Below are 121896 nucleotides of genomic sequence, written 5' to 3' on the forward strand. Positions count from 1 at the left end.
GGAATATAAAAGACAGTAGAATTAATTAGAAATAACTTTCCTATGTGCATATATGAACACATGACCAGGGTAACTCCACATCATGTACAACCACAAGAATGGGATCCTAATTATAATGTTATACTCCATGTATGCATAATATATCAAAATACACTCTACTATCATGTATTGCCACAGTCTGGCTGGGCACAAATGCCGCAGTCTGGCTGGGCACACAATCACGAGCCACCACACAGCTTGTAGATTCAAACAGCAACTCTTTATTCCCGAACTCACACCAGCCGTCTACAATCACGTTCTGGGGAAATCCAGGTTCTCTGCCCAAATCCACGTTCTCTGCCCAAATCCACCTCCACTGGGCTTCTGTCTCCCAAAATATACTGTCTGAATCCCATGAGAACTCAAGGGGAACTCAGGCAGCAGGATACGCCCTATTCCCAGCAGGAATAATCTTAAACCTTAAACCTGGAACCTAAACTGGGAACGCCCTAAACACGATTATCTTAAAACCGGGAACACCCTAATCTGCCTTGGTCCTTGAGCAAGGTCACCTACATTCAATGTCGCTGCAACATGTCAGCAACATGGGGTATGCTGGCAAGGAAATTGTCATACCTACTTGGCTAATGGCTCCCAGCAATGTATATCTAAAAATAACAAATATAAATAAATAAATAAATAAATAAATACAACCTTTTTTTTTTTTTAATGATGGTAGTGTGGACCAGTGTGGCAGCTCTAGATATGGGGAGAAGTCATTGGATTCAGAATATGTACTCAAATTTTGATTAAAATATATACTACTGATTTGGTCTTAATATTTGTATCCCCTCAAAATTCACATATGGAAATCCTCAAAATTCATATATGGATAGTATGAGGAGATGAGGAGATGATGTCACTGGAAAATGACTAGATTTAGTGTGGAACGCTGAGGAACAGGATTAATGCCCTTATGAAAGAGACCCCAGAGAGCTAGCTTGGCCTTGCTACCACATGCGGACATAGAAAAGTGCCTTCTATGAACCAAATACCAAATCAGCAGGCATCTGATCTTGGACTTCCCAGCCTCCAGAGGTGGGATCAGTAAGTTTCCATTGTTCATAAGCTACCCAGTCTGTGGTATTTTCTTATAGCAGCCCAAAAGGTCTAAGGCACTACATTACAGATACCATTATAAGTATTTAATATGGAATGACTCACTTGATAATGCAACAACCATAAGAGGTAGGCATCTATGATTATTCCCATTCTAGAAATGAGGAAACTATGGTAAAGAGTAGTTAAATAACTTTTTAAATATTTCAGTCTGTTACAATATGAAGCCCATATTAGACCCAGAGATTCTGACTCTAGAGCACCAATCTCTTAACTATTACCTGTTGCTATAGAACATACAGGATCTGCCAATCTAGATCCAACCTTAATCACAATGACTTTCTTTTGGTTTCTCAAGCATTCTATGTTCTTTACTTACTCATAATTTTTATATAGTTCTGTTTTCATTTAAACATGTATAGTCATGTTAAAGTATACTCACCTACCCCCATGATACTGGGATTGAAGCCAGGGCCTCAAGCATGCTAGGCCTTGAACTACCTTCAGTCCACACCCAAGTCTTAACATTTTAGTATTTCTTTTTTGATCCTTTCTTTCTTTTTTTTTCTTTTTGGCCTTTCTAACTCACCTTATATGTCACCTCCTTAGGGTGGCCTTCTGACACCATCTAAATACTTTCTCCCACCTATTCTCATTCCCCTTCACAATAATTATTTTGCCTTCATAAAATTTTACACCAATTTATATTACATATATTTGTGTTTTTATTCATCCAGTGTCTTTTTTGATAATAGGACAATGCTTCATTACTACATTATTTAGCATCTAGCACAAAGTCTGGCACACAATGATCAATAATAAATATTTATTGAATGAAAGTAATAGGAAATGGAAATTTGGCTTTTAGAATGAACAGGCTATGAGAAATGGGGAGAAATATTATGTTAAGGTAAAGTTCTGTAAGAATGGTCACTCATTGCTCAGACTTTAAGAAAAATTGTGTGTAAAGGGACAGTTGGACATTCATTCAACAGATACTATTAGGTGCTTATTAAGGGCCAGGTTCTCTTGTAGTCACTGGGAGTGGATGCAGTAGTGAGCAAACCAGATAAAACCCCCTGCCCTTATGAAGCCTACAACCTAATGAGAGCAGGCAGGCAAAAAACAAAACCCATAAGCCTATGACATGCTAAAAACTTTTTAAAAATCGAAGAAGGAAGTCAAGAAGTGTTAGGGAGTTCAGAATTTTAAAAAGCTGTTCAAGGAAGCTCCACTGAAAAGTTGACATTTTAGTAAATATCTGAAGGAGGTGAGAGAACAAACCAAGCAGACGTCTGGAGGATGAGTGGACCAGGCAGAAGGAAAAGCAAGTGCAAAGCATCAGGGTGAGATGGGGCTCACATGCTCTGGGAACATCAAGGAGGCTGCTAAGGCCACTGCAGGTGAGCAGGAGGGAGAGCAGCAGCAGAAGGAATTAGAGAGCTGCTGGGTGTCAGGCTATTCCCACAAAAACAGGGACCACTAGGGATTTTTGCTCTGGAGATATGAACACCCACAGGAGGATATTCAGTAGTAGAATAACATGCTCTGACTTGGGTTTTAGCAGGTTCACGATAGAAAGTCTGTCAAGATTAAACCAATGTGAAGCAAGGATGATTCCAGACAGTAGTCCAGAAGCAAGGTTAATGCTCAATCCAGGTACAAGATAAGGGTGGCATAGACCAGGGTGTTAGCAGTACAGGTGCTGAAATAGGGAAGAGGATGGATGGAGGAAGTAGGAGGGGAATCCAGGAGTTTGTATTTGGATACGTTTATTTTTAGATCCTATTAATACTTAAGTGCAGATGCATTATAAGCAATAGACTAGAGTTGAATAGAGAGGTCCCAATTGAGTCATCAACACATAAATAACATTTGCAGCCAAAAGACTGGATGACAATAATAAGGGAGAAAGTAAATAGAAGACATGTGGAAGAACAAGGAAGGAAGGTGGCCAAGGAGTAGAAAAAATTTCAGTAGAATGTGCTTCTTGTAAGTCAAATGAAGAAAGTTTGTGTAGGAGTAATTCACATAAATGATCAACTGGATCAAATGCTAACTGGCATAATGCACAGCCAATGTGTCCTCCTTGGCCAAATGATCTTTGGAAAAACCTCATGATTATTAGTTTTTTTTGTTTGTTTTTTGTTTTTAAAGTTTGAGGCAGAAAGAGAATTCACATTTTTCAATGGTCAAAGAAGGACCTTGGTCAGGACAAGTGGTAGGTTCTACCCATATTACATTCTAAATCATTATGCCTATGGATTTTCATTACAAAGCAAATTAGCCTGAAATATGAAAGCTAATGATGAAGACTAAGTGCTGCATGTTATGGTTATGGTTTCTACAGCCCCCACAAGGATTTCAATGAGCTGGAATAGGATTTTTGCTCCCCAAACCCCAAGTTGTAGATGGATGATAGAGGCACTTAGAGCTGCTATTTGTATAGCAATATGGAATAATGGCCCTGGAGCAATATACACTCCAGAATTTGGGAGTCTTTTCTGTGAATCAAAAGAAATGTTTACAAATAGCTATTACTTCAACCACAACTTGAGAAATTTGCACATTTTTTCTGTTTTTTCACAAGATGCATCAGCATAAGTGATATTACTGCAAGATTCAAAGCTTCAGATGGACCATTTCAGAGCCAAAAGCTAAGAAGAAAATTTATATATTGTACTATATTTTATAATGTAATGATTATTTATGTGTATATATTTAGTATAATGTGTAGATATAAATAGTGATGGCATATTCTGAGACTATTTTCCATTTTCAAAAAAAATTGAGTGATTGAATTTTATAAAATAATAATATCCCATTTGATTCTAAAATCCAATTTCATATTCTTTCAAAAGAGCCACCATTTTCCACTGAGGCTGTGTTAGCAACCTCAGAGTATTAATTCGGTAAAGAAGATTAAATATTAATACAAGTGTGGGGTAGATCATTTTCTTCCTTTTTTAAATTTAAAACTTCCATTTCAGTTTTCATCCTGAATACATGAGGGGAATATACATAGACCAATAAAATTAGGGATATTAGCATGTCATAATTAATGCCAAATGACAAAAAATAATTTTTGCAAGCTACATTGAAATGAGCTTTCTTGGACCCTTGTTAATTATAGTTTCAGGTTTAATATGAACCACAGACTACTAGAGCTGACTTCAATCAGTCTCATTTGTGTTTTAAGTAATTACTGTTTAATTATGTATTATACATTACACAGATATTCATAGAGAACCTAAGTTTCAATTACTTGTCACTTCAAATCACAGGCTCCCAGTAATTAGCTTCTGCCACATAACTCACAATGGAACAGACAGATCCAAATTAATACAAAGAGGGAGCAAAACTACATAGCCAGCTTAGCATGAGCAGATTTCAAAATTACCCAGTGTGGGTACCTTTTAACATATTTCTGTATAGGAATTAAAAAACTCTCTGCTCAACCTTTGCAAGTCTCCCGTGTATGTAATGAAAGAGATGACAGAGATACCCATCCAGGTGAAGGCATACCTCTCAGGTGTCAGGATTTTATCAGTGATCCACTTTAAAATGCCTTCAACCCAGTCAAGCATTATTTCTAAAAGCAGAGATGATTCATAACATCTTTAGAATAAAATCTGAAGTCCTGATATGATCCATGAGGCTTTATATCAATGGTTTTCAGACATGCTGTACATTAGAATCACCCAGAGGACTTAAATCAGATTCTGTGAGGAACAAAAATAGGGGTGAGGGAGGGAAGCAGGGAGGAGTGCAGGTGCTCAGTATGAGGATGTTTTTATGAGTTTGCCAGTTGTGACCAGGTTTGAGACCATTATCCTAGGTGATCATGCCCACAGTAATGTCACCTGTGAATGTATTAGAACTGCAAATTTTCAGATCCCACTGAATGAGAAACTCTGGGAATTGAGCACCCTGGAAAATATAATAAGTACCTGAGGAAATGTTGCTGCCCACTGAAGTGTGAGAACCAATGTTCCAAGATCCTGGAGTTAAAATTCGCTTTACCCACCAGCAGCATCTGCACCACCTGGGAGCTTGTTAAACCTGAGGCACCACAGACCCCATCTTGGACCTCCTGAGTCAAAATCTGCACTTAACAAGATCCCAAGGAGATTGGTAAATACATTTAGAAGCTCTACTCTAAGATAGTGTTTCTCAACCTTGGCTGTAAATGGAAGCCCTTAAGGAAGCTGTAAAAAAAAATACAATAATAAAAAATACCAATGAGCTGAGCTACGCAATGGCTCTCTGTTCTCATTTCAGCACAGTGAGCTCTATCTTGATCCGTTTCACATATACCTATGTTTGGAAGAAGCTTTCATTGTAAAGAAGAAGGGCTCTCTACTAGTAAGAAACAAACATGTTTGAAACCCTTTGGCCTCATCTACAGCCCTCTCTGCTGGGACAATTTATGGGGATCACAATGGATAATATAACTGAGTCTGACTCTTACCTCCATCAATACAGAAGGTTTCACAGCATCCCTAGCTGGTTCTTCCTGGGTATCCAGACATTCCCACGGATGCCCTTTAAGTTTCCTGCAGCCCTCCCAGTCAATTTCCATGGCCCCTCTCCAACTATCGATCACTCTTTTCCCTCTTTGCAACAATGTGTAAGCTTTGGTTACAATCTCTCATAGCTCCTTGAGTTTCTTTCTCAAGGGGTAGATATGAATGGGACAGGTCTCTTAGCATGAGCAGATTTCAAAATTCTCTTAACTCTTCTCCACTAGAAATAAAAAGAAAAAAGAAAACTTCTTTCTGTAGATATTTACTAACCCAAAAGCTCCCATAGAAATGAATTCATAAAAAAAAAAAATTCTAAGAATCATCTCTTCACAGTTTATTGAACAACCCCAAACTGTAAACCCTAACTATCTTATGTGACTAAGTTGTTGCACAGATATTTTTTGGTGGGTAGCATTTTTTTTTTTAGTCCATTATAGAGATATATAACACTGGGGTTCATTTTGATGTAATTATACAACCATGGAATATTATTTGCTCTAATTCAGTCCCGTATTTCCTCTTTCCCTGCCATTTTCCCTCTCCATGTTCACTTTTTTCTTTTCTGCTAGCTTTACATCTATTTACTTAAGTTTTTTTTTAATTAGTGCATTACAAATACACATAAAGGCATAATTCACTGTGGCATAATATATTCATAGGAAGTTTAATAGAATTCATTTCACCCCTCTTCTCTTTTCTTGTCCTTCCTCCCTCCCCTCAATCCCCTTCATCTACTCCATTGATAAATCTTCTATTTTCAGTCTCATAGATATTGAATCTAAAGAAGACTCTTAGCTAGAAGATGAATATGTTGGGAACTGTTCCTACATTTTCTGACTTCAGGCAGATCTGCTTTCAACCACACTGACTCTGCTCTGTTGGCTGTAGTCTGACAATTGTGGTCCCGCCCTCCATGGGGTCAACCCAGGATCTTTCAATGGTGTTCAGGAAACACAAAGGGGCTTTCCTGTCTACTTTGACCATCAGAACACAGTTGTCAACTCCCAGGAAGAAACTGTGACATGCAAGAACTAAAGTTCAGCTAAAATGATATTTGGCCAGCACATTGTGCATCTGCTTACAAGGTAACAGATGACATGGAAAAAATATTTGGGACAATACTTTCAAGATGTCCTTATTTGGTACAGAATTATTACAAGCAACTTGTTGCTTGAATGCAAATCTTTCATCCTACCCTGATTCCAACTTGAACGCACAATTTCTAGTTTCCAACAAAGCTTAGTTTACTTTGAAATATCTTCAGTCTTGAGACAGATAACATACATGTTCAGTGTATCAGAAGAGATGTTGGATATTTTCAGGCCATTTCTGGACAGTTGAAACTTTCACAGTTCTGGAGCAATTACTAAAAAACAGAAGCATCTTATCCTAATGTAGTAATGATGTAATAAAGTCTGAAAAGAATCCAAGAAATAAAATAGAATAATTTCTGAAGTACTTGCTCAAAAGGTGTTTGTTGAATCAATAAAAAAAGATGAATGTATAAAGAAATGAATTTGCAATCTTACATTTATAGCATAAATCTAAGTAGATTTCTTTTTCAGCTACATTTCCTTTAAAAGCAAAAATTGGATTATTTATGTAATCTCTATTCACTTCAAAAAAATCACATATTCACCATACTATTGTGAATATTCTTAGAACACATGTCCAAGGATACCGGAGACTACTGTTAATGCTGGAAAGTGGACTGCATTTGCAAATTTCATGCGCTCATTTCTTGAATTCTGGGGATCAAATTAAATGGCTATGTGGAGATTTGTCCACATCTTGCTGGAAAACAACTTCCAGTTCGGTTCTACTGCTAAATATTCACTTTGGTAAAATAGGCAACTGTGAAAGTCACAATGTACTGACATCCAATATGAAATGATGTTCCTGATAACCCTGGAGGCTTAGATACACGTGATCATATGCATATTTTTCTAAATATTTATTTGTATGATAGTCTTGAAATCTCAGTATCCTCTGTAATTCTTATTTGCTAAACCATTGTTTCACTAATGTAGTGGCAGATGACCATATTTCTGGAGTAGAGTATATGAGACAAATGGTTTAACATTTTTCTTTGTTGTCCTCACCTTCAGATGCTGCCAATTAATAGAACTGCTTGATCAATAATTAATGCATTCTTTTTAAAATTTTTTAAAATATTTATTTATTTATGTATCTTTAATTTTAGGTGGATACATTAGTTTGTTTTTATGTGGTGCCAAGGATTTAAACCAGTGCCCCACGCATGCTAGGTGAACACTCTACCATTGAGCCACCACCCCAGCCCCTTAATGCATTCTTTCTTATTTTTATTTTTATTGGTTCATAATAGTTATAAATAAGATTAGTATTCATTCTGATATTTATATAAATTCACAGAATATAATTTGCTTCAATTAAGTTCCTAGTACTTAACCTTATCCTCCCTTTCTTCCCTTTCCTTGATCGCTTTCCTCTATGATCTCTTTATTTACACTTTTTTGTAAAATTAGTGTCTTGTGGATATGCATAATGGTGAGATTTGATGGTTTCCCTTGTAAGGAGGTAAGGGGTTTCTGATCCCATTTCAGTATGTTATCAACATCATCCCATTGACGTCTCTTTCTACAGGATCCCCTCTATGTAAGGAGTAATAACAAAATGTGTTACTGAGCTCCAGAGCCAGCCTTTCTGTGTGCACATTCTAGCTCTACTTCTTATGCGCTAATCAACTTTGGCAGTCGACACCATCTCCCTATGCCTCTGTTTCCTCATCAGTAAATAGGAATGACAAGAAATTGATGTGAATATTAAGAGAGGTGATTTAGTCATTCATTTAAGAAATATTTATTGAGTGCCTGCTACATGCTGGGCACATTGCAGGTGTTAGAGACATGGTGATGTACAAGACAGAGGAGGCCCTGTGCTCATGGGGCTTACGTTCTTGTGAAAAGAAACAGATGGCAATGCAGTTAGGAGAGTGACTGGCACCCAATAAATAGTTCCTTCTACACATAGTTATTGGCCACACTTTAGAGCCATGTGGGTTAAAAATAATGATCTGATGCAAATCTTCTCTTGAACACTTACTTTCCTATTTGTGCTTTTCTATATTTTTCAGCAAGTTTACAATGAGCAGATATTACTTAGCTAATAAATTAACAAAAACAACGAAAGAGCAATGACATAATTTAACGCATATCTGAAAATGTTTTCATGGTGTCTGGTAGGCAGAGTTATGATTTAGGTAATGATTCCATAAACATTAATTGCTTGTGCTGTTTTCAACCTAGATGCATATTTTCCAACATTAGCACAGTGGCCCATTCATTCCCAGGCATTTTGGCATCTCTTATCCTTTAGTCTAATCTCTATCCTGAACCTGCTCCTTTGTGGATGAACAGGACTGGTTTTTTTTTGTTGTTGTTGTTGTTGTTTGTTTTTAATGTTTTAAGCCCTCACTTAATTAAAAATAATTCTACATCTGTTTCATCCTTCTATAATCAGATATTTCCAAACCTCTTGCTGATGTTTTTCCTGTTAATGAGCTTCTAATTTTTCTTGGTTTTCCACATAAATTATTTTCTCTATTTGGCATGAGTGTTTTAAAGTATTTCTATCTTCCTCAACTCTACATGCAAATGTTATACTTAATATTTTTTTTCTCCTTTTGTAATCAGAGCATCAGTAAATCCAAGTGTCTGACTTTTAATAACATGTTTTGGTTCAACTTAGATTAATAATCTCCAGAATCCCAGCAAGATCTTTCTCCAAAACCATGAATGAGATTACTCTCATTCTTCAGGAATTACTTTGCTAATTTTTTAAAATTTATTTTCCTAGATTAGTTTTTCTTTGTATTATACATTTATTTCAAAATTCCTAAATTACACTTTTGAACTACATACTGCTGTTATTGTTAATCGTTGTTAATTTTTTAGCTAAGTAATATCTGTTCATTGTAAACTTGTTGAAAAATACAGAAAAGCACAAATAGGAAAGTAAGTGTTCAAGAGAAGATTTGCATCAGATCATAATAAGAGTATCTTCAATTTACCTCACACTTTAGGAGCAGAGTCTTAAAGTTAAAAGTCAAAGGATTGTCACATAGTAAATGATAAAGGTGCTACTTATTAGGAAGCCTGAGTAATACAGATGTTCCCACATTCAGTTTTAAGAAGTGGCACTTCCTTTTAGTGCTAAAATAGTATTCCCAAGATTACTTGACCAAAAATATAAATTATCAGACTCCTTTCCCCCAAACCTTTGTTTATATATTCCATCATGGAACACTGCCCTGTTCCAGAAATCCACCTTGTATGTCCATCTGACCCCAGCCAGCCTTCTGGTACTGGGATTATTACTCCAGACAAACTTCATGGCTTCATAACACTGTTGGTGATCTTTCTCCCTCTTTGCTATACCCAAATGAAGCCATAGTTCTTTTTTTTTTCAATTTTGAAAAACAATTATGACAGAACAAAAATATCTTGAGCACCTGAGGAAATAAAGAATTGTAACACGCTGAGCAATATTTAAAACTCTGCAGTTTATCAGATTACTTAAAAATTTCCTAGGCCCTGCTACAGATTTATAATAGAAGTTTCTCTTAGTTTTAGCACCTCTTCCACCGTGTTGCTGAAACCATCTTCCCCTCTTTAACAGAGAAGGCCTCCTGCTAAGAATTTCCACCTCCCTGGAATCAAGACCCAGAGAAAATAAACAGAATATGTAGTAAAGTAAAAATTTAATCTAAAAGATACAATGGTTTTTTTGTTTTGTTTTGTTTTAAGAAAACAGCATCTATGTTTTAATGTAGGGCAGCTCAGCTTCTCTGTTTGCCAATTCATTGGGAAGGATGATCTTGGTCTTAGCTTGTGTAACCCAAGGCCCCCAGATTCCAGATGGTTTCTTCAAAATGAAAGGGGGGAAATTCTTCTTTGAAAGATAAAGGAATACTCCTATCCAGAGAAACAAAAATCTGCTAGCACGTTTAAAGTGGCAATCTCCTTTCCCTTCTTGCCCTACTCTGTTCATGGATAAGCCTTAAGGTTTCAAACATACTGGGGTTTAGTCTCAGAGAAACTTGTTGCCCACATACGTAACTTTCCTACTCTTTTCTTGACTCTAAATTATAAAAGCATTGAAAACAGAATTTGATTGTGACCTGAAGTATCATGTTTTATTTTTGAAACCAAAATAGGACCAACCAGTCAACAGTGTGGCCATATTTATGGAGAGCAGAGGCAAAAAAAATGGTAGTTGTGACAATCACAATGGTTAATGTTTAGTGATTAAAAAGACAGAACTAAAGACAAAACCTTATACGAACACATGATGAAATGCTATGGAAAAAGCCCAAAGGTACCAATATAAAGACTTCCAGAATGTCATGAAGCATCCTATGATTGCATGAACTAGGTTACTTCCATAATTTCCCTGAAGAAACACATCAGAGGATCCTTAAAAATCCAATGAGAAATAGATGAGCCATCAAATTGGACAAATCAAAGAGAGTTGAACAAAGGGGCTATTTACAAAGGTGAGCAGCTTAAGAAAATCTCAGTTTACAGCACAGTGTTCCTAGGTCAGTGACAACAGAGAGCTCTTAGTACTCCAGCCCTAAAAGATCAAGGGGAGAGCAGAATAGCAACAAGCAGCACAAAGGGTTATGTGGAAAATGCTTCCTGGGTGGGACTAATGATTTTGCTGTAGGGATACCACCAGCCTCTGGCAATCCACAGGATCTAAAAGAAACCAACTCACCACAATGATGTCATGGTCCTATCTTGCCCTGGTTTCCTGCAGTGTTCCCCATGACTGAACCCAGTAGGAGTCTACAGACTCCATCTCTTTGGACACAGAACAGAAGAAGGGTGGACAGTGTATCTGGAAGGGTAAACATTCAAGTAGCATTTCTGGTCTTCCATTTCTGTCTCCCATACAATTAGGACCCAGAGAGTTTGACTCTTGATCAGAAACTAAACAGGAAACCAAACTGATCTAATCAAAAGAAAAAAAATTGATAGTTGATCTATTTAAGATCTCTAAATTAATTCCTTCTATACTTCTTAAGCACATAGCACATGGAATGGAAACATTTTTTTTTCCATATCATTTCAAAATATTAGATTGGACATGTAAGGGAGGTCTATAAATATGAAATTAGTTTTTAAATTGTGTAGGCACTATGTTCTAGAGAATTCTGTGCTGGGGAATACCAAGATCTGATTTGTCCATTTGAATCTGCGGTAGATTGAAAAACAAATTGGAAATTGGTTCACCTAGATACAATAAGGTTAGGTGAGACATTTATGACAGTTGGGATAGAAAGTAGACAAATGAGAAGCTTTTGGAAGTAAAATAAATGTAATTTGATGATTGACTGAATATAGGCATTTAGTTGGAAGGTAGAAAAACTCTTAGGCTCCTATTTAAAAAAAAAAAAAATATATATATATATATATATATATATATATATATATATATATATATATATAAATGGTACTAGTTTGAGTCTACTCATTTTGAGATTTAATTTCCAATTTAACAGTACAACAAGATAGGGTCTTAGAAGGTAATTAAGATTAGATAAGGTCATGAAGAGTGGGGCCCCCATATTAGGGTTAGTGGCTTTATAAGAGGGAGAAAGATTCAGTCTAACAAGTTGGCTTTGTCTTGCCATGCAATGCCCTGTGCCACACCATGACCCAGAGAAGGGCCCCTACAAGATGCTGAGCAGATACTAGTGCCATGGTCCTGGACCTCTCAGCCTCCACAACCATAAACTAACAAACTGTCATTCTTCATAGATCACCTAGTCTTTGTTATTCAGTTATAGCAATAGAAAATGATAAGACAATTGACTATGGAGGGGGTGGATAGTAGTCCAATTTGAGACATAAGGCTTAACAGCCTATGAAATTCAACCAACCTGACACAGAAGTAATCATAACGTATTCAACAAAGCCATGGTTATGAATGGAATCAAGCATAGTTGGAGAATAGAATGAAGAGTTGGCCAAGAATGGAGGCTTTAACTTTAATATTTGAAGCAATCACTTTTATTCCCACTTTATTGTTATTGCTAATCTTTCCCATCAGACTATAAGTTCCATAAAGATGGGGACTCAGCCAGTCCTGTTTATAATTATGTTTCCATGTCTAGCATAGTGCTTGTACCGTGGTAAGTGCTCAATGTCTTTATTAGGTGTAACATGAGTTCAGTCAGACTAATGAACATGGAAGAGGATGATCTGGCCTAGGAATCAGAGTAATTCAAAGATCAATTCATGCCAAAGGATTCTCCCACCTAGACCTCTTTTAGAGCTCATCGCTGCATTTGAAGTTTCTTTCTTGAGTGGTTCTTGTGGGGAAGTTACAACAGATTATCTTTGCTTCTATTTCTCAGTTTTCATTTTTATTTTGGGGGGTACTGGGGATTGAACTCAGGGGCACTCGACCACTGAGCCACATCCCCAGTTCAGTTTTGTTGTTATTTTGGTATTTTATTAGAGACAGGGTCTCACTGAGTTGCTTAGTGCCTCACTTTTGCTGAGGCAGCTTTGAACTGCTATCCTCCTGCCTCAGCCTCCCGAGCCACTGGGATTACAGATGTATGCCACCATGCCTGGCCTCAGTTTTTAAATTTATTGTAAATCCTGCATTTAAAACTTTGCCACAGGTCTTTAAGAAATGGATATTTTAATCACAATATTTTATTCAGTTTTCCCTATAGCAAAAGCCTTTCTCACTGCTTCTTTATAAAACCAGAGACCCATTCATAAGCTAGAAAGTAACAACTACCTGACAGATACAACACATGCTCACAAATGCAGACTCTAGGTGCACTAAAAGCCTGATAAAACTGTGCAATGTACTACTGGTCTCCAAACCCAGACTGCCTACCTTGGAAGTAGGCCAACATACTCAAAGGAATTCACAGGCAATACCAAGGAAAGCAATTCCTAAAGCTTTACCATCCATATGGCATCTTTCCTAACACTCATCTGCCAAAAATGATGTTTGTAGTGGAGGCTGCAGTTCCACTTTTGTATCTCTCTTTTCATTAATTCTGACAAATTCTAGAATGTGTCAGAATCATCCAGAATGCTTTGCAAAAGCCTAGATTGCTGTCGCCTTTCCCAAAATCTCCAGTTCAGTGGGGTAGGTTCTGAAGATTTGCTCTTCTTAGAAATTCCTAGATACTATGTTGTTGTTTCAGGAAACAAACTTTGAAAACCAGAGACCAGATAACTGTCCTTTTGCTATTTCATTAAATAAATATATAATAACTTAAAACCAACCACCTTATGAAACACACCACTCATCAATTTCAAGTCTTATGTTGTGTTACCATGGAATGTAAATCTCTGAACAAAGCCAATGAATGATTTTTTATAACTGCAAGAAATGTTTTTCAAGTCAAATGTTTGTGAAAAAAATCAGAACTTCATTGTGCCATAGCTGAAAGGCAATGGAAAATAACTTTTGATAGAACACCATACAACTTTTTTTTTTTTTTTTTGAGGAGGATACCAAGGATTAAACTCTGGGGCACTCAACCACTGAACCATATCCCCAGCCCTATTTTTTGCATTTTATTTAGAGACAGGGTCTCATTGCATCACTTAGGATCACACTGAGTTGCTAAGGCTGGCTTTGAACCTGCAATCCTTCTGCCTCAGCCTCCAAAGCTGCTGGGATTACAGCCATGTGCCACCACATTGAGCCCACCATACAACTTTCGCCAATAAGTCTTTTAAGAGCATAAAAAATTGGGTAGCACTGTGTAATAAAACTACCATTTCCATCTAGTTATTTATGTGAAAAAAAAAAATCCCGGTGTTTAAGTCTATAAAAACAGAGTAGGAATAGAAGCTGCTAAACCATGCTACAATCTAATTGTAAGTTATGTTTATCCATGGAAAAGTGAATTGGGAAAAATATCTCTAGTTATATCTCACTAAGATGTGTTCCTAATACATTTTTAAAATTTATATAATTATCTTTCAAGTTTTGTAATGTTTTATATTATTTTGATCAATAAATTATACATCAAGAAATTATAATGATAGCTCAGTCCAAGAAACTGCTAAATTTTATAGCTTTATATTCAAAAGAAAAACTTAACTTTCAAATTTTAAGTACAAATTTTGATGCATATATATTTGGAACACTTTCAAACATGTAAATGTTTAATATTTAGAAAAATTCCATGGGGAGGGTCTAATGAAAACACTGAGTCCAAAGAAGATTTTAAAAAACATATGTAAAATTTCTGACTACCTAAAAATCTTCAAGTTTTTCTTAAAAGAATAGTGGTATGTATATATTAAATTATTGTGATATCTCACCCAGCATGTTGGTACATGCCTGTAATCCCTGCAGCTCAGGAACCTGGCAGGAGGATCATGAGTTCAAAGCCAGCCTCAGCAACAGGAAGGCACTAAGCAACTCAGTGAGACCCTGTCTCTAAATAAAATACAAAATAGGGCTGGGGATGTGGCTCAGTGGTCTAGTGCCCTGAGTTCAATCTCCAGTACCCCTCCCTACCAAAAACAGAAAAAAGAAAGAAATTACTGTGATATCTAAATTCCATTGAATACCTTTAAAAGAATGATGTATGTGTATATTTTAGAATGGTAACATTTGAAACATGCCAAAAATGACATCATATTTTTTTTACAATCGTTTAACTTCTTGATAAAATCAAATTTTGTTGATAATTTAAAATTTGAGGGGGTACATACATAGTATTAAATTTTTATTTTGATATAAACACTATCAAAAATAATTTAAAAGTAACTGCCTAAGGAGGTGAACTTTTATAAGGTTTGGCAGGGATCATTTGATGGACTCAGACTAAATTCTGAATTAAATTTCAATTAAAACTCAGACTTTGCTTATTCTGTAAACACCTTAACAAAATCCTTTCTTGTTCTATTTTGGCATTTGCTCTTTCTTGTCCAGCTGGGATCCAAACACATAGAAATGAGTAATGGTAGGAAAAGATTATACAGTCTTGAATGACTCATTCAAAGACCTTTATAAACTTTCTGTTTAGACTTGTTTTAGAAAATATCATTCGGGTAAATTATTCTGATTTGTTTAGCAAATATGAGTTGCAGCGCAGAAAACAAAAAGATGCACCAATATGAGAGCTAACACATCATTGTGGGCATTGCTCTTCAAAAACTGTTTCTCTGCACCTCTAAAATAAGGCAGAATAAAAAGAAGCACATAAAAATGGATATCCTTGAATCTTCAATTACTTGATAACATTTGTTACCTAGGACATATTTTGTCTCAGATTCTTGTCTTGGGGAATAGTCCCTCATAGATCATGCACAAAATCAACTCTGAACCATTTTTACAACCTATTTGCATTTTTTCAATCCACTTCCAAACTTGATAACTTTGTTGTAGATGATAAATGATTTCTAGGCAATTGGCTCATGGCTAATCTAATTCCTGCTCCCTACAATATATTGAAAATTCACTTCTGATCAGCAATGGTCTACTTACTAACACACTAAAATGACATTTCTCCCTATAAAAATCTCTCTTAACTCTTTTCCATTTCCAAATGGAAAGCCCACCTCTCTTAATAGCCCCCCATGACAGAGGCACATACTTCTTCCTGATGTGACAATCTTTAAAAATGTCCACTTCTTTACAAAAGACCACCTCTTGCTGACTTTGAGTAATACAAGTCTCCTTAAACTTCTCACTCTGTCCCAGTGTTCTGAACATCCCACAGATTCCACTATTTGTACATAGATACATCAAAAAGTAAGAGGATTCCAAATCTAATAAAGGCATATTTGCATGATGCAAATGACTGCATACTTCCGTGGGTCATTTCTATTCAACTTCTGTGTAAAAGAAATGATGGGATATGCACAGAAAGGACAAGCTCAAAAATGAAGAGAATCTCTTCTATGTCTATTCATGTTTGACTCCCTGAGTAGTTTTGATATTCCAAAAAAGAAAACTCAAAATAATTGTCAACCCACATTTGTGCTTTCTGATAGCTCCTATACAACATCATGATATATAATGAATTCTTTCAGATTGTTAATATAGATGCTGTATAAAAAAATGGGCTGTCATTTTTTTATACAGCAAGTCCCATAGAATGTCATGCAGTATAAAAAAACTTTATGTGGGTAGAGACATGTCTAGCTCATTCACTGATGAATCCTCTGGGCATAGCACAGTGCCTGGCACACACTAAAGACTTAGGAAATAGTGAACAAATAAAAAATGAAGGACTAGATGGATAACTGAAAAGATTAGAACTTGATGTCTTTGACATCTGATAATGATTTAGACATGATCATTTATCCAGTAAATTGAGCTCCTAAATATATAAAAATAAGGAACATAATGTTTTATGTTTTTCTTGGGAATGGCATGCAGTCTGTAGAGAATATCTGCTTCCACTACACACTAACTATGTACTTTTAGACACATAATTTGATATCACTCTGCTAGATCCCTCATCAAACAGTAACAGCATTCCTTTTATCTACCTTTTGTGAGATAATGTATGCAAAACACCTGGCCTGGTTCATAGGAAGCAGTCTCTAATGTGAGCTTTACTTTTCCTATTGCATATTTCTTTCGTGTTTGAGATTAAAGCATAGTATGTATGCAAAAACACTACCAGAATTACTGAATTTTTGCAAGTACACATATAATCATCATTTTATAGACATAAATCATTTCATCCAAGTCAGAAGCTGCTTCTCTATGATGGAACCATAATATAAAAATGTTGGTGCACATCGGGATTTAAAGTTATAAATAACCAGACAAGTCACAGTATAGTAAAAGAAGGATTTTAGGTTTCTTTGGTGAAACAAAAGCAGATATAAAAAGTTACAAAGATTTTAGATTTTCATTCACAAAAAAAGTCATTCACATTTTACACTATACACGTTATAATATAAATACAAGAAAGTATTATGTGCATTGTAATGAAAAAAGAAAAAACAAAAACCTAATAGGTCAACACCATGTTTTTCTGTGCTCTAGAACATCTAAGGGTGGGTTACATTTAATGCAGGAACCAAGGGAACTTGCTTAAAGACACCTTGTATGATTGTGAGCTATAGTCATTCTTTCTAAGCCAAAGAGTTTTGATGAAAAACAATCAATGTTGGGTTAACTCCCATCTGCTCTTTTTCTAAGTTTTCTTTCCCTTTTTTAAAAATTTAAATTAAATTTTTTATACTGATACATAAAAACATTAAAGGGTTACATACTTATGGGATACCATGTGATCATTCAATTCCTGTATACATTGTGTAATATTTAAATCAGGTTACACATGCCTATCTCCTCAGACAGGTGTCATTCCTATTTGCATTTTATTTGTTGTCTACCCTTCTTAATGTTGCTGTAACTGAAATTAGGGAAAGAGTTGTAAACGCCTTCTTCCCATTACAGTTTTTCTTCACACATTAAATTAAGTGGATAAGGATTCAAAGTCATCTTCAGCAGTCACTTTATTCAAATAGGAAGGAGAAAATGGAGTGGGAAGAGATAGGAGAAATTTCCACATATACACTCCACCTGATGGGAAGAAATGCCCACACTATCTCTACAAATACACTCAGGACATGGGCAAACACCACTTGCTGAAAGCCATACACTTTTCCACTCTTTTCATAGTAAACACTTGATGCATTCTATCCATCACATAATTTAATCAGGGACAAAGTACCTCTATTATATGTTCCAAACTGTGTGAGCAAAGTATAAAGGCTAACACTGAAAAGTAACTAGCATACTACACCAATTTTCAGGTCTTGGGGAAAATAACATCGAATAAATTAAATCAGTATGGCTTACTTCATTTATTTATGTATGCTTCACAGCTGCAGCATTCATACATGAACATTCAAAACTTTATAAAAGATTAAAATGGTTATATATACAAAATTTCTTTCTTTTTTTCTGCATGTGTGTGGTTTTAACAATCCCCCACCCTCCAGAGCCCTCAGTCTCTATCCATGTGAAATGCCTTGAATCTGTAACCTTACTAGAGTTAGTGTTATGAAAGCCATTAAAAAGTAGACCTGGTTGAGTTAATAATTAGCACTTTGACCCCTAAAAAAAAAATGCTCCTGGTCATAGAAAAGTCCTCTGTTCAGGCCTTTCTTGTGAGTGAAGAAAAAGGAATGCAGCAAAGAAGAGGTCCACAGTGGAGTCCTTAGTTCCATCAGGATCCCGTTAGCCAGGTTTTAGCATCACTCGGAGGCAAACCACACCTCTGACTGAGATGGATGCAGTGCGGTCCAAGGTTTTGTTTGCTAGTTGCCCAGGAAAAGCTATCCTCAGTCTTGCTGTCAGTCAGAGAGCAAGTGAAACCATTTCCAGCCTAAACAAACTACATATAAGCAGCCAAACCAATGATTAAAGACCTGTAAAGTCTCCATAATCATCATTAAATATGCCAGAACTCAGTGTGATTTTTTGTTTTATTTTATATACAGGATTAAAATCAACATTAAATCATCTTATTTACATGGCCACTGGTGCTAAAATTGAGTGTTTTAAATAGTACAGTAGGCTGGTGGACGTGATGAAATGGTCTGCACCGAGACAAATAGAAAACTAAAGAAATCGGATAGGCTGGAAACGCTCACTTTCTGCCCTCATTTACTTTCATTGTGTTTGCTTTCTTTTTAAATGCCAATACTTTCACTTAAAATGTTTTGGGAGCACAGCAACCCCAAATGACTGGAATGTGGCCCAAAAATCCAAACCAACTGATAATACTTCTCGAGGTGATAGGAAAGGCACAGGAAGTTAGGACTTTGGCTGAAATGATGAAAACACATATTCGCCATTTTAAGGATCAGCGCCTGGACTCCTGCCACCTCCGGCTCCAACGATGATCATGTTTTGATGTATTTACTGAATTGTCCTTTGCTGATGAGGAATTTTTAAAATATTTCTTAGAATAAGTCCTTTGGTATGCAGATGCTACATGGAAGAAAAGAAAGAAAGAAAGAAAACACAACAATATTACTTGCTCCATACCCTAAACTATCCATACCATGCCGAAAAATGAGGGTCTAGAAGTGGTTATAGCACGGTTGTCCATTCTTTCTAAAGGACCACTTACGGTTCATGCAGGTAATTTTAGGCATAGCCCATTTTCCATTTCCTAGGCATCGGATGGTTGGAAGGTGGCGTTGAATGAAACCATCTTTGCAGTGATATCTAATCAAGGAGTTGATTTCATAACGAGGTTTCATCTTTCCAAAAGTCTTGGCATTTTCTACAACAGGGGGCTGGCCGCAAGCAACTAAGGAAAAGTAAATTTGGTTATTTCCAAATAATCTAAGTATTTCAATGAGTGTGGATCTCACACTCACTCTCTCTTTCTTTTCCTCTTTCTTTTATAGCACCAAACCAGACACCTTCATAAAAGGCAATCATCTAGAGTCAAAATTAAAAATTGTTCAAGACAAAAATTAATTTGAGTCTCTGGGCCTAGTTTGAATCTCAGATTAAGTTAACTTGAATCACATTTTATTAAAGAACCATAAAACTAAGTAATCATACATTCATTTGGCATGGCCACTTTTCTGAAAAATTCCAAATTACAAAGCACCTGACCTCATCACCCTCCCACAATTTTTATTTATTAGCCACCCTTGCTTGGGACAAGAGTGACTTCATAACAATTAGCTACTTATTATCACTTCCTGAGAAAATGTACAATGTATAATAACATTATAGTTTTAAAATGGGGAATACACTCCACTTATGTTTGTTTGCTCTTTTCTATTCTGTTTTGAAACAGGTTGAAATTATGAGTAGTAATCATGCCTCAGTTTTATAATTACAAATATAATTTTAAACTCTCGAGAAGAGTCAATAAGGGCAAAGCTAGAAATACTTATTTATCATTTTAAATTAAAATGAAAAATTCTAATCATCAAAAAAACTTTGCCATAAATAGAAATAATTTTAAAAGTAGAAATAAAAATTCCTATTTCAAAATTCAAGAAATGGAAAAATGATCTAATCAAATTTGTATTAACCTATATATCTATTCCATATTAGCATATTTATTTAAATGATACTTTTAAAATTGCTACAAATTTATTGTTTAGCTGCATTATTTCTTTAATAGAAATGTAACAACTTAACTGGCATTTCTTATCCATAGTTGAGGAATTCTGACACCACAGATCCATAAGAATATTTCACTTGTCTCAGGAATAATGCAAATCTTCAGTGAGAGTATGGCTACCAAGAACCTTATTACCTTATATTAAAAGTTTATAATTTTTAGACTTATTTGCATATTCAGAAGGCTGTCTAAATTTGCAATGACAAATTTAGGTTTGAAGTAAATGTTTAGTTTCTCTAATTTAGTTTTGCTTGATTCCAATCTGGATACCTGTGTACTGCTTCTGTTGTAATGTGAAAAGCTCATATAAGCTCATATAGCAAGCATCAGAGAGAATGAGATCCAAGTGGTCCAAGACTAAAATGATCAATTAGATCATTCATTATTGATTCTGTGCTATACTGGTGAATTAGAAGTTGTTTTTATTATTGGAAGAAGAGAATTGAATGATTTCTTCTAAAACTATTACTATGTGAACACTATTAAAAAAGCTAAAATAATTCGGCAAGTATGATATTGGCAAGGACAGGAATATAGACTAGAAATAGATCCACACACAGATGTCTTGATATTTTATAGAAACAACAGTGTAGAGAAGGGGAAAGGGTAGTTTTAAAACTTGGACAGTTGGTATTCATATGGAAAAATATATTTAGTCCCTTACCTCAGAGAATATATGAAAAAATCAATTCCAGGTGGTTTAAGTATATAAATATAAAATACAAAACTATAAAATATTTCAAAAATAATATTAGAATAGCTTTATGACTATAGGGTAGGTATAGATTCTTTTAGACATAAAAAGCTTTAAACCATAAAGGAATATTTGACAATTAAGAATTCTGTCCATCAAAAAATGCCCTAAGGGACAGTTACAGTGGCATATACCCATAATCCCAGCAATTCTGGAGGCTGAGGCAGGAGGATCACAAGTTCAAGGCCAACCTCAGCAATTCAGCAAGTTCCTAAGCAACTTAACGAGACCCTTTCTCAAAATAAAAAATAACAAGGCTGGGGATGTAATTCAGTGGTAGAGCATCCCTGGGTTCAATCCCTACTTCCAAAAAAAGAAAAGAAGCCATAAAATAAGGTCAAAGACAATTTACAAACTAGGAGAAGTTTGTAGCATATATAATTGTCAGGTATTAGTAATAAGACTATAAAAATAACAACAAATCAATATATAGAAGATCAGCAAAAATATCAAAAATAAGCAAAAGACACAAACAGAAACTTTACCAAATAAGAGCGATATATAACCTACAAGTATTTGAAAAGATATCCAGGGAGAAGTTTTGAAGAAGTGTTAAATTAAATCACAGAGGTATTATTTTATACCCACCATATTGGCAAAAATTTCCAAGTCCAATAATACCAAATGTTGGCGAAGATATGGAGTGACAGGACCTCTTACACAGAGCTGCTGGGAGTGTGAATTGGCACAACTCCTTTGGTAAATAATTTGGCATTTTCTAGTAAATTTGATGACAACATGTATCCTATGAGTCAGCAACTTCACTTCTGGAAATATACCTGATGGAAACTTCACAAAAGCCTACCAAGAACAAGTTTACAGATGTTCATAGAAACATTGCTATGATGTTACCATAAACACCGACTATAACCCAAATGTCCACTGACGGGAGAACTAACGAATAAAATACAAGGACATAATGAAATGGTCCACAGCAGCACAAACAAAGGAAATATCAGTTACATGCATCAACATAGATAAGCTTCACAAACACAATGCTGCACAATGAGAAAGGCAAAGTAGAGAAAATATACAGTATGATTTTGCTTATATAAAGTTCAAACATTGACAAAACTAAACAATTTGTCATTTAGGGATACAAGCATATACCAGGGAATTGATTCACTGTCTCTGGAGGGGGAATTGGAGAGTAAATGAATGGAATTAGAAGGACACCAAAGGTGTTTGCATGGTGTGCATGAAGCATTCTTCTTTGAAAAAAAAAATGTCTTTCTTACATATTATAACCCTCTTTACACATATTTAATAATTAATTAAAATTATAATTACTTAGGTTGACTTAGACTTAAAGGCATTTAAAGTACCTGAAAGGAGAAAAGACTGTTTTACAGAAGTCTATAAACATTTATAAAACTCCTCTGGGCATTGATTAGAAAAAATCACAATTATATGTAAATAAAAATCAGACAGTGGGGAGATAAAATAATAAGTGTTTCTTCCTTCAATAAAGTAGAGCCATCACTTTATCATTCCCATTGGAAAATGTAAAGAGTAAAAACATCATTTTGTGTGTGTGCCTTTTTTGGCTGGAGGGCAGGAGTTCTCCGGCCATTTTTGCCATCTCCCTCAACACTCTTCCCCTTCCCAGAAACACTTGTCAATGAGACATTTTTGGCTGCCACTATACAGAGGAGATGTGAAGTGTAGAGGGTGCCTCTGGCATTCAGAATATGGAAGGCAGGAATGATGTTAACCATTTTCCAACGTACCGCACAGCCTCCCACCATTAAGAACGATCTGGCTCAAATTCAGATGAACTGCTGTTGAGAAGCCCTGCTATAGGAAATACAAGGATGTTTAGGCCATAAATAGAAAGCATGACTCCAGGGACTACTGGAAGACCTAAGAAGGCAAACATGACATATGGATAGAGACAAATTGTTTAGTAGAAACTTCTTACACAGGAAAAAATAAAACAGCAGATCCTTGATTTGCTGTTTGTACAAGTTCCACCACAGAAGTGCTGGAGTAGGAGGCAGGTCAGAAAAGCTTCTTATGGAGCCAGGGTATTGAGACTGAGCAGCAGAACAGCCACTGTTAAAGCCAAGTGTCTTTCTTCTCTTCTACTAGAGTCTAGTATTAGTGTTTTTAAGTCTTGCCTAAAATATTTATACAATGTGTATTTTCAGTTTTATTGTTTTTACATTTGAAGATGAATCAAATGGGTTTCATATTTTGCATTTGAACCATCTACTCTTACCAGAGGTTAGCCTCTGGACCAGACAGTCATATTTTAATACTATCACCAAAAAAAATGGTATTTAAAATTTTTATGAAATTTCAATTTGTTTAGAGAAGAGGACTATATAGCATGCTTTAGAAATTCAAACATATCAGCCAGTAATAAACACATGTTTACAAATTAGCGTTCTTGATAATTTTTTTTTTCTGTTTAATGTTAACCAAGCAATTCTCAGTATGGATCTTTCATTATAAATATCTTTATTTTGTCTCATCTTCAAAGTATTTAATTAAAGAGGCAAGGATGGAATTTTTTTGGTTTCATGGTTTATAAGCATAAGATAAATATTCTAAGGGAATGATTTAAAAACTATAATGCCTACAGAGATCAAGCAATTAGAAAAATAAGGAAAAGACTGAATGAAGACTGCAATGAGCTGGAGACCAAGCTCTTACCAAGGGAGGGTGGTGGCTCTCAGCGCCCTCTGCCTCCCTCTACTGACAAACTTGAACATGGGATATTAATACCACATCTTCTTATTTTATGAGTGCCAAAAATCCAGAATATTTTATAATATTTTCAAATTTTTAACTCTTGACCACTTTTAAAAAATATTTTCTCTTCATAAAATAACGAGATCTTAAGTCCTTGGGCTAGCAGGTGTTCTTCTTAAAGATACTACCTGGAATTTTTTCTATATAAATCCACACTGGTATGTTAAGCAAGTGAAATCTGAGGTGAGGACAGCACTGAAAACAAACTAACTTTTTTGAAAGAGTTCACTAACTCTTCTAGAGCAATAAGAAGTGACAACACATATCCAGTTTGTATTCTTTCTGATTTCCATTGATCACTGAAATGCAGATTACAGAATATTAACAGGGTAATTGTTACCTGTTCCTTTCTTGCAGGTATAAGTGAGATGGTAATTGCAGGGAACATCATTCCATTGACCATTCTCATGCCAAATGATCACAACACAGTCTTCTCCAGCAGAAAAGAAGCTATCTGGCTGGTTGGGTCTCCAATTTTCATATTGCTGTAAAAAAAATTGAAAAAAAGAAGGATGACTATTTGATGGTCAAAGTGATAATCAATCTAAACTGATGGACTCAACAATTTTTGTGGAACCACATAGCTGAAATAATTTCCATGATGAAGACTTTCAAACTCAGAATAGAGAATATATGTGTCTCATGGTGTTTGTTTAACAAATATTTATTTTTTGGCAATGAGATATCTTTGAGGAATTTTGGTCAAGATATCCTAGATTTCTAAGTACATAATCTGCTGTCAATTTAAGAAATTGTATTGTATTATTATCATTGAACTCCTACTGGTACCTAACAGCATCATGGTTATTTTTATGTCCTTTAAAATGCATAAAACGTCAGACCCATTTTACTTTTTATTTTCCAAAGTACTTTATTTGGCTATTTTCTGTGTTTTCCCTACCAAATATTTCCTTATTATCTTTAATACTTAGGACATTAGAATCCTCCCCCCAAAGCATTTATTTATCTAGCTATAAACTCAAATGTAATTACTATACTACAAAAAGACTATAATTTTTCTTCTCAGAAAAGAAGTGGTTTTAAAACTTTTACATATGATAAACACCTAGATTTTCCATAAAATAATTTGTGAAAAGACAAAAATTTGAAAACCTCTACATCTCTTTCGATCACTTTGCTTAGCTTTAAAGACCTCCTCAATCAAGCCAAAATTAAGATAGGAGACTGGAGATTCCAGCCATGAGAAGAAAGAGAGAGAGAGAGAGAGAGAGAGAGAGTCTTTGAAGAGTAATAAAATTGCAGAGAATGAAGGGAAGCTTAATGAAGTTGCTTTTTTGCCAAAACACAGATGGAGGGCGTTTTTATTTCTCTGGGGAAAACCTAATCCTGAAAGAGATTAATTTAAATCCTAGTCTAGTAATATGAATGGTACCATCGAGTTCTCCCCCAGATGGCCCTGGGAAGGATGCTCAGAGGACCACGCTCAGCAAAGCACTCTGACTGGCAGGTTTCCCTGCAACCAGGAACTGACCTTGGCTCTGAACTGGGTTTCTAATTATTTCTATATTTTTCTTTGCTTACTTCCTTTCCCTTGTCATCCCTCACACTCTACATACCAAGCCTCTTTTTTTTAAATTTGAAACTTCACTTTCATAGATAAGCAAATAAACAGAGGTATAAATGTCATGTTCTGCTTGTTGCTTGTTGTTTTTAACAGATGAATTAAAGCAGGATAAATTTTTTTAAAAAACCAAAAGAGTAAGAATTCATTAAATGAATTAAAACATATATTTAAGACTTTCCATGATCAAAAATTCCAGAGTTTTCCAAATATTTAATTTGAATTTCACAGCCCAATAGTTTCTAACTTACTTTCTAATTTGACCTCTTAAACGAAACCAGTAAATGTCTTCAAAGGTGGAAAACTTCCAACCTCCTATTTTCAAAGGTGGAATTTTCCAACCACCCAATATTATGTGTAAAACATTCTTTGAACCCACCCACATTGCCCATCTCCCTTTTCTTCTTCCTAACCTTTACTATTTATTGAATTTCCTCTAGTAAAATGTATGATCACTGTGGAAAGGATTTGGTTTCTTTTGTTTACTACTGTATCCTCAGTGCCACAGGAACTACATCAGGCACTAACTGATGATATTTAATAAGCAGCTTGATATTTAGAAATAACAAACCATAAAGGACATTACTTACACCTACTCTAATCAAAGATATTGCTTGCTGCTAGCAAATTACAGGTGAGAAAAAGCAGCATAGGTTAAGCCTTTCTGCAAAATAGTTGGTGACATGTATCAACAGACTTAAAATCTTCCTGTCCTTGGACCTTGTAATTCTACTTCTAAGATTTTATCTAAAAAATAATCAGAGGCATGAAGAACAACAAATTATGCTATAGCCAGATAAAAAGAATACTATATAGCCATTAAATATTTTGTATTTAAAGAAAATTTAAGGAAATAAGAAAGAGTAAAAGTAGTATTAAATTAAGATATGTAATGATACAGATTTTACATACTCTCAGACCTCCCCCCCCCCCCGCTCTTTCTCTCCGTGTGTGTGTGTGTGTGTGTGTGTGTGTGTGTAAGACTAAAGGGAAATACATTAAAATCTTAGAAAGCTGTATCCTAATGAGACTGTAAGAAAATATTTTATTCAATGAATTTTTACAAATTTTCTAAGTTCTTTCAGAGTGAGCATAAATTATTTTATATCAGTAAAAAGTGGTCATTATAAAATGTTCTATGCATTTTTCAGAAAACACTCAGATTTTCTAGCTAAATTTTTGCATCCCTCCTCAACAAATAACATTTTAAGTCAGAAAAATTACTCAAGTGCCATGTATTTTCAACTGGCATTCCCTCCTGATCTGAACAATATCAGTCTCATTTTCCACAGGGAAATGAAATTCAAATTCTATGCTACTTAAGTGATTCTTGGGGTTTAAGTTGCCCAGACCTCTGGTAAAAAATTTAATTGTCTTTGGTGAGAATTACATTTGGCTTGTAGTAATGATTTAAAACGTGTGTTCCTGTTGTTGCTTGGCAGAGCTGTGGCTTAATGGTGCAGGACCAAATTTTAGCTGTATGGTTTTTATAAGAATGTCTGACACCCACAGGCATGTCACAGTATTACCTCATATCTGAGCGCTCCATTGTGCACATTTATTTTGGCTAGGATGCTTTGATTTTGCTCCATATTATTGCCAAACTGACTTAGCAAAGGAAACGCTAGTTTTCTGAACAACTTTCTTTGTTTCCTCCTTAATTCTTTTATAGCCTTATTTAACGTTACTTACAGGGAGAAAGATTATAAAAAATAAATAAATAAATATGACTTCAGGTTCCAAAACATATTTCCTTTCTTTCAGTTCAATGTTAGGAAGAAATCCCTCCTCAGGAAATCAATTCTGAGTGGAATATAACAGGTCCTCTTTTCATATACAGTGCCTCTTTCTTACATATGGATATAGATTTTTGGCAGAGAGAAACTTACCACCTCCCACCTGGATTTTTTTTCTCTCTCCTCATATAGAATTATGAGCAAACAACTTGGGCAATCTTTTCTTAACTGACCCACTTCTGGACTGGTTGGGCGCAATAGGAATTATTCTAAAAAGTCAGCATGGGTTGAGGAAATTCATTTTAACACCTTTGATATAAACAAATGCCAGTCATGCCTCAGCCTGTCAGTGCCTCAGGTACTCATGTTTCCCACTCAAAACCCTTACCTCTTGTTACCTCCCCATGGATAAGAATTAGACCACAAGAATTAGATTGCCAGGAAAAGAACCCTAAAATTACATTGTACTTTCATTCTCTTCTGCTGGCAGAGAAAATCATGACATAAAATTCAAAGGGTCAACATGGAGGAAAGCCAGCTCACATGTAAACTTTTCTTGCATTTTATTATAAGATAATTATTTCATATCTATTATGAAATAATATTATTATTAAATTGCTTTATTTTTTAAGTTCTAATTAAATAACGAGCTCTCCATGACTGTAAAAAAGAAAAATACCAAAAAAAAAAAGAAAACCATTTCAATTAAATTGGATTCAGTCACTTTTCAGTTATTGTTTTCTCTTTCTCCCCCAAGTTGGATTCAAGTAAATCAGCTGCCAAAATAATAAAATGATTCAAAAAACCCTGGGCACAATCCAACACTTAGTAAGTATGGTTCTTGGTTCTCTCACAAGAAAACTGTCTCCACCAACCAGAGTGTGCATTGAAAACCAATTCTAACACTGAAAGGAAAAAAAAAAAAAAAACCTCACAGCAAGACTGAAGTTCTTCATCACTCTACCAAAATATAAATGCTGATTATTTCACTCCAAATAACCTTCCTTGTAAAAAAATTTACTCCTCTCTCACATTAACATAAAGGGGACGATTCGTCCTGAAGGAAGGTCTTTGGCAGCAGGCACAACTTCCCAGGCAACATCCCTCACCTGAGAGTGACTTCACACCTTTGTGAATGCACTGGTTTTCTCACTACAGTAGGAGGAGAGCTACTCTCCTTTCCAGTCTCCTCAATTTTCCCATTTGATTCAGTCATCATACTGGGGGCAGGAGGTGAGGGGTAGTGTTGCCTGTGGAGAAGTCTCTGCTTTTGAAAGCTATCAATAATCTTCTAAATTTAGACAGGGTCACAGCAGTACAAGGTGAGTCTCTGGTTGATTATATAGTGTGGACGAGGTCCTAAAGGTCATTCAGAGATACCAGGTGATTTTCTCTCTCTTAAAGACACACTACATGGACATGATCAATGGCTGTAAAATTTCAGCAGATAACTAGCATTACATTATGAGAGAAACAAACTGATAAGATGGGATATAACTAATTCACCTTTTCCTTATGCAGTGATAGGGAACTGACTTTCTGCTACGGTTGGTATAGCATGTGTTCAGAATATACACAAGATTTAGAATTAAACCAGGAGCTCCCCACCTACTTTCTTTTTAAAAAGGAGTTTCCTCAGGTTCAGCTTTGATAATTGCTTGAAAGAAAACAAGGTCATCTAGTATTAATTACGGCTGAAACAGCACACCTCAGCTAGTCTTTAGGTGATAGATACAGAAGTATCTAACTGTGAAGAAATATGTGAATTGTTGGGTAGAAAAGATGAAGGGCTGGTGCAAGAAAGGTTCTTGCAGCATAGAATGGCTCAATTTTGCATACTCCAAAACAATGTTTGTTTTTTTACACACCAAGAGTTTTAAAGAGTTTTTTTTTAAAGGAAAACCTTGAGGGCACAAGGTCCAAGAATTTCTAGAACATTAGAGAATCTTGCTTTTAAATCCCTTTTTATCAATATCTTAAGACGAAGAAGTTCTAAAAGCAACTGTTTTTATCAAAACTTAAGCAATAATGAATGCTTCTTCAAAATACTCAACCCATTTCACATTTTTTCATTGAGTTAATTTAACTTAGCTAAATAACTGCAAAGAAAATCAATAATCACTGCTTTTCCTAAAGAATCATATACTCTGTTTAGAATCTCTTGGTGTCATTTCTCTGCTCATTCCTAAATGGCACAATATAAATAAAAAGAAAACAGAATTGTTGTAGACATCTAAAGTTAAATTTCATCTCCTTGTGAGTCATAAGTTTGTGATTCACATCTCCCTCTCAGGAACACATGTGAGCATGAACACACACATGCACACATCTCATATATACACTGCCAGTATTCTTGGCATTAGGGAAAGGCGTGGCTAAGCCACGTATTCACACAGACTTGTGTAGCAGATAAATTCCTGGCAAAAAATAGTAGAGAAAAACCAAAATGGTCAGGAGAGTAGATAGGAACCGACCCCAAAGCTGAGCTGCCCATTATGTAAACTTGAGACCTGATCCAACAATCCTAAATACTAGCCAGCCACTGATTACAGTTCAAATTTGTGCTTCCTCATGTATAAATGGAACTTCAAGTCTTGAATCTGTAACTACCAAGGACCTACCATATCTATATTTTTTCAACTTCAATGCAGTCATCTTCTACTGTTTCAAATTTACTATAATTTAGGTTATCTTGAATGGACAATTAAAGACTATGTTTTGGAAAAATTATGATTTTGCTAAACATGAACAATCACAGATATGCTGTTGATAAAAACTGTTATTGACACTTGTCCCAGGAGTCCCTTCTATGACACAATACATGTCATGATTTTTAGGAGAATTTACTAAACTTCAAACTATAATTTGGAATTTTTTTTCTGTGAACAATCCACTTACTTCTCTTTGCCTACCCTCTAAACACAGCTAATTCAATTTATAATAAGAATTTCATGGAAAACCACAAACATCTTCTAGATTCACCTGCCAAGGAAACTAGCCAAGGAAAACCTTCTGCAGGGTTCTATTACCTGAATAAAGTGAAGGTTCAGGAAACACAAGCCCTGCTCTTTGCTTTATTTGCTAGAATTGTGCTAAACATGTGACTACACATATTAACTTCACACTGGAATTGAAAAAAAAAAAACTCCCCTTGTTCCACATTTCACTTTTATGTTTACAATATCATGAACTCAATACTAGAAATTTCAAACTACTTAAATTGACAGGAACTTAGTCTGCAGAAAATACTATTCCTTCACAGATCTGGGTGGAGCTCCAGGAATGTCAAGTTTTGCAACACAAAATATACTAATACCACTAGAGGGCGATATATCTCCACTGTTACAAAACTATGGCACCAAATCCTCTAACAAAATGGAACTTAGAAATCCCCAAACAACCATCATTATTAAGTCCATGTGGCAAAAAAGATCAAAGGATTATCTGTGGTGTGTCCTCCCATTTTTATGAGTGAAAGCATTTGCTGGAAGATAAACCTCATCTAAATGGGGTTTTCCAATATGACTACATTCTATTTCATTACTGGCCACTGTAATTATAATCTGAAATTCTAACTAAAGCACTCATCTATGTCAGTTTATTCTTTTATCTTTTATGTTTAATATAATTTGCATGTTTAATATAATTTGATGGTTTACATCAATGTTGAAGTTTCACCAGGAGCCAAGTCAAGGCTAGAACATCCACCTTAGAACAAGGCAGATCATAAATATCTATGTACACAGTCAAAAGGTCTCCTAGATAAGATTTTAGGGGAAAACTTATCTAGATTAGCTCTGAAAACATGATACCTGTACTAAAAGCTGACTTCTATGTGTGTGATCTCTCTCTCTCTCTCTCTCTCTCTCTCTCTCTCTCTCTCTCTCTCTCTCTTTCTCTCTCTCTTTAACCTGGGACCCATAGTGATATTGCTATATTCTCAGAACTACAGCTTAAATCCAAATACAACTAATGCCAAGAGTGAGTAGATAACCATTATAGAACAAAAGCTAATTCCAAGTGGAAAATATTTTCCCAAGAGGAGAGGTCTCCATTTAAAACACACATTAAGAAATTAGCTTTTCACTAAATAACAAACTTAGAATAACTACTCTGAGTTATCCCTAGCCTTTCAGATCATAGTTCAAATGGTCATCTGAAAAAAAGGTGATGAGGACCACTTATTACAGACATTACAACATTTGGTAACTTTAAAATGACGTGGGTTTTTTTTTTTTTTTCTTGATGACTCTGGTGCACAATGGGCATTTGTTTGCAGTCCCTGGTGTGTTTTTAACTTTGCTTTATTTAACTTGTTCAGGGCAAATGACTTCCCTACAAGGTAGATGTCTTCCTCTGAAACCTGCACTCTGGTCTGGGTCCTTATTTATTTATGTTTTAAGTGAGATTATGGTTTTTCTGTTGTCTTTTAGTTGAACGGGGTAGTTCTCTGACCCACAGCTTAAAATAAAAGAGCAGCTTTGTTTTAAAGGAGAAAGGGACATTTGTTTTGATATCACCACCCTATGCCTGCATCCTGGAGTTGGATCCTACCAACATGAATATGCTGAAAGGAAGAAAAACTAACTCAGGGTCTCCTGATAGTTGTTAAAGTGGCAATATGCCCATTATTTTCCAAGCTGGCAAATCCTCTGTGCAGGAGAGACAAACTGGCTGCTCCTGAGTACAACACTAATCTTGTGTAATAGCGTGAGCTCACTGCCTTACAAAGCAGTAATTATCAACAGCATTTTCAGAGGGATGTGAGTTACTCCCACTGTGAGACCACTGTGAAACAGGGGGCCCCAGGCAGAGCCCCATAGAGCAACTTGCATTTAATCCATGCAATGAATGGTGCCAGTGGGTCCTTTCACCCAGCTGTTTGCACGGGTCTTCAGTCATGAAATGCTAGGGATCCAAATGTGAAGAGAGAGGAGAAAGTGCCAAAACTCATTCAACTATTTCTTGGGGGCGTGGGGGGGGGTGCTTTTCCCATGGTTATGCATTTCCTTAAACTAAGTAGCAATTAAATTTAAACATCTGCGTGTGATTCTAAAGTTTCATAAAACCCTGTTGGTAAAACATCTCTGAGAGGGAACTGCGGTGTTGATAAGTTTCCTTCTTTTTTTTTTTTTTTTCTTTTTTTCAGAATAATCTTGTCAAGTGTGAAATGATTTTCCAGTGTAGGTAATTCTTGTTTTTCCAGCTGTTCAACCTATCACTAGGTATCTGAACTCCGTGGAGAGGGGTTTTGTGTTATAGAACTACCCTATGACTCTGTAATTCTCATGCAGATTCAGAAGAACCAGTTCTTGATTTCAAATCAAATTAAACTGCAGCACAAGTAAGATTTTTCATTATGAACTCAGTGGTCTTGGGTTGGAAGGAATCTGGGAAGTCTTCCACTCATTAGAAATATGTTAAAGAATGAGGAAAGAGCATATGTTTTTCTTGGCTGTTAGGTTAATACAATGAAGCCTGTGACATTTAACATAATTAAATTAACATTGATAATGCAGTGTGACTTGTTCACAAAGAAGTGGCATTTGGCTTGGAGCTAAAACCACACCACAGCTGACACATCTGCAAATATTTTATGGAAAGTCTCCTGAGATTTTCAGGTAGAAAATGGAAAACTTAAGGGTTTGGGCTGGGGGTAGAATTTTTAAAATATATTTTTATTTTTTAAATGGTCCACAATAATTATATGGGTTCATAGAGTATGGTGTAACATTTCAATACATGTATGCAGCATGTGATAGTCACATCAGAGTAATTAGTATATCCATCGCTTCAAACATTTATCTTTTCTCTGTATTGAAAACATTTACTCTCAACAAGTCATTTTAAATATTTTTTAAAAAGACGAAAAAAAACCCTGAAGTTTTTAATAAGAGTCTTTTGTTTTATATTATTTTCTGCCAAACTATGTGCAGTCCTTTCAAACAAGCAGAAACCTGCAAACAAGCTTAGAAAGCACCGGAATGAGTTAATACTCCCGATTCTCTTTTCAGTGTCCAAGACATCTGGGAGAGGAAGGAGGATAGGAACTTTTGTGTTTATAGAAGGGTAATAATGATACATTCCTGCAGAAGAGGAATAATGGTTTATGGCCTATGACTTTTTACTTCTTTGCTCTGCCCCTTGTTAAGAGTCTCTTTCTGGCTTATGGGCTATTCTTTATTGTTTCTATTTTTTTTTTTCCAAAGCTGTGATGTCTCACAATGGTTTGCTTAATAGAATGATAAGTTGTCTCATGAAAGAGGAAAAGAAGTCTCTGGATTTAAAGTCAGATCCAGACCTATCTGACAATTCCTGTGCCTCAACTCTAATCACCTAGGAGAGAGGGCAAGTCATATCACACTCCAGCAATACCAGCTTGCCAGAGTGCACTACACCAATCAAAATGAAAAAAGAAAGTTTGGTTATCTTCAGAAATATTTTTATGTAGAATTTTTAAGTACAAAGTTGTGTGGTTAAGGCACCTAAGAATTCCCACTATCTCCTAAATTGTGCTGTCCCATGGACACAATATGGTTTTCAGTTGAAAAAAAATTCTGACAATTATTTTGCCAGGAAGTATATAGACAGAGAAATATAAATGATTCCAAAATGTTTCTTGATGTCTGGCTTCCTCTGTGCTAGCATGATAAGCTTCAGACAGCGGATCAATAAATGAAGTTCTCACTTACATATAGCAATCAAATCATCCTTGGCCAAGCAATTCAAAAAATCAAATGGGCTGATGATATTTAGGAGTGTTATTTCCTTTTACTTATTTCACTACATTTGGATATAAATGATAAAATTTTTTTTTAAAAAAAAAACATGTTTTTCTTCAGAAAAGACATTAAATATGTGTCTAATTCAGGGGGAAAAAATTTCCCTCAAATTTTTAAGTAATTGTTGTTTTCTTACAGATTCATAGGAAAATCTGCCCTGATATCACTCAGACATTCAGGAATGGCAGAAGCCAAAGTATACTTTCCATCTTTAACCTTTGAAGTTCATTACAAAGGTATTCCTAGGGGACAGCCATGGACACAACTGTCATCATTTCCAATAGAAACATTTGTTTCCTTTGGGATTAATACCTGTTGCAAGATATTATGTTCACCTATAAACTTCTGTTATTGAGAAACACATATTTTTTTTCTTTTTGCCATTTTTGAGAATCTATTAGGTTTTACTTACTTGTGCAACTGTAAGTAGAGTTTATAATTTAGATAAACAAGAATTGTCACAAAGAGATTCATCTGCAAGACTTAATGTGATTATTTCAAGATTCAAAAGATACAGTGAGCAATGAATGCCTTTTGATTATCATGTGTTCACTCAGAAATATTTATGAAGTATCTATTCTATGCAAATTGTCTACTATTTTCTGGAAAAAATAGAGATGGAAGTTAACCCCTGCTTCAGAAGGGTCAGTGTCAGGGAGTTAATCCCATGGGGCTCTGTGCTACAATGGGAATAGAATGAAAGGGCCATGGAGCCCAGAGGAGGAGCTCTGGTCATGCCCAGGTAGGAAGGCCTCTGGGAGGAAGGAGACGCTTGGCTGCACAGGGCTTCTGTATGTTCTGAAATGAAATCAGAACAGGAGGTAAGAACAGGCTCAGCACCAGGGTAGTATGTGTAAAGCCCCACAAGAGAGGTCATGACTTACTCCAGAAACTGATGGTTTCTGCTATAGCTGAGAAACTGGAAAATAGACTTGCTGGGTTCTGTCTGTCATGCTAATAATTAGAACTTTATACCAAAAGCAAAGGGAAGACAAAGAAGAATTATAAGGAGGGAGCAAGAAGAGTTCACAGCCAGGGGAGAGAAGTTCCCTGGCACCTGAAGGCAGAGCTGAGCGAAACACTTCAGATGAGTCATCCAGTTAAGAACTGGTCAAAGAAACAACTTCAAAGACAGCTAATAGTATAGATGCTAGATAAAGTTCTCCATCTTTAAGATGTGTTTAACTAGGACAGTTCAACTTAGCGTCTTTGAAAATAATGTGGGTGCCAATGAAAGAAATGCATAATGGGAGTTTTTTTGTAAAGGTTTCTAATAAAGCACTGGGTTTGTTTCACTGTTAGGGATCAACAGTCAAGTTAAAGAATAACTGCTTAGGGGAAAGCCAAGTGACAAAGTGAAAACTGAAATGTGTTAAAGAGAAAGTAACTTAAACAAAAATCACAAGGTTCAAGCCTTTTGTGAAATTTGTTGGGCAAATACCTCAAGTAAATAATGAAGGTGATTCCTAAAATATAACAAAAACAAAAATTTGGTATTTTATCAATAATATCAACATCCTATTATAGAAGCCAATAACATGGAATGAATCAATCAGAAAATCTGAAGAATAAAGAAAATTTAAATGATTTGGCCAAACAATATCACTAATTTAATATAAACATATGAATTGAATTAGTCTAGCTATCAAGCATAATCATATTAATTATGACATAATTATACCACAAGCCTACTGGAAGCAGAATATAATTATTTTAATAAAAGAAATCATTGAAATCGATATCTAATATAAAGTTGTTTGTTTTCCCTGAATCATATGACGGCATACCAAAAGATAGTGAAAGGTAAATACCAAAGTCTCTTTTCGTCTTAGCACTGTTTTACCTCCCAACAGGGATGAGGTCTAATAAATCTTTCAAACAAAAAAATGGAGAGAGAGAGAGGAGAGGATACAGAAGAGGAGAAGAATCTTTCTAAAACATAAACAAAGTCCATAGATGTTGCATTCAGTCAAGTTAACACCATTTCAAAGTGTAAGCAGATACTGCTCACCCCAGAGAAGACCTGACGAGCTATTAGGGATATTTTCAAAAGCAAGAAACTTGGAGTAAACAGCGAAACAAAGGAGAACTATTTTACTCAAAGGCCAGCACACATATGGAACCTGTTAAGGGGATGGTGATTGTAGAAAGAAATACAAACGGGTTTAAGAGACACCTAGGCTTCTCAGAAAGGAAGGGGGACAGAGGAAAGGGTGGATTCAAAAAGCAGGAAAGTGGGCCCAAGATCAGTCAAATGGGAGGGAGAGAGGCTGCTAGACAGATGGTCTTTTCTGTTCCCAAATGTTCAAAGTTAAGGGACACTCCTTAGCACACTTTTATTTTACACAGAGTGAATTAAGAAGAAACCAAAGGTCTGAGTTTTTTTCTGGAAGTACTTGTGTCATTTCTTGAATAAACTTTGCTTGTTTATGATGTTTCCTGCCTTCTTCAAATTAAGGCTTTTCTTAGCATGCACTTAATCCTTGGTTCTCAGTTAAAGGGATGAATTAATTAAGAGCAAGGTTCTACATTATATTGTATGGTTATCTATGAGAGCATCATCTATGCTATCTTCCTTTGAAAATTCCCAAGGAAGATCAATATTTCTCTTTCTACAAGGTGCGATGCTTACTAATTTACCAAATTCAGAGCCAATCTAGGCCATGGAAATGATAATTTATTTTTTCACAGTATTTGTGTGCATTGAAACCTAATGGGCACAGGTGAAAAAAAAAAATAGTTGAGTAACCTTGCAGTGGCATGTGGAATAATAACATGTTGAGTCATGCTCACTAGTATGGACCTGGCAGGAAAGATAACATCCCTTAGTTATTCTACAGACCCACATAGCTGTAGATAGTAGCCAATATTCCATCTCATTAAGTTCACAGTGCTATGGCATGAGGCCTTATCCTAGACACCATCTGAAATAAAAGGCAGGGAAAAGAACCACTTCTTTGAAGAGATGAACTGCTAATGGGGAGACCAGAGTAAACATCTAGGAATACAATCTATGCTAAGAATGAAAACATACAATCATTCTAAATAACTAATGGTAGATATTAAACAACCAGGACTTGGCTCAGTCAGGTCAGTGTGTAGTAAAGGATGGACTTTTCAAACACTCTAAATGACCAAATGCAGTTATTCTAGGCTCAAGCTGCAACATACAGGAACCCAGCCAGATCTGCAAGACACAAGTAAGTACCAAGCAGGACTGGCCACTTGAGCCTTGGACATTCCAGTTTCTGTAATAGAAATGGAGTTTCACAAGGATCTGCACTTTCCACTGGGCTATCTATCCACCAAATCCAGCTTATTCTACAAATATTCAATGAAGGAAAACTTGCTCAATGACAATGCTAAATAATATATATTAACAAAATTCCAAAAATAATTTTAATTATCTTTAAGGTATAGAAAAAGTCCTTCCCATTGTATGTTCACTTATAAAATTAAATTATAAAATTAAAATGATCTGTCTTCAATAAAAAATTAATATATCAGGACTCATGTAATACCAACCACTATTAATCTAAGTGACCATTATTATACCCCTTAAGTACAGAAAATTAAAACAGAGATGCAACCAATACAGGTACACCTTCTAGCTAGGACAATTAGAGAGAAATGGAGACATGGATCCTGGGATGGTGGTTCCCATAACTTTCAGGGAACATGTTTTATAGACAAGCCAGTTTCCCTATTTTTTTTTTAACCAAAAAAGTACTTATAAACTTGAGGGAGAAGTAGTATTGATTTAACATTCAGAGTGATGGCAGACAGAGAGCAAGCCAGGCTTTATGTTAGGTGACTCAAAACTACCAGCGAGAGGAGACTGTGGCTTTGGAGACAGGCCTGAGTGCACACACCAGCCTCACCACTTAATAGACTTGTGACTCAGGGCATATAGCTCAACCTGACTGAAGTTTCCTTCCTTTACTTGCAAAACAGGTGACAGAATTGAGCTCAGTGCACATCTAGATACAAACAGTACATAAGAGTACAGAAAAGCTCCCTGAACAGAGTAAAACTTCCAAACACAGATGTTACTCTGGCATTTGTAGTAGAATTGCCAAACTCACGAAATCCAGAAGAGTGGAAGGTATGAATAAAATTTAAGTACCTAAGCAATTCATACACAAAGAGAACTTAGTTATTTTAAATTTTTACTCTTTTATCGAATATAGAATTTGATTTACATTTACATCTAAGCTAGTGGATCCTATTATCTGAATTTTAAGTCAACATGGAACATGTAGAAAACACAGCTACTGGAAGTTTTGCTAAACTAAATCTTGTCTGAGGCCTAGATGCTACTTTTTAATTATTCTCCCCTGGTGACTCTAGTGAACAGCGAGCACTGAGTATCACCAGGTACCAATCACATCCAAACTGTTTCAAGAGAATTAGGCCCATATTGACCAGGAGTGATTCAACACAGCTTCATGTGCTCTGATTTAAAAACCTACTGCAGTTTACTCAAAGTTGTGGCCAGCATTTCCAAGCCACTTTTTTCTTTAAGCAGTAGAAAAAAAAAAAAAATCAATATAAGATTAGCAGTGTTTGAATGGAAGGGTATTCACAATGTTATAAATCAACAATTTTCTTAAAGTTAAAGGAATCTATTTACCTGGATAAAAATGAGCCATGTTTTAAAGCAAATTTCCTTTGCAATTATGTAAGAGTAAATGGTATTTTAATAGGTCTTTTTTCTTTTCCTTTTTGAAGCTAAAAAAGATAGCCATCTGAAACACAAACTCATGGTGATTATCTAGTTTTCCCTTCAATGGAAATTTGTTATAATCCTCTTTGAAAGAAAGCCATAGTCATCAGAGGCAATGCTGATGGATGTTGGATCAATTAGTTTGAAACATTTTTGTAATTCTGCCCTGTCTCTGAGTGACCTTGAGTCATTCACTGAACATGTCTCTAATCTAATGCATCCTCTGTCACATGCAACCAGCACACAGCACCAAGCTTTCTAGAATTGTGTCCTTCTCATTAGCATCTTACCAGTGCGCTGCCATCAGTCCAACGGAAGTCATGTTCAAACATCTTGTCATTGAGGCCTATCCACTGATAATCATGGCCCACACCTAAGGCATGGGAAACAACACATTCTCACTACCTTTCCCATAAATGGACAAAAATATAGCAAAGAAAATTATTTTCATACTGAATCATGCATCTTCTTGCTGTAATTTTATTTAGTTGTGCATAGAAAAAAAAAGCTAATTTGCAAACACTGTGAGACATTAAAATATCAGACACAGACAATAACTTCCCTAGCCATTTACTATAATTAAATACTTTTTTCCATTCTTACTCATGATTGAAATTTTCCACTTATTTTTGTTAATTTAGGTAATTGGCAAAAATTCAGTGGCCCAATAAAATATAGCAGATCTTATTCATTCTACCCTCACTTTGGAAGCCACATGTTTCTTCTCAAAGCATTTTTAACAGTTAAGATATTTCTCAAAAATTATCCTCAAAATATTTTCTTTTACCATGAGATGAGTCACTAATTCAATGAAGTTAAATGGACCTCTATCCAGACTACAAATTAATAATCAAACTTCAAAAAGATTGCAGACATCATGGGAACATGTTCAACAGGGCACTGAACAGTGCTTCATGAGAAAAAAATAGTTCTACATATTTGCTACATAAAATCTAGTTGCCCTCTTCTGATATAGTTTAAGAAGCTATTAAACAGCTCTGGTATTAGGTTTCACTAGCTTTCAATCTTCACCTATTCATGTTCTTAATATGTAGCTCACTTTCTATGGTCTAAAATAATTAGAAACTTGGATGAGAACCAAATGCACAAAGGGTAAGATTAGGCTGTTATTCATAATTCAATCTTAACTAATAAGACAAAAACAACTGAAAGCAACTTTAACTTTAGGCAATACATACAAATATTCAAAATAGAGACTATGAAAATAACTAAGGTGAGAAGTATATTGAATTGCAAGAAACAGCCATTTCTATAAATAAAAAAAAATCATATAATAATTGCTTGTGATTCTACCTACAGCCTGTTTCACCTATTAACTGCTGGCATTATGTAATGACTTCCTTATAGGATAGCTGAATATTTCTCAAACTGGAAGAGTCATATAAGTGCGATTAGGCAGTTCACAGCGGAGGAATTTAATAAACTGAATCAAGACTGAAGAAGGTACATCTTTTCAGCTGGATATGGAGAAAACTAAGAAAATGGTGAGAAGAGTGAAATTTCAGAAAACTCATGTTTATCTGGTACATACGATTCACAAACATTTGTTCCTCATGAGACAGGATGCTGGTGAGATGGGCGCCCTGCAGACGGCACTCCCTTTCAGCCGCATCCCATGTGCGTCGGTGGGCGAAGTACTTGTAGCACTGCCCTTGGAATTTATGCCAGCCATAGTCACACGTCTCAGTGTCTGAAGAGAAACAAGGCAGGAGCTTATTAAACTCACCTACGTCATGCAAACTTGGCTGCCCAGTACAAGTGTTGATAGGATACCCAAGCCAATATCTATGCAATGTCCCTGAAGTAACTGATTCATAGAAGTTGGTCACGATGACAAAGAAATCATTATAAAGTAAGCCCAACTGATCCTAGCAAAGTGGGTGGTTTTACATCTTTGGACTAAAAAGGCAGTATCTAACTGCAACTTCCTTGATTAGAGCCAGTTTCAACAGAGGAGAAAACTGGAAGAGCAGCCAGCCAAAACCTCCTAGGCTGCAAGTGTCTGCTGACTTACTCGGGAAGCAGTGGAGACAATTCCTTACCCATAGGACTTTCCTAAGAGAATCATTCAAGTGATAAGCATTTTGGGTAACAAGATTATGCACGCTCTATTTGGATAACAACTTCCAAGGCTCTGGGAATAGTCTTTCCCACTACCCAAAGAGGTATCTTGGGGGCCAAAGGACTCTTGTCATATGGAATTTGCAAAAAGAAATATCAATCACGTTTAGGCAGCTTTGGGGATATAGCCTGAATGTCTGCGCTCTTTCGCCAAAGAGCGGGAAACCAGGGAACTCCCAGAGCAAATGCATCAGACTTTTATTAGAAATGAAATACCTGAGTTCTTTAACTTAGTACTTAGTACTGCCTTCCCACCATGTCACACATGTGTGCACCCATGTGTGTTCTCTCTTTTTCAAATAGCCTGCCGCAACTGATAATATGGTGTGATGAAAATATTTTTCAAACATATCTGAAGTTTACACCATGAGGAAGCTTCAGCTTTCCTCTCTATTTTGCCAATTTTGATGTATATTCTCAAAAGAGTAGGTTTGCTAGTAGAACTGTGCACTCATTTTCAATTTTCTCTCAAACCTACCCACCCAAAGGTGGGTCACATACTCTTCATACTAAATAAATATCAACAGAAACAATTTTGACTTTTACAAAATATATCTCACAAATATACTGAAGCAGTTACATGTAAAAGCTAACAAAATCTCCTGGGTTATTTTATAAGCATACCTTCTTCCCTAATTCTAATAATCCATGAAGGAAACAGAAGCCTACTAGATTAAATGAATGATGTTTCATATGGTGGAGTTGGGCCAAATAAAAACTCAAACCATCTTCCAATTCTCACTCAATTTACTCCTCTTCCCATGGTCATGGGGAAGTATCCTTTCTAAGAGTTTTAATTTTTTTTCCTGGCTTCATTGATTCAGACCATGTTCATGCAACAGATGTGGCTTATCTTGGAGGGCAGTCTTCATGTTAGTTTAGTCTATCAGGCCCGTTGTTTAGTTACAACTTGCTGACTAATTGTTTTGAATAATGTGTACTGGAAGTTTTGAGTTTATTAAAGTGTTGTTTTGAGATCACCAAATCTCACAGGAAAGACCTAAGGTCACAGTCAGATGGTTTGGTATAAAAGCAGTACTCAGCACCACACAATAAAGCAAATTTTGGTCACTTGGATTGTAGTTTTATTTGGGGGAAATTCATTTGGAACAATTCAGATATGAGGTGGGGAGGGGAGGAAGCAGATCTTCACACAGGGGCAGGGTTCTTTTATAGAGGAGGACTGTTGAAAAACATTTTAGGATATTCTCACTACCAAAGTCATTACTGTGATATTGTAATAGCTTAGCTTTCCTGAACCCGGGAAGTTTTCACTTATTTTAAGACATACAGTTTAAAATTCTAGAGGGTCATCACTTCTCGAACAATACATGAGAAAAAGAAATCTCTGCACTCTTTCTTCTCTGTTAACCTGAGTGATTTCAGTTTTCTTTTTCTTTTTGTCTTTTACTATTAAAATAGATTGTCATTAAGCATTTTTTTCTCTTTTACAATAAAAAAAAATGATCCTAAAATCTAGATGCATGACCACGTCATTGTTACACAATGCTGCTATGGTTTGTTTCTCTAGGTTCATGTGCTGAAAGTTTGGTCTCCAGTGAGGCAGCATGAAGAGGTGGTAGAACATTTAGGAGATGAGGCCTGGAGGAAGGTAATTAGGTCCTGGGGGCTGCACCCTCCTGGTGGATTCACACTATCTCATAGAATGAGTTGAGTCCAGTAGGAGCAGATTAGTTTTCATTAGAGTGTGTTGTTATGAAAGAAACAAGCTTTGCCCCTCCAACATCTCTTTCTTCCTGTCTCACCATGTTATCTCTTCCTTCTACCTGAGGCCAGTTGCCTTTCTGCTTCTCCATCATGTTGTGATGTAGCAAGAAGCTCTCACTAGAAACTAAACAAATGGGGTCACTCTATCTTGGACATTCAGCTCCCCAAACTGGGAACTAAATACACAGGTGTTTCTTCCTTTTTTTTCCATATTTTTATATTTAATAATGAGATTTGTTATAACATCTTTTCTTTATAAAGTACCCAGTATTATCTGCTATAGCACCACAAAAACTAAGACAAATGCCCTTCCCAGTTAACAGGCAAATATATTCTTATGAGAAAACAATTCTAAAAAATAAGGAGATGAGTTTCTGTCAAAATCAAGGTGAGAGAATTAATCTCTACTGTCTAAACCATAGCTTTCTAATGAATGTGTGTGTGTGTGTGTGTGTGTGTGTATATATATATATATACACACACACACAATATATATAACTTAACAGAATGGCTTTTTATATTTTTTAAAAGCCTAGTACCCACACAGACCAACTTAATTTTTATCATTCACGAATTCAACAAATATGTAATGAAGGACTGTACATCAAGAAGCATCTTCCAGAATTCTATTCTGACAGAAAATATAAGGATTAGTCTACCTGTTTTTCCACCTTTACCTGAGTAATGTGAATCACATTTCATTTACTAAAAGTCAACATTTTGGAATGATATATTTTTTTTAAAAAAATCATTTGGTTTCAAGAAAAGACATCTTATGTTTTAAAACCACTCTCACTTATAGGTTACAATTCCAGATTTGCAGTTGTGAAACTCCTGTTCCTGACCACAGAAGCTGAAACTATTACTCTTAATCTTCTCCCCTAAAAATATTTTTTATGCTATACAGGTAATGTTTTCAACACCTCTGATAAAGGGCTGTTAAGGAGTTACGAACACTCTGACCCTCCATCCTGGTAAACTGCATCATGGCTGGACTGGGGCAATCTGTGCATGCAGAGTTGTTTCTCTAACAGTCCCAGAGCACTTCTAGATTTTCTGTCTGTTATGATTCCACCAAAATATGTCCCCTATTTCAGAGTTACTGAGACTTAAGTTACTAACACAGAGAAAAGGTCAGCTGAAGAAATAATGACACAGTCATCGTGGAACTTTGGATGGAAAACTGTTTAGACAACAATGCTGCTGTTAATGAAGAAAACATTTGTTCTTAGGCAACCTGAAAAGAAGAGCAACAAGTCCTTCAGTGTCCTGGCAATAAATCACAGGAGCACAGCTGCACTGGGTAAGCAGATGGGGGTAGATGTTTCTCAGCAAGTAGAGTGAATAAAAGTTAAACTTGATTGAAGATGAAATAGAATGTGCCTGAGAGTTAGGTGGTCCCAGAAATGAAGAAACAACTTAAAACTTTATTTTCAATTTCTTTATAAAATAGGGGGGGAGGAAACTGGCCCTCAAATCCCTTCTAAGAATCTATTGCCACTCAATCCATCAGCTACACAAATAAGATATTTATCTCTTAGAACTGCTTTAGAAGTATTGAGAAAAACTCAGGCTTTAAAGTTAACTTGGGTTTGTTTTGCCCATTCTATAAATTAGCTATATAATCTTGGGTACAACTCTTCCTCTCTCTGATCTTCAGTTTCTAACACACTTAATGCATAGAAATGTTGGATCAGTCAAAAGAAATAATGTACCTGGAAGCAATTAGTAAACTACAAAAGTATAAAACAAGTAGTAGCTTTTTTCTTTCTCTGCTGAAAGTTAATCACCGAAGTCAGGGACCTTTTTTTAAAAAAAACCTGCTATTGTTTTTCAGAGCTCCATCTCCAATGGCCAGGCCAGTGTATGGAGAAGAGTAGATACTCAATAAACACTTTTTGAACAAATCCATTTGTAAATTTCTCCTGTACTTGAAATTAGGGGAAGCCAGGATCATTTTAACACATTTGACCACTCCAAGTGTCTCACCCTTTTGTGCTTTTTTTTTACTTTAAAGAGAATCTAGCTTAGTCTAATTTCATGTTTAAAATTATGAAACATACTCACCATATGCAATAAGAAAAGAAACCCCCCACTAAACTTAGCCATTGCCCAGCCCCTTGTAATAGTAATTCAGTACGTGCAGCATTTTAAAAGCTTTGCTTTAATTATAGTGACGTCTGAATTAACACTGCAAAGCAGAATGTGTGGCCAGACCAATGTGTCTGAGTGTCTAATACTTTTTCATTTTGTCTGTTGGAATGGAAGTTTGGCACTGCACACTTTTATCAAAGCCAAACCACTGTATGACTTTAAGAAGAGGAAACCGACATTCCAAAGCTGAGTGTGCTGAGCGTGCAATCTGTTTCTGATTGATGGGCTAAGAAATGTTACCATTAACCACCTAAAATATACTCTTAGGTTGGCCATAAAATGGAAATTACAGGGATCATGAGATTTTAGGCCTTTATTTCATTCAGGAAAAAAAAAAATAGATGCTTCTTTAGTAGGAAAATTTCCTGGTGAGCAGACTCACATCTTTTACATAGAATGTGCCAAGTTAAGGCCAATGTATTCTAACAACTTTATCAATGCATTCTCCAGATATGATTGACTATGAAAATAAGTTCATGAGTCTCAAGTGCTTAGGAGAAAAATTAAGGCAACACTGAATCCAGCACTCCTTAGTACACAAGCCACATTAAGGTCAATGTCTAGTTTGTCCCTAGGAAGAATATATATAATGATACTCCTTTTGTGACTAGATGTCCTTGAATTCAGCTTAGTGAGTCTGTCTGCAACTGCATTCTATCAACAAATCAATCATAATGAAGTCAGCACTATGGCTGAGCTATTCACACTTCAGGAAACCTAACACACTTGGGTAATCTGTGAATTTGCTCCATGGGAAAAAACATGCAGTCAGGCCAAAATTTTGAAAAACATCAATTAACATTCATCTTACAAATGCTGTTATAGCTCTTACCTTGTTCACAAAGTGCACCAACGTAGCTTGGAAGACAGAGGCATCTAAATGTATTGAAACCGTCAACACATGTGGCTCCATTCCGACAGGGATTAGAGTGACATTCATCAAAATCTGAAATAAAATTTGAAAGCCCACAAAAATACTTTCAAAAAGGGTGAAATAAATCTGTTTAGTGTGAGATTGCCAGTTAGATAAAGGATAGCCAATTACATTTGAATTTCAAATTACATAAAAACATAATGTTTTAGCAAAAGTATGTCCCATGCAGTATTAAGGGCAAACTTGACTAAAAAACAACAAAAAAAAACAAAACAAAACTCCTTTTTAATCTGAAATTCAAACTTAACTGAACAACTTTATATTTTCTGAATTGGTTATCCTAAGAAAATTTCAAAGATAGGGTTATTGTCTTCATTGCTATTAGGTGAATCCCTTAAACCCTAAAATGGATTTTAAAAGCCCCCCTAAACTTCCCACCTCCAATCCTAGCTTATGCTCTGATTACTTCACATGTGAAATATGCAAAATACCTAGCTACCTCTGGACCCTTTCCTCCTAGATAGATGCTTCATTCTATAGACTCTCATCCTTTTTGTGCATAGTCAGGATAATTTTCTTCTTTTGTTCTCACACTTTCCATGGATCCCAGTCACCCAAGGCAGCAATTCTCAAAGTATGGTCCCTGGATCAGCAGCATCAGCATTGCCTGAGAGTATTAGAAATGAATGTTCCAGGTCCTACTTCAGACCTCCTGAATTAGATGCTGTGAGATAGGGAAAGCAATTTGTGTTTTACCAAGCCCTCTGGGTGATTTTGATGGCTGATAGTGTTTCAAAGCCACTCAACTAGAATATGAATCAAAACTATTTGGTCTTTGAATTCAGGACATTCTCAGAGATCGGGATCTTCTAGACCCAGCCTGCTTGTTATTCTCTCCCCCCCCACACACCCTTAATTGGCATACCTGAATACTTGCAGCCACTCAAATGGCTCTATACTTTGTGGTCTGTATGGTCCATCTCTCCCTGAACCATCTTTCAAATCCTCCCCACCTTCAAAGATCTCTGGCAAATGCAACCTTACTACATAGACCTCTGTGATTACCCCAATGAAAACAATGACTGTATTCCCATAGCATTTTGCAGTCGCATTAAAAATTTAATTAAGAATTAAGGAAGTTATCCCCAAACCTAAATTATAAGTAGAGCTTTCTAAAAACATTTTTTATTAAATTGTTTATGTATTAAAATGCAAAAATAAAGGTTAAATGAAAATGTCAATATATATGCATCTTTACATTTATAAAGTCCATTTTTAAAATTCACAAAAAAGAATAACCGACCTCAGTAGGAGTTACTTAGTCTTAATTGTAGCAACAGAATTCAGTCAACCCCTGTCCCCATTCCCATATCCCAATTAATTACTCTGAGATTTCAATTTCATTTCATATAGAGTTCATCTACACATGGGTCTCCCTAAAATCTCTGATGGATTCAACAATACAAATTCTCCCACAATATAGCTTCTGGAAGAGAACTACAGTGCCTGGGCCAAGAAGAGGCCTTACCAAGTTCACACTGGTCTCCACTGTATCCTGGCACACAGGTGCATACATAAGCAGTTTCAGTAGGATAGCAGGTGCCTCCATTAAGGCATGGGTTTGTTTTGCACCGGTCAGTTCCTGCCATGTTCAGGAAAATAAGAAAAAAAACCAATTAGGCTCATATCTAAGGTTTCAACATATTATAGCATAAAATGCCACTTATTGCTACCATAATATAAGCTTTACCATAGCAGTTAAAAATACTACATAGAAAAATTAACATTAACTTTACTCTGGAGTGTTTCTTGGCATTATAACAAAATGTGGCAAATTGTATCTATTCATTTATAGGATTCAATTATTATTTTTCAACAGAGTTTTTATACTTTATCTGGCAACTAATATGGTCTACTGCAGATTTAGTTGGCATGATAATGGTAATTGATTTTAGTCAAAAATGATTACACATATGTGCACAGTGAATGGAACATGTATTCTTTTGAACGGGGTTAGTTCATGTGAAATGGCTGGATACATGGAACATGCATTCTTTTTAGCAGACTGCTTGTTACCATCATTTGAATTATTATTGCCTTTTACCACTTAATGCTCAGAAACTGTTTTTCTTCGAAAGTGTGCACTGAAGTCTCTTCTGCTACATTAATATGCTTTTTCCAAAAACACGTTCCAAATGTACTCCTTTAAACTATACTTGAAGAAAAGCAACACATGGATTAAACTCTACTGTACAAAAACAAACCCCAATACAAAAACCTCACCTAAAATGAAACCCACAATTTGTATTACAATTTTCTTGTTAAAATATATTGAAAACCAACCCTCCTAGGAGATCAATGGAAAGGCCAAGGACATAAATTTATGAGGACAAATAATTTAAAATATATTTTCAAAATGCAAAACTTTTACACCATTTGATTCTTATATTTTTGTGGTAACATTGCTTGGAGAGGCCTATTTTCATTAAGGTTTACATTGATTTTTTAAAATAGTCTTTCAGAACTGCTTAATTCTCTAAATGTTCAAAAATCCAAATGAGAGTTGAAAGTTTCACACAATAATTGAAATAAAATAGAATGTATATGGAATATTACTATGTTTTAGAGAATCAAAAGTCCTGAAACCCTAAAATAATTACACATGAAAAGATGTCCAACTTCTGATGAAACATTGGCTGTAAAAGAGTTATTCCCACACAAGAAAGTCAAACTCAAACTTTCTGAGTGTTAAGTAGACTCTAAAAAACCAGAATGACTTGATGGATACACATTCCTATTTGTAGTTCACATTAAAATTAGGCAAATTCAGATGCGCACGTCGACTTCTTCAAAAATTACCCTATTTTTTCCAGGACACTTTTTCCTAAAGTTCCAAAAACAAGCCTTCCTAGCAATTTGTGCTTTCTGCAGTTGAAAGGACACTGCCTTGATGACACTGCCTCAGCCAGTGACATATTTACACTTGTGCAGAATCAAATAAAACCTATGTGTAAGACTGAATTGAACTCACAAATTCAGAGGCCTACTTTTCCCACCATAACATGAAACACCATGCTGAGACCACGAGTCAAGGAGTTGGTGAGAAAGTTGGTCTTTCTGTGAACTTGAAGAAGTTTGCATTAGGAGAAAAGTTTGACTTTCAGGAATTTAATTTTTTCCTAAATAGTTCATATTAGCCTCTGAAAGTTGAATCTTCAACAGAAAGACCAAGCAATTCCATGTGAGCCACTGTTTACTGAATTAAACTGAAGTGACTAATTTGTTTTGCAATGAAGGCGCAAACTTCAATTCTCAGTAACTTTTGTGGACTAGATAACTGATACACATTTCTCACTCATTTATCAAATTTAACTCTCCACATATTTATACAGTTATTGTCAATTATCTCTACACCATATTTTAACAACCAGATGTTTCGAATAAATTGCAAAATAATAAAAAATAAAAATAAATGTTGGCCAGATTATTAAATTATCGGTTACAGATTAAATATACAGGGACAGCAAAAAATTCAATGTCATCCATCTTTGATCAATTTTATTCGAGAAAGACTCCAAACCATTTATGAAAAAAATTGCACTTTCTATTTTACTCTTTCTAAAGCACAAGATAAAGCATTAGTGACACAAAAAATAATACCGATATATATCAAAGACTAATTCTAGCAATAGCTATGACATATATCATATTCATTAAAATAAAACATTTATTTTCAACCAACACAGCCTGTAAAGTACAGCCTTTGGTCTTTATTTAGGTAGCAGCTAACTGGTGTGGTTACTTATGGAGTTGATAGACAATGTTATTTAAATAATAACATTCTAGGAAAAAGCTGACTCCTCAAGATTCTCAGCCTAGATTAAGAAGAAAATAAATAAATTCTACTAAGTAATGTTCAAAGATTTCTAGTTTACATATCATTAAACATCAATTCTTCACTTTTGTACTAAAATGGAAATAAGTAGAGGGTAATAAAAAGAACATGGATTTTAGAATGGGGCTGATGAATTCAAATTCTACTCTGCCACGATGTGGCTATGCAACCTTGGGCAAGCTGCTGACCATCTCCATGACCTACTCTTTCAATGGAGATAATAAGTGCCTTAAAACTTTTTTGGTAACATCAAACAAAGTGGTCTATAGGAAGTAGTATTAAATTCATGTTTTGGGTATATTCAGTTAATAAACAGAAATCTCTTAACAGGCAGAACATGAATATACACTAACTACATATCCACTATGGCTCGGCACTATTAGAAGCATTATGTAGACTACCTCAATCAGGGAAATTACATTGAAGTATGAACTTATAATTGACATTGAGCAAATTGTGAAATATTTATTAGAGCTAGTTACTACTCTCAAATGTTAAAGGCCTGACTGATTTTGATAATTAGCATATAGTATACATCAGTGAGATAGTTAAAAAAGATATAGGGCATCTTTTTTTCTGTTTTTAAAACTAGGGTATATAGCTATAGGACCTATAAAAAAGCAATAGTTGTGAGTAAATACACATTGAGTTTTTTTATAACATTATTTCATTTTATCCATGTTACAACTATGTTTTTAAAACACAGAAAAGCACAAAGTATATCTGTAAAGCCCCAGAAAGACTCTATACTTACTTCCATTGTATCTCATTATGAGCTCAATACTGTAGCATGGCCTGCTGTTACATCAACAGTGCAAGAAAACACCCCTAATTTAACATCCCAATAGAAATGGTATACATATACATCTTAGAACCAAGGGACTGTTTCCAGATTTGGAAGCAGATTTGTCAATGTTGTGATCTTACCTGGTAAAAAGACTGCTGTGCCTTCCACTGACTCTTCATTAATGCCAATCAGCAAAGCAGTTTCATTAGAAGTTTCCAGAAGGGAAAATGGTGGTGTTGCAAGCTCAGTATTTAACTCCACAGTGCTTACTGTTGCCTGATTAGAATCAAGAGTTCTGGCGGATAGTTGCTTTTCTGATACTGCTACTGTGGGACCCTCCCTTCCGGGGAAAGCTGCATGTGTCTCAGGGTTTATTTCCAAAGAAGAAGGAATTGTGGGCCTCTCCAAAGTCTGTGGGCTGGGCTGAGGCACCACACTTGCCTCAACCCTGGAAGTTGCAGAAGCAGAAGTAGAATGTGGCCGCGGTGCAGCACCTTCTAACTGAATTTCGCTGGCAGCTGTAATAATAGTTCCAGCCTCAGGTTCCCCCACACTGGGCAACACCTCAACTATTTCTCCAGAAAACTGGTCATTGGCTTTGTTTTGGAAATCTTGAGAAGTCTCAGTTCCTTCCTTAGCAATTAGTTGTGTGGGAGAAGCTTCCTTTTCTTCCAATAAATTAGATTGACTTGCTTCCTCCAAAGGTTCTAATGCTGGGTCAGGAGATGAGGATGGAGGATGGGTTACCTGAAAGTATTCATCATTGGATGCCTTGACAGTTGCTTCAATATCTGCATGAACTTCCTGGAGAGAATCCTCTGTAGACCTCTGAGATGGGCCAGCATCTGTACCTGGCAAAGCACTTGGCTGGGGAACCTCTGTGTGTTCATAGGTTTCTCCGCCTGAGTAGGCAGGGAATGGAGAGGATGATGTCTGGGAAGACAACTTTGCAAATGCTGAACCTGCTAATGTTGTATCAGTGTAATAAGAGGGACTGGACCCCTCCAACACCTCAGGGGCTTCTGTTAAACTCTGAGCTGTAAGGAGGATATTACCAATACTTACATAAGGAGTGGGATCTATCAATGTTTCCTCAGCCCCTGAAGAGAATTCTGGCTGAAAAGAAGGACCCATATATTTCTTTTCTTCATACTCCTCCTGTGTCTTGTCCAAATGACCCAACGTTGATATCATTTCACTTTGGTCTGCAATAGCTTGACTATCAGACAAAGTGCTTGATTCAAATATGTCATCCAGAGGTTTTGCTTCAATTTTCAGTTCTTTCATCTCTGGATTAACTGTGGCAGAACTTCTAGGAATGGGCAGAGAAGTTTCTGTGGGAAGGAAAATATCTAATTCCGTTTCTGTGGTAGGAATAGGGATCCCAGTTGCAAAGTTAAAGCCCATGTGATCTAATTGGTTTCCGACATCAGGAGTCATTGATTCATGATATGTTGCCTGAGTATTACTAGCCAGAAGAGTATCACCAGAGTTCTCAAATGGCTCCTCAGCTAAAGAATGGTTAGCAGCCGCCACATCTAGCTCTTGAACCCGGATGCCTTCTTCATTACTGCCATGTGGTCCTGATGGCACCTCTGGTTCTATGTCTGTTTGCATTCCAAGGATATCTTCATATACAGGCTTAGTGTGATCGATATCTATGATAGTATTTTTATCTGATGTCAGTTCAGGAAGAATTTCAAGGATGGTGCTCTCTGTAATTGTCAATATTAAATCTTTATCCTCTTTGTCTAGATCTAGGATAATATTTTCAGTGGCTTTTCTTCTGGTAGGTTTTAAGGTAGAATCCTCAAATCCTATGAAATGATCTCGGAAACTATCTGAGACACTTTCTGTGGGCGCCTCATGGGAAACCATGTCTGAAGGGGTGCTCATTGTCTCAGGGGAGGTTTCATTCTGCTCTGAATCAAGAGGCAGCACCACAGAAACCGCTGGGGATCCATCAGCAGCTACAGCTTCAGTACTTGGCACTTCAGAATGCTTCTCCAGAAAGCTATCAAAAACATATGTGGTGCTTCTTTGCCCAGTTGCCTCAGTAGTTCTAGCAGTGTGGATTGAATTAGAGAGATCCACTTCTCCAGATCCTTCTCCAGAATTTTCATCAAACAACTCAGACAGCTTTGGTGCTGGTGTAACAAATTCTTGGGCCATTTCAAGGCCAGGGGTTCTTGTCAGAAAACCAGTGGGAGCATTTGCTGTTTCTTTATTTTCTGCCGTTGAAGAATACTCACTGTAGAGTTGCTCCGTTACAGTTTGTGGTCTACTAGTCTGGATTTCTTCTTCCCATTTGAGGGTCTGACTTTGAGGATGTTCAATGTCTGTGGAGACAGAGCTAGGTGCTGTGGTGGGTCCTGTTGCTCCAGTGTTGCCTGAGACTTCTGTTAAGGTTGTATTGGGTGCCCCTTCACTACTTTTGGAGACATCATCTGTTTTGGAAATGAGGGGTCCAGCTTCACTCACCACATTTTCCAGTCTCTCATCGTCTTTAGTTTCATTGCTGAAGATACTTGTTTCTAAATTTGCCACTTGAGAAGTGTGGGGATATAATGTGCTAATAATTTGTTCCATTTCAGAAAATTTTACTGACACTGTAGGCAGAGTAGGCAAAATTTCTTCTCCTGATCCCAGACCAGAGGATAAGAGATCAGTATCCAACTCTTGAATTGTTGGTCTCATACCTTTGGGAAAGAGCTTTATACTTTCTTCATCTTTAGTTGATAAATTTGTGACTGCATTTTCAGCCGGTATAGATTCAGTCACTAAGGCAGTAGTTAAGAAGAAATGTGACTCTGCAGTAGGCTCAGGGAGAGAGGTATATGACTCCAGGCTTTTTACATCTGGATCTGGAGTAGACATGTGAACCAAGGAAACGCCAATTTGCTTATCAGTACTGTAAGTTTTCTTTGTAGAATAATCTGTAGTCTGGAGTTCAATTTCGGTAAGTGTTTGTGAATCAAAAGTTGTTTGTTCTGGTCCAAGAGAGCTTTGGGAGGATTCTAAAGATTTGTGTTCTTGACTCTTTTCCTCTGATGCTGCTTCACTCTCAATCCCTTGACTCACAGGGTTGGTGTTTTGCCTGGACCATAAACTGGCTGGCTCCATCGTTTGCAGAAAGTCCATTGAAGCTGTGCCATTGACCTTTACTTCCCCCTTTCCTGTTGGATCTGCAGTACTTTCAGCTTCTGCTGTTGGCAAAATTGTGGATCTTTTATCCACTTCATCAATAGCTTCCATTTCTCTGAATCCTGGGTTAATAAATGGAGACTCTGTATCCAAAATGTTTTCCACAACTGTGGGAAGTACTAGGTCAACAGAGCTGCTGACTGTGACCTGTTGCTCACCTGAACCCTCAGCAGAAGCTGTAAACTCTTCCCAGGGGAAGGCTGACGTGCTGACCATGGTGCTACTGGGTGCTTCTGAGTTAGGCATGTGATTGCTGTGATCTGAAGTAGGTTTGATAGGTAACAAAATCTGGGTATTCCTAAATGTGTCATCCGCAGAGCCTTCTGTCATCACTGTTTCTTCTTTTGTTATGGGATGAGATACTGTTGAGTATTCCATTAAGTCACCACTGAAATCTTCTTCCAAAGGAAAACCTGTAGGAATGACCCTTATTTCTGCCCCATAATTTGGTTCTCCTGGTACCTCTGAAATTAATTTTTCCTTGGATGTTTGGTTTATAATTTCAGTGACTTTTCTGTCAATTACAGTACTCAAAAATGGTCCTGTAGGCTCGGAGGAGAATGTTGTTTCCACATGGGGAGACAAAGTGCCAGCTTCCTTTTCGGTTAGAATTTCTGGTTCTAAATTTAAAGAAAATGAAGAGACAGTGGTGGTTTCTGGGTCAGAAGCAGCTTCTCCAGAGCCCTGCTCAATAGAGAGAGAGACAGGGCCACCTGAAAGAGTGGTCAGCCTTTCTGGGTCCCCTGGTTGGCTAGTACTGCTGTGTTCAAATGGCTGTGCCCCCGAATTGACTAAAACATTTGTCTCTGTAAAGACAAGTGTAGAACTTGTCATTTCATCTGAAAATTGTGTGGGCATTGTCGAGGATATCAAACTTTTCCTGGTAGCTGTATCAGTAGATGTAGGTTCATTTGAACTTCCTAATTCAGGGTGTAAAATTAATTGATCTGCTCTCTGTGTCAGTGACTCTACCTCAAAGGTAGACATTGTACCTGTTGTTCTCTCCTCCTCCTCCTTCCTTTCCTTTCCCTCAAGGGATGTACTGAAAACCCACTTGGAACTTTCTGTTTCACTTATGAATTTTGTAGGCATGACTTCTACGGAAGGTTCTTCAGACACTGAGACAATGGTGGTCGCAGGAACATCAAAAAGATTTTCTGTGATCATTATCTTGCCAGTGTCTAAAGTAAAGAGTGTATCTGTGGTATTTTTTGATAAATCAGTTACCATGTTCAACATGCTATCTTTAAAATCTTCCACTTCCCCAGAGCTTTCCAGGATTGGAATTGCAGAACTTCCTGAGAGCTCCACAATTTGTCTAGGAGTTATTTCTACCCAGCTTTCCATTGTAGAGAAAAGGCCATCAGGCCGTGGATTTCCTGCTAGGGTAACTGATTCTTTCTCTGAAACATTTATTGCCGCAGAACTTGGATCCATCCTGGGAGTATATGTGACAGAAGTACTTTTTTCGACCTCTTCACCTAAAGTTACCTGTGTGGCCCTTGAAAAGATCATTTTCTGAGATACTTGGTCAATGGCAGCCTCTCCTGAAGACTCTTCAGAAAAGGGAGATACAGGTTCAGGATGCTCATGCATCAGATTTTCAAGTTTAGGACCTCTCTCTGTAATTGACTCTGCCCCTTCTGTGGTTTTTCCCTCATGGGATGCGGCTGTGGGGAACATATCAGGCTCACCACTTGAAAATTGTTCTGGTGTTTCAGGGTAAGTGTCAGGTTTCCATGTAATTTCCAGAAATTCAGTGGTTTCTTTAGATTCATTAGGTTGCACAACAGTAGACAACTCTGTCTCTGCTACTTCAAATTGATGGGTATCACTTTCAGAGCTCTCTGAGAAATTTTGAGAAGGTGCAACACTTTCAAACTGGCCACGCCTAGCTTCTGCAGCTTCGGGGTCCTTGGGCACAGTGGTGACTAGGTGCTTCCCATTAATGTACTGCACAGAAGGTGTGGTGGTTACATCAGTAGCATTTTCACAGTCTTCATTTTCCCCTTCATTTTCACTGTGGTATATTTCTATTTCAAATATTTCAGGTAAATCAGGTAAAATTTCAGCAATTAGATCGTGCACTGGATCTGTTTCTTCACTACAAGGTTCATCTTCTTTAGATTCTGAATCTATTGGATGACCAATTACACTCAAATCACTCATTCGACCTGAAAAAAACAAAGAGTTTTCACAATACTTAAATAGAAGCTTTGGCAGTGCATGACAGAAGAAATCGATAGCAAGGCTGATCACATTCATAGACACAAAGAAGGATTCGAATGTTCTCACATTAAGTGCAATCATCCTTCTACAGGTTCTCAGTCTTCAAATTTGCAGCTTTTGTATTAACAATAAGAAAGATAAATCTCAAGTTACAGAAGCAGGTTACACAAACTCTTCAACGTGTTTAACAAAGGCAACAAAGTCCTTAAAACAAAATAAGGAATCACATTTGCACGGTAATTTTGCAATGTAACAATTTATCTTTGTGTGAACTACAAAAAACATTAAAAATTAAGACCATTTCACCAGACCATATACAAAAAGTGATTGATCACTGTTCTAAATGGCAGGGGATGCTTACACACTCTATTCAATAAGAAGATGAGAAGATTCCTTCTGCCTCTTCATAATCTGTCTGAAAGAAAATTGTTTTTAGAAAAATAAAAGAGCAATGGACACCCCTACCCACTGTGGCAGTAAGACAGGAGCCTAGCCACACCTCAGGAAGCCCTGAGTGGCAGGGCCTTGACAAGGAGTGTTCACTGGAAGGACCAGGAAGGAAGAGTCTTCCATACCTGTACACCTTTATCCTTCAGGAGATGTGACCTGAGTTAGGTCAATTTAGTTCTTGTTATTAGTATTCTCTCTGAAGAAAGTTCAGGAGTCACATATAAATATTATAAGTAGCATACTTCAAATAATACATATCATCAGAACATTCCCTGGATTGTCAATTGCCACATGGTACCAACCACTAATGTCAATGGGCTTTTCCGCCACCAGAAATAGACCAGCAAAGCTCCACACCCTCATCATCATGGTATTCAACTCTCCTAGGAGAGGGTTCTACCATTACAGCTACCCTATGTCTGGTTACACAGCAGTACACAGAGGTGCCTCTGATGCACCAAGCCAGGACAAAGATAAAGGACCACACAGTGCCTTACTATCCTGCATGAAGAAACATTCCTGCAGAAGTATTTTTTGGTTTAGCCCCAATCCATGCCACACAGGCTTAGGCTGAAGTTGAGATATACACAGAAGGAACTATTATGATGGAACCTACTCTGCCTCCCCAATTTGCCATCTCTAATGGGGGGAAACACTGTTTTCTCCTGGTATGTTCCTGTTGCAAGAAAAGAGGCAGTTCCCCTCCATGCTTGGAGGGCTCAATATCTAGCATTTACTGTTAAATCAGAAAAGGAAAAAAAAATTCTATTCAGGAGGGATCAGAATCATATGGCTGTGCATCAAGATTATGCATCAAGATTAATATGTAGATACTATATGAATTCTCAATGGAAACTCTATGGAAGCTTATTAAATTTCTTTAAATTTAAAAAAACCAAAGAACAAAGGACTTTCATGTAATAAAAGACATATACTATATTTACTTTTCTCTTTCATTAAAATAAAAACAAAAAAGAAAAGTTCTCTCTGTATCCTACCACATCTTCACTAAATTGTCTCATTAAAATGCTATTTGTGTAGGTCTGCATTATTCTTACCCTATCTATATGTCCTTCCTACTTATTTTTCTCACACTACAGCTCATTTTGTTTATTTCCATCCATTCCACCTCATACATTCACCTTTTAACTATGTAAGCTAAGGCATATGGGTATTCAAATGAATGGGAAAATATCTCTGCAATATAGATATGTGAGATCAATGCCTGACTCCAATGTACTATAAAATATAAAATGAATACAGGCTCTTTCTGGATAGATATTACAGCTATACCTAATTACCAAATTCAAGAAAATGATTAAATCTTTGGATTTTCTTAAAAATACAATTAAAAAGGAGAGGAGGAGGGAAGAATAGAAGTTCATTGGATTAGACAAAAGGGAATGAAGGGAAGGAGGGGGAAATTGGAATAAGAAAGACGGTAAAATGAATCAGACATAACTTTTCCATGCTCATATATGAATACATGGCCAGTGTAACTCCACATCATACTCAACCATAAGAATTGGATCCTAATCAGAATAATTTATACTCCATGTATGCATAATATGTCAAAATACATTCTATTGTCATGTGTATCTAAAAAGAACAAATAAAAAATAATAGAAAAAAAGAAGAAATTTGTTCAGTATTAAACCATTAAAGTTGTTATTTCGATCTTAAGCACCCAGTATGTATATGCTTTAAAAGATGACAGATTAAAATTTTCAGATAATAACACCTTAATACAGTTTGCATTGAAGGCAGACTTTTGTGTTACAAAAAAAATGTGAATCATGAAAATCAAAGGTAAATCAATAGAGTAGAAGGAAGGAACCAGGGGGAAGGACGAGGGGAGAGAAATTGGTAACAATGGAAAATGATACTGGCCAAACTATATTCCTATGTTGTGCGCATCTGTAACAAATCCCACCACTATGTACAATTATAATGCACCAGTAAAAAATATGAAAAAATAATGTGAAGAAAATGTTTGAACTATGTGAAAGAATACATTTTAAATGCCCTTTGCACAAATGAATCTTTTAAAATATCACATCAACTATTTAATCACTAAATAAGTAGTTTCTCGTTGTCTAGTAGTATTTTAATATAGTTGAGTAAAGCCAGACTTAATGGTAAGTATTCTGTAAAACTTTATGAATTTTAACTGGATTTTCAAAAATATGCAGATCTTTAACTGTTTATACTCTCATATGCAACTCTTTTGTGTTGTTTTATTAGGCATAAATAAAATTAGTACTCATTAAGAAGTATTCCACACAGGTACACTAAGTTCACACCTATGGTGGCTTGATGCCACAGTATCACTTACTAAAGTGTAAAAAATGATTTTAAATGAGAAACATCAGTTAGTGCCAAGCATATAAAGAACGCCTAAAACATTTTGCACCATTTAATAAATAATGGAGTTAAAACTAGCCATTCCACCAGGCTTCTCCAGCCAAATACAGGATAAATATGGAAACATCTGCTCAACATTATATATTTATAAAGTCTTGGGCCAAGAGTAGTGTAAAAACCTTCACTGTTATTATAGATTTGTGGGAGTTCCTAAATGAAGTCCTTACTTTTAAAAAATAAAAACTGATAAAAACACATTCCTTCACATGGAGGTTTTGTGAAGTGTGGTCCAGTGGTTCTACAAGAGTGCGATGGAGCAGAGACATTAAGGTGTGACAATGTGTCAAATGCTCACAGGGAGAAACTGGGGATCATGTGCTCACTTAAACAGAGAGAAATCTAATTGCAAATCAACAGTTTACATAATTTAGTTAATCATCAACTCGTATTAAGTCGACTTTGGTTCATTAAAGAGCATGGAATTCACTCTATGTTCTCCCATTTTAGCTCCAATGAACAAAGTAAAACATTCTTTCAGTTCATTTTCCACTTGGATAAAGAACTATAGTACTTCCTATTGCTCATAAACCTAAGAGGTTTAACATTTTAGACTATCATGACAGAGTATTTTATAATCTCAACCCTTAGAGGCAATATATTCCATTTTATGACCAAAATAAATATCACAATATTTATTTGTGAAAAAACATAGCTGCTCCAATGCACAGCAATAAAAACATATCAGAGACATAATCTTTGCACACATTTATTTCACAACCACAGGACTGCTTCATACTGGTCTTTGCCTGCAAAATTAAGCTCACTGCCATAACCAGGTGTTCCATGCTAACTGTACTATCTCCCCAGGAGCCAACTCACTGCACAGAATTTACTAAGTGTTTTTAATGCTTCAGACCCTATGGATGACACTATCTTATCAACTTCACAGAGACTCGGTCAGGTGCTGCATCTACTCCTACCTCTTCCTGAAGCAAATGCTTTTGTCAGTAAGTTAGAGAACTGTACTGACCCTTATAATTCTTTTCTCCCAATTATAAGGTGAAACTTGCTGAGTGTCCATATAGTCAACATGCGTATCATTAAATTTAGGTTAAGATTCCTCCCTTCACTCACCTCCCTAGCATAAGATCTGACTTGAGTTCAGAATGGTAGAAAACAGAAACACAAACCAATTTCATTCTGTTTTTCATTGTGCCAAGAAGCTGACAGTGACCAAAGAATAATCAGCTCATCATAATAAACAGAGAGCAGGAAGAAAATCAATATAAATAATATGCTTGTTAAATATATAAAATGATAAATATTATAAATACAATTATTTATAAATTAATATTATAAATTTTATAGATAAATAATAAATTCAGGTTATAAATTTGGGTAATAAATAATAAAATTGGGTATAGCTGCTGTAATATTTTATAGATAAATATTATAATGAAATATTTATAAGTAAATATTATAAATTGAATATTATAAATATTTGATAAATATTATAAAATATTTCTTCTAAATACATTTTACTATGCATATTTGAGAGTACAATCTGATGTTATGATAGAAAGATAGATGAACAGATAGCTATGGATAGATAGTAAAGTGGTCACTATAGAGAAACAAACTAACACAGCTATCAGTTCAGTAACATTTTGTGTCATCAGCAGCTAAAATTCGCTTATTTAACACAAGTCCTAGTATAGTATAATCCTATTAGCCATGGTCCTCATGTTATACATCAGATTTCTAAGAAAATTTTCTACTAAAAGGGGTTTATATAAAACAAAAATACAAAATGAAAGTTAAAATTATTTTGTTTATTTTTTCTGAAAGGAATATCCCCACAATGAAGCAACTAATATTTATTTTTTAAATAAATGTGCTCTTATTGGATTTCTTAATATTGTTTTGAGAGTGGTAAAATGTTAGTTACGTAGTACTTTCAAGTTAATTTTTTTTGCCAACAGATTCTCTATCAATCTACACTCTATTCTGTCTGCATATCTAGTTTGTTCCCATACTTCTAGCATATTATGGTGGAAGGGGCCAGTGGCATAAAAAATCTATAGATAGGTGAATTTTATTCCTGCTAATTGATCCAAATTCCCATCCATAATCTCTCATAGCTCACCAAATCCTACTTGCTCCTCTTTGTCTATTATTCATCTTCCAAAATGACTTCTTCATTTCCCCTTCCTGCCACCACCCCACCTAACACACATATTATTAGAGAATTGCAACAGCTATAATTATTGCCAACCAGGCAAGTTTCTTTGTTCAGTGCAACGGGGGACACCTGTGCTATTATGAAAGTAGTGTCTCCTTCCAAAATAGGGATCTGCTCTCTTTCACACTAACAGAGCAACCTAATGTGGTTATTGACATTCTAAGCTCTTAGATGAACAAGTCCTTATAAAAGACTGCTCTATTTTAGAATTTTACTCTAAGAATAATATAACTTTTATTTGGATTTCAAGAGTCAAACCACAGAACTCTGTAGACTGTATGTATAATCTTTTCTATGTTTATGTGAACGTATTTTAACAGCTTGACTTGAATATACTAGTACCATGGTTAATAGGGTTTTTAATGACGTTTCACACAAAGCTTTATTGCTAGCTGACCTCAAACATTCACCAAGTATTTTTAAGTACTTCATGGTAGAGTTTTGTAGACACAGCACAAGTCTTTCAGTCATGCTGTTTCCAGACAAAAAAACATAGCTGCTCCAATGCATAGGCAGCTGGTTAAAGTTCATATTCTCTAGGGGATTTTATAAGTTAAGAGCTTTTAATTAAATGTAACTAATATCAATCTACTCAGCAAAGATATATAAGGATCACATTTTTTTATTACTAAAATGGATTCCAATGTAATGTGGAACAAAAGATTTTCTTCCTTATTTCAAAAATACAATAGATAGTCATACTGAAATGCCTGAGAAATACTTACAGAACTTAAAGAGTGAAAGCTTAAAATTATTTACAATGTTTAAATTTTTGGACACATACATATAGATCTAATAATAAGAAACAAATATTTCAATTTCATTCCCCTTTCATATATCCCCTCTTTTTTATGTATACTTTTATTTTATTTATTTATTGTTACATGGTGCTGCGGATCGAACCCAGGGCCTTGCATTTGCTAGGCGAGCGCTCTATCTCTGAGCCACAACCCCAGTCCCCCTCTTTTTATTTATTTTTTTATTTTTTTGTACCCAAGTTCACTTAACCACTGAGCCACATCCCTAGCCCTTTTTATTTTTTATTTTGAAACAGGGTCTCACTAAGCGTAAAGTTGCTAAATGAGGCTGGCTTTAAACTTGCAATCCTCTGGCTTCAGCATCCTGAGTCACTTGGATTGCAAGAATTTGTTGCCACACCCAGCACCTTCCTATATTCTCAACTAAAATAAAATGCTGATTGGCACTTTCAGAAGCAAAGACAAGCAATTAATGTGAATTTTATCCAGATTCAATATCCTGAATCCTCAACCTTTTTTAAAATGGGTGCCAACTCAATATGTTAAAAAAAATTTGAAGGTAGTAATTATAGTATCAACATCTTTCCCAAGTCTTGTCAGATATTTTTGCTTCCCTAATTAGTCCCATGATTAACTATCATGTGATATTTGTATCAATACTCAATCCTCCCAGGGATAAGAGTGATTAAGGAGAAGATCAAAAGATCAATATTGAGTTCTGTGACCCATATCTCCCTATTAGCTCTGCTAGCTGAGGTCCATTTAGTGTACCACTAGAGCACATTACCTCAAAATGACAGCTTTCTGTGCTGTACAAGAAGTTCAACATTTCTCAATTCATGAAGTTTATACCCAGAAAGGGTGATATATGTGCATAAATAATATGAGTGCTTTGATGGCCTCACTTTTAAGAGGCAGACATGCTATGGAGATGATAAATGAGAATCATCTCTTCTCCCAACTTCAGATAATCCTCAAATAATGTCGTTCCTTCAAGTGGAAAGAATGTGTTTAGATACAGCCGAGTGGCCTAAGTGACTTGAGGATATGCCACCGAGTGAGGGCTTGGCTTGCTTATAGAAAAGGCCTAAAGGATTTCCTATCTTCCTATTTTTGAAGAGTGAGGGATTTCCTGGAGAGCAGAGTCAAGTAATTTTAGGACCTTTGAGCAACTTCTGAACAGTGAAACAGAGCTATATGAAAATGATGTAATTCTAGTAATTTAGGTCTCTAAATTTTTCCTTAAAAAATACAGCAAATAAACAAAAACCTATCACAGGACAGCCCTTTCATTACCCTCTTCACTTAGCATTCTAACATTTTCAAATCCCTTGCTGGATGGATAGGTGATAGATAGATGATAGATAACAGATACACAGATAACCACATATTCTAATATGGGCAAAATGCTTTGTTTAGAATAAAGGATGTAAAAGTAAGCAAAAGCTTTAACTAAAGTCAAACAAAGGCCTCTTTAAGCTCCTAGAAGTTTATCTACTAAACTTTACAAACACTAATTTATCTTTAATCAAGCCCCTTGCTTTGTTCAAAGTTGGCAGTAGTTTTTGGTCATGTCTTCCACCCAGCCTCTCCAACAGGGTATTCAGATGGTTCACTAACTGACCTACACTGCCCCCTTCTTCAGTTCTCTCTTGTCATTCTCTGAGTCTGTGCACTGGAGCCCAGCAGCCCATATCCCTATCTCTGTGTCTCGCGCCCCTCTGCCACCTGCACACCCCACTCTCACTCTAGGCTTGTCAGGAAATCAGTGCTTCACAAGCACTGGATGGTCAAGTTCATCCGCTTTGAACTTGACCATCCAGTTATGAAACCCTAGACATTCTATGTATCTTTTCTAAAACTTCTCAGCCCCACGTGACTATATCTTTGATGTGTATGCCATGAGATTTATTTCATGTGGTTTCTGACTTATACATTTCCTAGGTGTTTCATTTATTGCTCACCTTCCTCAGTTCCATTTGCCAAAATTGAAGTGAATGGTCCTTTAAATACATAATGTTCTCCATACTTTACTCACTTAGCCCCTCTTTTGAGAGTTGCATTGTAAGAATGGCTGCATAGGTATTTATCATCAAGAATGAAAAAGTCCACATTCTGCTGGATCAATACTTTCTTTGAAAGATCTGTATCTTGGACTGAAGGACTGTTGTTCTTTGGCTGCAACTACAGCTCAAAGTCTGAGATACAATTAACAAAATCTTACCAAAAACTCAAACAGTAAAGATTTTTGTGGTTATAAAAATCTACTTAATTTGAAGGTGCAAGCACAGTCTCAATACTTTTTTTAATCATTTATTTTCTTTTCAAATCCACATAGACATATCAAGACAGTAATCACTACACTTCTCAAATGTAAATATAAATTGCACAAACTCACTTTGGTAGTATAGCCAAAAGAATCCTTAAGCCATAAGAATCCTTAAGCCATAAGCATATTTCCTTTTAATTCCGATGTTTGCAGACAGAAGTAGATAGGAGTACAACAAAGTGAGGTATATAGTTCCAAGCAATTAAAAATGTACTTCCCATCCTTCACTACTAATTTTGATTCGACTATCATTATTCCTGAATCTTAAAAACATAGATTTCAATGATATTCAATTTTATTTTCTTCCTTATTTACAGAAGCCAATATTCCTTAACATCTGTAAAAAAACAATACACTCCTCCAGATCTGAGCAAAGACCACCATTTCACTCAGGGAACACTGAGTCAGATAAATACTTTCCTCTCCAAATTGGTGGCATATAAGTATATATACCGACAAAGGCTGAAAACAGCCTCCTCCCAGGGCCCTTCCCTTTTAACTGGCCTCTGAAGTTCAGAAAGCCTTTGTTAAGAGTTGTGTTCATCACTCACTGTTCATCAAAATCATGTGGGATCAATTTTTAAAATACAAATATCTAACAAAAAAAAATTAAAGTAAAAAAGGAAACAAAATACAAATGTCTTAGCTCCACCATTAGAAATTCAGATTCCAAGTGTCTAGTGGGAGAGGGCTGTGGTTATTTTTATTTGGAGGCTCCTTGATAATCATGATACATAACCAGGTTTAAGAAGCAGTGTGGGCAATATTTAAGCACTGGGTGATTTCCCATCACTCCTCAAACATCCCACGAAGTGGCATCATGAGTGGTCAGCAGCTGGTGCCTGGCTGGCCTGTCCCTGGGCCCTCCAGGAAAACTAAATGGATGCTACAGGAGCAGGTGAGCACCCTGAGTTGCTTGTGAGATCATTTATGAAACTTTACCTGCCAAAGATGCTTCTTATCTTAACTTATTTCATATTAGTCTCTAAAATTCTGTTCAGAGCAAGCATTGGCCCTTACTACATACTCTCTTGCTTACTAATTACTTTAAGTTGCCTTCCCAATTAAGTTATAAATTGTTATTTTCCTTTCCCCAGTTACATAATGTGTTGATCAAATGCCTGTATTTCAACAAACTTCTAAAACATGTTCTAGGGGTGAGCATTCGAAGATAGGCTGAGAATTTTTATCTTTGGATAGTAAAGTAGGTTCCCAATAAAGTAGAAGAAGTAGATTTCCAATAGGGAAATGACGACTGTATTCTATTCCAGCATATTCTCCAGAATTATACATTATTATATTACTTTTCCCTTTCTCATCTCAGAAAAACTAAACAGTTCACAGCATAAGGACAAATAAACTGAACTGCTCTCATGAGAATCAAGAAAACTGTGCTATAAGGTGAAAAGATGAAGTCATTAAAAGCCAGTCAAGGTGTTTACTGCCACTGATTGTACTGTACGTCTGTGCAAACAAGTTGGGCATATCACAGTGATATAGTACTTCAATTAAACTTTACCCTTCACACCAGAGATTATTTCTGAGTTAAAAATCTCCAGTTTAGACTTTATTTATGGAGAAAGACTGTATAAATTACCCTAAACATTCTAGCAAGTATTTAGAAGGTTCTCCATAATTCATTTTCCTCTAAATTATCAATTCACTGTTTTTAAGAATATTATATCCTTTATTTTCTTGCCAATAGATGTTTCTCCCTCATGACTCATACTAAAAAATAAAATGGGCACTCTCTAAGGAACAGCACTTTAATGCAATTAAATAGGTTCTCCGTTGTCCATTTGATGCTCTAGTTTAAAAATTTCATAATTTCTATCATCTCTATTATGCTGTAAAAAAATCAAAACACTTAGATGCACATGAAAAAACATACACCAGTTTTCACTAAAACACCTCTACCCTTGCTAATTATGTCCTAATCCTGGAATTGATTTCTTCACAACCAACTGTTTTTTGTATATGAAGAACTAGTCTCACTGAGGACTAATGCTATACATATTCTAAACTGATAAAAATAGGCAACATCTTCTTAAAAACATAAAATTTTCAGCTTCACCTCATTAAAATGCAACCTCAGAGAGTGTTCTTTTTTTCCTTTCTTTTTATTACTATCGCTCCTCTCACCACGCACATCTCTCCAGCTACACCCCTCCCCCAAAAAAGTTCTGAACACTGTCTGGACCTGTGAATACATTTTTTATTCATTGCACAAATGAATGATCTAAGAGCTTTTAAGAAAGAAGAATGTAATCCCTGTGTAGAGAACTGGGGGTTTCCTTGGCAACAACAAAAAGACAGCAGGGAATGGCCATGCTGTCTGTGAATAAGCAAGAAGAGGCCAGTCCCAACACCTGGACACACTTGTAAAGAATTGTGGTTTAAAAAAAAATCTCTTTTTTTTTTCTGACAAAAAGTTAAATTGGTTGTTGGTTGAAATCCTAAGCCCAATTTTCACACACATCAAAAAAAAAAAAAACCCATAAAACTAATGAATTCTACTCTGAGGTACAACAGAATCAATGCTATATTGAAGTTTCAATAAAGGCTGTAGCTGCTTCTGATTTGTACAAAGCAGCATAACCCTAAACTAACATAACCACAAAGGATTAAAACTTTAACATGCTCTTTCAGTCAAGCAGATACCAAGTACAATTATACTGGGCTCCTTGAGACATAAATCATCTTGAATTTTGAGATGGTTTAACTTTTAGCTACTTAGTACAAAATAATCTATATTTCCTACATTTAGAAGTTTGGAGAAACAATAATTTCTGGAGTTGAGAGAGAAGTTCACTTGTGCTAAGCAGTTCCCTTGTGCCAAGCACCATGCTTCCTGCCTTCTTCACTTAAGGAATACTACATGTGAGACACGCCTACCCCAGCAGTTGGCCTGTGGAAATCCTGTACTTGAAGCAATCTTGTGAGGGTGTGGTATTATGATACAGATAAGACCTACAGAGGGTGAGCAATTTATCAAGACCAAATAGATCCTAAATGATAGTGTTGACCATGAATCTAAGTCTCTTTCCAAAGGCTCTACTACATCAATTACCTTTTTCCTGTACCCTATAGAATAATTGACTATTCATTCAGAATAATATGGTGTGTACTTCAAAAACTCCAATTCTAGTGTAGTTGGTACATTGTGATTACTTAGCTGTTTAATAAATTATAAAATATATGTATGTATGATATATATGTATACATATGCTTAGGCATATTAGACAGATGTACGAATATACCAATATACAATTTCAGTTTCATAACCCCTGTGATTTGGAAAGAACGTGGGTCAAACTTCAGAAAATATTCTATATAAAACTAGTTATTACATACATCTTCTAGTAAAAACATTCTGGCAGGAAAATTAATACATTTCTGGATCTACATTGCACATAAGCAAATGAAAGACTGACTCCACATTCTGCAACTTAGAGTACCTGTTCTGTGATTCTGCTGATTCAACTTGAATTTAGAGATCACATACCTTTAAGTCACCTTTAAGTATGCAGACACTCTTTAAAAGTACTTTTATGCCATTTAAGTTTGCAAGTGTGTAGTACTAAGCCATGATACCTTGTGGGAATATATTTTAAAAGCTAAACACACTTACAGAAGATGCTATCTTTATAAAAATGTAATAATTGTTGAAACACACAAAAGTGTAATAACACTCCTTCCTGGGAAACCTGGCTGAATATCTCTGGTTTCAATGTGTAGATTTTTGGGTTAATCCTAAGAAGGCATTCTGTTTCTGAAGCTGGCCATGCCTTCTCTGATCATTACTCTATTTTTAAAAATGGGTAGTTACACTTGGTGTTTCTTAGCCCTACTGGGGAGTCTTGATTAGGAAGCAACTGGCAAATAACTGGATTCCAATAATTTGGTTTTAATCTACCACTCGATCAGGATTGGCTTAATTGTCTTCTTCTTTTGAAATATTCCTTAACTTCTTGTCTGATTCCTTCCTTTGATGACCTCTTCTGTCACTTATAGTCTGTCATACCATACTATGTAGTGTGTAATTATATGTTTCTATACTACAATTATATTTGATTATGTTAATATTTTCCCCAATATGCACTGAAAGGCTTGGCAACAGAGTCTATGGTTTATTTTTTTTTCTCCCTCTACCCTTTAATATCTGAAAAAGGACCAGGCATGTTGTAGCTTTACCTAAAGATGATTCTTGACTGACTATACTCTGCTTAAAGATGATGAATTCATCTTTCTCAATATAGCTGCTAATAATAGTTATGTGGTTATTTTTCTTTGGATAACACTTCTTCCTTGGTGGTAGTTTTAGTACTGGTAAGTTGTAATTGCCAATGCTAATTTCAGAAAGTATTCATTTTATGAAGGAGACATCAAAGTGTCTTTTGGCTTTCTAGACAATACCTCCTTTGTTATTAAACCTCAACCTTTAAAGAAAACACTTTGAATTGTTTAAAGGTTTTCCTCAAGATTAGTAAGTTAAAAAAATACACAGTGCAGTTTGAAAAATGAAATTCTCTGTGTACATTTCTGTATGTGTAGGTATGTGTTACATATACAAAATAATTCATTTACAAGGATTATCTATAGTACAGTGTTAACATCACTAATAATTTAGAAACAGGTCAATTTTTCCCCATCACACTATTGGAAATAAGGGAAGATAAAAGTTCTCTTCCCTTTTCATTATTTGAATAATTGAAGAAGAACTCTATCCTTTTCTAGACTGTGGGTAGTCAATGAGCAATGGGATAAGACATCCTAATGCCCTGTAGAGGGAAAAAAAAAATGTGCTTCTCTAGTAGTAACCACAAGTGTAGCTCAGCAAAGGCAGCCACCTATGTATGCAGTGCAGACACCAACTCATCTTCTTTTGCGGATGGAATCTGAAATTCTGCAGGAAAGAAGCAGCCAAGAACTGCAGAATCAAATAGCACCATGCTATCAAATAGCACCATGCTATTCTCTTGCCATTGAAGGTATCTTCCCATAGTAACATTAACCAAATCTAAGATATATACTCTTTTTTTTTCAGCTGTCAGTAGACCTTTTTTTTCTTTTTTTTTCAGTAGACCTTTTAATTTTGTACTTATTTATATGCGGTGCTGAGAATCAAACCCACTCCCTCACACATGCTAGGCAAGTGCTCTGCAACTAAGCCATAACCCCAGTCCTAAATTATATACTCTCAACAAACCAAAAGAATGCCACTGAGAAATTAGTCTTTCCAGTGTCTATGCTCTTTTAGGAATTGATGGATAGGGAAGTACCTGATTTTTAAAAGTTATATGAGGTTATCTTGCATAAACATAACTGTCTAAAAAGCAATGACTATGCAATCAATAATATAAATATTGGTATTTGACCAGATATCTCTTGTTCTCAGAGCCAATATTCCTTATTCTTATCCTCTCCACAACATCACAGTATTCAGAAAATAATTATTGAGCTTTATTTATATCTCTCAGCTTTATTGATAAAAAAATTAATCAGATGGGAGTTAATGCTGAATTTTATAAACAATAATATATAATAATTCTCCATTAGGAAATTGAGCAAATTGAACTCTAATTTTGATGCCCAAAATTCTTCCTCAGAATCTAATTAACCTGTAATAGCATTATATTAGTAATTTTATCAGTACTTTAATTTTTATATCACTTTAGTTTAATTTTGGCTTTATGTCTGCCTTATATTTATATTTGTGTAGAAATAATAAAACCAATAAAAAGAAAATATAACAAGACAATATCAAGAAGGCCTGACACATAGTAGCATATATGAACTCGTTCATATAAAAAAACTAAGAACTGCCTATTTTGAGGTTATAACTAATTATTTGTCTAATAATATTGGTATTTAAAGTCCAGATTTCCAAATTATTCTCTAACTTAAAGATACCAGTATATCAGTTTTTTAAAAAAACTTATAGTTCTATTACATTAACTTGTAACATTTCAAATGATTTAGTATAGTGCTTTTAAAAAAATTCTAGAATTGAAACTCTTCCTACACCTTCAAACTCTGTAGCCTTTATATGTATTCACAAAGAAAACCTTTCAACAATTTTTCAAAATGCAGGTGTGCAAATTACTCCTGAAATAGACAGGAGTCAAGTGTTCAGTATCCCCTGAACCACTGTTAAACACACCCCATAGCATTTTTCAGCTCATAAAACTTTAATGAGCTGAAAAGTTCCTTCAGATTTTTTTAACTGCTAACCAGTTGCCCTCCAGCCACAGCACCCTTAAGTTGCTATTAAGATCCACTTGAGCAAATATAACATAAGCATGTCCTGAGTAGCATGTTTTATTTCATAGCATTAAAAAAAAGAAATCGAGATTTATATGACTTGCTGAGTGCAGCAAAAATTATGAATGCCTTGGTATAATGTAGCATGGGTGGTATTTTTGCTTATTTAGATACAAAGCATATGTAAAGGTCAATTCTATTCAGAGGAATAGATTTATACAAGTTTATACATGCACCAAGGATTTTCCAGTCTGGAAAAATGGGACTTGGTACATAAAAAGGTTAGTTTTCCAGGCATATCTGCACTTTCCCTTATTAATGTATGCACCTGCCTTAGAACTCATTAATTGAACATGTGCTTTAGGGTTTTCCCTTGCCAAAGTTCAAAATGATGGAAAATTGAATTTCTTATTGGAAACAAATAATATTAGTGTAAGTAAGCAGTTGGGCCTAAGTAAATAAATCTCATTGTTTTATAAAGACAATAAACAATGGTTTTATTATTAAGGACAGCATATATAGAACACACAAAACTAGAGATGATAAATAGATTGCTCAATAGATAACATACCTCCACACACACACACACTCTTACACATGCACTGAAACCCCACCTGATGGAGGCATACAAATATTCCACAGTTTTCTGACCAATTATAAATCAACATAAAACAAAATTAGCTGGAAGAGGAGCAGAGCTCCACATTTTAAAAGTGGGAGGGGAAAAAACACCTATTCATATCTCCCAGGTCTGTATGAATTTATATCAATAACTCACATAAAACTATACCCTTAGGGGCTGGGGTTGTGGCTCAGTGGAAAGCACTCGCCTAGCACATGCAAGTCCCTGGGTTCAATCCTCAGCACCACATAAAAATAAATAAAACAAAGGTATTGTGTCCAACTACAACTAAAAATAAAAATATTAAAAAAAAACTAGACCCTTAGTATAAATTGCTTCAGGCTGGGTTATTCAGATTCTCTGTTTTGAATAACCACTTATAAACTTAAGTGTTTTGTTTTTGTTTTCCTAATGACTGCCAACTCTCCTCGGGTAATCTAAGGTGCTATGTATCCTCAACTTAGCTTGTTCCATTTTGTAATTTGATTGTCCTAACAATGTACAATCTCCCATTTAAAAGAATTGGTAGATGAAGAACATTTGTACTGCATTTTATGTTATTCAATTCAACTCAATATTTACATTAACAGAGTAATATAAATTGAGGAAAACCTCTATAGAATAAGTTGCTCAAGTACTTTTCCAAATTCTCCAATTATGTATTGGCAGTAATTTCCTCCTTGTTTCTCTTCACTTCCCCCCAGCCCCATGGTTACATCTTTCTCTCTCTTTTCTAATCCTTCTAACAGTAATCATCATTCCTATTTCTTGGTAACTTCTCTTTTCTACTCAGCTCTGAGAGACAGAAAAGGAATGTAGAAGAAAGGAAATATGTAATTGTTTCCAAGAAATAGCACCATTAACAAGGAAAGCATGCCTCTTTAAACTGCAGAGAAGTGGAGATTAAGTTCAGCGCTGGGGGATATGTTCTCTTATCAACTATTCATTGCCATGCAAACAGTTTACACTGAAAAAATTCTGGATATACAAAGTCTATAGAAACCATGAATTTCCATATTTCCAACTGGATGCTAACTGACCTGAAAATAGAGCTACCAGCCTGCTTCCCACAGGTGTGCTCCTGAGCACTCTAGAGAAAGCATCACTCTTCAGAAAAATGAGACCCAAAGGGAGTATTCCAACAGTAAGAAACCCCACCAAAATGATATCCTTGCAGTCTGGCTTCTCAAAGCCAGGTCAAGGAAAAATGAATGCTTATTCATTTAATTCTTAAATTAAAATTAGAAAAGAACAATTTCCTAAAATCAGTGATCTTAGCTTTTAAAATGAAAAGAGACAAGCTTGAATTCATCTATTGATGGACCCATCATCAAAGCCGATGATTCACTGGTGCATATGCTACGCATTTTCAACTCAACTTACCAAATTTAAAAGAATTAAGCAATTAAAGAATTAGGCAAGAATAAGTCACTTTTGATAATGACAATTGCAAGTATTAATCAGTATAAAGAAACAGCATTTAAGAATTCTGTCAGAGGGCTAAAATATTTGAGTTGGAATAGAAGGCATTGCAAACATTCCTAGAGAAAAAAAGTTAAATAATAAAATAAACAATATTACAGCCTAGTGTTTGCAAACAAAGGTCTGCTTACATATCCATCTTCTGAAATTCCATTAGATACAAAGAATTATAATAACACCTAGAAATGAGCTAGATTGCATTCCTAATAGTGCCGCATTGAGGTACTAAAAACAACATATCAAGGTACTAAAAACAATAGGTTAAAAATACGTTGAATTTGCATGAAAATATATTTAAACTAGAGACGTATTACCCACCTACAAGTTGCATAATAAACCTGCAAAATCATGGGGAAAAAAATCAAAGCAAATGGTTAGGTGTCTTTCTGTCAACAGTAGGGATATGCAAAAATGTTTTAGCTGTCCACATTGTAAGTACCAAGGGTTAATAGTTACAGACCAATGGAATGTTAACACAGTCTAGTGCTACACTTGAGTAGTAATGTATGGAAAGACACTGAAATTAAAACATTTTGTTCTGCATGTTCTGAAGTGATGTAACGGTGATGATTTGGTTATATTAGATGGTAAAGCAGGGCTTCTTATGACTTTAATAAAACAAAATCGTATCTAACATTCTTCCAAATTGTTTAACATATTCTTCCAATTCTTGTACAAATATATGAAGCTAATACATTTTTTTTCACACTCCAGTTATCTTCTAATGGCAGCATTTGGTATGTTGATTAATTTTTTCCAAAAAGTAACTTTCAATATAAAATGCTGATTGCCTTGAAAGGCATGTCTAGAAAGCAAAGACTTACCTGTCTTGTTTTCTCTGACCTCAATAATATAAACATTTACATCAGGGTGGAATTTTGTCCCCTCCGGGGGTTGTGGAGTGGAAAATGCCTGAGGTCTGAAGGCCTCTTTGCCTTCCACAGTGGGTGGTCTTGTTGGCTGTGTAGCAGAAATACTTGACGTGGTGAAATACTCTCTATCAATATCAGTTTCTGTTTCCTTAGTTACAATATCAACAAGGGTGGTGGGAGGAACATGAGATGTTGATTGTGCAATGAGTACCATGTCTCGTGTTGTTTTTTCGCCAAGGTCCTTGTCAATGAGAAGTGGTTTTTCAGTGAATGCTGTAGATGGCTTGAATGCTGGGATTGTGTGGAGTCTGTCTACTGGGCTGAAGGCAATGGGGATGTCACTTGGAATCGTAGCTTTGACTGTTGGAAATTCTGCAAGATCTGTGGCTTTGGGCTTTTCAAATAACCCTGAGCCTATATCAATATAATCTAGAGAGGTTTTCTCTCTTTTCTCAGTAGTGGCTTCCTCTACAAACTGGGTAACACGGGTGCTCAGAGGACTCAAAGGTGACGCAAATTCTGTTGTACTACTACCTTCTGCTTCATATTTTTCTTCAGGTTCTGGAGTTAAAAATACTTTGGGCCTGACACTTGGTATTAGTTTTACCATTTCATCTGTTTCTGCTTTGTGCTCAGTTACAGCACCAGGTGGATAAGACTCAATTTTTCCAAATGGGGTTGTTTCTAAAATCGGGACTCTCGTAAAACCTGTTCCTAATATATCTTCAGAGACTGTAAATGCTGATCCGTCACCCTCTTCATCCAATGATGTGGTTGCCTCCTTGGGTGGGCCCACTGTAGAACTCAGAGCAGGAACTGGTTTCCCTGAAGTTGGTTCATCCCAAGGGAATTCTTCCTGACTTGTTCCCTGTGAGATTTCTGTTGTTCTCAGAGTTTCAGGAGACACAGTTGCTTCTGTGTGAATATGTTCAATGACACGTATGTCTTGAGAGGGCTCCCCTAGAACTTCACCTTCTGATGTAACAGGAGGTATTAACACACCCCATTCTGTCTTGGGAATTACAGAGAGAGGAATGGTATAGGACATGTCTACATACGTAGTAGGCTCCTGGGTGCTACTATAATTAACAAATGTTACTCCTTCCACATCTGAAGTGTATGCAAAGGGAGAGACAGTAGGTTCTGGCTTAGAGATGTCTATATCTTCTTCTTCGTCCATGGCACTTCCTTCTGTGGTTGCATGAACTTGTTCTCCTGTGCTTGTGGTAGGTGGAACTCTTTCTTCAGTGGTTGAAGGTCTAGAAGTTGACTTTTCTGCTATACTAATAGATGTAGTTGGCTGAAATTTAACTGTGAATTTCCCATGATCTGTGAACTTTTCTAATGGCTTTTGAGCACTATCTGGAATAAGAGTAAATTCATCTCCTCCATCTTGAGTAAAGCTTGGGATTTCTTGATCCTTTCCATTTGCTCCCATAGTGGTGAGTAAGACAGGAGGAAATTCTGGAGAGTGTGCATGTTCTGTGGACTCTAAAGGCTTTGATGTTGCATTGTCTTCATCCCATGACCACTTTGATACAGTGACCACCTCCACACTTAAAGTACTGTGGGTTGAATGCACTGTGGTAATATCTTCCTCATACTTGGCAGTACCTTGATAGCCATCTGTTCCTAATCCAACCAGAGCTGTTACACTGTCTTCCTCAACATCTTTTGCTTCTGTTGGCTTCACAGTTGGCTTCATTGTCATCCATGATGGGGAATCAAAAGATGTAGTCATTTCCATAGTAGATTGTGTAAAATGAATTTGATCTGAAGGAGAGATAGAGAGCTTCATTTCAGAGAAGTCTTCTTCCTCTGTTTTACCTATAAATGGATCTTTGGTGAACTTTTCCTGTATTCCAACATCTGTATGAGGACCCGTTCCCACCTCTGGCCTTGGTGTTTCTGTTCTTTCTCTTCCTTGTGTCATTTCTGTTTGTGGTGAGGGGTAAATAACTGTAGATATTCCCTCTACTAATATTTTATCACCAGAATAAGGGAACAATTCTACTTCTGTAATGTGCTGTGATGGGAAAGGTGTAGTAGACAAAGATGGGCTAAATATATCTTCAGTTATCCTACCATTTGTTTGTTTCTCTTCCCAGCTGTCTATCAAAGATCCATCGTTGTCAGGCATCGTTATGGGGGAAACAGTTGTGGATGCTGAGATTGACTCCAAGTCCTCTAACTGAGAGTGGGTGGTGTCTTCTGAAGTCTTTGATACTGTAATGACTTCGGGTACTTGGCTAAGGACCAAGGTACCCTGATCAGATCTAGCTGTAAGTGTTCTGTCTTCACTATCTTCTTTTCCCAGGGTGAATTCAGAGTGACTTGTGCTCACCAAATCAGGAGTGGTGCTTACTGTTTTCTCTTCAGTTTTGGATTCTGAGGTCATTTCTGTGGATACAAATGGTGTTTTGGTTACAAATGATTCCTTGGAAGGAGTGTGCTTTGAGATTTCCATAGATGTTACTAAAGGACCCACTTCTATTTGCTCAATCTGTGTTACTGATTCTTTTGTTTCTGTATCTTCCATGATACCATCCCAAGAATCAGTAGCATGCTGGGAGATAACAGTTGTACTTTGGAGCATTCCTTCCTTAATTTCAGATATGTCTGGCTTTTCAAGCGGTCCTGAAGCAGAAGGTGAGTAGTAGTCCATATCCCAAGGCTTCTCAGAACTCCCAACAGACGTGTGTGACACAGTGGCTAATCTGTCTGTGATCGCCTGAGATTGGGTGGTGGCTTTCTGTTCAAAATTGACCATATTTCCTATAGGAGGGAACTTTTTTGTAATGATAGGTAATGTGGTGACTAAAGGGATGATTGGTGTAGTTCTGTCGAGTACCATTTGTGGTTCTTTGGATAAACTGGGTGATGTAGTTTCTGCGAGGATGTTCAATTCGATGGTTGTAGACTCTGTTATATTCTGTTTAGCTAGAAAAATAATTTCAAAGAGTTGATTAGACAAGTCACTAAAAATTAAAAAAAAATGCTGTATGTCCAGTGTTTGTTAAATGCTGCTGTGTTATTTTCAGGTGAACCCAAAGTATTTAGTGATGGAAAGGAGTCTAAAATTTGTACTTAACCCAAAGAGAGATAATTGAACAGTTACTGAAATTCGTAAGTTGTTTTATGTTATAAGGGAATGAATTTTTGCCCACAGGTATGAATGCATGTTCTCAATTAAGGAAACTGAACACTATATAGTTTCAACATATAGAGAAGTCCAAAAAAGTGGAAATGCAGATTCTGGAGGCACAGGAGCTTATTTATCATAACCAACAGCAGCACCTTGACACCTAGTGGGAAAACTTGGCACTATTATTCTGGAAGCTACTGTGCCCTGCCACTAGCTCTCTCCACACCCTCCCTCCTTCTCAAACTGTACAGCGTCTCAGGGGAGAGGGAGTGTCACAGACTGCAAAACAACAAAAAACCCACATCAAATGCAACTGAGTTACAAACCATTACATTGTCCATCATGTGGAGACTTTCATAAAAACAGGATATTAAACTTTTTTATACCAATCTTCACTTGATTCCAGGTGTTGGACATTTGTCTTCATCTTCCTTTCAACTCTGTAGATTTGTTTCTAATAAGTTATACAATGCGTCTGGCAGAGGCTGGTTGGCATGTGTTGTTCTACATTGTGTTCTATGTTCTATACACTGTGTTTGACCTTCTTCAGGGTCTTGGTCCTACTCTTAGTTTAACATAAAACACAAACTTACAGGAAGTACAGTGCGTACATGATATGTTTTATGTCCACAATTACAAGTCACTGGATCTACCCTGAGCATCAGGAAAAGGGTAGAGCCGGGCAATATAAAGGAATGTATCATCATCAAAAGCCATGTTATAATGTCTCCAGATTGACAGAGAATGGCTGGGCTCTATTAAAGAAATTTAAATAGTGCACTAAAATGACTACTATAAATAAAATTCCTTCTTGACACAGGGAAACTGCAGCAGCCTAGCATATAGATATTGTGCTTTTTAAGAAATTAGTATTTTTGAAAATCAAAATTAGTTGCCACTGAACTCAGATAGGAAGCATTCTAAGGAAACTCATAATTCTTGTTTTGTTACATCCTGTAGGACTTACAGCTGGTTGTACAGGTAATGCACATTCTCTCTGATAATAGCTGTAATATCTGCAGAATCTATAATATCTGGTACCTTCTTTTTAATAATCCCCTTACAGGACCTCTTGAGAAACAAAATTAGGTACTTTTTGGCTCCATCTTCTCTGTCAAAACTTAATGATAAAATGATGTGATTTTATAGTAATCAGAATAGCGCAGTAATAGGTTCCTTACTTTTTGTCTGGCACATGCTGTTACTAGCTATCATCATGTCTTAAACCATTTTAGAGCCCAGAATAATCAATTTTATAAGGAAAACTTGGTGACCATTTACATTGTTGTGCATGTAAATGTTCTTTAAATCCTGTCACTATTTATCCTCTTTTATTAAAACAAAATTAAACAAAACAAAACAAAAAAGAACTGAAGTCTTTTTAAAAAAAAAAGTTAAATAATCTTTTTTTCTCCCCGTTTTTTAGGAAAAACTCTTTCTGCCTTCATTTCCTGAAAAAAAGTATTGGTCTACTTTGATTGACAAGAACAACTTAAAGACCCAAAATGTGGTTGGCTATTTTTCTTTTAATTCAATTCTCTATCCTCTGAAATTTCATAACCGTTACCTCATTTACTGCCAAATATCATGTTTGTCTTATAATAGCATTCTTTGGGGAAATAGTAAAAAATATGTACAGAGAAAGTTCCCATGGAAACATAATATAACCTTTTACAAAACTACATATTAGAGAAAATCTAATCATATTATTATTAATAACAACAAAAAAGCTAATTTTACCTTTTCCCTCTGAGTATTTCCATGGCTGATGAAATTAACTTAAAAGAAGGTGATATTGCTTTGGGGCCAAAGAAAAGCCTTGTGAATTGGGTCTTCCTACATTCCAACCCACGCTCTCTGCTAGCAACTCTCTATAATGCTGTGAAAATATTTTCATAGTATTTTTTAAATGGACTCAGTTTTAAAAACTAAATAAACATATATCATTGTTAATTATTACGTTACAGCTTGCTATTGCTGTCTTTTAGCCTTGTCATATAGCAAAGTGTTAGCAATACATCTCTGCCTTACAAAGCCAGGATTTAGGTGATTTTGTTTTTAGAAAAAAAAAAAAAAGGATTTTGACAATTTTAGAACCCCATTTAAGAAAGTCTGCTTACAATTACGTTAATTAATTATATAACCCAGAATGAAAAACCTCAGACTTCCTTTTGGGGTTGGGTGGCTTTTTCGTCAACTTAACAGCTGACTTCCATCATAGCTCAGTGTATCTGGTCATCTGTGCCATTTGTTGCGGCCATTCCAAAAAAGGAAATAATTTTCTGAGTATACAAATACCTACAAAGAGATGTCTTAAGAAAAAATATCACTGTGTTGCTGATGACTTATGAAGATGAAAACACAACTCTAGAGTACTCTAAAAGTGTCCCCCCCTCCCAGAAGGTACATTCACATGGAGACATTTTGGTCTTGGAAAACTACCAGTGTTCCGTCAACTTCATTATTGAGGAAGCCAACAAAAACCAGCATATTTCTGTTCCCACAAAAGTTCCCTTCCAACCTTTGCAGCTGTCTGCCCCACAGATGTTTTACATCACAGTACTTATGGTATTTTATGTCCTATGGACTATCTTCTCTGTGCTTCTGTTGCAAGACATGAGGCAGATTTTCCTAATAAAATATAAAACCCCTATTAGCAGCATGATAGTTGATTTAACTCATACCCCACACTATCTACATTATGGAGAAATTTTAAATTGGTTCTTCTATTAAATTTGATACATATAATATATATAAACATGGGAAGAGGTCACAGATGGAGGGGATATTCAATAGGTTGACCCTGGGTTCACAGTTGAGGAAAGTCGTAAAGTCAAAACAATGAAATTAGAGTTTGAAATATCTGTTAAAAGTTTCATGAGTGATTGAATCCTGATTCAAATCTAATAGACAGGAATCATTTTTGAAATACAAATTAGAGAAGGATTACCATTAGCACCATAGGGCCAATTATGATTTAGTTTAGGTCACAAAAAAAAAAATAGTGATGTGACCACAGGTTGGAAGGGCAAGTCAATTTTAAATGTAAACATATATAGACTAGTATATAAAGTGGCAGGAACTAATTTAGTCTGCTCTAGACCACTATTTCTAATTCCAAACTTAACCAAACAGAGGGATGTGAAAAGCAATGAAGGATCAAAACAAAATTATATGATGATTAGGGGTTTAGAAATTTAGATTTTGAAACAGGGAAATTATTACAATTAGAGAAGATGCTGAGGGACAATTAAACAATTGTGTTCAATAGAAATGACTGTTATTTAGATACTGGTCTCCAACTTAAAAGGGAAATATGGATTCAAACTCTTAGATAATTAGAAATAATGTTCAAACTCTTAGATAATTATAAAAACTATCTGAGGGTAATGGTCATTGAATCTTAGAACAGCTTTTCTAGGAATCACACCCTTCTCCCTCTCTTGGAGATCTTAATAATATGCAATGTAGATTTTCATTAGTTTTAAATGGTTTTGATTCATTCAAATTTGGGGATATATGGAGTGAACTCTCAAAGCCCTTTGTATTACTTTCTGAATTTCACAGAACATGTTTAATTCTGAGATCAAAGAAAAATTAAAAAGTTCACAGTCTAGTTTAATTATGAAGGGGAACTAGGAAAACTTTACTTCACCAAGACATTCATTCACCTGTTGTTCAAATTTATTTGACCAGAATAGATTCTAACTGTATTTATTATCAGTTATTGTAAGGGTACTATTCTGACTTATAAGGAAAAAGAGAATTACAGTAAAATAATATTAAGGATGTTTACTCACATGGTTTAAAAAAACAATTTCCATGTTTGATAAAAGCAAATGAGAAAACTATGGGCATATAGAAAATTCTACTACTTAACCAGCCAGCCGTACATCACTGGAAATCATTATTTGGACTATAGCTAGTCCATGACTCCTGCAAATGTTCCCCTACATAATTTAGTCACTACTGGACTATGTGGGAAAAAGGGACATTGATCAACTTGAGAATGTTTCTCAAAGTCTTTAAAAATATATAATATCCTTAAATAATGTGTTAGAAGTTTGAAGAAGCTATGGATACTGTGTGTAGCTTAAGGAAGGCTTTTCTGTTATAACTGAACTTTCTTAACCTCTTACATGCTGAATGAATTCTGAATGTGCTTAGGTCTTGGGCAAGGAGGAAATAAACAAGGATCTGGACTCCAGTCTAGGGAGAAAAGAACCCAGTTATGAACCCATTCTATTTATAAGTTATATACATTTAAATGAATTAGAAAATCATAGAACTAAACCTTCAAACATATTTCCTATTGTATGTAGATTTTTGGTAGGTGATTAATCTATTTAAATCTAAGTATCTCATTATTTATTTTATACACTCATGTGAATTTTTCATTTAGATAAATAATTTAAAACTCAGGAGGATGAATTCCTTGCTAGTGTTTGTGGTGACAGACAGATTTTGATTTTAGTTTTACCCTGGGGAAGAAAACATGTTATTTAAAAGTTTTCTAGAAGAGGGGAGGGGAGGGGAGGGGAGGGGGGATAGTAGAGGATAGGAAAGGCAGCAGAACACAACAGACACTAGTATGGCAATATGTAAATCAATGGATATGTAACTGATGTGATTCTGCAATCTGTATATGGGGTAAAAATGGGAGTTCATAACCCACTTGAATCAAAGTGTGAAATATGATATATCAAGAAATATGTAATGTTTTGAACAACCAACAATAAAAAATTAAAAAAAATAAAAGTTTTCTAGTGCCAGTTTTATAAAGCACAGAAAATGTCAACTGGATAAGGCCGTCTGGATGATCTGCTCCTCCCTTATGTTAGCCTTTCCCTTCCCTCCTACACATAATCTGACCTTTTTCCTTCATCACATCAGTTACTTCATACAAAGCTGATATTAGAGCCTAAGTTATCTGGAAATCAGTGTAGTACGACTACAACTTCAAGAAATGTATATATACCTACTTTTATAATAAGGTTTTTGTTAATTGTTGTTGTTTTTCTGAAAATGATTAGGAAAGACCTTTTCTGTTGTTTCAGGGTCTGAATACAAAAGCTCGTATTTTCAATGGCCTTTTGTGAACTAGCCAGCTTGTATCAAGCTAATACACAACACATGGCTTTAACACTCAGAAAGTTGAGTCCGGGGGAAGAAGTGCAAGCAGAGGCATCTTGCCGGGAGACAGAAAGAAGTATGTGGAATGAAACCTTTCCATTGAACTAACACCTATTCTGTTGACTACTTGATATTACAGCTCTGTCCTTTGCACTGACGAATACAGCTGCATATTTAGTTTAGAAACCAATTACATAATTACCCTACTGTTTTTTTCTACTCATTGATGTTGAATACTGCAATAACAAGATACATTGGCAATTTAGTAAAAAAAAAAAAAAAAAAAAAAAAAAAAAACCTATGATATTTCAATATAATATGACTTAGTTGGACATCCACAAGGTCCCCCAAAACTCTAGGCATTCATTGATTAGCTAGCACAATATAGACCCTCCAGTAAATATTACAATAAGCTTATAGTTACTTTCTTGTTTAAAGCATTCTACAATCATGATACTATGTCATGTGATTATTGTTGCCAAAATAACGTAAGGGTGTCTGAAAATTTGACGTAATTATATCATGAATGTTGAAAAATATTACATAAAACTAATTTTAAGTAGTAAATCTAATCGAAGATAGCCTGTTTGTTTTACTTGTTACAAAGGGGATATACTATACTTCAATTAATTCAGTATAGAATTAATCATTAAAAGGCACATATCCATTACTTGAAATAAGATGAGATACATGGATATTTTTATTGACAGTATGGTTCATTTTTAAGTGGGAGTTGAACATTATAATGATCCATGTCAGCTCTAATTACTCACCTGCAATTACTGAAATCTAAATTCTCTGCCATTTCAAAGAAAGTGATATCAAATAAGACAAACAGAATTCAAGGATTTACCCAGTAATAGTTGGTCTCAACATTATAGCATCAACAAAAAAAAATTGTATTTGAGGACTTAAATTAATATAAAACAATTATTCAGAAATATGTTCTATGATTCTGGGTATAACATATAAAGTTAAGACCTTAACCAAATATTTCCCCATCCCCTCTAAAAATCCATTTGTCAGCCTTCCTCTTGTTTTAACCATCTTGTTGCTGTTCAATGTGCTTGCTTCTGAAGGCCCCTGAACTGTTTCCATTCTGTGCACATACTGCAAGATATGGAATCCATTCCAATGGCTAGTTGAATGTCTGTGCATGCCTTTGAAGTATTTTTTTTAAATCTGAAATTTTTAAAAAGATATTAAACACTTACGTTTAAAGCAGTAGGCATCAAATCTGCTATCAGGGGGAGGGAAGCCTGTCTGGTTCTCAAAACGATACAGGGTTCTCACCCCAAGTAGACCACCTCCACACTGCGCCCTGGCCACAGTCACAGGGTGGCGTACGCTGGCATCCGACAGCCACCCATAATCACACTGGTCAAAGCCGTTCCTCCATGCCGCCTGGAGTTCCCCCACTGTCGCCAGCCTGGCGTCCTGGTTTTCACACTCTTCTTCAGCCTCCTCAAAGGTGAATTTATTGGGAGCAGTGATGTGGAACACATCACCTGGAATAAGAAGAAGGGGGGGAAATCCTTAGGTTTTCTATTCATTTCTTTCCTATTTTGATAAGCACAGACAAGGGGGGAGTGACACTTTTCATAGCAAGGTAGCAGCTTCTGAAACTGTAAATCAGAAAATATAAGGGATATTTTGATATAATTATTAGTAATATATAATAAAAACAACACATCAGAAAAGTTTTGTTCTATGTGCATGACTCTGAGTTTGTGTTTGTGTATGTGTGTGTGTGTGTGTGTGTGTGTATTCCCATAGGCCATAGAAGCAGTCATTTGATAATTCCTTAAAATGAACAAATCTTTCCAAGCGGTTCATTGGGTACCAGGGAATGGGTTTTCTTTTCAATGAAAGAGCCTGTGATGTACTTGTAACAATTGATGCTGGAAGGAGGAAGCTGTATTGATCTACACATGGAGATTTCACTTTGTTTATACCAAAATCAAGTAGTAATTCTATGACCCCACTTCCCACATGCCACTACCATCAGAATAGGTTAACTCCCATTAAACCCCAAATAAGAAAACTTCCAGATGTTTGAAGACAGAAAAGGACTGAAGCAATGGGACACTATTTCCCGCTTCCTGTTCCAAGCTCCATGTTGGTTTTGCAGGCTGTGGCCCAGAAAGCAGCATAGGCCAAGAGTGTATGGGTGTTGACATCAGCTAGCACCCAGCCAGCCAAAAGGATCCAAGCCCCTTTGGAGGAACACTATTTTTCTACTTGCTCTGCCCAGACAGGATACTTTTTAGAATCTGTCTACCCAGAAGGGGCACTTTTTTCTAATTTTTACAAAAGCACCAATAAGTACCAGCAGGGGCTCTAACTAGATTCAAGAGACATTTATGTTTGCTAATTGAATAACAGGGAAAGCCTGGACATTTGTTTTGTTTATCATCAGATTATTTAGCAGAGGGCTTATTCAGTAACAGTCAACATGTTGCAATAAAGTATGCTGGAAAATTTACAGTTTGTTAAGTTGGAATTTTATTTGGGTAACTTGTCTAACAATTTGCCAAGAAAAATTCCACTCAAATTAAATGATGCTTTTCGCATATGAGCACAAGTAGCCAAAAGACAGAGGTAGGATTAGAGAACACCTAAGCAAATATAGCAGACACAAAGAGGAATAAAAAAAATGAGAGAGGAATTTGAAATATCGATAGTTCATTATGGTAGCAGCTGTAGGTCCCATTTCTATCTCATTGTGGTTGATCTCTGATTCTGTGATATATTATACAACAAGGATATGAAGAGCGCTCATAATTTGAATCTTTACTGGACTTAAGCCAGAAATAACAAGCAACTGTTTAAACTGAATAGGCCCATTACTCTGAGTGTGTGATAACTTTATGAAAAAAAGGGGAAAACAGCCAAAGCACACACATCAGTTTTTCTCTAAATTTAAAATTGCTACTGAGAAAAACAGGCCAAATCCTAATAAGAGTAATTGGAAGAAGAGAGAGAAAAATTTCTTTTACCTGTCTGAAAGAAGTGGTAGATTTAAAAATAAGTTTTTATATTTAACTATCTACTTCAGCAAAGAACAATAATCTCAAATCCAAAAATCCACAAGAAGTTCCCCTTCCCTACTCCCACAATATATCCCTCCCTATTAAACGTTAAAAAGCATAAAAGCCACAACCAGTCACAGAGTACGTACTCAATAATATTTGTTAAATGAATGGCATTTCAAATTCTTGTTAAGAAATAAGGTCTCTTTTTTCAATTCTACCCAAATAGTACACTAAGTAATATTAACTCTAGTGCAATGCTTTGGATGGCTTCTTCCTGGTACAGGTAATCCATCTCCTATGGACGGACCTGGCTCAAACATGGAAAATGGCAGAGGTAGAAGCAAGATCACCCAGAGCAGTTCATTCATCTCAGTGTCACACTTATATTGGGCCTGAAAGGGATGCAAGTGTTCAGGAGAACAGAATGCCAACACTTTTGCCCCAAACATAGAACACTTGGCCTTGCTATTATAGGGAAATATCAGCATTGTTGCCTTAGTTTCATGTCATTTGCACTTTAAAGCAAAACCACTGTTGATTCTAAGTAACAAGAGTGATCAGCAGGGAAAAGAAATGTCATTAACTGAGTAAAACTCCACTCTTCAAATAGCACTGTGAGGGGACCTCAACTTCTCCAAATAAGCCCAGACCAAAGGGCTAATGAGGAGAAATGACAGAATGATAATTAGACTCCCATTTTTAAGCAGCAAACATGTTTGGGATATTGAAGGAAAGAAATAGCCTGGTTAAAAAGGATTCCCTTACTATTAAATCAATACAGGGACTTATGGAACTTCTCATGTAGAAATTCCTATTGAATCTGACTTTATAGCAAAATTTTAATTAATTTAATCATTTATTTAGAGGATACAATTTCCATTTATCTCTCTGATACCTATAGAATGATTTTATTATTTTGATCAAATTTTGTTATCATCAGAGTACTTGCTTTCCTTTTCATTTATATGTAGGAATTTTTCAAACATTGCAAATAAAAATTTTTGAAAAATGTACTAGAGGGGCTAGGGTTGTGACTCAGTGATAAAGAGCTTGACTAGCATGTGTGAGGTACTGGATTCGATTCTCAAAACCACATATAAATAAATAAAATAAAGGTCCATTGACAACTAATATATATATATATATATATATATATATATATACTGGAAGAGACATCACCATTAGGTTTCATGTAACTCAGATGGAAAAAGGATGATTTAATTGGATCAGTTGAGTTTACTTTCAGGTAAGGAATGAGAAAATTCATCTACAAAGGTAATGAGAGATCAGCCATCATACAGGGCATAACTGTCATTTTGTTTCAGAATAAGAAAAAAATAAAAACATTTACTTTAACCCTGTTCCAAAATTAACTACCTAAACTTTCGAAATCCTATTGTTTAGCATGAACATTAACTTGCTCACCTAAAAAACGTAATGATAAGGTGAAGTCTTTACACTATAGAACTCTCTCCATGTCTTTAATTTCTTACTGGTTAATCCTGAATTCATACAGAATGTGATAAGTTGTATGTCCAAACTTCTGTCCTCTCTGTGTATCAACCTCCAAACATCACCCCCAGGACATCTATACATGGATCTGTTTCATTGAATAGTTTGAAGAACTTTGCTCTAAGACACTGCTCTTGTGTAACAATCAAGAGGATTCTGAATTGATTTACAACAGACATGACTCAGTATTAAGTTTCTGGAAGCCTCTGTGTAAATCTTCAGACAGAAGCAGAGTGAACAGACCAGGTAACAAAATCAGAGCAGGAGAGAACAAAGCCAAATGTACATGAAGTCACTTGCCTCCCAAGATTGTGTCAAAGACAACAAGTAAGCAAAGAAAGAAATAGGGCAGAGCCGAAAACCCTGAGCAAGAGTCTAAAACAGCAATTTAAGCCAAATACAAAGGACTTGTGTCTTAAAAAGAATCTCATTTTGCAAAAGGTAAGCCAAGGTACCAACAATAAAAGCAGCAGATTTCTCCTCAATAATATATCACAGAAAATAATTGAATACTGTTACACTGGAAAGAGCAGTCAAGTTGTTAACATTCTTAAAGTTTTTATTGATCTACTTTCAATTTTTCAATGCATAGTTCAGAATTATGTAAAAATCAAATAGATATTCTCACAGCACAATGGAATGAAACTGGACAGAAATTAAGTCTGAATTAATGACAATAAAGTAAATCCAGGCATGGTTTCAGAAAGGAACAATCATATGAGGATGTGTCAAAAGATGAAATCTGAAGTCTAGAGGCAAAGCCAAGTCAGGAACCAGAGACAAAAGAGAAAGCCATTGATCACAGCAAACATGAGAAGTCAAGCAAAGCAACTGGGGACATTTGCTTAGTTGTGCTCTCTCAACATGACCTAATTGGCCCAGCTGCATAAGCTCCCACCCTGAGGCTACCTTACAGGCAACTTTTTGCCTCTGATGTGAATAATGAAAATTCCTTCCAACCTTTTATCTCAGAACCACATTAGAGCTAGGTGGGGGATGCAGTCTTCTGAGAGAAAATGCTATTTAATTAGCATAGGATGAGGTTGTGTTCTATCTCAGTTCTGGACACTTGCACCAAACAGTTTAATGTAATTTCAGATATCTGATATTTTTCCTCTTAGAAAACAAATGACTTTTGTAAAGTCTGACAAAAATTCAATTACTATTAAGTTGCAGAAGTAGCCTCATCAAAACAGCTGCATGGATAAGATACTTAATCTAATTTATATCTAAAGTATAGATTTGGAACATGGTAATTTACCCATGAGAGCATTTTCATTTTCTCTAATTAGAGAGCAAAAAAAATGAGTAAATATACAAAATTTCTTTTATGTACACAATGTAACACATTAGTTTAGATAAAATGTCAACTTATAAGAATTTGCTGAGGTTTATATGTATATATTCATATTTGTATGTACATAATGCAGAACAGAGGATTTCACATAGAGAAGAATTTGCATATTCATAGATAAAACATATTGGCAGTATGTTAAGTCATATTTTTTTTCCAAAATTTCAACTTAAATGTATCTAGCTTTGAATTAATTGTTACATCAATTTTCCAGGGATGATCTACAAAAAAACTAGAACACATTGTTGGTTGAGATTTTAATAGTGATAACATTCCTAAATTTAATTCTTCTTAATCATGGGAATTAATGCCAGTAGAAATATTAAAGGAAAATTAATGTGACTATTAGTCATAAAAGACTCCCTGGAAAGTGGACCATTCCTGTTCTTCTTCCACACTTTTGATCATTATGTGGAAAAGCAGCTTCTTGGGTGACTAAAATTGACACTTTGAAATGGCAAACAATGATGAAAACAAACCAAAACAGTAATAATAATCCAAAATGTTGGAAAACTCAAGTATATAAACTCAGGAGTCACTCAGCAAAATTATTAGGGAGTCCAAGACTAGAGGAAAACTGGGATACAATCTTTCTCTCCCACTGACAATTGTGTGCAATCACCAAAGGGAAATTGATCACAGATAATTATGCAATTCTGTCGTAGGCTGCAGATAATGGGCTGCTCATGTGGTAGTCAACCCTGAGAGAGTTCCACAATTTTCTAGATGAATGTATTTCCCAAGTAGTGTCATAAAAGTTCAAGTTTCTTCTGTTCATTTGTGTTTATAATTGGACTATACTGAACTATTTGATGTGAACATCAATTTCTATAAACTGATTATGATGCCCTTTGCCCTGGGCTTTTTTTTTTTTTCATTATGAAAGTTTAGGAGGTAGGAATAGTTTTACATTTCCTCGAAATTTGAGTCAAATGGTATGTAAGTAAAAATAAAAAGTATGCATTTATTTACAGATATGATAAGTGAGCTGGAAGAAATCACATTCAATGAGCATCTAAATACCCATATAATAAAACCATTTATATCAAATATACCAATGTCATAGTGATAACAATTCAACATCATTGAACTTGAAGTGTTGACTTTTACTTTGTTAAAAGAAAGGCACCCACTTGCTCACTCAATTGCCCTCCCTCTGCCCGCCCTTGCTCTCTACCAACATCTATATATAGAAGATCTTAGCAGAAAGGACTAATGGACTAATACGTATTATCTTCTGAATCACAAAATCCATCAGCTGTACATGTCTGGTTAACAACTAACATATACTGATAAATAATCTTTAAAGAACCAGTATTTGTAGATCATTCAAAAGTGTGGCAATTCTCCCTAAAATTTAGTCTTACATCCTGCACAAATACAACCTTCTTTTAACAGTGACAAGAAAATACTGGGGCTGCTAAAATAAATTCACTCCATTTTACAACCTAGAGTTAGCTTAAGACTCACAATGTTTCTAATTTGAGAATAAAGAGTCTAGAAGCTTCCCAATTTCTTACTTTTCTTTGGCTAAAGTAAAACGTGTAGTGTGGTTTAAAATCATAGAATTTGGTTTTGACATTTTAAACTTCTAGTTAATAATTAGAATATTATCATTAGTCTACCATGATAGTTAATATTCTCTAAAACATATTACAGTAATTTGAAAGCAAACCTGAATATTTCCAAATGTATTATTACATAAGATCTCATGCATATCATTTTGAAGACACAAGAAGATCCCACTAAAATATAGACATGCTTTTATGGTTTTCAGGATGTCTGATCCCATTGTTTCCCATTAACAGAGCAGTGAATTTTAGTTAGTAAGAAAGAGGTTCCAAACAATTTCTGGGTTTCTGAGCCTTCAAAATATGTAAAAGATTGACTGTGCTATTTGATTTGACAGGCATAGTATGGCCTCAGGTCAACACAGGAGGATCAGCCTCTTTTGATTTACTTGGGGTTTTTCATAGCTGCGGTAAATGGCCACTGTATTTCCAAAGAAGCTCTTTGTATTCAGAGATCCTTAGAAGCAAAGACTATCACATGCTTCATGGGGTTCAGATTAAGACATTTTTATTTATATTTGCTAACATTATTGTAATGGTTTGGATGTCAGGTGTGCTCATGTGTGAGACAATACAAGAAGGTTTGGAGGAGAAATGTTTGAGTTATGAGAGCCTTAACCCAATCAGTGAATTAATCATTGGATAGGATTAACTGAGTGGTAACTGAAGGCAGGTGAAGTGTGGCCAGAGGAGGTGGGGCATTGGGAGTATGGCTTTAGGGTATATATTTGTATTTGGCCAGTGAAGTACCCCCCACCCTCTGCTTTCTGATCATCATGTTAGCTGTTTCCCTCCACCACACTCTTCCACCATGATATAACCTGCCTCACATAAAACCATGATCCCCCAAATAAAGATTTCCTCCTCTATAATTGTTCTGGTTGGGTCATAGTGGCAAAAGTGACTAAAACAGAAGTTAGTACCAGGATTAGGGTTTTGGCTGTTACTAACCTGACCATGTAGTTCAGAAGCTTTTGGAGCTTTTTGGAATTTGTGAGTGGAATTCTGAGATGCTTAGCAGTGCAAGATAGAAGGGCTTTAGATTGTTGTAAGCAAAGTTTAATGGCCAATTCTGTAGGGAGATCAGAAGATCACAAAGCCAATAGGACTATGGACAGTGAAGACAGGTCTCATGAGTAAAGCAGGATACTATTGGAATTTGGAGGAGAAGCCATTTGGGGTATTTTTTAGCTGAGAAATTGTCTGTACTTTGTCCATGTCCTATGACTTTGAGACTGATTTTAAAAGAGATGTCCTTCTTCATCTGATGGAAGAAATGTCTAGATAGCATAGCATTCAAGCAGTGGCAGATATTGCTGGTGGCTTTTAGCTGAGTTACTGTGATAATCAGAAGCAGAAAGCAGAACAGAACAATTTGAAAAACTTGAACTTGAAGGGTGAGAGTAAAACTGGGACTAATGAAGTTGTTAAAAACATTATTGCCACTAAAGAAATGCTAAAAGCCTTGCCCAGAGACAATAAGAAAGATGGCTTGAGAGTATCTCAGGAATTGGCAATATCCTGTCCATCTCAGACTCAAGGAAATAAAAGTAAAACTTCTCTTAAGAAGAGACCAATGGGTCAACCTTCTTGCACAAGGGGGCCTAGGAAGTTTTTTAAACATGCTCAGCTACTCAGGAACTCAGAGGCTTCTGCACCTAGGGACCCTGGAGGCTTGGTTAGGGCTCTAGACGGCAGCAGACCTTGGCATCAACCATGAGCTGCTAGTTCTACAAGACTAAATGATGCTGGAGATGGGGAATCATGGAGGCTTCCACCAGAATTTCAAAGGAAGGTGTGGGGCCAGTCAAAGTGCAGCAGGGTCAGAGTCTCTTCAGACACCCCCTGAGACAGTGATTGTGTAGAGATTTGAGGAAGAAGCCGAAGCTGCAGTGCAGATACCCAAGATTAAGAAATGTCAGTTACATGGGACATTGTCCTAGAAAAGCTCAGGAATTGAGCAGAGACAAGCCAAGAGAAAGGCCACTTGGGCTGCAACCAACAAGGCCACAGGGGTGGATCTACACAAGCCCTTTAGACAGAATATCACATTGCCAAGTGCCCCCAGATGCTGGACATGGAGCTATGGGACTTGTTTGGTTTTGTCCAGCTAGATTTCAATCTTGCATTGGTCCTATCTCATCTTTCTATGCCCCTATTCTTGTAAATGGAAATGTTTATTCTGTAACTTTATATATTGGAAACTTGTAAATCACTGTTGATTTTTACAGGAACTCATGATGCAAGTTTGCCCTGAGTCTCAGAGGAGATTTTGAACTTGAACTTTTGAGCAATCCTTGAATTGTTTAGACTCTGGGGACTCTTGGAGTTGGACTAAATGTATTTAGATTTGTGAGATGGTCATGAACTTTTGGGGGCCAAGAGTGAAATGTTATGATTTGGGTGTAAGGCATCCCCCAAAAGTTCATGTATGAGACAATGAAAGAAGGTTTAGAGGAGAAATAACTGGGTTATGAGAGCCTTAACCCAATTAGTGAATTAATCGCTGGATGGGATTAAGTGGTAACTAAAAGCAGGAGGGGTGTGGCTGAAGATGGTAGGGCATTGGGGGTATGACTGTGGGGTATAATTTGTATCTGGCAAAAGGAACTCTCTCTCTCTTTGCCTCTAATCATCATATGAGCTGCTTCCCTCCACCATACTCTTTCACCATGATGTCCTGTCTCACCTCAAGACCTGAGGAATGGATCATACTGTCTTTGAACTGAGCCTCCTAAAACTGTGAGATGCCAAATACACTTTTTCTCCTCTACATTTTCTTGTTGAGTCTTTTAGTAACAACAGCCAAAAAAAAAAAAATAGCTGATTAAAACAATAATAAAATGAAGAAGACTAAAAAGCAGTTCATATGAATGGACAAGTACAGCAACATTGTAAGACACAAGACCAATATATAAAAATTAGTTGCATTTCTACATACTTATGATAATAAATAATCAGAAAAAGAAATTAGGAAAATTCCATTTATATTTGCATCCAAAAGAATAAAATACTTAAAACTAAACAAAAGAACAGTAAAACTGATATTCTGAAAACTACAAGACATTGTTGAATGAAATTTTAAAATGTCTTTAAACCCAGAAAGATGGGTTTTCTGATCCCATGTTCAGGGATCAGAAAACTTCATATTGTTAAGATGGTAATTTACTCCAAGTTGGTCTAGCACTTCATTGTTGTTTCTGTCAGAATCCTTGATAGCTTTTCTATAGAAAGCGACAAGCTGATTCTAAAATTCATGTGAGAGCTCAATGGACCCAGAATAGCTAAAATGGGTTTGAAAAGAAGAGTGAAGCTCTCACAATTTCCAATTTCAAATTTTACTATAAAACAATAGGAAAAAAGACAATGGCATAAGAGTAGACGTATAGATCAATGGAACAGAGCTGAGAGTACAGAAACAAAGCTATATATCTATGGTCAATTGCTTTTTAACAGGAGGCTAGGAGCATTAAATGGAGAAAGAGTAGATTTTTAAAGAAATGATGCTGGAACAAATGGAAGCACACATGCAAAACCCTAACCCTAATGCTAACTCTTAGTGAATCTGGTGAACAAAGCAAAACATTCTTTTAAATGCTATTAAAATGGAAAGGTGGTGGCATCAGGCAGTTTCCAAAAAAAGAAGAAGGTTGGAAGAAAACTGCAATTACCACCAAGTATTTCTTGGTAACTATTTTGTGTCATAGTTTCAAAATAAGCCACTGAAAGTGTCTCAGAAAGATACAAAAGTTTATGGCCTTGTCTTTACTAAGAGCTTATAGTAGTTTTACAGACTAAAACTAGCAACATTTTATATTTGATGAACTCTGAGAAACCAGAAAACCAACAAAATACAGGGAACCAACTCTAAATAAAGTAAGAGTTCAGATCAAAGAAATCTCAGTGTGAGCTAGAATAGCCAAAAAGGGGGTCCCAGAAGAAGTAAGTTTTCAAGTACAGATAAGATCAGAATGTTGAGAAGATGAGGACAAAGGAGACTTGCAGGAGCAGCAAGCATGGGGTCTGGAGGGTCAGGTGCAGGTGTGTAGGGTCATTCTGGAGAGAAGGAAAATGAGGGTAAATAAGTGACAGCAAATTAGGCTTTAGCTAGCAGATTTCAAGACAAACAGAATCCACAGTGTAGGTCTGTCAAGGAGCTGCAAAGCATGCATAAAAACCAGGAATTAGAATAGTAGGGTGGTTAATCTAATGAAGTAAAAGCCAAAGGGTAGGGCAACATAGAAGATACAGGCCATGCAAAGACAGCCTGTGGGTCTCCGGAGTTATGGGAGAATGAGGTCTTGGATCAATCATTTGTCAGGTCAGGGCACAAGACTGCATATATGGACTTATTTGCAAAGGAACTCAGTGGCCCAACCATGACAGAAGGCAGTCTGACCACATCTGCCACCCTCTGATTTATCTGCAGGGACAATAAAAGGCCTAAGAAAAAGGAACTCTGTTGTTATGAGTACTTGCTATCATAAAGAAATCAAATAGTCAACCTATTAATTTTGTTTAAAAGGAAGTGAAGTTTTTTAAAGTTCAAATGTATATTTTTTAGGTGAAATATTTATACTGTATTCCTCACAATCCCCTCTTATTTATCTTATTTAGGGATGGTTTTGCTATGGATTATAGCTGGACACACACACATACACCTCTGAATAAATGCCATATGAAGTCACAGAAAGAATACTTTCAGAATTATTTAAGCCCTCCAGTGGCAACAAAGGTGTATTCCTGTGTCCCTGACCTTCTTCAGGGAATCAGACACTAGGTTATTCCCAAACAATATGAATTAGGAATATGATATTCTAATTAGAGAATAAAGTTATTTCATACAATTTGGATGGAATGATTTAGAAATTTTTATTTTACTACAGTGTTATTTTTAATTATTCAATTAATGTTCAAGCATTAATTAAACCAATCCTTTTTAATTATTCAACTAATATTCAAGAAGCTATTTTTCATATTAAAAATGACCCTTCTTCATAAAGTGTCTCATTCCCAGTTATTCCCTACATCTTTCAAGTATCATGACTCCAACAGACTTTAGTAGCATATTGCACTTATAATACTTAATATCAATTTTATTTTTAAGAAATCTTTGGAAAAGAAATTTCACAGTTTATCAGGATTCTTTTGACATTCAATAATATTCATTGTCAAAAAAATTTCCTATGTTGAACATAATTCACAGAGTTGCAATTTTAACTCCTTTCTTCTTCTTAAGAATTCAGTGGAAATAAAGAACTTCTCATATACCCATAACTATAATAACAGCTATTATTTATTAAGCACTTACTCTATGCCACACACTGTGATAAAAGCTTTTTAACACATTATCTTATTCAACCTTCCTGCTACAATTAAAAAGCAAGTATTTCTATTGTTTTCTTCTAACAGAAGAAACTGAAGCTTAGAGATATAAGCCCAGGATCTCACAAGTAGTAAATGGCAGAGCTGGGACTCAATTGAGGTCCTCCCTATTCTTAACTATTCTTAATTATGAGTGGAGCTGGGTTACACTGAGGCAGAAACTGCTTCCACACAGAACATTTGCCTTGGAAGCAACTACGCTTACAGAGGTAGGAAGGACCACAACTAAATCCTTGTCCATTACACATGTTGCACACATCCTCAGAGCCACCCTTATGACACAGCCTAATTCCTAAACACTGGTTGTGACACGCTGAGAAGGCAAGGGTGAAGCTCCAGTGAGTGGAATGTGGGTGGGAGATCCCTGGCAGAACTTTTACCACCAAGACTTTCTAACAGTACTTTCAGAGAGACTGGAATTTCTGGGATTTCTGCAGATACCTCCTCTGAGCTTGAAATAATTCTCTTGAAGTTGGGGAGTCTAAAATCTTAGAGAGGAGGATTTTAGTAGCTCCATTAGGTAAACTGAAGAAAAGACACACAGAAGGGCCTGAAAGGTGCTCCTGCAGATGGTACAAAAACCTGTCTTTCCATCAAACAGTCTGGCTTGGGATGCTTGTCCACATTTGAATCAGGTCCTGAATTTGTACCTGAAATACTTACCATTTTAATAATATTTGGTAAAGATCTTACATATACTTTTTCAAAAACTACCTGTGTTTTAGTTTATCATACTGGAATGGTAAGTTTCAGTATTACCAGCATTCCAGATATTTTTATGACAATCACTCTGATATATTATTCTAAATTTAAACAACAGAGATATAAATTTCTACCCTACTGAAAGAGCATTAGTCAAATTCATTCCCTAAAACCAGATTCACCAACCAACCATCTCCTAGTCTATTTTTATAATTAGTTAAATAAAAGGAAGAGAAAAGTTCTAGTTTTACATATATTCACTATAGAGTGGATGTTACACATGTTTTTCTTTTCCTCTACAAAAAGATGGAAGCTGTTAGCATCTGAAGTTTTGGTTTTTTTTTTTTTTTTTTAAGAGAGAGAAAAAATTTTTTTAATATTTATTTTTTTAGTTTCCGGTGGACACAACATCTTTATTTTATTATTTTTTTAATTTTTATGTGGTGCTGAGGATCAAACCCAATGCCCTGCACATGCCAGGCGAGCGCACTACCGCTTGAGCCACATCCTCAGCCCTGAAGTTTTGGTTTTAAAAATACATTTGCTAGTCTTAAATGACAGTGAGATTCTTAAGGTGCTGGAGAACCACACTAAAGTGCCGTTTCTGAAAGCAGTCTTCCTTTCAAATCAATTCAAAGTGTTAGGAAGTAGAAGCTACCTACATTCTAGATTTCAGGCTCTGTGGTAATTTGCTCAATTAATACAATATAAGATCACAGGCCAAGTATGGAGGCAGACACCTGTCCCAGCTATTCAGGGAGGCTAAGACAAGAGGATCGCTTTAGTCCAGGAGTATATAACAAAACTCCAAATTAAAAGAAAAAGAAAGAAAGAAAGAAAGATATCCAAAATGAAAATTATATAAAATAGAATCCCAGAATCTTAATGTTGGAATGGACCAAGAAATTATATAATCCAATCTTCCCCTTTTACACATTTAAATGGTTGGGGTCATACTTTTTATGTGTATGCAGCCAAAATTGAAATTATCATTCAGTTTAATACCTCAATATGAGCTTTTAAATGTTTTAATTTTTTATTTATCAGTGCATGATAGAGGAAGTACTAGAGACTAAAATGGAGAAAACTATGTTATATGCATATATGAAAATGTCAAAATGAACCCCACTATTATGTATTGCATAATGCACTATTTGTGCTTTTAAGTCCATTCACAGAGTCATAAAAACTTCTATTCCATGTGTTTTTATAATAAATCTACCTGATACCCCTTAGATAATGTCAGCACTATTCAATCAAACTTGTCTTTAAGAACCTCTAACTCAGGGAAAAGTAAAAAGAGCCAAAATCAATCAGACTCAAAGCATCTTCAAGCAAGGGCTTTATCTTAAATCGCTTCACAATTCTAACAGCTGAGTACCTAGCAAATAGGTATTTTTAAATACATATATTTTAAAACGTTGATTGGTTGAATGAATAAATGATTGCTCTAAACATCAGTGTAACACAGTAAACAGGCAGGAAACTGAAACCCCTTCTGGGGCTAATTTACAGAGTTGTTTAGTTGAGCTCTGAGTGTTTATCAGTACTCAGATGCCCAGTGGTTTGCCATCACAGAGTTTTACCTGAAGTCCTCGCTAAAATAGATACCACCCTTACAGTTTCTATTCTTAATGCTCTAAAAGTGCATTGGAAGCAGCCCAAGAGCAGCATGACTGTAAGAAAACCTGCCATTAGCAAAAGACATTTTGAACCTGCAAAATCATTTACACACTCCTCCTTCCTTCTTTACTTTAATTTGATCTTATTTTACCACAAAATCATATAGTCATTTAAACCAAGTGCTGCTGTGTGAAATCCAAACAAGTCTGAAGACTTGCCCTCTTCCAACATGCTTCTGGTCTTTTCTCAATTTTTTTAGTTAAAATGAAGCTACAGAAACTTGAAAATCTTACCATCCAGATGATCCACGTAACAATATACATCATAAGTTTCCTGAGGAGAACGGAATCCATAGGTCCTGACTCCTTCCTTCCCCATCATATCTCCATAACAGCCTTCTCGAGGAGTCCGGATGGGGTACCTAGAGAAGAATAAAGTGTTAGTAAGTGGCATTTTCTTCTCATTGTCAATTAATGAGTTAAAACCCTTGGCCCCCAGACTTCTCACCTAACAGTCTGATCAGACAGCCAGCCTGCGTCACACTGCTCAAATCCATCTTCGTAGGCAGCAAAGAGCTGCTCTGGGGTTGCTATGACTGCTCCAATGTCCAAGCAAGCCTTCTGAGCAGTTTCAAAATTCAGAGTGTACCTGCTGGTTGATGCCCTGTAGTGAAACACAACCCCTGCCAAGACAATAGCAATTAGAAGCATGTCCAAATCTTCCACTTTATTGTGGACAATTTCTCAATGGAGTTATATATCAAATTAGCTAGTCACCATAATGTGCTATGATAAGTGTTAATTTTAGTTATGTAAAATCAGATTGACTTGAGGAGTTCCAAGAACGCCATTCATCCAGGTGTTACATTCTGCTCCACTAGAACATTACCTAGCCAGGAATTTTTGTTGTTGTTGTTGTTGTTGTTAACATGTAAACAACTTAAGAAAGAGACTTGTCACTAAATCCTAAGTGGTGGATACTTGTCCTAATTGGGACTCTAGTAGGTTCTGTGGAAGATTCAAAGAGTTAATGCAATCACACAAATCAACATCTCTACTTCATCCTTTTACCCAGGGCCAATCATAAGAAGGGCTTGAAACATTCATCTTTTCCTTGAAAATGTTCACTGAGTCCTTTTTTCCCAACATAAAACATAGGAAGCCTTACTCTCAGAGACAATATGCTAGGTAGAAAGGACACTGGACCATATACGAATCAGAAAATTTATTCCAATCCCTAGTGTACTCCCTACTCATCTACAAGTCAAGCTCCCCAAGCCTTAATTTCCTCTCCCATGAAGTGAATCTAATGTTACCTTCATTATTTGATTGATTTAAAGGTCAAACTAGGAAAATTATTTTAAAATATTAGCTGGGTTATTATGTGCTACCCAAACATGTAAAATATGCACTGTATGAATAGTGTACCTAGGGTCTCTGCAATGACAGGTAAAGTAATCTCAAAGAAGGCTTGAAACAAAATTCTCCAGACTCCTTTGAGCAAAGAAAGGCATCCTGGTATTTGCCTCAAATTTCATTTTTTATATTTTTGTAGTTTTGGGTTTGCCTAAACCAGTGGTTTTGCTGCAAGGCAAACAGAGTTGTCCAAGGGGTGAGGAAAGAACAACTGAGGGGGTGAGATTATGGGCCTTCTCTCGCCAATTCAACAAGAGCATTTCCATTTTTAACTGGAGTAAATACCATGACTCATTTCTAAAAGACATCACATTGAATCAAATTAATATGCCAGGGAAGTCACAGGAAAACGAAAATTGGGGCAACTGGGTGTTATGAGTGAAATTTATTGAGTCATGTCATTTAAAACCACTTTTTGTTATTTGGAATGAATTGTTTCCATGATATCAGCCACCCTCCTCTTATTCCCACCAATTTCCTGGGGTTGACAGCAGTCCCTCTTCCACAACCTGACTTCCAGCTGTGAGACTCTCCTACATGTCTGTCCTTAGATGGTCTCCCTCTTCCAGGAAAGTGTATGCCAATAAAGTACCTACAGTGGAACACACTAGCCATCTCATAGATCAGCCCCTATGATCAATGTCAATATAAAAAGACTTGAATAGACACCAAGTACATGCTCTAATATTCATTTTCCTGTATCTAATCTTTCATGACTCAAAAAAAAAAATCACCAAATGCCAATTTGTACCTTTATAGACCTCTCTAAAATTGTCAGGAAGCATGTATGATAAAATCTGGTAAGTATGAGAGATAGCTTAAAATGCTCAGTAAGGCCTAAGCAAGAATTTAAATGGTTTTAAATTAGTTTTATAGTCATCAGTGCTTCAAATAATCTTCTTGGTAATTAAAAATCTTCCACGTGTACTGAAGATTGGTGGTAAAGGGGGAGAAGAGGGGCTTCTCAACCAAGGCAGGGTCTATGTAAGTATGGATCTATGTAAGTATCTGCAATTGTTGGGATAATTTGAAGACCCCATGGGGCTAAGGGGATTAAGTGGAGGATTTTCATTGTTTCAGAGGGGCAAGGGGCAAATCCATTGCTAATTCTTTAATGATGAAAAATTGTAAGAAGTAGTTAAATCCCTTTGGGGAAATTAAAAAGTGATAGATGCACATATATAAGAAGAGTGGTACAAACTTAGGTTAACTAAAATAAATGATCGAAAGTTTAGAAGAGCAAAGGATATCTAGTGGGTAGCTGGGTGATACAAAAATGCATTTACAGAACGGAAACGTTAAAGGATGCTCAGTAAGTTAGTCTTTTGCATCTGGGAATTCGAAGTATTTCCTTTTGGCTAAACAAGAAAGAGTTTTAGTAAAATCCTTTGTATATATTTCTGAAAGGTAAATATTTTATAGGGAAATGGAGGGTTGGAAGAAAATGTGTTCCGTCATGTCTAGGTATTAGAATTTTGCTTAATAACGTGCCAAACAGTCTGCTTTCAAGAGCTATGCCATTATGTGTGTGCCCAATTAGAGCAATTTTTCTTTGCTTTGTCTCCTAACTTAAATTCAAGTGACATATAAACTTCACTGGAAGGAAGGTAAGACTAAAATATCTCGTTGGATAACAACTGCTGCATTAACCTTAATAAATTTTCACTGATTTCTTATTTTGATCCAATTCAAATATTTATTGAGTCTTGGCCTTTTTAAGACATCACAATATGTACCATGGTACTTATTAAATATCTTATTTCTTCAATGTAAGTTAAGATAAAATTTATATTTCTCAAAATTAAACTCAAGGATTTGAGTGATCACACTAAGAAAATGAGAAAAAGAAAAATTTTGTGAATATATGTATAGGTGCATATACAAATACAAAAATAGTTAAATAAAATATAGATCAGCTTTTATAGACTTGTAAAGTAATCATTGATAGGTCTCAACATCAAAGCGATGATAATTGACTATGTGCCAGGTCTTGAGGTATTCATTATTTCCAGTATACTATATTACATAACAGTGAAGTTGCTGCACAAGTCACCTGCCTTGACTTCTTAATGAAAAGCAGTTTATTCTGAAAACCGGACTACTGTGTTGATGGATGCATTTTCCATTTATCCAGACACAAAGCAACCATTTGTTTTTGCATACCGGCTCACACCACCTCCAAATCAGTTTTCATGCTATACACCCTCGGATGATTCAGTAAGCCTTACCGTCCACAGCCAGAGACACTGTGTCTTGGGTGTCTTCAATTCCATACATGACATCGCAGCGGTAGAGGCCCGCGTCGCTAGCACGCAGTTTGACCATGGTGAGGGAGGCGTCGCCCACGGCCTCCGGATGGGTAGGCACAGACACTCTACCTTTGTAGCCCTGACCAAGCTTGATATTCCCATTTTGGGCTACAAGAACAGTAGTCTCCTTTAAATCTTTTCCATTTTTGTCCACTTCAATCTTAGACCACTTGATTCGGAGAAATTCACTGGTGTTATAATTGGGTGGTAAGGTAGGCATGGTTGAAAAATGACAAGGTAGGCTGACTTTTCCAGAGAGAGAGCCCTTAACAGGTGGGCTCTTTTCCATTTTGACTGAAGGAAAAAGAAAATATGACATTAACAGCCCTGAAAATCACAAATGGAGTCTATTAAATATATGAAGGGATAAGAATCCCTTACAGTGGTTACATCTTCAATACGTGAACTAATTAGATGATTTTATATAAAGGAGATACATACAATTTCAATAATGTTCTATAACAAAGACAGAGGTTAATAAAGTTCATTTTAATGTACTGAAATATAGAGGTCATTTTAAAGTATTTGTAAATTAGCATTTATCATGAAAAAAAAGTGATAAAATAAGGGGGGGGAAGCAAGCAATAAGGCTGTGGGTGTGTAGCTCATTGCTAGAGTTGGCCCTAGCATGTATGAGGCCCTGGGTTCCACCCCTAGCACCACAGAAGGAAGGAAAAAAGGGAAAGGGAGGTGGGAAGGGAAAAGAAAAAAAGCTGGGGAGAGAAAGAAAGAAAAAATTTCAGCAAACAATTAAGAAAGAAGAGGGTGGACCAGAGTCCCTAGAATCTGTCCTGAAGGCTAAACAGACTAGACCCTTGTTAGGAAAACTCATTAAAAGGTGAAAATTATGTTCAGAGGTCAGAAAACAACAACAACAACAAAAAAAAAAATGTTTAAGATAACTGCCACAATACCTTAGAGGAAATGAAAATTAAAGGAGGAAGTGAGGATTTTTTTTTTCCTAAAGCACTTCACAGGACTGGAGAAAGGGGAATTTAACATTTAAAGGGCTCTCTTTGGTCCCCTATTTGAACCAAAGTCTTTCATTACAATGGCAAATCCAGCTGCAATCACTTTGTAGTGATTGAGTGACCTCTCATTATGTCCTGTGAGAAAGCTGGCCTCTGTTCACCTAACCCTCCTAAAATATTTTTCTGTTTAAGTCTTTAAACTTTTAATGACAAAGAATACACTGACTACAATTTAACACCATTTTGTGCAAAATGAAATGTCCTTTCACTCTTATGGGAATTCATTCTGCTCTTTCCTGCTCTCCTCCCATCTTCTAACCTCTGTTAATTAGGTTAGAATGTGTGGGTAATAATAGAAATGGTCCTTGACGCACAAACAATGCCCACTTCAACAAGCTAATAGTAGCTTCCAGGTGAAGAGAAATAATGAACTTTAATCATGGCATAAATTATGAGACTCTTTTTCATCTATTTCATATTAACAAAATTATATGTATCTAGTACTGTGGTCAAAGGTATGCATGACACATAGCTCAGTGTGGACGCACATCAGAAGTGATACAGCTGTCAGTTAACCCTGAACATTCAGTTTCCCAACTGAATAAGTCATTTTGAAAATTCCTGGAAGATACTATGTAGATAATATATCCTCCAAAAAAATTGGTCTCTTTTGTGATTAGAATTTCACTTTAAAAGCATTGATCTATGAAACCTTTTATATGTTACAAATAAATCTAAAATGATACATTATTGTATTTAGCATACTTCTTATAAAAATTCCCAATCTATCTCAAATTTATAATGGTCATTGCTACCACACATTTTTAAATCATTTTATTAATCTATGTGCAGCTTTTCCAAAAAGATTTAAAGCACTTAAAAAGATCATTTAAAAATAAAACACAATGTGCTATTAGCAACAGTAAGTTACTCTTTAAAATGTTACTATGATGCTGGGGAATGATACTGGCCAAATTATATTGCTATATTGTGTGCATGTATGAGTATGTTACGACCAATCCCACCATTATGTACAACTATAATGCACCAATTAAAAAAAAGTGAAATGTTGCTTTTGTAATGCAATAGCAAGGTTCCATTTTTAATGATTTTCTTGGCTTAGAAAATAAATTTTCTGATATAAAGCTCACCCTTAGAGTAGAACTGCTCCAATCCCTTACTAAGGATACCCACTAAGAGTAAGTGACAAGCTTCAAACTGATTGAAACCAGATCAGAGGCAGAACACAGCTCTCTTTATACCTAATGGAGAAGACTTAGTTTGGGTATTTATTGGGTTCTTCCCCTGACTCTAGATTAAATCATGTAAGTTTTCATTTTAGTTACTGTTCTGTATCCAAACTCACCCTACTTCTATACTTTTTATTATGCAAACCAAAATCTTTTGGAAATTTAATGACCTTTTTTTTTTAATTTTTTATTGTTGGTTGTTCAAAACATTACAAATTTCTTGACATATCATATTCCACACTTTGATTCAAGTGGGTTATGAACTCCCACATTCACCCCATACACAGATTGCAGAATCACATCAGTTACACATCCATTGATTTACATATTGCCATACTAGTGTCTGTTGTGCTCCGCTGCCTTTCCCATCCTCCACCCTCCCCCCTCCCCTCCTCTCCCCTCCCCTCCCCTCCTCTCTCTCTACCCCCTCCACTGTATAACCCTGAGGGTCTCCTTCCATTTCCATGCAATTTCCCTTCTCTCTCCCTTTCCCTCCCACCTCTCATCCCTGTTTAATGTTAATCTTCTTCTCCTGCTCTTCGTCCCTACTCTGATCTTAGTTACTCTCCTTATATCAAAGAAGACATTTGGCATTTGTTTTTTAGGGATTGGCTAGCTTCACTTAGCATAATCTGCTCTAATGCCATCCATTTCCCTGCAAATTCTATGATTTTGTCATTTTTTAATGCAGAGTAATACTCCATTGTGTATAAATGCCACATTTTTTTTATCCATTCGTCTATTGAAGGGCATCTAGGTTGGTTCCACAGTCTTGCTATTGTGAATTGTGCTGCTATGAACATCGATGTAGCAGTGTCCCTGTAGCATGCTCTTTTTAGGTCTTTAGGGAATAGACCAAGAAGGGGAATAGCTGGGTCAAATGGTGGCTCCATTCCCAGCTTTCCAAGAAATCTCCATACTGCTTTCCAAATTGGCTGCACCAATCTGCAGTCCCACCAGCAATGTACAAGTGTACCCTTTTCCCCACATCCTCGCCAGCACTTGTTGTTGTTTGACTTCATAATGGCTGCCAATCTTACTGGAGTGAGATGGTATCTTAGGGTGGTTTTGATTTGCATTTCTCTGACAGCTAGAGATGGTGAGCATTTTTTCATGTACTTGTACTCCAATAAATTAGAAGATAGTGAAGGCATAGATAAATTTCTTAAGTCATATGATCTGCCCAGATTGAGTCAGGAGGATATAGACAACCTAAACAGACCAATATCAATTGAGGAAATAGAAGAAACCATAAAAAGACTACCAACTAAGAAAAGCCCAGGACCGGATGGGTATACAGCAGAGTTTTACAAAACCTTTAAAGAAGAACTAATACCAATACTTTTCAAGCTACTTCAGGAAACAGAAAAAGAGGGAGAACTTCCAAATTCATTCTATGAGGCCAACATCACCCTGATACCTAAACCAGACAAAGACACTTCAAAGAAAGAAAACTACAGACCAATATCTCTAATGAACCTAGATGCAAAAATCCTCAATAAAATTCTGGCGAATCAGATACAAAAACATATCAAAAAAATTGTGCACCATGATCAAGTAGGATTCATCCCTGGGATGCAAGGCTGGTTCAATATACGGAAATCAATAAATGTTATTCACCACATCAATAGACTTAAAAATAAGAACCATATGATCATCTCGATAGATGCGGAAAAAGCATTCAACAAAGTACAGCATCCCTTTAATGACCTTTTAAACAAATCCATGAAGTCCACAGAAGACATCCTAAGAGTAACTTCTACCTGGTTCATATTCCTTTAATTTGAACCCAATTAGGAAGATGATGAAAAACAAAGATATCTTTTTTTAATTTTTTGTCAATAATAGGATTCTAAGAAGAGGAGGGGTGAGAATTCTGTAACTTGAAATTCTCCTAATGTACACTCAGCAGATGTTCTAGGAAAACTTATCTTTCTTCCTGAAAATCAATTATTCACTTCAAATAAAACATAGTAAGTTTCCACAAATAAAATACTGTTTTTAATTAAATATTGCTTTTTAATGAAAAAATAAATAGCTTTACCATGAACTTTAATCATGGCATAAATTGTGAAATTCTTTTTCATCTATGGCCTTAGAAAATAGTCTTGGATAATTGACTTCTAATTTCTTAGTATTTATTAATAAATTATGATTCTTTTCACAACTTTGGTGCATAGGGGAGACATGAGAATCAGCCAGTCTATCCAGCTTAGATAGGATGTTTATAGACATAAGAAAATTAAAAGCTTTGGTCAGATATAAACACATAGTCATGTAGAACCCAATCTTAATGATAAAATTAACAAAAAGCAGTGTGGTCAAATATTTTGTGTATTAAATCTTGGGTCTTAATTCACTGGTCACAAGACCTAAGCTTATGAAATCTAAATATTTTAAGAAGCAAATTTAGTAGTTCTGCATGCACTGTGTATAGGCTATGCAATCTTTTTTTTTTTTTTTAATGTGCAATCTTCAGGGATTTGTCTGAAACTGACAATGCAAGAAATAAAAATGAATCTTAACAAAAACTTTCACTGTTCCCACCACACCAGATGGTTTGTGGCCTGAATGAGTACAGTAAGAGAGAAAGCTCTAAGTAATGAATTATCAATTACCCCTCATTCTGTCAGTAGATTCTGCAGAGTAAGGATTATGTAAATTCCATCTGCACAATTCGATCAACTACACACAGAGAGACCTTGGCCAAATAAATGTCAGGTAGAGACTATGGAAATTTATCACTCTCAATAAACATCATTATGTTCTAGCTCACTCATTTGCTCTTGACTGTGCACATGTCTCCATTTCTTATTATTACAGAAATATTACCATAACTAGGTCAATGCTAGATAATCAATGATCACTACAATTTATAATCTAATATGATATATATTGCTATGGCAAAGAGCTCTTTGTGTGTTAAAATAAAGCTAATAACCAGTAGACAAGGTGCTCATTAATGTTTGCCCCAGACCTCTTAAGTGCCTGAGAAATAAACAGAGAAAACCTTAGGACAAAAGAACATGCTTGTATCAACTCAATAAATTACTGCTGTAATATTGTATATCTTGTAGTTTTTAATGTTTTGCCTCTCAGAAGAAGAAATTAAATTTCCTGAAGACAGCCTCAAAATAATTTCATCCCAATAGTGATCATGTGTTTACAAAGTACAGGGCCTGATATGTACAAATCACTCAATATTGTTGATTATTACTATTTTTAATACTATGAAAGAGCTACATTGAATGTTGTTTTATTTTGTTTTTAATTGTGTCAGTTCTTTCTGTAAGTCTAAACTTAAGTGGTGAGATGTTTGCCTACTACTTCCTCTATAGTTTCCCCTCCATTACTGGCCATTCCTTTCCAGACCCCTTGCTATACACCCTCTCTCTTCAGTGGATGCTGTTGCCCTTTCCTCTCTGTTACCCTTCGCCTTCATTTCCTGAAGCCTTTTAAAAGGACAGCTCTTGAACTCTTGGACTGTTAACAGATGGGGGAACCTAGACTCTGATAGTTCATTGCCTGAGCCCTTCATTGTAGCATTCATTCATTCATTCCCTCACTCACTCAGTCAACACATAAAATGTTTCAGTGCTGGTAGTGCAGCAGGTCCTCTGCTAGAAGATAAATGACAGCCCTTTTGTAGCTTATAGTCTACTTCAAACAGCTTATAATAACAGAGTGGCATGTGTTGTGATAGTTTGATATCACAGGGTACAAAGGAAACACATAGGTGGAGGAAGGCTTATATGTTGGCCTGAAAGGGGGACAGAAAAACAGGAAAGGGAAAGAAGGGAAATAATGCCAGGATTCAGCGCATTCTAGATTCTTCTCCTCCCTCACCAGACTCCATCTTCTATTGGTGGGTCTGAGTCCAACTTAGCATCACTTTACCTCTTTACCCACCCAAATCACATCTTTCCATTGGTGTTGGCTACCACCCGACACAAGCTACCCTATTTCATGTACCAGCTACCAAAATAACCCCCTAAATAATTTTCCTGCTGCCACTCTTGCTCTTTTTTAGCCAAATATTCATGAAGCAGCAAAAATGAAATTTTAAAAACATTTATGAACTCATGTCTTCATGGATAAAGACACTCTTCAGAGACTCATTGCTCTTGGAATAAAATCACATCTTCTCTAGACCTTGCAATGCCCTATATACAAAGCCTAACAGTGGAGAAGGACATGCACTGCTGAGACGGCCTTGGTTCTTCCCCTTGCTCAGCTACTCAATGGATATGGGGCTTTGAGCAAGTTACTTAGCCCTTGGTTTTCTGTATATCATACATTCATAATAAATGTTTCAATGAATTAGTATTAAGCACTTAAAGCAGTTCCTGATTCATAGGGAATTCTAGTCTAGATGTTATTATTTATAGGAGCTAGTCCTCTGTTTATTTCTGTCTATATTCCCTACCTTCCTCTTAATCACTGTTTTCCAACTTCAGTAACCTTTCTGTTGTTTAAACACATTACATATCTTCCTAACTTAGGGCCAGATATTGATGGCTGGCTACTCCTTAACATTCTCATTTCAGCTTTAATGATACTTTCTCAAAAAGAATACTCTCCCCAACCCAAACCTTTCTCTATGATCTTTCTCTATGATCTATTTTCATCAATCACAAAAAGCTAAAAAAAACTTATATAGTTTATTTTCTTAATGCCTGTTTCCTAGGGGATTAAGCTTAATAGAAGTTAGGACAATGTATTATTTCTCTGCTGGTATATCCCCAGACACCCAGAATAATATTTCCAAACTAAAAGTATTTAAAAGATATTGCACATAGGTAAATAAATGAGTGAGTGGGTGGGTGAGAGAATCAATGGATGGACACAGGGATGGATGCATGGATGATAGAGGGAGTAACACTCAAACCTTGAGTACGAAGAATGAATTAAAGCAGAGCTGTGGAAAACAGGAGGAGTAGCAAGCAAAAGGAATTACATGTGAAAAACTAGGAAAGATAAAAGTATGTGCATGTGCAAATTAGTTTACAAAGTCTGAAGCAAGGAGCATGAAGAGGAAATGGAAGTTAGGTATGCAGTGTACAGAGACAGAAGGTCAGTGAAGTGCAGGAAAGTCTTTTCTTCAAATTCTTTGGTATGTCCTTTAAATAATGAACTTGGGATCATGGACCCCTAACCATGTGGATATAGAATTTTAAGCTAAGAAAAACAGTGCATATGCACTTGCCCAGTTACCCTTTTAAAAAGAAATGAAAGGGGGAAGGTAGGGACAAATCATTGCTGTCAAATTTCTCTTTATCTTCTTGACTTTTTTCAAACTCTAGCCTCTTAAGTTTTTAAAAATCTGGTGTGTGTGTGTGTGTGTGTGTGTATGTATTATGGGGATTTAACCCAGGGGTTCTCTATCACTGAACCACACTCCCAGCTTTTATTTTTTTTTTAAATATTTATTTTTTAGTTGTAGTTGGACACTTTATTTTATTTATTTTTTTTATGTGGTGCTGAGGATCAAACTCAGGGACTTGCATGTGCTAGGTCAGTGCTCTACTGATGAGCCACAACCCCAGCGCCCCCAGCCTTTTTTAATCTTTTCCCTGATTGGCCTCAAACTAGGGATCCTCCTGTCTGTGCTTCTCCAGTAGCTAGGACTACAGGTGTGCACCACAACTCCAGGTAATCTTTTTGTTTGTTTGTTTGTTTTTCTCGTATAGAAAAGTCTTTGAGAAGCAGTTCTGAAGAAGTTAGAATTTCAAAATATGTCCAATGCCATATGAGACTTTTTACACAGTTCAAGAGGAATCTGGGTAGTTAGCAACCTGTTCATTATTTCATTTTGATTTATTTAAAATCACTGTTTACAGCCTAATACAATTTTAACCAAAAGTTTTGAGCACTAAATAGATTATAATTTTTTTACAAAAAAAAAGAAATACTTATTCTAGTGATTCCATACTGTCATTCCACCCACTGGTATTTAAATTTTTACTTTAGTTAGTAATAAAGAAATTTTCACTACTCACCTTTGTGTATTGCATGGGTTACTATTAAAGTTGAGCACATCCATAAGATGCTTTTTATATTTATCAACATCTTGTCCTAGACATGAGAGAAACAAAAAGTAAATTGCAAGCATTCAGACTCATGGCAGGCCATAAATCACATGTTATTTGTTCATTGTATGTAATAAGAGTAAAAGAAGTAGCTCCTCTTGGATTGTGAAAACAGGAGGAAACTTGTAATAGGAAAAGTTATCTCAATACTCTGATTATTAAGTTGAATGTCACCCAAGACAGTAGTTACCAAAATAATCCCATAACCCAATTCAGGGATATATAACAGTGTGAATATGAATAACAGTCACAACTGAGTAGGCTGTAGGAAGAACAAGAGAGACCACAGCCTAAGTAACTATCAGCTAGGACCTGGCACAAAGAGGGAAAAGCAACCACAGAGTCGATTTAGAAACAGGAAGTTGATCATAGAACAAGAAAAGATGAGGAAGGTGAAAAAATGGAGCAGAAATGTTGAAAGTAAGATGAACGTAAGGTGAGAAGGAATCTATTGGTGATTAAGGCACATGATATCAAAACACAGAGTAAAGACTTCAGTGCATGTTTTAGAGCACGGACCCCACTGAGTTTCTAGCTGGTTAAACCAAAAAACAAATATAAGGAGCTATGGATTACACAAGTGGACAATGATTGCCCTCAGTTTTAAAGCAAACCCTACTTTTTGAAAGTCTCAAGAGCAAATATTGAAAGAAAACACCCTGCATAGAGAGCCAGGAAACTGCTCTGACTTACTGTGTAACTTTAAGGAAGATGTTTGACAATATATGGATCTTAAAATGGTGTCCTCCCAGCTTGGATTTCTATGAAACTATAATTATGAGGAGGATAAGAACCAGTGTTGGGGACTGCTATAGTTTGGATCTTAAATATCTCCTAAAGTCCCACATGTAAAAAGCTTGCTCCTCAGTTTGGAACAATTGGAAGTTGAAAGAAACCTTTAAGAGGAGGACTTAGTGCGAGGTCTTATGTCAATGGCATGACCCTGGCAGGAGACTCTGGGACTCCCCTCTCTTTCCTAATTGTTTTGCTTCCCAGTCCCCATGAGGCGAGCAGTAACCACCAAGGAAGCCAAGAATGTTTCCTTAAAGGCATTCTTCTTTCTTTTTTCTAACAAAACTCCAGCTCCAATCTAGTGTCTCCCCCTAAGTAAAGCCATGTACTTCCGAGAAGCCTAAGTCAAACCCCATTCCAAGAAGATGTTTCTGATATCCTAAGTAGATTATAAGTGGCCTCATTTCCTTTTCCAGTGTTTGGTTTTGTAATGATACATGGTTGAATTTTGGCTGATTAAATATAAGGAATTCCCTGCCTCTGGGTGGGGTGGGGAACTCCAGGGAAAGATATATTCATCTTAAGAAGAGAAAAAAAAAAGGAAGAGATGGCCACTTTTCTTCACTGACATTGTCATGAAAGAACATTTCTCCTTAAACTGTTGTAGCTGTCTCGCACACCTGAGTCTAGGTGATAGCCTCTCAGAATGAAGCTGAGAAAGAACCAGGAAAGACAAGGCTTCAATGAGTCCTCAAGTGTTAGACCTCAAGTGGCCCATACCTTTGAATTCCTTGTATATGAGCTAATAAATTCTTTATGTTTAAACCCTCTGCTATAATTTGGATTTTAAGTGTCCCTCAAAGCCTTGTGATAAAGCTTAGACCCAGCTTGGTGTCATTGGGAGGGACAGATGGCTTAAAGGAAGGGCCTGGTAGTAGATCTTTAAGTCATTGGGGGCATGCCACAAAAGGGGATCATGAGACCCTGGTCCTTTCTGTCTCTTTCTTCCCCTGGCCATGAGGTGAGCAGTTTGGCTCTGCCACATGCTCCCGCCATCATGTACTGCCATACCACAGGACTAAAACCAAAAGGGCCAACTAATCAAGGATTGAAGGCTCCAGTAATGTGAGTCAAAAGTCTTTTCTCTTTACAAGGTGATTATCTCAGGTATTTGCTACAGTAATGGAAAGTTGACTAACATATCCAGTGAAGTTTAAATAAAATCAGGGTTTTTGTAATTTGTAGCTAAAGACATACTGACACATATTTGAGTTGATGCCCTAAATAACTTCCTTGACCTTCCTTAGAAAACAACTAAATTATGATCTAAGAAACCTAGATTGAAAAGAAGTAAATGTTCTAAGACTCCAAGTCCAATTTGTGCTCCAATTCAACTTCATAATTTATGACAGCTATGTATTTTTTCTGAATATTATTCTACATCTGGCTTTATTTTGTGTATCTTGAAATAAGAGTTAGAACCTTTCTAAAATGTAATTGTAAATTTCTATAATTCTAACTATGACCTGAGGCACATTTTTTAAACCAAATTACACTACAAATCTCAGATTTTCCATCTGTAGATCAATTGATAATTCACAGTAAAGAAACATACAGTTAATAATCCTAAATTCACCTTGATTACTGAGTTTGTTATTTATCATATAATCACTGGGATATACTAATAGACTTTGTTAAATCCTAACTGAGCAATGCCATATTTTCTACACTTGGATTTCCTCTAAGACATCTCAGTAAGCTGATATGGCTTACAAGTTTATATTTTACTTGCGTCTCGAAGACATTACATTTCAGAAAAAAAAAATAATAATAAAGATGTCAATTTCACAGCCAACATGAAAGTTTAGGTTGTATCATAAAATGCTACTAAATACAATGTATTTCATGAGTATTAATTAATCCAGATAAGAAACTTTTTTCAGTATACTTATAAATTAATAATTTCCTACTTGCCTACAAGAAAACTTGTTCTCCCTTTTTCCTTTTTCCTTTTGTCCAGGAAACTTTTATAAGCATAATTTAAAATTTCGATTCCACTATGAAACAGCACCGAATTCAAGTCCTGCATCCACTATCAGATTTGATGTAAATGACTGTATTTATAAGCATAATTTTCTACAGTAATTCAAGAGTGAACATTAGTACTTATTAATGAAGTGATTATAAGAATTGATAAAGTAATCCCATAAAATATTTGCTCAGTAACACAGTGGATTCAATACTCAATATTTATTATTAAAATTACAAATTCAGGGGGGCTGGGATTGTGGCTCAGTGGTAGAGTGCTCGCCTGGCTGCTGGAAGCACAGGGTTCGATCCTCAGCACCACATATAAATAAAAATAAAGATATTGTGCCCACCTAAAACTAGAGAATTTTTTAAAAATTTCTAATTCAGGGTTTCTACAAGTGTTCAAATTCTGTCCTAATATCACTAATAATTAAAACTATTTAAAGCTCTAGATTATAACCTAGGTTGTCACATACAATAGCAATGTACAATTTTGTGCTTATAATAAATTACCTTGCAACTTGTTGCTATGTACTTTGAATCATTGTCTACAAATATGTTTTATCTCCTCTGTAGACCAGTAGGCTTCAGGAATAATATCTTATTCAAACTTCTAATTTTACAATATTTCCACAAAGCCTTCAGAGCAGATCCTTAAAGAAGGTTGGTTGACCATGACCAATAGTTCCATTTCTTTTTCAGGACGAATAACTTTGCAGGACAGGGGCACTCTATCACTAAGCTGACCCTTTGTTTTGGTGCCAATAATTCCTTATGAATTAATAATCTCTTATAGGGCTAATTAATACTTGAAATAAATTTGTATCAGTCCAGTTGAATATTTACCATCACCTCATATCTGGTATTCGTCAATATCTACAGTGTCAAATCTCATAACAAAACCAACGGAGAAACTTGTGAGCCTGATTCAAGGATGGTCTTCTGTATCTTTCCTACCCAAAAAAAGATACTCAAAATTCTAACTCTTTGGGCCATACTCAATACTTATAAAAGCATCTTTATTTTTTGAAGTTGGGGGTGGTCCTTCAACTATACAAGTAAAACAAGTATACTCATTACTTGCCCTAGGACCGCCCCTGAGACTAGAGGAGGGAAGCCAGTGCATTAAATATACAGGGGAGAGCCCAGTGTTGTAGCACCTGCCTTTAATCCCAGCAATGCAGGGGACTGAGGCAGGAAGACCCCAAGTTCAAGGTCAGTCTGGCAATTTAGCAAGACCCTGCCTCAAAACAAAGGGTTAGCTTAGTGACAGAGTGCCCCTGTTTTCAATCCCCAGTAACACACACTTTCACACAGGTGTGCACACGCACACCCCAAAATAGAGAGAAAAAAAGAAAGAAAAAACTTAGTGTTTTCCTGTCTTTAGGCTAGGTCCTGATCTCTTTTTGTGAATAAGCAAAAGATGTTGTATTGCTAGGTCTGTGTTCCTAGTGGCCAATCATCAGCAATAATTTTGCAGCAGTTCTCCCCTTGAGTCCCTCCCTGTGCTTGAGGTCATCACTGCCCTACTGAGCCTCTTTAACATTTCTACTCTAGGGTCCGTGTAGCCACCGGCATTTGCAAAGCTCAAATTAAAGGATGATCATTTATCTGTTTAGTAAATTTGTCAGAGTGCTTTTACTGCCACAGAGTCACATTCCCATTGCTTCTTCCCCAGAGTTTGTGTTTTAGTTCTCTAATTTTCTTAAGGCTATGCTTGTGTCCTTGATTATTAAAATATACTGTTTGTCTTCTGCATTTGATCTTTTTAAGTGGAAAACTCTCAAAGACTCTCTCTGTTTTTAGCACCACTCCAACCTTCATTTCCATTCTTCTGCCCTTCCGTGTCTGTCTTGTAAGCACTGTTTGTTAGTGATAACAAGTCTGTGTGCATGGAAAGACCTGGAAGATATAAGAACCAGTGCCTATATTTAGCCTTCTACTTCAGTAATGTCAATGAGAAGAGAAAAGAGCCATCAAACAATTAAGGTACAGATGACTGAAACTGTTCCGTTGCCTGGGAGACAAAATGACAAGGTCAACAGGACTCCTGTCCATGAGAACTGTCTGCAGAGAGGAGGGTCATGCCAGGAATAGGCTGCCTCAGAGAGAGCCAAGCCTCTCTATTAAACAGATATTTAGTATTCTCCCTTGATTTTAGAGAAGTCCAACTGAGCAAGGGGTGACTTCAGGACGCAGACACAGAGGTTTTGTCTGCAATTCTGCTACTCAGTTACCCTAGACAACCAATTGTCTAGGGTACCTTGGTCACAAAGTGGATGCAGTGAGCATTGCTTTTCATATCACTCCTCTCTTCTTCTCATGAGAAGAACTGCTGTAATTCAGAGAGACATCTGGTGGTTTAGACATGAAGTTTCATGAATTTGTGTCACAGTAGTGATTATAGTGCATACACTAGAGACTCAATTCCTGAACCTGGGCTTGGCTAAGCTTTTTTGTGTTGTTGTCCCTCTGTCCTGCACTGTTCTCTGTCTGACAACTGCTTCCTTTATTACTCCACCTTTCATGTGTTCTATTTTCATTATAGCACATGTTATCATTTTACTTATGTGTTTGAGAATTACCTTTCTCTAATTATCATAACAGAAATTCCAAGAAAGCAGTCTTTGATGTTTTGTTCACTCCTGTGTCCATAGTGCCTAAGATTTTCAGTAAATATTTGTCAAAAGGGTGAATATATATCCATTTTTACATAATTAGATGCATACAATATAAACAGTTCTGTGCTTTACTTTCTTGCTCCAAGTCACCACATTCTATTTTTCTATTACTTTCATTTCTTTTCTGTTATTTTCATAAATGGATATAGTAACAACTTTTATTTAACCAGTTCTCTATAAGGAACCTTTAAGATGTTTCCAAATTTTTGCTATTAAAAACAGTGCTGCAGGCTTGGGGTGGTGACTCAGTAGTACAGCCCTTGCCTGGCACGTGTGAGGTGCTGGGTTCAATCCTCAGCACCACATATAAATAAATAAATAAATAAAGTTTTTGTGTCCATTACAACTAAAAAAAAATAAAAGAAGAAAAATGTTGTAGGTGGACATGGTGGTGCACACCTATAATCCCAGCGACTCAGGAGGCTGAAGCAAGACGACTGCAAGTCTAAGGCCATCCTCAACAACTTAGTGAGGCCCTAAGCAATTTACCAAGATCCTGTCTCAAAATAAAAATAAAAATAAAAGGCCAGGGATGTGGCTCAAGAAAAGAAAAATAAACAATGCTGCAAAGTATATCTTTATACATTCTTCTTGGGGACATTAGTACCAATATCTATATGATACTATGTAGCAGTAGAATTGTTAGGTCAGAGGATATATGTGTTTAAAAAAACTTGATGGTAAATCATAAAAGTTGATTGCCGAACTATTTTAGAGAAGATAAACGTATTTGCACTCCCACAATATCTGATGAGACTCAGTTTCTCTACAACCTGGACAACACACTTGTTTCTCAAACCCTTTTTTCTTTACTGTGCAGACTGATGAAAAAAAAAATGGTACAGCAGAACATTGGTACTTATTATTCTAATTATAAATGAGGCTGTACATATTTTCATATTATTAAAAACATTTCTACTTCTCTTTGACACTACCTGTATATAACTTTTGACCATTTAAAAAATATAGATTCCTTTATTTTAATTATTCCTAAGCTTTCTGGCTATATTTGAAGTTATTAGCCCTTTGTCTTACATGTGTTGCAGATTGCCTCCAAAAGTGCTATGTTTGTGTAGATAACTTAATTATTATTGAATCAGACTTATCATATTTTCTGGTTTGGCTTCTGGGTTTATGTTTTGCTTAGGACAGGTCTTTCTCCTCCTGGTTTATTTTTTTAAAATCCCATGTCTTCCTCTAATCAGTTTTCTAGTAACTTCTTTTAAAAAAAATCATTCCTTACATTTCATATTTATCTTTAAAATATTTTAGAATGATAAATAGATATTGATTTATTTTAAGTTGACCACTTGTCCCCAAATCATTTATTGAATAATTCTTCTTTTTCACTGAATGACTGTGCCATTTGAGTCTATTTCTGAACTTTTATTTCTGATTAATAAAACTGAAAAATGTTTAGACAGTATGTCCTTCTCTGCATCATTTTGTTTAATAAAAACACCTGACTTGGATATGCTGTTATTATTAAGGTTACAGGATTAGATCAATATGAATTCCATGGGCACAATATATTATCATCCCAAATTTGTATAGCTTTTTTACTTTTCAAAGCCCCTTCATAGGTATTTACTTTTTTGATCCTTATGACTGCATATTAATTTAATCAATTGTGACATTAAAGATCCAGAAGTTCTGTCTTTACTTGCTTTTCCTAACTGGAGGGTCAAACTCAAACTTTATGATTTCAAGGCTACTGTTTACCCTGCTGTACCTCAGGTAATATCAAATCAGTAATATAATAGTGAAAAATATATAATTTATTAAATGTTATATGTGTTTATTATAAAATATGTAATTTCATTTTATAGACATAAAATGTTCTTAAAAATCTTAGAAAAATGAAGTAGGATGTCTACTATATATAATAAGTATAGAAATAAATTTAAATGTAGATCTACATTTGTATCTTTTATATTAGGAAACATAACAGGCAAATGTATTAAACAAAGATCCTTTGTTCTGACCATTGAAAGACAACCAGAGGCACATTCAGTGATAAGAACTTAGCAGGGTCTGAAAACACTGCATATACACATATGTTTGTACATTTTATACATATATACATGTATATTTTAATGTATACAATTTACTAAGTCTGGGTTACAAGAGGAAACTGGCAAAAATTCACTAATCCAAATGGAGCTTGGCCAAGACATTTGCCTTTACTCTCCCTTGTTCTGATTCCAAATCAGAGAGAGTACAGGCTTTGTGTTTTCTGGTAAAGCACAAACCTATGCAACAATTAGCATATTTTCTCAAACCTGAGCAAATAACCCCCAACAATGAGTGTTTGTCTGTCCTAACAGATTTCTTTAGGTGGGTGGTGAAAAAATAACCTACTATAGCCATTCATTGTTTCCTCAAAAGAACCATGTGTCTTGAGAGTTTCTACTCCTTCACAGAGAAATGTCCCATTAAAATACACTGTCTATTGATGTTTATCCATGAATAAAGTCAACAAAAATGTTTAAACTCCAGGAGGAAAGTAAAGCTTAGTTATAAGACTATGGGAGACAGACTAAGTTGATCTTTGTGCTCTCAGGTTCTGATGTTCAATTAGTGATCAATCATTAACTACAGAGTACTTAACCATAATAATGTAAGAAAAGAAAGAACAATGGTTGTATCTTTAACATCAATTATATTCAGCTTTGAGTTAGCTATTTAGATCCTTTCCAAACAAAATTCACTAGTATGTACATACAGATATCTTGGAATATCAGAGATATCACCCTTCAATTTGCATATAGGAGAAAGAAAGACAGACAAACAGGAAATCTTCATCTGTAGACACATAAACCTAAGAAGTTTCTTTTCAAACTTCATTTTTAAAAGCAATTAGTTTAATCTAGGAAGAATTTAAATTGTTTTAATCTATCAAGAAAAATGAAACTTTGAACTCTTACATAAATCCTAAGTCATTGTCTTATATCTTATCCCTTTTCCACCACCCACAAGATTAAGGACTGGAGACTTCCTGTTGGAGGAAGTAATGGCTCAATCCTTTGGATTCTATTGGAACACTGGGAACAGGTATATACAATTATAAAATATTCCTTTCTTAAAGATTAGAACTAAAAGCTGGACTCTTTAATACCTCTTTGATACACTCTGTTCTCAGGTTTCAAAGTTACTTATTCCCCAAACTGGAAATGGATTCTACCTCAGAAAACTAATTGTGGCTTCCATGGTGCCTTCCTGCTTTCCTATTATATTAATTTCATAATATTTTGTTTTAGGAATTTATATGATTATTTTCACAACAGGCTTTGTACAATTGCCAAGCAGCACCTAAAACAACTTAGGTTACAGTTTTTAGAAGGAAACAAAAGGAAAGTGGATCAATTCGTTACAGAATTTAAGGTGATAGGAGAAACCATTTAAACAGTTTTTCCAAAATAGAAGAATTAGGCAAATTTAAAATGCAACTTTAGCAGCATCTAGTCTACGCCACTTTCTCCTAAGTCTCTACTTCAGTCATTTGTTCTGAACTCATACGTGGTCCTGACCCACTCTAAGGCTCCTGATTGATGCACAAGGACCTCAGTTACACCCACAACCCTTTAATGCTTGCCCCCAAGCAATTCTGTTTGTCCTTTGACAGTCTGGAACGTGATTAATCTTGTAATTGACTAAAAGTGTTCTTTAGACAGACTCGAATGTATTTAAAAACTAATATAATAGAGTACATGATAAGCTCCTCTCGTCTCATTTTTGTGCCAAAATAAAAATAAAAAGAGTTGGCTTGGAGTACATCTTTACCTCTTCCTGGATGCATATAAAAAAAAAAAAAAGCCACTCTGCATTTTTCCTAACACTCCTAAGAAGCAAGACGAAAAGGAGAAAAAAAAAAAACTTAAATAGTCTTTTAATAAAAGTTTAGCGCCATTTGAATAGAAGTTGGGTTTGCTCCAGCTGCAGACGCTCAGCCGGCCGGGAGCGCTGGGTGCGCTGCCTCCCTGCACTCTGCTAGACCAGGGCCCCGCCTTCCTCTGTCCTGCCCGGGTCCAGCTTCGCCCCGCCCCCATTGGCCGCTGTAACCAGGGTAATCAGGCTGAATTGACTGCCGGTGCGGCTGTGCAGCTGTCTCCGAGCCCAGGAAGTCACACCCGTCTCGGGCCCAGAGCTGAAGCTCCAGCCCACGTGGCGGCTGGCAAAACCCGGTGCTGAGGGGAGTGTCTGGCGCGGTTCCTCCCCCTCGCGGGCCGAGTAAGTGAAGGCTGCCCACAGCCCAGCCCCAGCTCCTGTAGGTGGAGCTGGACCCCCTCTGCTCATTAAGTTCCTTCTCACCCTTCCATCTCAGCACGCCTCTCCAGATGCATTTGTTATCCTTTGTGAGCGTGAAAAAGCGAAATTTGGTCAAAAATCTTAAAAGGAGTTCTTTCGGTTCCCGGGAGTTTGCGTTCATCTACCCCATGTCCATTCCTTTCTTTTCCTCCTTCTCTTAATTGTCCCATTTCCTTCCCCTCCCCTTCCTTTCCTTTCTTTTTCCTCCAGGCTCCCGAATTCTCAATTTCCATGTGTAACGTGCGTCCTGAAGTTGAAGAATTTAAGATTAAGATTATGGGTCCTCCTTTTGCAATATCCTGGGGCGGGGCCTTAGCATTGGTTTCAAGTGGTCATGGACCTCGCTAAAATTTGTAAAAGTAGGTATTCTGTATTATCTTTCTTGAAGATTCCCAAGATTGTGCGTCAAGAACCCCTAACCCTAGATCTGTCCTTGGCGTTGTGTTAGTCTAAGCGGCAGACTGGACTCAGAGCGCTGCGTGCAGCCCAGCAAACTCTGGAAAAGGCTCCTGTGCACCTCGAAAGACAAAAGTCTCTTCTTTCAGCTCTTCGAAACCCCTAGATTTACGACGCGGATTCTGAAGTGGAAAATTACGAAAGGAAAGCGAGTGCCTTCTATCCTTGAACATAAGATTGTGAAGTCGGCCGGGTTCTCTTGCTTTGGGGAGCGCCCCTTCTCCACTTGTGCTAGACTTCTCCATCAGGGGGCGCCCACATCCGCCAAAAACTCCCCATTCCTAGACATCTGGGTTTTGCAAGTCCGAAACACTGAGCTGGGGGCAGATCCGAGGGAGCGCACCGCCTTCCTAGCTCCGCCCTCCCTGCCTGCCTCCTCGGACAGAGAAGGCTGAGATTTCACACTAGCCATTCATTTGTCAGCCGTGGGGGAGGGGACGCAGGAGTGAGATCGAGCACAGGCTGGGAGAGAGGAAGGCAGTTAAAGAAGATGGAGACAGAAAGCGAGACACAAAGATGAGAAGGGAACGAGCCACGAGATGGTCTTTCTGCTGTGGGTGTGCGCCCGGTGGTACAGCTTTTCAGGCGCGCGTTAGACTTCCCCCTCCCTCAGAATTTCCCAGGGACCCGCAGGACTTGCCGAGACGCAGCTGGACCTGAGAGCAAATAGTTTAGGCTATGACACTATTTTCCTACCCTGCTCCCCATAGCCTAACACTCTGACCACTCCACGCCCGATGACCCAGCGAGCTGGGACAACAGATTGCCCCTGGTCTGCTCGCCTCAAGGAAGTCTCTCTGCAGCACCCACGCCTCCGCAGGGCTATGGGACCCCGCAGCCGAGGGCGTCCCCTGGGACTTCCGACACACTCACTCCGCAGCCATTCCACCCGCCAGTAAAGTTGCTCAACTTTACTGGGAGGGGGTGGGGATATGGAAGGGAACCGAGAACTGCTGTAATCCAGGAGACAAGGCTGGAACCAGAGGCCCCTGATTTGGGACCCCGCGCCACCTTTGTCTAGAGAGAGCCCTGGGCGCTGGTTTGCTTATTGAGACGGGAGCGACAACTCCCATTTCTCTCCTGAGAGTGAGAAAAAATTCTTGCCTATACCTGCCGGTTCAGAGCAAGCTTTCCCGCCCAGGAGCCTCCAAGATCCCCGCGGTGCTCCAAGAACCCCACCCCCATCTCCATCTCCTTCCCCTTCCCTGCTGGCCCCGGAGCACCACGCGCAGGACAAAAGAACACAGGGTCTTCGGGAGAGAACTGTGACATCCCCCAAGTCGTCAAAGAGACTCAACCCTGGACCCCGGACCTCCCGGGTCAGCCCCCCTCCCATAATGCCTGCGGCTGAGGGGGTCACGTCCGCGCAGGTCCCGGGCTGCTAAGGCATAAGGTTGCACTGTCAGGAGCTGCCCAGAAGTGGCTTTCCAGGAACGGCAGGCACTGACCACACACTAGGGACCAGGAAACCAGGTGGTCTGCACCAAGGTGGCTTCAGGGACTTGTACGTGGGCAAGTCTCGGGAGCCCCCATTCAAACTTTTGCCTCAAGCTGGTTAACAACAAAGACAAAACCAAGGTGCCAAGGGTCCCTCCCCTCCTTCCAGCTCGAGATACCACGACTTTTCCAGAATTTCTCTACAAAACCCTTCCCCCAGTTCCGTTAGTCCTACTACCTCCACCCCACCCGGGGTTTCTTTTGTCTGGATCTTTTCGGCACCAAGGTCCCTCTGTATTTCTGTCTCCAAAAATCCCTTTGAAAGTTACCTGAATTTTTAAGTGCAAATATTTCCTTAACTTTACGTTACAGCTACTTTTCTTTGCCTTAATTAAATCCTTCTACCAACTGCAATGTACCTCCTTTTTCTGAGCTGAAGGCTTTTTTTTTTTTTTTTCTCCCTCCTATAAGTTTCTTTTAAAGGGGGAACAAAAGAAACGTGATTACCTTGAAAGGCGGTTTTTTTGCAGTTTGGGTAAAAAATTCACCGCAGCGCTGTGCAAATGAACTCGGCGTTGCCCGTGAGAGTCACATAGGAAGCGTGGTGGCCTGGGGAAGGGTGTGGAGGGTGCGGGACGTTGCTGAAGGATGAGGGAGGATGCGGGGCTGGCCGCAAATCCCGGTCCCAGCGCCTGTCCACAGCACCTAATGTTCGCGGCTGTTGCGCCCGCGCTCCTGGAGTTCTTCCCCAGAAAGGCTCGGGGCAGCTCGCCTGCAAGTTCAAATGCGGGTTGTGACACCCATCATCATTATATCACTGTACCGTCAGCGCCGAGGAGGAGACTCAGCAAGGAGAAGGAGGAGGGAGAGGAGGAGGGTTCATTCACAGGCTCCAGAAGCGCTCCGCAGCTTCAACCACTCCTAAGAGCCCAGGCTAGGAAAGCAGGCGGAGGGGCGGAAAGGCAGTGCTCCGCGCCTGTGGTAGGGACCGCCTGCCTCCCTCCCCAGGCACTCCCACTTCTCAGCGTTTCTTCCTGAGGAGAAGTACCAATCGGCTTGGGGACAGCAGCGCTCCCCATTCAGCGACTCACTCAGTAACATCGTGCTCGCGGAAACCACTGCCTTCCCACCCCTTCCCCACCCCCACTTCCCCGCCCCCGTGCTGCCAGTCCTGAATTAGGGGAAAGGAGCCCCCAGGCTTTTGTAGGGTAGGCAAACACAAAACAATTGAATATAGTCAATCCTTCCC

At 36.4% G+C, this 121896-nt stretch overlaps 1 protein-coding gene across 2 annotated transcripts; it reads right to left on the reverse strand.

The window, feature by feature from the left end:
• Window positions 1-17453: 17453 nt before the first annotated feature.
• Window positions 17454-121440, reverse strand: Vcan (versican). Of its 2 annotated transcripts, XM_027927644.3 has the most exons (15): window positions 121155-121440; window positions 108913-108988; window positions 100612-100986; window positions 97476-97650; window positions 97262-97389; window positions 83001-83294; window positions 73461-76448; window positions 50833-56070; window positions 47539-47652; window positions 45969-46082; window positions 40665-40823; window positions 39403-39485; window positions 24627-24771; window positions 19759-19941; window positions 17454-19616 (listed from the first exon to the last, which is right to left on the reverse strand). In XM_027927644.3, exons 2-15 carry the CDS (start codon window positions 108980-108982, stop codon window positions 19489-19491), a joined length of 10194 nt encoding a protein of 3397 aa, XP_027783445.3. In that variant the 5' UTR covers window positions 108983-108988; window positions 121155-121440; the 3' UTR covers window positions 17454-19488. The 2 variants fall into 2 exon arrangements, with proteins under 2 accessions (XP_027783445.3, XP_071468541.1); XM_071612440.1 differs by lacking the exon at window positions 73461-76448.
• Window positions 121441-121896: the final 456 nt, after the last annotated feature.

The sequence above is a fragment of the Marmota flaviventris genome, chromosome 5, assembly GCF_047511675.1.
Source record: "Marmota flaviventris isolate mMarFla1 chromosome 5, mMarFla1.hap1, whole genome shotgun sequence".
Classification (NCBI taxonomy): domain Eukaryota; kingdom Metazoa; phylum Chordata; class Mammalia; order Rodentia; family Sciuridae; genus Marmota; species Marmota flaviventris.

What these genes read in the sequence shown, in the direction of transcription:
- Vcan (XM_027927644.3), bottom strand. Translation starts at nt 108,982, where the DNA reads ATGTTGATAAATATAAAAAGCATCTTATGGATGTGCTCAACTTTAATA. An exon ending in AACCCATGCAATACACAAAG is followed by an intron (nt 100,987 to 108,912) that starts GTGAGTAGTGAA and finishes TTTTTCCTTCAG; the next exon opens with TCAAAATGGAAAAGAGCCCA. An exon ending in TGGTGCACTTTGTGAACAAG is followed by an intron (nt 40,824 to 45,968) that starts GTAAGAGCTATA and finishes GTTTCTCTTCAG; the next exon opens with ACACTGAGACGTGTGACTAT.